A 144,179-nucleotide genomic window follows, 5' to 3' on the forward strand; every position below is an offset into this window, starting at 1 on the left:
TGGCGGAAGAGGCACAGAGTACCAAAAGCGGGCGGAATGGCAACTAAAACGGTAAAGGGGCGCCCTGCGACAGCGTGTCTTCAGGTGAAACGGATTGTGGGACAAGGTCCAGAATGAAAGATTCTTCAAAAGGGAAAAAATTCCGCCGGACCCCGGGAGCCGGCCACCTATGCCGGGGGCGATCTCAGGCCTCACCAGGGCAACACGACTTGGGGAGGGGGCAGGAGCCAAGCGCCCCCTCTCAGTCCGCGCCATCTCACCGCCCCTCGGGAGCCTCCGTCAAGCGGTTTAGGGAGGCACCGTATCACATTGTTTTCCAATGCAGTCAGGTCCACAAATGGACCCCACTACTTTGAATAGTGAAGCTGCAGCAGGTGCAAATAAGGTTTAAACAGTGTTACAAGAACTGCTTAGAACTCTGAAGTATGGCACTCAATAACCAGGACTTATGCCATTTATGTAAGGCAGTGACATGGAAGCAACTCTGGGACAAAAAGCATGAACGAACATTCACGTATGAAAATCTTATTTGGAGAAGGGGTAGAATCCAAACGCCCCCTGCCAGTTCGCGCCACTACACTGTATGTGGAAAATCTGAAGACATCATTCTACAAACTCTCAACGCTTGTTATCAGTGCATGACTTTCATGCTCGATCGATTGAGCTAGCCGGATCGGGCAATAAAAAGTATAAAATAGTTATGTAAATAGTTATTTAATAAAATGTTTTATTCTGTTTCTTTGGTGGTGTGTTGTGTATATTTATAATATTTGCATAGGGTTTGCCGTTATTTTTGGCGGTGTGGGTGGCGGAGTCGAGCTGTTTTGCAGCCCTCATGGTGTGGAGCTCAATTCATTTCACTATTTTCGTATTTCTCATGAAGGGTTATTCCTAATGTTTGTATTTTACCGAGGTTAAAAAGAGATCGAATTAGTGGTCTACTGATTTTGCTCGATTACTTTTATTTTTTTACACGATTTTTCACTATCTGCAAAGACTAAACAGAGTATTGCGACTTTGTGCTTGTTTGTAAATAGAGAATGATCCAAAGAGAACCAATTGTAAAACAGTAAATGCTTGGATAACAATCAATCAAATGGAGAGACAAGCAGGCACGACGGATTACAACGGGGGCAAAGGCCTGCGTTAACTACCGTTCACTATCTGCAAAGAGAGAGTACTACTAAGAGAAAAGAGGGGAGTGGGGGGGGGCAGCGTTCAAAGCACATCAGCGTGCATAAACACGAAAACGTTTTTACCTATCACGTACTTGACATTTGACAGCTTTTGATGTTTGCTATTAAAAAACCATTGAAATTCACAGAAAAAACCATAGGTTATACTCCATATATAGTTAGGAATTTGCATTTACAAAACCTTGAATATTCAATGAAAAAACCATTGGTTTTAGGCCATATATAGTTAGGGATTTGCATTTAGAAAACCTTATTTTACTCGCATAAAACCATTGAAATTCCATATATAGTTATAAGCGCTAACTATATATCGCGCACCCGCAATCCACTGCTGATGATGTCACATATTACATCATTCATGACATGGTTAGTGGCATCACTGATGACATCACTGATGACATCTCAAATGACATCACTGATGACATCACTGATTACAACATCCAGTGACTGTATGTTTCTGTAAAGTTAAAATATGTTTTACATATTGATGAATGTGTGGATATATAAGTGTCTGGATGAAGGATTTACTAGGTGCATGACTGACTGATTGAGTGAGTGATTAAATGTGTCTCACTGAGTGCATGGGTTAGTGACTAAACTGTTTTAATTTGTGCATCATTATATCTGTTGTTCTACAAACTGCTGCATATGTTGATCAGTAGCTATATGAGTAACTGTATGGGTTGATTGGTTGTCCAAGTATTTGTATGGGAAACTGAGTGTGTGTGTATGGGTGGCTGGAAGGTGTGTGACTCTGTACATAGATGTGTGAGTAGTTGATTCACTATATGTATAGATTCAAAACTGCATGTGGAAACAGCTGTATGGGCGGTTGACTGTGCATGAGTGTATTAGTGAGTGAATGGATATCTCAGTGCTACATGTCAAATTAAGTACATATGTAAAACACAGTACATGTGAGAGTTGACATCTATAAATAACTGTGCAGAACAGCTAATGAATGTGTGAGTGGCTGTATGGATCATTGTGAACATGTATCAGAGATTGTATAAGAGAGTAAAGTAAATATGTGTTAGTATATGTTTGAATAAGTAAGGTGTGTATAACTGTATAGTTGAGAAAATGGAGGTGTGATTGATTTTTGGCATAACTGACTAGGTGTGTGAGTAACTCCATGGATGAGTGACTGTCTGTTTACACTGATTGTATCTAAGGTTATATTAGAGTCTGAAGAGGTTCATGGTATTATCACATGAATGATATCATCAGTGATGTGATCAGTCATGTCAAATGAGATGTTATCAGTGATGTCATCAGTGATGTCATTTGAGATGTCATCAGTGATGTCATCAGTGATGTCACTAACCATGTCATGAATGATGTAATATGTGACATCATCAGCAGTGGATTGCGGGTGCGCGATATATAGTTAGCGCTTATAACTATATATGGAATTTCAATGGTTTTATGCGAGTAAAATAAGGTTTTCTAAATGCAAATCCCTAACTATATATGGCCTAAAACCAATGGTTTTTTCATTGAATATATATATATATATATATATATATATATATATATATATATATATATATATATATATATATATATATATATATATATATTTGTAATAGTTGTGCCTGTCAGTGTGTTAATGTTTAAAAACATAAAACCTGATTCAACAAAGGTTTATTTGCACTTTAGTGTAAGTTTATGACTGTGTGCTATTCAAAAAGAGTCAACGCTCCGTCAATCATTTCCTTTGGTTTTTCTTTGTTCGCCATAAGTTGGCAGGGTATGCTCAGACGTGAGTCCCTTGCTCACTTTGCCGATGGATTCAAGCAAGCCGGGCTGAAGACGGCTGAAATGCCAGAAACCGGTCCTCGGTAGCTTGTTTCCGGTCCAGGGAAGGCATGGCTTGGCAGTTCGGGCTGGACTGTTCCCATGAGGCACAGGGTCAGACTGATTTGCATATGGCCATGTCTGAACTGGGGTGGCAGAGTGGGCTAAAGAACGGTGATGGATTAAACCCAGATCAGTTGACTAGGTTGAGTGCTTGTTGTGTCAACGCTCTGTCCATCATTTCCTTTGGTTTTTCTTTGTTCGCCATAACTTGGCAGGGTATGCTCAGACGTGCGTACTGGATTCAAGCAAGCCGGGCTGAAGACGGCCGAAATGCCAGAAACCGGTCCTTGGTAGCTTGTTTCTGGTCCAGGGAAGGCATGGCTTGGCAGTTCGGGCTGGACTGTTCCCATGAGGCACAGGGTCAGACTGATTTGCATATGGCCATGTCTGAACTGGGGTGGCAGAGTGGGCTAAAGAACGGTGATGGATTAAACCCAGATCAGTTGACTAGGTTGAGTGCTTGTTGTGTCAACGCTCTGTCCATCATTTCCTTTGGTTTTTCTTTGTTCGCCATAACTTGGCAGGGTATGCTCAGACGTGAGTACTGGATTCAAGCAAGCCGGGCTGAAGACGGCCGAAATGCCAGAAACCGGTCCTCGGTAGCTTGTTTCCGGTCCAGGGAAGGCATGGCTTGGCAGTTCGGGCTGGACTGTTCCCATGAGGCACAGGGTCAGACTGATTTGCATATGGCCATGTCTGAACTGGGGTGGCGGAGTGGGCTAAAGAACGGTGATGGATTAAACCAAGATCAGTTGACTGGCGGTGAGTGCTTGTATTGTCAACGCTCCGTCCATCATTTCCTTTGCTTTTTCTTTATTCAAAAAGAGTATCTTTATGACAGCGGAGCCTCTGCACATAATAGATAGCAAGTTTGATTTTTTTATGTGCAGAGACTTGGAAGTAGTAAATATGCTACTCGTAAAATATATTTATAAGTAGCAAACAATCGTAAACCTACACTAAAATGTAAGTTGCCCTTCATGTATCAGGCCCATAGACCTTCCATAAATTGGTGATGATGGTTGTACAGTTCAACAATTTCTTTTTTACGCATATGCTCTACTTTGCAAACCTCAGAGATGTAAACCTTAAGATACAAACATGTTTTAATCAGTATCCCCTTCAGAATGCAAAATTAAAATGGAATAATTGACTGTGCTGTTAGTCCATCAAAAGAAACATGTTAGTTCTCTGGCCTGGAATCTATGTATAGGTTGAAGTAGAGGTCTGTAATCCTGATGCAATATTTCATCACATGGAGCTGGTCTCGTCTATAAGAAGAGGGCATGACCCGTCCCATGTGCAGTCTTTCCTGCTGCCCCATTTCACAGACTCTTAGGTGTTGTTTCTGCTGCATGAAGGAAGATGTGTCCAAGAGCAGAGGTGCTGATGCTGTGAAGCCAGACTCGAGGTATGTGAGCAGTGCTCAGCCTGTGTGCTTTACTTGTGCTTGTTTACTTGTGCTTTTTATTAGTGACAAGAAGAGCTCTGCTTTGCAGCATCAACATGTTTGCTTGGGAAAGAGGAGGGAGAGCTAAGCACATTAGAAGGAAATGCAGAATGTTTTAAAATAGTTTAAATCAAGAGGATTCTCATGTTTTTATCTGCTGCTGTATTATTCGTGAAACTTACTATGGAACAGGGGCCATGGTCAGGCTGCCAGAGTGTACTTTTTAGTTCAGGTTTTGAAATGAAGTGCACGTTGACGTGTGACCCTCGGCACATGGTCATCTGAGGGATTAATGGAGCGGGTTGAAAAGTAATATAAGCTCCCCAAATCGATCAATAGTCATACATAGGCTTCAGCAGACCCATCAGAAATTGATGGTGGGGTGAGAAGAGATGGGCTTACTGAGAAATGTAATATTGATTAATTCAAATTCACTTACACAATGAATACGTGTTGTTTACTTTTTTCTGTGAATGTCTTTTGCTTTGTATGTTAATTGTTCACTTGTTTTAATATTGTCCCAGTCTTAGGATCGTTTGTGAGTTGTGTTATTTGCACTGTGTAATATCATGTGTTCTGTATGTATTGGTTTAGTTACAGTATTGTGGGTGCTTTCGAGTAAATACACATACATATTTTAATGTATGTATTTGCTTTTTTGTTTTTATCTATAAATGATATATATATAGACATATAAAGAATTATTGAATATGTTTTTGTATTTTTGATAAATAAACTTTAAGAATCACTGGTCTGGTCTAGGACAATATGTATTTCATGGACAAACTGCAAATTATTATAGGAAATTGTTTTGGAGAATTTTTTTGTTTCTTTTTAACCTTGTGAGAAGAGATGTGGCCTTGGGCAAGTGTGAGGACAGAGAGAGGCTCACAGCGGGGGGAGGTAAAGAGAGGCTGCACTCGCTCGATCCTCAGGACAGCCTGGATCACTCACACGGATCTTGCTGAGTGTTTCCCTGTGTTTTCCTTCACCATTGGAAGCTGCCCTTAGAACTGTGCAAAGGTTGAGCGACCATCAATACAGGGGGCGTTAGAGAATGTATGTGGGAACAAGCAAAAGTAAGAGAGTACAAAGCGCCTTCTAGCTCCTTGAGACTCTAAATCATCAGAGGCTCAGCTTGGGTGAAGTCAGAGACAGACAGCTGCACTCTGACCCAGAGTCCAGGGAAGGGGGTATGTCTAGCGCCTCGAGGCTCTAATTATCAAAGGCTCAGCTTGGGTGAAGTCAGAGACAGACAGCTGCCCTCTGACCCAGAGTCCAGGGAAGGGGGTATGTCTAGCGCCTCGAGGCTCTAATTATCAAAGGCTCAGCTTGGGTGAAGTCAGAGACAGACAGCTGCACTCTGACCCAGAGTCCAGGGAAGGGGGTATGTCTAGCGCCTCGAGGCTCTAATTATCAAAGCCATAGCTTGGGTGAAGTCAGAGACAGACAGCTGCCCTCTGACCCTTCAGAATGACTGTGTGAGAGCAGGAGCCGTCTCTCTGTGACGCTGTATCTTTTTTGATTGAAGGGAGTTTGTGTTTCAGTTTTCAGGGTGAAGCAGAAGAAGAAGGCATCGGGGCACCGTCAGAGGTCACAGATCCACGTCAGAGGTCACAGATCCACGTCAGAGGTCACAGATCCAGAGGTCACAGATCCACGTCAGAGGTCACAGATCCACGTCAGAGGTCACAGATCCACGTCAGAGGTCACAGATCCAGAGGTCACAGATCACAGATCCACGTCAGAGGTCACAGATCCACGTCACACTGCAGGTGCATCAGTCTGCTTCTGCTGGGACGTCATTCACACCCTTCCCTCCACCACTAGCAGCAATGCACGCCCCGGATGTGAGCCGCTTTACAAGTCTTCTGTGGCGGAGTTTCCTGCTGCTGTCGCTGGTGCCTCAGTGCTCACTGTGGGAGGCGGTGATGCAAAGATCCGGCTGCGCCCTGAACGGCACTCTTCAGGATATATACTACAAGGAGGGGGACTTCATGCTCGGTGGGATTGTACATGTGTTCATGCATGATTTCCTAATGGACAAGGAGGATTACACAAGGTTCACGGAACCATGGAAGTGTGGACAGTAAGTTATTAAATTTTAAACCATCACAAAACAAGCCCTAATCTGATTCCCTTCCACATTGTACATACATTCATCAGAAGGCACTCAACCTTCCCCTTAGACATCAGATTGAGCTCCGTTATGTGTCTGGGGCTATTAAAGACTGTCCTGTGGGGTTGACCCATGCCCAGATGATGCCCCTGTAGACTCTATATGGAAGACATTGAACCCTGGGCCCCCTGTATCACTAATGCTGTAAATGCACGGGTAGCCTGACTGCTGCAGCCTGAACCCTGCCATCACACCTGTCAATCAACCCTTCTGAGGGCAGGGAACCCTGCTTTTAAACCACTAAGGGGTCTCAGGGAACATGAACAATAGTCCAGAATGGTGGACTACAACTAACTCGCCCCTGGTCAGTAATCTCACCAATCTTCATGATTCACCAATCTTCACTCGTTTAAAAAAATGTCTCAAGCCCAGAACATAAAGTTAGACCCATCAGGTCTCCATTCAGTCAACACAACCTTGATCTGATAAAGAAGGAGTTAAAATATGTTTTAAAGCAGTTTTATTGTCTTTTCCAAATTACTGCACTATGCTGGTGTGATGTGTTCTCTGGCTTTCTTTAATGGTTAAATAATGCCGCCCACAGCACAGACTATTTCATTCATTTCAAATCACTGCTAGTCCATTGAATACTTGGGAGTGTAAGCGAGAGTGTTAGGGGCCAGTACATGGGCCCGCCTATTCCTACTGTGGGAGTCTTACTTCATCCAAGCTTAAAAAAGTATATCTAATGAGTTGTCACATATTTTTTTTGTTTCAATTTGTTTATTATTTTATGCATAGCAAAAAAAAACAAATGTAAATGTAAATGTAAATGTGGCGTATTTGTATAGCGCGAACAGTGACCCGGAGGCATCCCAGCGCTTGTACTCCTACCACAAGGGAACCCCTCCTGGCTTTTCCTTGTGGGGTGTCCACTCCTGGGCATCCCATGGTGAAACCAGGCATCCCTTGTGTATCAAATGCAAGCATCATACTACTTTGCACCTCAAGCATTTATCAAACTCCCCAACCTCCCATGCAAAACAGTCAAGGGCCAACCAGAGAGCAAACTGTTTCTTAATGCTCTTAGTAAACTATCCTATCACCCATGTGTGATCCGTAAGATGAGTCTGGACCTACTCGCTCTATCGTACTCTCCCTGCTGCGTCCGGCAAGTGAACACTCCAAAAGTGACACCTTGCTAAATCCCGGTGATCACCGAGCACCAACTACCCACATTTTCTCAAATTTCCGCTGGGAGCCCCACCCTTTGCAGACCACCCTTTTTATCAGCTTACAATGTGCCATGAATGCCTTCCAGTCTCAATACTGGGGAATCCTGCCACCCCAATTCTTGTTTTGTCACCATGCATCCCAAATGTATCAGAATCCTCTGGAATCATGACAGATCTGATGGACTCCACATACCCCACAACTCCAATTGAGGCTGCAGTTTGAGAGATATCCCCAGGGCCTCCCCTAGTGAACCCTCCACCCCCTCCCAGAAGACACTTATTCGAGGCAGCTCCATAGTGTCTACAATCATGTGCCCTCCGTTCCGCAGCCAACGAAGATTGTCACAGATTGTTGCTGCTCACATTAAAAAGTCAGAGATCTGTTTCTTCCAAATGAGATTTTGCACTTCATGGAGTCTGGAAATGTATCTGGAACTGCAGGTAACCTCACCAGGTTCCATGTAGGAAGAACTAGAGAGAAATGGAATCAGCAGCTAAATAGATGCACTGTATACCACACTCTTTAGTAAGTAAATACCCTCACCAGGCTCAATGTAGGAAGAACTAGAGAGATATGGAATCAGCAGCTAAACAGATGCATTGTTTACCACACTCTTTAGTAAGTAAATACCCTCACCAGGCTCAATGTAGGAAGAACAAGAGAGATATGGAATCAGCAGCTAAACAGATGCATTGTTTACCACACTCTTTAGTAAGTAAATACCCTCACCAGGCTCAATGTAGGAAGAACAAGAGAGATATGGAATCAGCAGCTAAACAGATGCATTGTTTACCACACTCTTTAGTAAGTAAATACCCTCACCAGGCTCAATGTAGGAAGAACTAGAGAGATATGGAATCAGCAGCTAAACAGATGCATTGTTTACCACACTCTTTAGTAAGTAAATACCCTCACCAGGCTCAATGTAGGAAGAACAAGAGAGATATGGAATCAGCAGCTAAACAGATGCATTGTTTACCACACTCTTTAGTAAGTAAATACCCTCACCAGGCTCAATGTAGGAAGAACTAGAGAGATATGGAATCAGCAGCTAAACAGACGCATTGTTTACCACACTCTTTAGTAAGTAAATAACCTCACCAGGTTCCATGTAGGAAGAACTAGAGAGATATGGAATCAGCAGCTAAACAGATGCATTGTTTACCACACTCTTTAGTAAGTAAATACCCTCACCAGGCTCAATGTAGGAAGAACAAGAGAGATATGGAATCCGCAGCTAAACAGATGCATTGTTTACCACATTCTTTAGCAAGGAAATAACCTCACATGTTTCATGTTGGAAGAACTATAGAGATATGAAATCCGCAGCTAAACAGATGCATTGTTTACCACACTCTTTAGTAAGTAAATACCCTCACCAGGTTCCATGTAGGAAGAACTAGAGAGATATGGAATCAGCGCTAAACAGATACATTGTTTACCACACTCTTTAGTAAGTAAATACCCTCACATGTTTCATGTTGGAAGAACTATAGAGATATGGAAGCAGCAGCTGAACAAATGCACTGTTTCTCAACAATGTCTATCAAGTAAAGGAGCTGAACATGAACAACCAAACTATTGCTCCACAGTCCATAATATCTGGCAAAGGTATAAAAGATAAGAGTGATGGAGTGTGGTGAGGCTGATGCTTTTGTTGCTTGAGAGACGCTGACAGGTAGTTATTTAGTGTCATGCCCGAATATGTGTGATATCTTTAGATGACTCATCATAAACATATTTCAAAGTAATGAAGCAATACGTTGGTTAATCATAATATAGGTAGTGTTCAGACCAGCTACGTATGAAGATATGAAGAAATATGATTGAGGTGTATCAAGCTTTCACTAATTAATTGATTTTGTTTGCTTAGTTGTTAAGAAAAAAGACAAATATTTCACAAAAAATATCATATAGTAAATATTATTTTAATACAAAATCCCAATACACATGTATGCATTGATTTTGGTGTTCAAATAGGGGCTCTGCAATATATAAATGTCCAGTATTTGTAAAGCGCAACAATTACCCGAAGGTGTCAAGGCGCTGGGGGCCGTCGGGAAGATAAGCGAGCTATTGCCCAGAGTCACATGATGCTGGGGTGATCTTCTGCTGGCACCTGGGATCGAACCGTGAGCCCCCGGGTTCCTGAGTCAGTCGCCCTGGCCACTGCGCCACACCTCTTCAGGTGAGAGATTCCCTGGCAGGTGTGATTGTCTTTTATAAACCACACCTATCAAAGCATATCTCTGTGGAAAGGGTACAAGTCATTGGCCAGTTCCCTTGTCTGTGAAAAGATTGCAGCTTTGTTTGAGGGCGGAAGTATGGAGACACAACTATTATTTGATGGGAGAAGCAACAAAGGAGTTACCTTAGTATAAAAGATCTTTCTATAAATATTCCTTTAAGGTTTCATGTTGACCTAATATCAATTGTATTTTATACTCTGCTACAGTGTCTAAACAAAGGTGGAGTCACGGGGTCAGCGCTGAGATGGATTCAATCATTCCTCACCGACCGGGGCTTTCAGGTCAGACAGGGTGAACATTACTCCCGCTTGTTCAATCTTGACCAAGGAGTGCCTCAGGGCTCTGCTCTGAGTCCCACCCTGTTTAACCTTTATGCTTCCCCTCTGGCTACCATGGTGGAAAGCCACGGAGTCCAACTAGTGTCATATGCCGATGACACACAACTGGTCATCTCACTGTCACGGGCACCGGATGTTGCGGCAGTCAGCTTCAGTGCTTGCATGCAGGAGCTTGCTTCCTGGATGTCTGACAACTGCCTGAAGCTGAATGGGTCCAAAACTGAAGTGCTCGTGGTAGGAGGTGGTCCGGACGTGTGGTCCTCGGCATGGTGGCCTGCGTGCCTGGGCTCCACTCCAGTACCTAGCGAACAGGCGAAAAATCTTGGGCTAATGTTTGACTCTGCCCTGACATTTGCTCCCCAGATCGATCGTGTAGTCGGGATGTGCTTCGGCATACTCAAGAGACTACGAAAGATCCTGGACCTACTTCCTGTCGGTGCCAGACAGACTCTTGTGCATGCCCTGGTTACATCAAGATTGGACTATTCCAACCTCCTCTATCTGGGAATAACAGCAAAAAGTCTCAATCGCCTCCAGGTACTTCAAAATGCCACAGCCCGGCTGGTGCTGAGGCTTCCAAGAAGAACTGCCTCTAGAGTTGCTTTGAAATCCCTCCATTGGCTTCCGGTAAAGGAGAGGATTACTTTTAAAGCACTATGCGTCTGCCATCGTATCATCAATGGCAAGGCACCCAACCCCCTTCAATGCCTTATTACTCCCTATAGTCCAGGACGTAAGCTTAGATCCTCTGGTACCGGGCTACTAGTAATTCCCAAAATTCATAAAGCCAGAATGGGAGGTAGATCCTTCAGGCTACTAGCGGCCAAGAGCTAGAACACGCTTCCGAAGGAGATACGCCTTGAACCTTCTGAAGCAAAGTTCCGCAGAGCTCTTAAAACTCATCTTTTTTGCTCAGCTCTGATGTAAGCTCCCTGTTTTCTGCCTCCTCACTCTCTCTCTCAGCGCGGGGACACGCCGGTGTGCGTAATGCCATGCGCTATATAAAATTCCAAAATAAAAATAAATAAAATAGTACTGTGGGGATCAAGAAAGATATATGAGGGACATTGGATGTCACTAATGAATCTCTCTCAACGTTCTCGCATCCTTTTGCAATCAATTCTGAATGCATTATTTATTTATTTTAAACACAAAGTTATTGATTTTGAATAACAAAAAACAAAACAGTTAGCTGCCAGACATAGTATATCAGAGACAGGCAAAGATCTATGCACTGTGGTAGAACACAGCAACACGTGGCCAGGACATAGCACATCAGCAACAGACAAAGATCTATACATAGTAGCACAGAGTACAGAAAGCAAAAGAGGTACACATCTTTCAAAGTCAAGCAGCTCAAATGCATAACATATTACTAACAAACAACAATAAACAACACCCCACCTTTAGGTACCCCTTACCAAACTGTTTCAATTCATGAATCAATCAATCAATCAATCATAGCATTTGTATAGCACGCTACTCACCCTGAGGGGTCTCAAGGCGCTGGGGAGGGGGGGTCTGCTACTGCTCGAAGAGCCAGGTCTTGAGTTGCTTCCTGATGGAAAGGTGGTCCCGGGTCAGCCGGAGGTGGATGGGGAGGGAGTTCCATGTCTTGGCTGCCAGGTAGGAGAAGGATATTCCTCCGGTGGTGGCTCCGCGGATGCGAGGAACAGCAGCGAGGGAGAGGCTGGTGGAACGTAGCTGGCGGGTGGGAGTATAGAAGGTCAGGCGGTTGTTGAGGTACTTGGGTCCCAGGTCGTGGAGGGCCTTGTGTGCATGGGTGAGGAGTCTGAATGTGATCCTCTTGCTGACGGGAAGCCAGTGCAGGTCTCTCAGGTGTCCGGAGATGTCGCTGTGTCGGGGGATGTCCAGGATGAGTCGGGCGGAGGCGTTCTGAATGCGTTGGAGTTGTTTCTGAAGTTTGGCTGTGGTTCCGGCGTAGAGGGTGTTTCCGTAGTCCAGTTGGCTGGTGACGAGTGCCTGGGTGACCGTCTTCCTGGTTTCGATGGGCATCCACCGGAAGATGTTTCGGAGCAAATGCAGGGTGTTGAAGCACGATGACGAGACAGCGTTAAATTGTCTGGTCATCGAGAGGGAGGAGTCCAGGATGAAGCCCAGGTTGCGTGCATGATCCATTGGCTTGGGAGCTGTGCCCATGGCATGGGGCCACCAGGAGTCGTCCCAGGCGGAGGGCGATGATTCCAGGATGAGGACTTCCGTCTTGTCTGAGTTCAGTTTCAGGAGGCTATTCTTCTTTCACTCGGCGAAGTCTTTCATCGCTTCGTGTAGGCTTGTTCTGGTGGTGTAGGGGTCGTTTGTGAGGGAGAGGATCAGCTGGGTGTCGTCGGCGTAGGAGATGATGTTGAGGTTGTGTTGGCGTGCGATGGCTGTGAGGGGGCTCATGTAGACATTGAAGAGGGTGGGGCTGAGGGATGATCCTTGTGGTACGCCGCAGATGACTTCAGAGGCCTTGGATCTGAACTGGGGAAGGCGGACTCTCTGCGTTCTTCCAGAGAGGTACGAGATGATCCATTCCAGTGCCTTTTCTTGGATTTCGATGTTGCTGAGGCGCTGTACTAGGGTGCGGTGGCAGACAGTGTCGAACGATGCGGAGAGGTCCAGAAGGATGAGGGCCGTAGTTTCCCCGTGGTCGAGCAGGGATTTGATGTCGTCTGTGGCTGCGATGAAGACAGTCTCGGTGCTGTGGTTGTCTCGGAAGCCGGACTGCGAGTGGTCGAGGGATCCGTTCGTCTCGAGGAAGGCAGCAAGCTATCTGTTGACGGTCTTCTAGATGACCTTCGCAGGAAAAGGGAGGAGCAAGATGGGATGGTAGTTCTTGAGGCCGGTGGGGTCCGCCGTTGGTTTCTTCAGGAGGGCGCTGAGTTTGGCGTGCTTCCAGCTTTCCGGGAAGGTGCAGTGTTGAAGGAGGTGTTGATAATGTCCCGGAGTTGGGGTGCTATGATGGAGTTGGCTTTGTTGAAGACGTGGTGGGGTCAGGGGTCGGTTGGTGATCCGGAGTGGATGGTGTTCATCCCGTGGGTGGTGTCTTCGGTGCTGACCTGTGTCCAGGCGCGCAGGGTGGTGGTGGGGAGCGTTGGTTCGGCGGTTAGGTGTGTGGTCTGTCCGCCGAAGCTGTTGTGTATGTCGGCGATCTTGCTGTGAAAGAAAGAGGCGAGTGAGTCGCAGAGGTCCTGCTAGGGGATGATGTTGTTGTTTCCGGCGCTGGGGTTGGAGAGCTCTGTGACCCTGCTCAAGAGTTCCTTGCTGTTGTGGGCATTGTTGACTAGTAGTTCCTTGAATTCTGTATTCTTGGTGGTGCGGATCAGCTGGTGGTGTTTGCGGGTGGCGTGCTTGAGGGCAGTCATGTTGTCTGTGGTCTGGTTGTTGCTCCAGGCTTTCTCGAGGGTACGGCAGTTCTTCTTGGAGTTCTTGAGTTCAAATGTGAACCAGGAGGTTTTCTTGCTGCCGGGTTTGCTGGGAGGGGTCTTCAGTGGTGCGAGGTTGTATGCGCAGATCGTGATCCAGTGTGTGAGGTTGCTGGCTGCTTCGTTGGGGTCTGTTGTGCTGGCGGAGGGTTCTGGCTGAGGGAGGTGGTGAGCTGGTTGGTGGTGATCTTGCTCCAGCTCCTGCGGGGCACCTGTTGCGGGTGGTGGTGGGTCGTGGTTCTTCTGAAGCTGAAGTGGACGCTGCTGTGGTCCGTCCAATCAAGTCCGGTGGAGTGGCTGAAGGAGATGTGCTTGCTGGAGGTGAAGACGGGGTCAAGCGTGTGGCCGGCTTAGTGGGTGGGGGTGTTCACCAGTTGCTTGAGTCCGAGGTTGGCAAGGTTATCCAGCAGGGTGGTGGTGTTGGTATCGTTGTTGTTCTCCAGGTGGAAGTTGAAGTCCCCTAGGAAGATGTAGAGAGCGGAGGGGAGGCCTGCGGGCTGATGAAGTTTGTGATGTCTTCGCTGAATCATGTGTGTGGTCCCGGGGGTCTGTAGATGAGGGTGCCTCTGAGGATCCTCTTGGGGTCGGTGTGTATCTGGAAGTGGAGGTGTTCGGCGGCGGTGAGGGTGTTGTCGGAGTTGGTCATGCTGTGGATGGTGTTCCTGTGTACGATGGGGATGCTTCCTCCGGTCTGGTTGATGCAGTCCCTCCTGGTGATCTTTTATCCCTCCGGGATGGCGATGGCGATGTCGGGGGCCGAGGAGGCGTTTATCCAGGTTACCGTGAGGAAGGCAACGTCTGGTGAAGTAGTGTCGAGGAGGTTCCAGAGTTCCACGGCGTGTCTGTGGACGGAGCAGGTGTTGAGCAGGTTGCACTTGAGGTGGTTGTTGTTGGTGCTCGGCTTGGCAGGCACGGTGCAGGTTCGGAGGCAGGGGAACTTGCAGGTTTTGCAGGTGAAGGGTCTGTGGGTGCATTTCGGGGTGGCTTGGTAGCAGGCGGGGTTCCGTCCGGTGTTGAGTGCGTGGAGGGTGGCGGCATTGTAGGTCCGACGGGTGGTCTTGCATCGGCGGGGCCAGGGGTCCTGGCGCTGGCCGCGGGCCAGGTGCGGACGGGCACCAACGGGCTTGCCTTTGGCGCGCCATCTGCGCGCAATCGGCGCGCCCTCTGCGCGTGACTGCTGTGCGTACGCGTGGGCATTATAAGTAAAGAGCCGGGAGGGAGGCGCAGCTGGGTGGCAGGAGTGGGGCAGCGAATGGGCTGGAGGGGGGCGGGGCCACAGGGAGGTAGCAGCGGGAAAGTAGGCGGCTCAGCGGCGGCTGGGGCGTCCGGCGACTGGAGCAGCAAAAGCCAGGCAGGAGCGGCAGAAATCGAGGCAGGAAGCAGCGGTGTGTGGGGGCGACCTCGCCTGGTTACAGGCTCAGCACTCTTACGATCTACCCATTTAACCAGCTCACTCACTATTTAAGCAATACAATGTCAATTCTTGTTTTAAAAGTATCAATACCAAATCAATAAATCTAGTAGAGTTTTCATGCTTATTAGGGCATGTGTAACCCGCAAGAAGACAGGCATATGGTGTACAAAGATCATCTATTGTTTGATATCATTAACACACCTTCTCCCAGTAACCCACAATAGAGGGGCAGGAAGTCCCAACTCAGACTGTCAAAGGCCTTCTCTATATCTATCGCCATAACAGCTGCTGTTTGAGTATCCAAGAAATCTTCATGGATACGTGAAAGGAGTCCACCGATATTTAGTACAGCATTGTGTCCAGAAATAAATTTGGTTTGATCTATGTGTACTAAAGTAGGTATGTAGGGTAGGAGAGAGGTCACTAGAATTCGACCTAAATTCTTATAATCCATATTAAGTATGATACATTTTAACAGTATGGAGGGCGACCTGGTTTCAATAATGAGATGACCAGAGCTTCATGTGTAGTTACAGGAAGATGGCAAGATTTTCGAGCTGCAGAGTAAAGTACTACTAAGTTCTATGCCAAAGTGTTCTTATATGTGGCAAAGAACTCCACAGTTAGGCTATCAGCTGCATATGCAGTCTACATCTTTCTGTGGGAGAATCTGTAAGTGTCCCAGTGTCAAAAAGTCAGAGGTCTGAGGTGGTATCTTTAGTAATGGGGAACGGTGTGATGCATAACATTCCCAGAATATAGTACAGATGGTAGTCTGACTACATAAAGATTTACCAGTGTCTGATTCTAGCTCTGAAATCATAGACCTCCTATTTTTTAGTTTAATGAGCCGCGCTAATAAGGTATCTGCATGTGCATGAGTCAGATACTTCCTTTTGTCAAAACAATGCAGTCTCTCAACTTGGGCTGCCAATAATTCCTTTGTCTCAAGTAATGGGTGCTTAAGGGTTGGATTTCCGAGTCACCATTGTTCAATTTCTTACAGGGCCCTTTCTTGTTTTTTTACATCACATACTGGTGTATGCTGCACCCCAACCACTTCTGCGATAAAACAGCCTCTGATCACAGTTTTAAATGCATCCCACTCAAAGGAGATGAAGCATATCCAGCGCTTTCTGCATAATACACACTTATGGCCTTTTCAATGTTTGTTTGGAAGACTGGGTCACCTAATGCCTCAACCCATAATAACCAGTCAGGGATGCAAGGGAACTCACATTCCCAATTTAAAGAGAGTAATATGGTATTTTGATCTGAAGCTGTTCGGCACACATATTCTAGCCTGTGAACCATTCCAGGAACATCTAGGTACATAAAAACGTCTCAAGTTGAAGATGGAGCTCATGCATGTCTTAGTAGATGAGTCTTGGGCCACAAGGTGAAGTCGCCTCATAGAATCCCCCACGGTTGTTACCAACTAGAGAGGATAGAAGCCAACTGGGCTATTGGGGAATCTCCAAGGGCTGAGTGACAATGATCAAGTGCAGGGTCTGCAAAACAGTTAGAATTCCCATCCAATAATATCGTCCGAGGCTGGTAAGGTGACAAAACCCTAGAAAGCTCCTCAAAGAACCCACCTGGTATATATTAGGAGCATGGATTCCAGCTGTTCTTAAGTTATGCCCAGCCAACCTCCTAGTAAAAAACATGTACGTACCTTCTGGGTCTATGATCTCAGTGGTTTTGTGGAAGCGCGCCCTCTGCAAAGGCTGAATAAGTTGTAGCATTCCCCTGACCCCGCCACCTCTTATGGAGAGCCAATCCCTCAGTCCTAGTAAGGTGGGTTTCCTGCAATAGGGCTATATGTTTTCCCCACCTCATAAGATAGGAGTACACTTCATACCTCTTAGGCTTGTAATTGAGACCCCGGATGTTCATTGAGTCAAAGTCATACTTCACAGTGGACGCCATGTGGAGGTACAAAAGGGAGGGATCATTCCAGCTCACATGACATGGGCACTTTTTTGTCAACACTATCCAAGAGCATCAGGCAAGAGTAACACTAGAAAAAACCCAATACAAAAATAATAAACCCAACTATCCATCCCCAGGACCAGATGCAAATGACTTCCCATCCAAACCAGTCCGAATCAGTCCAACCTACATACACGCATTACAAACACAACTACAACAAAGGGGCACATGTAGAGGCACTTCGGAGCTCTACATCACTCCATCTGCAGAAGACAAAGAGGTTATTGACCTTAAAATAGGACCCAGCATTCAGAATACTCTTCACATGCCAGAACCCTGCAGGACAGTTGTGCCAGTATTGCATTATTCATGTCAACGTACCATCCACTCACATGAATGGACAAACCAAATTGGTTCTCTCAGAATATTTAATCACTTGTGCCTGGGGTAATATTTAGCAAAGACTCAGTAGATCCCAGAGATGAGACTGATGTTTGATCAGAGTCCAAGTCATGTTATGCTTCTGCGCCCTCGTCACTTGTTGTTGCAGAGCCCCCTTACACAAGGCAGCCACCAGCTCCGCACCCTACCTGTGTTCACACGCACTTCTGACTGTGATGGATCAGTCCTTTGCCTTCTTTCAGTGGTGGTCACTGGCTTTGCCATCTATTCTTCAGTGCAAGGTCTTTTTTCCATTGCTGGAGGCAATCTATCCATTCCCATAGGGACTGCTGCAACAAGAAGTGTACCTCTTCTCCTAAGGTCATCCTCAGTCTGGCAAGGAACAACATAGCATATGTGATGCCTAGCAGACAAAGGCATTTCAAGCTATCGATAACAGAGATCCTTTGCTCCTGAATGTCTTGTGTGAAATCGGGGAAGAGCATGATCCTGTGATTCTCACGCATAATGTCTCTAAGGAGTCTGGCCTGACTCAGGATGTGATCTTAGTCACGATAGTGCAACAGTTTTGCCATGACTGGACGGGGTGCCACTCAAATGCATGATTGATTCTATATAAGCTGGCCTGTTACAATTGAACCTGCAATATGACTGATGTGTCCATCTCTACTATTCCAGACAAATAAGGCCAAATAAATTCAAGGATTAAAAAAATTATACCCAAATAATACATTTGAGCACTGTATTTAGAAGCCAGGCCAAGATTTAATTTCTACGCGGCCACTCAAATATCAAAACATCCTCATGTTGATAGCCGACACCTGGCTGTGATAGGTTCCCGACCAGTAGAATTCTCTAAGCTCAAAGGGAGACATGACACTGTTATGTTACCAGTTTGGATCCCATCAGAGGACTTAAAAAAAGACCAGGGCAACAAATGCACCATGGCAAGTGGGTGTGGACAATGCCTGCTACTGGTGGATATTGAGGGTGGGGGTAAAATGTATGTGGGGAAAAAAGTACAATGCATGACAATTAGCCAAAGGCACTGTTGGCAGTTACTGAACCAGCAGATTTTTAGAACAAGTCTGTGGCAGGTAATCAGCCTTCATTTTTTGTTGTGTCTCAGGAGCTGGACTACAAGAGCTGTTTACTGCAGAACGATTCAGAAAAGGGGGTGGTGATGAACAGAGTGTCTGAATTAAGCAGACCACTCCAAAATTCAGGGCTTGATCCATCACCGTTATTTAGCTCACTGCACCATCCCAGCTCAGAACCTGGCTATATGCAAATTAGTCTGTCCCTGGCCCAGTGCATCATGGGAACAGGGCAGGCCAAACTACCAAGCCAATTTTTCACCAGAAAGGAGAAGGCAGTAACTCATGTCCACTTGTCCATCTTGGCAATCTTTAGCAATATAGATAATAATATATTTTAATCTTTGCCTTGCCCTACATACCTATCTAGAAATACGCTGCTAAGGTGCTTGGGATGAAGGCTAGCTCACTATAACATTTGAGAGTGCTTTGATTGTTGGATTAATGCTGAATTGCAGTGTGTGACATCTGTCATAAACATTCTTGAGTCCTGCATGATTGATCAGAGAGGTGTTTCTCCTCCAAACCATAAACAGCCAGTGATGCAACCTCTTCCATATTGTACGGCTGGCAGTGACAATGGTGGCCAAACTCCCTCTGGCCTGGACATTACACCTGACCTGCCATGCTGGAAGAAAATGTTTGAAAATAAAGACCAAATTGGAATAAAAAAAGCTCAAGTGAAAGATGGAGATTAAAAAACTTCAAGAACAGCAGTTGGGGCAAGAAAAGAAAAAAGCCAGAAAACCTAAAAAACAATCCCATCTGATCAGGCACCCAAACACAATCTCATCCACATTTTGTGGCATGACTTTACTGCTCAGTGTGACATTTTACAGTTTTTGTATTTGGAAACATTTGCTCTACATCAAGGGCAACCAATATTGCATAGCATTTATAAAATTCTTGTAAACAACGACACTGTTACTGTTACTTTAATTTATAGGTGGTATTTTTGTCAAGGGGGTGGTCAGCTACTTGATGACCTGCTTAGCCACGTGCATTTCTTATTGCTATTGTGGTGGCCTCCAGAAGGGTTTTTCTAGAGCAGAGAGATAATGTAATGTATGTAAAAGTGCATCATGTGGGGGGCCACTGCAAGCGGAGAGAGGATGCAATGTATGTGAACTGCATAAAATGGGAAAGCACTGCGAGCAGAGAATTGATGCAATGTATGTGGGAGGGTGGCATGTGTGGATATACTGCTCCATCTGGGCGGGTGAGAGCCATGGTTCTGGTCCTCCACTAAGCCTTTCAGAAGCTGCATATAACCTGGTGTGAGTATCCTTCATACAACTCTTCTCATCCTGCAATGTTCAGTGTGCTTGGCACCCCCATGGCATTAACTAGAATATATGACAATACTTCACAAACTAAAACAACGCATACTTGTACAACGTTGTTTTTAGTTCACAAGTACCATTACAACGCATTTTTCTACAATGCATACCATTACTTTGCATTTGCTTTTAAACGCATACAAAATGACTTCACAACGGATCCCAATTCGCCGTATACTTTTACAACACATTTATTTTTAAATAACTGCCGCAACATTACGCTAATTTCTACATCCATATACACTACCCTACATAACACATACTCCACAACACTACCCCAAAACACCACTATACACTACACAACACACTACCCTAAACACTAACACACTACACCCTACATGACCCTCCCCTTCCCCATTCCAGTCCCTACACTCAAACACTGCCTTGCACGACCTCCTGACACTACCCTAAACCCTAAAACACTACCCCTAACACTACCCTACCCCCAGTCTATACCCTACACTGAAACACCTCTCTGCACGACCCCCTGCCACCACCCTAAATCCTAAAACACTTTCCCCTATACTACACAAACACCAAAACACTACCCTAAACCCTAAAACACTACTCCCAGCAAGACCCTAGCCCTACCCCTAGTCCATCCCCTACACTGAAACACTACCCTGCACAACCCCCAACACTGCCCTAAACCCTAAAACACTACCTTACACTACACAAACACTACAACAATACTCTAAACCCTAAAACACTAACCTCTGCACAAACCTCCCCCATCCCCCACTCCTGTCCCTACACACAAACACTACCCTGCATGACCCACAACCAGTGGTAGAAGTGGGCGGAAACGGAAGGGCACGGAGTGCCCCTACTTCTAAAAATTGTTTCTGTCCGTACCCCTACTTCTTACTTTCAAAAAAGCATTCCGGGACGGCAAGAATAGAACTACTTAAAAACGATACCTTTTTTATTCAGATTCCAGGGCCTGCTGGCACTTCTCTGTTGAACTCCAGAGGCTGCAGCAGCCCCTCCCTGGGCTCGCACAGACCAAGGGCAGGCCCATTTCATTCAGATTGAGGCAGATTATCCCCTTTCGAATGACAATGCGCCGCCCTCTGCCTTTAGCATATCAAGTGCCAGTGAGATCGGAGTTGGTGATTACAAAGAAGCTTTCCCCAGACAGACTACTGTGGGGAACTTGACACCTTGTGTGATTTGTTAATGTTGTACACTGGGTGAACTGGGCAGGAGCAGTGACTGGACAGAAGAGGCAACAGGAAAGGAGATGTACTAGGTCAGGAGAGGTGACCGGGCAGGAGAAGTAAAGGGCAGGATAAGTGATGGGGCAGGAGAGTTGATGTGTCAGGAGCAGTGACGGGACAGGAGAGGTGACAGGAAAGTAGAGGTGACGGGGCAGGAGAAGTGATGAGACAGGAGAAGTGAAGGTCCAGGAGCGGTGATATGGCATGGGCAGGAGAAGTAACCGGCAGGAGCAGTGAATGGATAGGAGCAGTGAACGGATAAGAGCAGTGAATGGGGCAGGAGAAGTGATGGGACAGGAGAAGGGATGGGGCTGGAGCGGTGATCGGGCAGGAGTCCTAACCGGACAGGAGCAGTGAACGGGCAGGAGCAGTGAACAGGCAGGAGCGGTGACGGGGCAGGAAAAGTGACGGGGTAGGAAATGTGACAAGGCAGGAAAAGTGACGGGCCAGGAGCAGTGACGGTGCAGGAGAGGCAACAGGAAAGGAGAGGTAACTGGGCAGGAGAGGTGACCGGGCAGTAGAAGTGACGGGCAGGAGAAGTGAAAGGTTAGGAGAAGTGACGAGGCAGGAGAGGTGACGGGGCAGGAGAGATGCTGGGGCAGGAGAGGTGATGGGGCAGGGGCAGTGAACAGGACAGGAGCAGTGAACGGGGAAGGAGCAGTGAACGGGGCAGGAGCAGTGAACGGGGCAGGAGCAGTGACGGGACAGGAGCAGTGACGGGGCAGGAGAAGTGGTGGGGCAGGAGAGGCAACAGGGTAGGAGAGGTGATCGGGAACAAGAAGTGATGGGCAGGTGACATGACAGGCAGGTGATGTGATGTGATGGGCAGGAGAGGTGATGGGGCAGGAGAAATGATGGGGCAGGAGAGGTGACAGGACAGGAGCAGTGAAAGGACAGGAGCGGTGAACGGGGCAGGAGCAGTGACAGGGCAGGAGCAGTGACGGGGCAGGAGAAGTGATGGGGCAGGAGAGTCTACAGGGCAGGAGAGGTGACGAATAAGGAGCGGCAACAGGGTAGGAGAGGTGACCTGGCACAAGAAGTGACGGGCAGGTGACATGACAGGCAGGTGATGTGATGGGTAGGAGAGGTGATGTGCAGAAGAGGTGACGGGGCAGGAGAGGTGATGGGGCAGGAGAAGTGATGAAGCAGTAGACTTAATGGGGCAGGAGCAGTGATTAGGCATGAGCAGGAGTGGTAACCAGGCAGGAGCAGTGAACGGGGCAGGAGCAGTGAATGGGGCAGGAGCCGTGAACAGGGCAGAAGTGACGGTGCAGGAAAAGTGACAGGACAGAAGAAGTGACGGGACAGGAAAGTGACAGGACAGGAGAAGTGACGGGACAAGAAAGTTATGGGACAGGAGAAGTGATGGGACTGGAAGAGTGTTGGAACAGGAGAAGTGACGGGACAGGAGAAGTGATGGGGAAGGAGAAGTTACGGGAAAGGAGAGGTGACGGGGAAGGAGAGGCAACAGGGCAGGAGAGGTGACCGGACAGGAGAAGTGACTGGGCAGGAGAAGTGACGGGCAGGAAAAGTGACCAGGCAGAAGAAGTGACGGGCAGGAGAAGTGATGGGCAGGTGACATGACATGCAGGTGACGTGACAGGGCAGGAGAGGTGAGGTGACCGGGCAAGAGAAGTGACCGGGCAGGAGAAGTGACCGACAAGTGACGTGACAGGCAGAAGAGGTGACAGGGCAGGAGAAGTGATGGGCAGGAGAATTGATGGGCAGGACTGGTGATGGGCCAGGAGAGGTGATGGGGCAGGAGAGATGACAGGGCAGGAGAGGTGACAGGGCAGAAGCAGTGATTAGGCATGAGCAGGAGCAGTGACCGGGCAGGAGCAGGGAGCGGACAGGATCGTTGAACGGACAGGAGTGGTGAACAGGGCAGGAGCAGTGAACAGGGCAGGAGCGGTGAACAGGGCCGGAGCAGTGCAGAGCAGGAGAAGTGACGGGCCAGGAGAAGTGACAGGCCTGGAGAAGGGAGGAGGCAGGGGAATTGATGAAGTAAGAGTATTAATCGAGCATGAGAGAGTACTGACCAGACAGGAGCAGTGAAAGGGCAGGAGCAGGTGTTTACCAGGGCGACTGGAAGGGTAGGGGCCCATTTTTTTTGAGGGGGCCGGTTTTGGACAAGTGCAGGAGTTTTAAAATCAATGCAAAGTTCATTGTTTATTCAGCAGGTTTCGGTCAGCAATACAAGTGCCAAGATAACTTTGGTGATCAATGTACCTGCTGGAGAGAGATTGGAGCATGTTTTGTCGAGTGGCTGTTTTACTCATCTAAGGTAGTGCAGAGGGGTAATATGTCTGCTGCAAAGAACTTGTACCATGCATATCATAGAGCAATATGTTATGTGCATAGTTCAGTGGGTACTGCTTTGTGTTCACTTCCCGAATGAAAAGACACTTGAATACATATGGCCTGGCAGTTTGGGCTGGACTGTTCCTATTGGGTGCAGGATCAAGACTGATTTGCATATGGCTGGGCCCAAACTGGAATGGCATGGAGAGCAAAGAAACAATGGATTTAGGCCCGGGTCTCTGTACTGGTGTGAATGTATGGTATTGTTCTGCATTCTGTCCACCAGTTGTTCTTTTTGCTATATTATGATTGAGCAGCTAGCTGGCTGGTATGAATATGAAGGAGCCTTTGTGGGTTTTCGTGTGTCTAGATTCTCCTGAAGAGTCCCTTTCTCTTCTGAACCCTGCTTACCACATGTGTACATGAGGAGACCTGAATTCATGACCTCAATGTTTGAGACAAAAATAATCTTGGATTTCTGAACAATGAGAGTAAAAGCACTAAGGCAGAGCTTTCAAAGTCTGTTTCGTGACAAGGTACTGTGTCACCTGCAAATGGTGGGTGTGTCACTGGATGATGAGGTACTGTGCAGTTCGGATGTCAGACGTACACGTAGAGAGGAGCGGGAGACTGTTAGGCGAGCGATTAGCGCACAGCACATGCGCAGTTTAGTCTGCAGAGCCATTCCTGGCAGGAGTGTTAGCCCGGGGACGAGGAGGAAACGGCGGGCCTCGCAGTGCTCGCTGCCAGGCAAGCGACTAAAAAACGATGCCCACAGGCACTAAGAGAGGGCCAACACGGAGCCAGGATTCAGGACAGTGTGCGCTTACAGTCCAGGGAAGGCGATGGTACAAACCCACAGAAGGTGGATCAATGATGACAGGGGTAAACAGGCATTAGTACATAACTTTTAGTTCACATATCATTACAACGCTAGTGTAACTATGCATGCGCTGTAACAATGCGCAGCCTTTACTACGCATGTTAATACTTCGCATGCCCTGCAACAACGCATAGCCTGTACTACGCATGTTAATACTTCGCATGCGCTGTAACAACGCGTAGCCTTTACTACGCATGTTAATGCTTCGCATGCGCTGTTATAACGCATGCGTTGTATAGCGTGTATGGTTGCAAGTGAGGACCTGGCGCCAAGATGGCAGAGCACATTAGGAGGCAGCGATGACAGAAGTCAAAGCGGTGCAATCACAGGTTGAGCGATGGCATGACGCCAGAGACGAAATATTAGATATACAGAAATAAGCTTCTGAAGTAGAACTTGCAAGTTTAATGTTGTTAAATGTTGTATACTTGTAAAGCGCACAGCTGCCCCAGCAAAGGGGCGTCCCGGCGCTGTATACCGCTGGGGAACCCGTCCTGGCTTTCCCTGTGGGAGAGTCCATACTCGGAATCCCCAAGGTGGAGCCAGGCATCCCCGGCTTTGATGGGGCCGTTGTGGAGATTAGGCAATTTAATGCCCAGAGTTGCCGAGTGGGACCGAGGCGAGAATTGTCAAGTCCGCTGACCCTGGTCCACGACCCTACCGCGCCGGGAATTGAACCCTGGTCCCAGGCCGACTTCTGCTCTCGGGTCTGCCGCCTCTAACCAGTGAGCCACACTACTCCAAGTTGGGCAACAGAGGGAGTGTTGGATGATGAGGGCTGTTGGCGTAGCAAAGATATGGAGAGATGGAAATTGCCTGCTGCTTATCTGCAAGCAATGGTTCGAATGACACATGGGCTGGTACATGTTGGAGCTCTTGCAATTACCAAATTGCTTACACGAGTTTTGGTCATCCTGAAATTGCCAGCACGGCTAAGAGAGTAGTGCAAACCTGATATGCTTACAGTACAATCATGCCAAAGGGACGTATACTCCTAAGGGAGGGTTCGCTCCACCTACTGCACCATTTGAAGTGCTACAGATGGAATACATCCAGCTTGAGCGCTGTAACAATATCAGGTATGTCTTAGTGGTGGTGTGTGCCTTCAGTAAATGGATAGAGGCCTACCCCATGAAGGACACTACAGCGCTGACAACGGCTAAGGTGTTACTCAAGGAGTACTTCCCGAGATATGGTGTTTGTAAATTTTTGTGGAGCGACAACGGTCCCCATTTTGTTGGGAAGATTGTGGAGTATGTCCTGAAAGGATTGGGAATAAAGCAAAAATTCCATGCTGTGTTTCATTCACAGTCAGCAGGTTTGGTGGAGAGATACAATGCTACTTTGAAGCTGAAGCTAGCAAAGATCTTGGCATCCACGTCTTTGAAATGGCTGATGCCTTGCCCTTAGCATTACTATCTATTAGATCAGTACCACACTCCCGATATGGCCTCACTTCCTATGAAGTGGTGTTTGGAAGGCCTATGAATATCTGGGGAGGTTCTAAGCCCCGCTCAGTACATGATATGCCTTGTGTAATGATGAACGATTATTTGGCACGAGTAGCAAATGATTTACTTTCTATTCATCAACAGGTTCGAGAAGCGCTTCCAGGAAATTCGTCAGGAGAGGCTCATGATCTCCGACCTGGGAAGTACGTGATGGTCCGAGCTTTTGAGAATTCTAGCAGCCTAAAGCCAAGATGCCGTGGCCCTGAGCAAGCGTTACTTGCAACCCAAACAGCAGTCCGGATCACAAACAAAAAGCGGTGGGTGCATTCTACTCATTGTCGTTGTGTCTCTCCGGATCTGCTGAACCCTGCTGTGCTGTCGGATTATCGGGATATTTTGGATGCAGAGAAGAGCCCAGCCACTACGCTTAACGAATCTGAAGAAGCCATCTCCGACCATACTGTTTCTGGTGCATTGAAGTATAATCTAATATCGAGAAAGCTGCTGTTTTGTGCGAGTCTGTTGAGTTACCGCCCTGAGGTTTGTGAAAAAAAAGCCGAGAATATCAAGGGGGGATCAGTTCTGTCCAGTGTAGATACACCCGTCTTGAATCTCGGAGACGAAACCAGCGGCTACCTCGGGGCTCAGCACTCATTTTATTTTTAGTTTTATTTTTATTATTTTGTTTTTGAGACTATGGCATTTAATACGATGAGAAACAAGAAAATTCTTGGTGCTGTGATTTTTATTGCTATAATAGTGGTGACAGCGATAATAGCTTGGGTTGTAGAACGAATGGCCCCGGCGAGAGAATATTTGCTGCCTACTACTCCAGTTCCATCTGAACATTTTCATTTTACTTTACCTTATCATAAAGAAAGACATAGACAAACTTATTTGAATAACAGTTTCATCCACATTCTACACCACACCCACAACATGACGAATACTACAAACTGTTGGGTATGTGGAATGTTGCCTGGACATCAAAAGAGAGGAGGAACGCCACTTATTCCTCTTCCATTTTCTCATAATGGTTCCTGCAATGCCTGGAACACTCTCCTTTTCACCTTGAAATGGCCGACAAAAGGTGGATTTCTTTTATTTATTTATTTTATAGCATTTATAAGGCGCAACAGCTACCCACAAAGGGTTTCCCGGCGCCGAAAATCAGCAAAAACACAAGGCACAGCTAAAGAGAGAACAGGTCTGGGAGCAAAGACTATTGATCAAACAGCCAGGTTTTCACGCTTTTTCTGAAACTCCTGTAGTTTTCTTCTTTGCGTATCTGAGTAGGCAGTGTGTTCCAAAGGGTTGGTCCCAGAAAAGAAAAAGATCTTCCACCCAATCTGGCCCGTTTGTACCTTGGCACCGCAAACTTCGCAGATGTCGTAGAGCGGAGATTGCGATTTGGTAGGTAAGGCTTGGCAAGGTCTTGAAGATATTTGGGTGCAGTCCCAGCTTTAATTTGGAACAAATAGCTCAGGGCTTTAAAACGGATCCGATTTTCGACCCTAAGCCAGTGTAGATCTCTGAGATGTTTAGTTATTCTGGCATATCTGGGGATTCTACAAAGCAGTCTGGCCGCAGCATTTTGTACCATCTGCAGGCGTCTTATGACTGCTTTGTTTGCACCCAGGTAAAGGATGTTGCCGTAGTCAAGCCGAGATGTCACTAGGGCATTGACTACGGTCTTCTGGGTGATTGATGGTAACATCCAGACGATTTTACGAAGCCATCTGAGAATAGTAAAACAGACACCAGCCACTTTATTAGCTTGCTGAACCATAGATAAGCTGTCATCAATGATGACTCCAAGATTCCTGACTTGGGTGGCAGGGGTCGGGAGCTTGCCCAGTGAGATCGGCCAATGGGAATCACTCCAGAGATTTTTGCTGTTTCCTAAAAGGAGGATCTCTGTTTTCTCCCCATTTTCCGACTTAATAAAGTTTGTCATAATGATAAAGATGGTTACCCACAAGCAGAAGGAACTAAACTTGAATGGGAAGAATATCGACCGGACAATGTGTCTTCACCTCGTATTTTTACGAATCAAAGGACTGTGAATATGTCTAGTTTATTTGTGATTACAGTTATTGAAGCAAAAGCTGATCTTTGCGTAAGAAATAAAGGTACTATTCCGGTAGGAAAGAGCGAATGCACTACTGCTTTGGCATTTGATACACCAAATAATATTGCTTTGGTAGCATCACGCAAGACTTATTTTATTCGTGGGAATAAGGGCTACCACCACCTTCCGATTGGGTGGTTAGGAACTTGCTACATATCTTTTGTATTACCTCCTGTATTTATTGCCCTGCCAATGTACCGTAACGATTTTGTGTTATATCATGATTTTATATTGAATAGAGAAAAAGGACATTAGATAGTGAGGATGTTGATCAGACTGATACTGCTCTTCAGCAATATGTTGATTTCAATTAAGGCCTGTTTTCGTTTGTAGGAGCAGCTCTAAACAGTAGAAAAATAAGACAGCTAACACGTGTTGTGGAAGCTGTTGCTAATCAAACTGCCTCCGCTTTAGGGAACTTAACTGAGGAGCTTCAAATTGCCAGAATTGTGATGCTCCAGAATCGAATGGTTCTAGACGTAGTATTGGCTGATCGTGGGGGTGCATGTCGCATTATCGGTAGTAGTTGTTGTGTTTACGTCCCTGACAACTCTCCTTCTGTATATGATGCTATTTCTAAATTACATAAAATTGCTGTTGAAATCCACCCCGAAAATGGTACATGGATATTCTCAAGTTGGTTCTGGACTTTGCTTAGTACCTGGGGTTGGAAAATATTAACTATTTTTTGTATTTGTATTGGAACACTCTTTTTCCTTTGCCTATGTATTCAATGTGGCCCTGCATTATGTTCTGCATGTATTACTGCTTGCATTCCATCCAAACAAATTACTGCCAATAATGAACAAATGATTAGCAACAAAATAGCAAACATAATGCTAATTAATGTTGATGACGAACACCCTGATTACTCCAGATATGAGGTAGCTTCAGCTAAATGCTAAAAGGTCTGTCTGTCGTAGTTTGACAACGATTGGGTTAGCATTTGCTTCAGCTACACAAACTTTCCACTATTAGCTTGACTATACTCTGGAGGCCATTTTGTATTCCTGGCTTCCATTTTGAGTGAATGTGCTGCCTCGTGGTCAGCATGCCCTTTTGTCCTTTCTCTCTCCTGATGACCATTAATTCTGCCCAGCAACTGGCTATTTCTAGTACTGGTCAAACCCGCACATGCGCATTCAGGCCTTCAAGGTTAATGATCGGTCACTGCTTAGGAATGTTCTCCAAACTGACCAGTGGTACTAAACTCCTCCCACAAGTTGGCTGTGTTCCAAAAATGTCCTTATATGTACCTAAAGTTGTATAAAGTGTATACCGCCTACTTTTCAAATTCCTGTAAACTGTATAAAAGAAGCTACTTACTCAGTGTCCGATGTGATACTTCTTGCATTGCCGTAGGGTGCTGTAGGATTGTATCACCACCCCATGGGGTCGTAATAAACTTGTCTGTTGCATTTTCAGTTTCTGTGCCAACTTCTATTCTATGGTGTCAAGAGTTTGTACAGAGTATGTAGGTCTGTTGAAACCCAATACCACATCACAACGGGTTCTGTTTTGGAGGTGGTCAATCAGGTAGAGCAGCAGCACAATGGGTAGGAGGGCCTCCATGACATCAGAGAACTTTTTGAGGTAAGTTTTGCCCTCACATCCCTCCCTTTCTACCACATCCTGTGTGGAGGTTGGCCCACCTCACTTCTGCCAGCTGAAATGCAACTTGTGATAAGCTGGGAGCTTTGAGTAGCGGTCCGCGCCTCACAGAGCCAGATTTTGCAGAACCGTAACTATTGCGCCTTGTGGGAGGTGGCACTGCTAATGGAGTAGCAGTGGTGCTCATATTGGCATAGTTTGCAACTCATGTTAGGGTGGGTGGGACAACTGTGCTCAAACCATTGCAACAACACAGCGGGCCCAGCTGTCCACAGACTGCCAAACACGTAACCGGGCCCTATATGTTGAATCCTATCTCTACTTGTGACTTGAACATTCCCTAGAACAACCTTCAACAACCTGAATCTGTCCATGTCTAGGAGCCACATAGCAAGCTCTTGGAGATTTTGGTTTTGTGTCATGTAAAGTGTGGTCAAGAGTAAGCCAGGGTAATGATGGGCCGTGTTCCCTTGATGACCTCCACTATGATGAAGATTACAACTGATGCTGTTAGCTAGAAATATCAAACATCAAACAAGCACCTCTCTCAAGGGCCCCAAAATCACCATATTATCATACAACCTACTGAAAAGTCCCTTCCTAATTCAAAGACACATTCAGGCAACCAGACAATGACTGAAATCCAAATGTGCATAGCCCCTCATGTGTATAACACATTCAGTATATTTAGTTACATTGAAATGCAAAGCCCTGTACTTTGTTCTAGTTGTTCTTGATGAGGTGGGGAATGTGGGCAGGTCTCCCTTTGCAGAATAGCAAGCTGTAGTTTTCCGTGATCAGTCAGTCAGTTTGTGCCTTCGGCCTATGTCCTCATGGAGGAGAATAATAGGTTAATGTCCCTCTTGCTATCTCTCTTTACATCGTGACAGCTAGAGTTTTATCAGCAACAAAAGATAATATGTGATGAACACATTCACAATATCACTTCCTGGACATACATAACATATAGAGTCTCAGCACTGGGGACCTATGCTATCAGGAAGAAGAGGTTTGTCAAGTCTCTTTATAGTATTATAACCCATTTGGAAAATACAATCCACCCAGTGATATTGATACATTCACATAGTATAACATCAATGCTCCTATCACCAGCAGCGTCACATTTGTGTATCTTTAGGCCACATTCCATTACCATCATGTATTTTTAAATGCACTTTTTTATGTGGATTCACGGTGGAGGTAGGTACTCATTTATCACAGCACATTGTAGGGGAACACATGTTTATGATAATTCGTCAGCCCACCCCTCTTACATCACATTTCAAATTGGCGTCAACTGGTAGCATTAATATCATTGTTCTAACTGCTAAAATGTGAACTTCATGAACCATGAGCCAAACTTGTTGTTTATATTTCAGTGTATCCTTCCGCCATCTTCGGCACCTGCTGGCTCTAATCTATGCCACAGAAGAGATCAACAGAAACCCTAATCTCCTAGGAAACTTCACACTGGGTTATCATATTTATGATTCTTGCAGTAGTGTGATGAACGCTCTTCAAGCCACGTTAAACATATTGTCAAAGAGGGACTATCCAGTCCCAAACTACAGCTGCCAGAGTAATGGCACACTGGTTGGACTTATTGGAGACCTGTCATCTACAACATCCTTCTCTATAGCCCAGCTCCTAGGAATCTACAGGTATCCTCAGGTAGGAAACTTGTGTTTCGTGAGCGAACATCCCAAAGATGTGTGTGTTTAGGAAACTCTTGAAAATGGAGGTCTGGTTCAATGTAAACATGTGAAATAAGGAAAATAAACAAAGGAAAGGTAAAACATGTTGATGTAATAAGTAGGCTGAAATTAGACTTAGGTTGCTTTTGTTGTTGTCTGGCAGTTTAGGTTGGACTGTTTCTACTGGAGTAGGAATGAGTTTGTTTTGAATGTGACGGGTCTCTGTCTAAAGTGGCATAGTCAGTGAAAAACAATCATTCCACCCTGCACCGTCCCCACTGACTCCATTGCTGTAACTTGGTGTCTCCTTCCCTTGCCTTTCTTGCTGTAACCTCACCCCACAGACTACTGCCTGCCACTGTTACCATCAGATTATCTCATTCTTAAAGAACTGCACCGACATTGGCAAAGTCCTCCTGGAATTTTAGTAGGTCTATTTTTAAGATGGGCAATATGATGCATGTAGAGACAACATGACAGGCATGTTAGAACAGTGTAGCATAAGTATAAAACATGCCTGTATCAGCATTCCAAAATGGACTCTAGCTTTCATTTAGATATGATATAACTTCCTTTTTATTTCAAAGACTTTATTAGTCTTATAACAAAAAAGAAATGAACAAAATGTTGCTTGATACAGTTGTACAAGACACATGTGGGGTCAGCAGGTAGAGTGTACTGTACATTAGTATTAATAAACATGGCACCTTAAGAGAAATGATGAAAAAACAAAGCAAACAAATATGGTCTTGATTCACATTAGGTCCTGAATAACAAGCCTTAGCAAAATATAATATAACATATTAATTAACACACGCAACTAAAAAGAAATCAAAAGAACGCTCTAATGGGAGGCATGACATTTCTGGGGAAATAATCAACCAGTATCTATCTGGGGAAGTTGCAAACAGGTGGTAAGAAGTTTGAGGAGTTGAACAATGACTAGTAGTGATGTTGTAGATTGTTGCAATATGGAGGTCACGCAGGTTTAGTGTGGGCAAAATAGTCAACCAGTGTTTCCCAAACAGGTCTAGACTGAGTTTTCAGAGAGAGTTAGGAGGGAAATGTTGTCGACCCCTCTCAAATAAAATATCCAATATAACCAGGAGTTGAAACTTGGAGCTGCAGTGTTTTTCCAAATAGCTAGAACAGATTTACAGGTCACGGTCAGTAAAATATCTACCAGGAGCCTATCACTGGGTGATTTGAGATGTGGGTTAGGAATCCTTGAATGAGTGCAGTGCAGTCAAACTTTAGCTGAATGCTCAGTAGGGACCAAATTAAATCAGATACTTGTTTCCAAAAATGGGAAATGGAGTTGCATTGGACTATGAGGTGTGGAAGATCTTCAGTGGATTTATTGCAGTTCCAGCATATTGAGTACCCTCTCAGGGCTGAGAGGAACTCACAAGGGGAGTGCAACTTCCCGTGTTGTAACACTGTTTCATATAAAGTACTCCCCTAGATATTTAACCGACAGAACCGGTTGATTATAAGGAATGGATTCTGAACTGACACTGGTGGAATATCCCTATGTGAAGCTGCGGGTAATTCTCCACCGGCAGATGGGGAAGGAGGCACGTCCTTTTGCTTTATATTCCCTCACACACCCTAATGGTGTCATGCTTCATCGTCGGGACACCCTGGTGCCTAGAAGTCAGGGTGGGCTCAACTATGTTTCAGGGACTCATAGAAATATATTTTGGCCAGGGTGGGATAAAGATTAAAAATCCATTGTCAGATCCCAGTTTCCCTTTATTTTTGGATATGCCAGGGATATTAAAAATAGTAGGAGTTGGGTTGTATGGGATATTATGGTCCTAAGACCCTATTGCTAAACCAGAACATGACTTGGACGCATGCAGAGCTACCAATGAGCCTAGAATCCCAGACATGAATCCTTAGGGCCTACATGAGAAATGAGATACAAACAGTAGGCTCAAGCTCAGTGACATTTTATAATTGAAGAAAATGATATTATAGATTACGAGGCAATAGATAACAAGTAATCTCTTAACAATAAAATGATATGTATTATAATATAATATAATATAATATAATATAATATAATATAATATAATATAATATAATATAATATAATGTAATATAATACAATATAATACAATACAATATAATATAATATAATATGATATGATGTAATATAATATAATATAATACAATACAATATAATATAATATAATATAATATGATATGATCTACTATATTATAATACAATACAATACAATTCAATATTATATAATAGAATGTAATATAATATAATAGAATTGAATGGAATATGTAATATAATATAATACCATAAAATACAATCCAATACAATACTGTACAATGCAATGCAATGTAATGTAATGTAATACAATGTCATTTAATGCAATACAATACAATGCAATGTAATATAATGTAATATAATATGATAGAAAACTGATGACTATTTGACAATTGTGAAATATTAAAAATAACAGAGGAAAAGGAATGCTGAAAGGATAAAAAATGGAATGAGAGAATTTCACATTTTTCAGTGTTCATAACCTGAAATCATAATAAAATAGTTTACTTCATTTAAAAAGTCAGCAAGGAAGAGGATCGTGAAGATATAAACAACAACATGTCCTCCACATACACAGCTAATTTAATCTGTCCATATTAAAAACTCCTGATATCCCAGTCGTGCCGAAGCCTAAGGAGGATAGGTTCTAAAACCAAAATAAAAAGCAGAGGTTAAAGCAGATAGCCTTGCCTGACCTTCTGTGTAATGAAAAGAGTTTTGATGAAAGACCCTTAACAAGCATATTAGGCATCAGAGATGAGTATGGAGACAAACCAAACTAAGAGCATTGAAAATGAAGGATCAACTCATATGGTCAAGCGCTTTCATAGCTTTTAGAGATTGCTGCTAAAGAATGTTTTAATTTATGTGGTTTGCTCATTATATTAAGAAAAAGTCTTGTGGTGTCAATCAGGTCCCAGTTTGTTCTCCCCAATCAGTCATTGGGAAGAGTGGATCAACCTGAAGAGCAAAGAGATATGTCTATAATGTTTGCTAAATTTGTGATCTTCACCCTCCTTAGTGATAAGGTAGATCAAAGCTTCTTGGAATTCTCTCTTTGTTGATTTATTATAAATAAAAAATTAAAATAACTTGAAAAATGTTTAGGTAATTTGATTTTTTTAAATGAAGATCAAAATCAATTGGTAACTTGAATGTTCCCTTTATTGATTACTTTCATTGACATGACTTCATGAACAGGATTCTCCACTTTCTAAAGGATAGAAGTCAACAGAAGAGTTGTGCTCTTTATGAATAGAAGATAGATCATGTGAAATAAATTGAGGAGAAGAGAGCGCATCTTGAGTATCCAAAATAGAATAATAGGATTTAAATTCCTCCAAGATTTCAGCATTTCCAGGTATATGGTTATTCACTTCCTTTAAAATGGAGTCCAGATTAATGTGCTATTTCTGAATCTCAAGATAATTGATTAATGCTTTACTGTCTTATTTTTTCGGCTGTAAAATTTGGCACCGGAATTAAGTAAATAGGCGGTTGCATCTTCCATAGAAATCTAATTAAAATGGCATTTAGAATTAAGGGGCCAATTACCATGTCGGTCGGTAAGCCTCTGACTGCTCGTCAGAGACTTACCTTCCAACATATTTTATATAAACTCTGAAAAAAATGGTCAGAGTTTAATGTGCTATCTGACTGGCTTCCGATCAATCAATCAATCAATCAATCAATCATGTCATTTATAAAGCCCACTACTCACCCATGACGGTCTCAAGGCGCTGGGGGGGGGGAATGCTGCTACTGCTCGAAAAGCCAGGTCTTGAGGAGTTTTCTGGTCAGCAGGTCTTTGGTCTGCCATAGGTGGATGGGGAGGGTGTTCCAGGTCTTTGCGGCGAGGTGGGAGAAGGATCTGCCACCTGAGGTCGCTCTTCAGAAGCGGGGGACTTTCGCAAGGGCAAGGGCGGCAGAGCGGCGTGTAAAAGCTGAGTCGTCTTTTGAGGTACGTTGGTCTGGGGTTGTGGAGTGCTTTGTGTGCGTGGGTGAGGAGCTTGAAGGTTATCCTCTTGTTGACCGGGAGCCAGTGCAGGTCTCTCAGGCGGGGTGTGATGTGGCTGCGGCGAGGAATGTCGAGGATCAGGCGTGCAGAGGCGTTCTGGATGCGTTGGAGCCATCTCGGGAGTTTTGCCGAAGAGGGCATTTCCATAGTCCAACCTGCTGTGACAAGGGCCTGGGTGACTGTTCCACTCGTTTCAGTGGGGATCCACTTGTAGATCCTACGGAGCATGCAGAGGGTGTTGAAGCAGGAGGTGGAGAGGGAGTTGACCTCTTTAGTCATGGAGACGGTGGAGTCGAGGATGACCCCTAGGTTGCGTGCATGGTCGGTGGGTGTTAGAATGGTTCCCAGTGCGGTTGGCCACCAGGAGTCATCCCAGGCCGAAGAGTTGGATCCGAGGATTAGGACCTCCGTCTTGTCCGAGTTCAGCTTCAGTCGGCTGTTCCTCATCCATTCAGCATTGGCCTTCATTCCTTCGTGAAGGTTGGTTTTGGCGGTGTGGGGGTCCTTGGTGAGGGAGAGTATCAGCTGGGTGTCATTGGTGTAGGAGAGGATGTTGAGGTCATGCCGACGGGCGACGTGGGCGAGCGATGCCATGTAGATGTTAAACAGGGTTGGGCTGAGGGATGAGCCCTGGGGTATGCCGCAGATCATCTCAGTGGCTTCGGAGCAGAAGGGGGGAAGGAGGACACTCTGTGTTCTGCCGGAGAGGAAGGAGGTGGTCCAGTCCAGGGCCTTCTCTTGGATCCGAGCATTGTGGAGGCGTGTTTATAGTGTGTGGTGACATAATATGTTGAAGGCGGCTGACAGGTCCAGGAGGTTGAGGGCCGCCGTTACTCAGTTGTCCAGCAGGGACTTGATGTCTTCGGTGGCGGCGATGAGGGCAGTCTCTGTGCTGTGGTTGCTGCAGAACCCAGACTGGGAAAGGTCCAGGATGTTGTTCTCCTTGAGGTAGCCGGTCAGTTGTTCATTGACGGTCTTCTCGATGATATTTACCGGGAACGGGAGCAGGGAGATGGGCTGGAACTTCTCCTCAGATCCTGGAGCATCTTATCTCTCCTTATATTCCCACTTGCTCTCTGAGGTCCTCAAGCCTTCATTTGGCTATAGTTCCACGCTTTACGAGGTCCAGATCCGGCGGCCGCTCCTTTCGTGTGCTTGCTGCCAGGCTGTGGAACTCTATCCCTGTTCATATCCATGCGATTGACAGTCTCTTGGCTTTTAGGAGAGCTGTAAAAACCTTCCTCTTCCCACTGGATCTCTAATGTTGTTGTGTTTGTTTTCTTTGGTATTGCTTTGTCCAGTTTTCTGTTCTATTAGCGCCAGGACGACCCTTTGCTGGGGCATCTGTGCGCTCTATAAATACAGATAACATAACATAACATAACATAACATAACATAACCTAACATAACATAACATAACAGGTCCTTGGGGTCCGCCTTGGGTTTCTTGAGTAAGGCGTTGATCGCAGCATGCCTACAGCTCTCTGGGAAGGTTGCTGTCTCGAAGGAGGTGTTGATGAGTTTCCAGAGATGGGATGCAATGGATGTGCTTGCTTTGTTGAAGATGTGGTGTGGGCATGGACCTGACGGAGATCCGGAGAGGATGGGGTTCAAGATCTTGATGGTATCATCGTCGTTGATGTTGGTCCAGTAGAGCAGGCGGTTGGTGCGGATAGTGGTCGTGGGGGCGGAAGTCTCAGTGGTTGTCGGGCGGTCATGGCGTTGAAACTGTCGTGGAGGTCTGTGATCTTGCGGTGGAAGAAGGTGGCCAGCGCGTCGCACAGGTTTTGCGAGGGTGGGACGTCATTGGTGTTGGAGCTGGGGTTGGAGAGTTCCTTCACAATGTTGAAGAGCTCTTTGCTGTTGTGCGTGTTGTTGTCAAGGCGGTCTTTGAAGGAGGCCCTTTTGGTGGATCTGATGAGGTGATGGTGTCTGCAGGTGGCATTCTTGTGGGCGGCATGGCTGTCCGATGTTCGCTGACGGGGCCAGATCTTCTCCAGCTTTCGGCATGTTTGCTTGGAGGCTCGTAGGTCTTCAGTGAACCAGCTGGCTTTCTTGTTTGTATGACTGTTGCAGGGTTTCTTGATCGGGGTGAGGTTGTTAGTGCAGTCATTCATCCACTGTCTGAGTTTGCGGGCAGTGGTGTTGGGGTGGGTATGGTTGGCGGGTGGGTTCTGGGCGAGGGTGGTGGTTAGCTGGTCTTCGGTGACTTTGCTCCAGCAGCGGTGCGGCATCTGTTGTGTGCGGTGGTACGTGGTGGGTTTCTTGAAGGTGAAGTGGAAGGAGTGGTGGTCGGTCCAGTGGAGTTCGGAGACATGGTTGAAGGAGATGTGGGGGCTTGCGGAGAAGATGGGGTCAATCGTGTGACCGGCAGAGTGGGTGGGTGTTGTGACAAGTTGTCTGAGTCCGAGGTTGGCTAAGTTGTCGATCAGGGTGGTGGAGTTGGTGTCGTCATTGTTCTCAAGGTGGAAGTTCAGGTCCTCAAGGAGGATGTAGTCCGTGGAGGCGAGGGCGTGTGATATGACGAAGTCGCAATGGAGTCGCTGAACTGTGGTTGGGGTCCGGGCGGTCTGTAGATGAGGGTTCCTCTGAGGGTGGTGTTGGGGTTGGTGTGGATCTGGAAGTGCAGGTGTTCGGCGGTGCTGAGGGTGTCGTCTATGTTGGTCGAGACTCTGAGAGTGTTCCTGTGGACGATGGTGATTCCTCCTCCTGCTCTGTTGGTGTGGTCCTTGCGGGTGATCTTGTAGCCTTCCGGGACGGCTGTGGCTATGTCGGGTGCCGAGGTGGGGTTCAGCCAGGTCTCTGGGGAGGATGAGTCGAGTAGGTCCCAGAGTTCAACTGCATGTTTTTGGGCAGAGCGGGTGTTGAGTAGGATGCATCTGAGGTGGTTGGGTTCTTTCCTGGTCGGCAGCATGGTGGGGCGGATGCTTCTGAAGCTCCATGGGTGCGATTCGGGGTGGCCAGGAAGCAGGTGTGTGATGGTCCGGTCTTGTGTGTGTGGAGTGTTATGGCATTGTAGCGGTGTCAGGCATTGTGGCGTTTGTGGTGTCCAGGGGTCCTGGCGCTAGACGCAGTCCAGGCACGGATGGGCACGGACGGGCTTGCCTTAGGTGTGCCAGCTGCGCGCCCGCTGAGCGCGGCCGCGTAGGGTTGTCCATATGAGGTAATGTGGGAGGGAGGAGCAGCTGGGAGGCGGAAGCGGGGCGTCAAATAGGATTGCAGGAAGGCGGGACGCAGGGATGCAGCGGCAGGATAAAAAGGCGGGTGCGCAGGAGAACAGGGCACAGGAAGGAAAAACAAGTTAAGGCAAGAAAGCAAGTTAGGCACATGGGAATAAAAACAAGTCTGGGCAAGAAAGCAAGTACAGGCATAGGGGAATAAAAACAAGTCTGGGCAAGAAAGCAAGTACAGGCACAAGGGAATAAAAACAATTCTGGGCAAGAAAGCAAGTACAGGCACAGGGGAATAAAAACAAGTCTGGGCAAGAAAGCAAGTGAGGCAAAGGGGAAAAATACAAGATTAGGCAAAAACAATGCAGGCAGAGCTGTGCAGCAGTAGGGGGAGCGACCTGCCTGCGAGCAGGGTCATAGGTTGCTCCTTTCACCGCTTTGCGGCTTCCATATTAGGGGATGTGGGAGGGAGGAGCAGCTGGGAGGCGGGAGCAGGGCGGCAAATGGGATTGCAGGAGGGCGGGCCGCAGGGACGCAGTGCCATGAAAAACCATCGGGGGCCACAGGAGAACTAGGCACAGGAAGGAAAAACAAGTTTAAGCAAGAAAACAAGTACAGGCACAGAGGAATAAAAAAACAAGTCTGGTCAAGAAAGCAATTACAGGCACAGGGGAATAAAAACAAGTCTGGGAAAGAAAGCAAGTACAGGCACAGGTGAATAAAAAAGTCTTGGCTCAAGAACCCCGGCAGTCAGTCTGAAACTGATCATAAACCCTAACGGACAGTGTTTTCACCAATGTGATTAGGATGTTGGTTTCTGTCAAGCAATGTTGGGCATTCCGACAGGGAAAGCCTGTTGGAAAGTAACTTTGGGGACCCCAAGCAGGGCCCTCTACTGTCTGTGGCCTACACGTGTTGTCAAGGTGGGCACCTGAGTGCAGGGATTTACAGTACCTCTCATTTCTCTATAGGAGCTTGTACTGCATCCGGTTTCTGACCGCAACAAAAGCTCCCATAGGGAAATGGGAGTTTGCAGCCATGCCATGTTTAGTTGCATGGTGATTGCAGTTTCAGGCCACGACCAGAGTTCGGTCAATTTTGAAATTGCAGAGATCCTAATATGCCCTTAAGTAACAAATTGCAGTGGAAATTGGAATTAGAAGTATACTATAAATGTTTCAAATGTTTGATTTTTTTTTAAAGTTCATTAAACTTCAGTATTAAGTTTAGTAAACTTGAGATACTCAGACAAAATATCGAAACCAAAATAGTGTCCAACCAAAATATAATCTGCAAGAATTTCATTATCAAGAATATTGATTTAAGATAGGAAATGTCAATTTTGAAAACATAGATGTTATTTATATCATGTACACAAATATAGGTGTTAATAACATCACTTTTTAATTAATGAAATATATTTTAGTATATTTTTTAATTTTATAGGCTGCACATTTTTGTAATTATTATTGTTTAATTTTTATATAGTTGTTTAATTTTTAGTAGTTATTTAATCTCATTTAATAAAATGTTGTGATTTTTACTACAGTCAAGGGTTGTGGATTTATAGGGGTACAGGAGTGTCAGCAAAAACTAAGTTATTACACCCTGCTGGAGATTAGTGGCTTAAATTGGCAGAGATTAGAGTCACTCATTGAAGCCCACACAACACAGGGTTTGGGGCACAACAAGACATGCCCCCGGTGCTGCTAAATGCCCATAGAGGCCAAAGAGATCCACCATATAAGCAATTTGAATTGGCTGAAACCCTGGTGGCCTAGTGCAGTGCCCAACTATCACTGCAACAAAGGGGATATTCCTGGACCCAACCAGCGGAACTCCTGGAGCTTACTCATAAAGTGTGCTTGTCTACCCGTTTTACCCCACAGAGGAGGCACTCTCCCACTGGGCTGAGATACTCAGGATCACTGAGGAGGAGACCTTGCAACTTACCTTAAGCTGCCTGGCACTGTGGCGTAGCAATAGCAGACTAATTGCACCCTCCATACTGAATCACCCCTGATCGCTAGACGAAGTGGACCATTATAATACCTGGAGGCTGTGTTCCTAATCTTTTTCTATGGGCAAAATGACTAGAAAGAATGGCCTGAATGTGAGAGCCCCGGCCCTGCCTAGGGTCACTGATACTAAATCAACAATGATAGGGGCAGATGCAAGGACCACCTGGGGGCCCTATTTTACAAGAGATACTGTAATCAAGCTGGCCCATTAACAACTTGCCAGCTTTATAGAGTCCAAGGGTCTCCTTCATGATTCCCAGCATGGATTTCACTCGGGCCATAGCACAGAGTTGGCTCTGATTGAAATGGCGGATTCTGTGCGGTGGACACTTGATCGGGGTTCGACAGCGGTGTTAGTGTTGCTGGATTTGTCAGCAGCATTTTACACCGTCTCTCACCAAATCCTGTTGAAACTATTGAAATCCATTGGAAACCAGGGTACGGTTCTCAATTGGATTGCCTCCTTCCTATCTGACCACAAACAACAGGTTCACACTCCCCCTTATACCTCCTCAATTAGGCCACTCAAATGGGGTGTCCCTCAGGGCTCCTCTTTGAGTCCGCTCCTGTTCAATGTATACCTGACCCCTCTTGCCGAAATGATTGCTCAGCCAGGCATTAAAATAACATCATATGCCGACGATATCCAGCTCCTTTTCTCATACAATGAGCCTTCATCCCTCACCTTCGACCCCCTAAAGTCCTGCCTTAAGAGTATTGCGAAATGGATGGATCTTAATTTTCTCAGACTCAACGCTGGAAAAACCGAGGTCCTGTTCTTTAACTAGCCATCTCCAATAAACTCCAATCTATGGTGGCCGCATGATCTGAGCCAGGCCCCTAAGGATTCGGTTAGAAACCTTCCTGCAAAGAAGCGCTGTTCCTGTGTTGTTGCTGTCTGGCCACTTCGCCACGCCTCGCGGCCCCCGCTTCGCGGGAGCCGCTCGTAGGCTTAGACTCTCTCTGGGGAACATCCTTTCTGCCTCCCTTCACGTGCTTTGAGCACCAACGCGCCCCTTGCAAGCTGTCATCTGGTCAACAGGGGTAGAGGCGGGACTGCGAGGACCAGCATTCCTAGCGGCGTGGATCAGCCGCAGCTGGTCCTCTTCCCGCCCCCTCCTCCTCCTCTTTAAAATCTGTGTGGAGTGAGTGAGCCTTGGGACCCTTCCTGCAAAGAAGCGCTGTTCCTGTGTTGTTGCTGTCTGGCCACTTCGCCACGCCTCGCGGCCCCCGCTTCGCGGGGGCCGCTCGTAGGCTTAGACTCTCTCTGGGGAACATCCTTTCTGCCTCCCTTCACGTGCTTTGAGCACCAACGCGCCCCTTGCAAGCTGTCATCTGGTCAACAGGGGTAGAGGCGGGACTGCGAGGACCAGCATTCCTAGCGGCGTGGATCGGCCGCAGCTGGTCCTCTTCCCGCCCCCTCCTCCTCCTCTTTAAAATCTGTGTGGAGTGAGTGAGCCTTGGGACCCTTCCTGCAAAGAAGCGCTGTTCCTGTGTTGTTGCTGTCTGGCCACTTCGCCACGCCTCGCGCCCCCCGCTTCGCGGGAGCCGCTCGTAGGCTTAGACTCTCTCTGGGGAACATCCTTTCTGCCTCCCTTCACGTGCTTTGAGCACCAATGCGCCCCTTGCAAGCTGTCATCTGGTCAACAGGGGTAGAGGCGGGACTGCGAGGACCAGCATTCCTAGCGGCGTGGATCGGCCGCAGCTGGTCCTCTTCCCGCCCCCTCCTCCTCCTCTTTAAAATCTGTGTGGAGTGAGTGAGCCTTGGGACCCTTCCTGCAAAGAAGCGCTGTTCCTGTGTTGTTGCTGTCTGGCCACTTCACCACGCCTCGCGGCCCCCGCTTCGCGGGAGCCGCTTGTAGGCTTAGACTCTCTCTGGGGAACATCCTTTCTGCCTCCCTTCACGTGCTTTGAGCACCAACGCGCCCCTTGCAAGCTGTCATCTGGTCAACAGGGGTAGAGGCGGGACTGCGAGGACCAGCATTCCTAGCGGCGTGGATCGGCCGCAGCTGGTCCTCTTCCCGCCCCCTCCTCCTCCTCTTTAAAATCTGTGTGGAGTGAGTGAGCCTTGGGACCCTTCCTGCAAAGAAGCGCTGTTCCTGTGTTGTTGCTGTCTGGCCACTTCGCCACGCCTCGTGGCCCCCGCTTCGCGGGAGCCGCTCGTAGGCTTAGACTCTCTCTGGGGAACATCCTTTCTGCCTCCCTTCACGTGCTTTGAGCACCAACGCGCCCCTTGCAAGCTGTCATCTGGTCAACAGGGGTAGAGGCGGGACTGCGAGGACCAGCATTCCTAGCGGCGTGGATCGGCCGCAGCTGGTCCTCTTCCCGCCCCCTCCTCCTCCTCTTTAAAATCTGTGTGGAGTGAGTGAGCCTTGGGACCCTTCCTGCAAAGAAGCGCTGTTCCTGTGTTGTTGCTCTCTGGCCACTTCGCCACGCCTCGCGGCCCCCGCTTCGCGGGAGCCGCTCGTAGGCTTAGACTCTCTCTGGGGAACATCCTTTCTGCCTCCCTTCACGTGCTTTGAGCACCAACGCGCCCCTTGCAAGCTGTCATCTGGTCAACAGGGGTAGAGGCGGGACTGCGAGGACCAGCATTCCTAGCGGCGTGGATCGGCCGCAGCTGGTCCTCTTCCCGCCCCTTCCTCTTGTTTTTCCTTCATAGCTTGTGTGGACAACGCGCACGCGGGACGCACGCGGGACGCGCGCGGGGCAACGGCCGGGGCGAAGACCGGGCAAAGAGCGGGCCGTTTGAGGCCGTTCGAGTACGGCAGAGTCCGGCCCAGGCCCACTCCCCCTGGACGTTCTGCAGACCACCCAAAATGCCATTAAGATCAGGGAAGGAACGTACTGTACAAATCAACACATCTAATCGTGTCGTCTCTGGCCCCTTGGACGCTTTTATCACCCGGGCCACTGGCATCTTAGAAAAGGAAATTGCCATGGTTGAGAAAAGGCTCTCAATAGACCTGATTAGTGGAAAACGATCCTCGCTGGGGGCTTTAGCTACATCTGTCTCCCCTGCACCATCTGTACCCCATGCTGCCTTCAATTGTGTCCATACCACCTCTACGGACGCAATAGTCCATATAGAAAATATTGGGGGTAGCCTGTCCACAAGAGACAAAATAATGGAAAAAAGGCTTAGTATTAACGACTCTAAAGATACGCAGGAGATTGGGATGGAGGATAATGACTCTGTGATTAATGAGGAGCAGGATTTTAGCCAATTATCCGGAACTCCTCTTCTTAATCAATCCAATATCTCTAATCCTGTTGTAAAGGCTAATTCACCTATATCCAACTCTGCCCCCAATACCAAAAAGAGAAAACGGGATTCCAGAATGTCAGGGGAAAGAAATATGACACCCAATAAAGCAAATACAGTCCAAGGGGAATGGCGCCAGGGGCCCGAGCCCCAATTAAACCTGCTAAAACCCTTGGTGCCTAACAATAATAATATGCTATGCCCCTCACTTTTGGCTTTAGGTTCATCCACTACATGTCCCATGTGCCTCAATAGTGATGAGGCTCTGCTGGCAAAAATGGAGGCCATGTTTAAAACACTACTTTTACCAGTCCTGGAGCGGACTAGGCTCATGACCTCAAAGATCGATAGTATGGAGGGTCTGATTCAATCAAACCACGCAATGTTGCAAGCCTTGTGTGGCTTAAATAATAAGGGCACTGTTAATGCACCAGCACCAAGTAAGGCACCTAATAAGGTTACTAGTAAGAATATGGAAAACGGCAAAAATTCCCTCAATAAAACGACAGGAATAAATAACACCATAGCTAAAGGGGGTCAAAAAACCAATACCTCTTCTACCATCTCTTCTAAACCAGGTGTTAGTTCTCAGACTCAGATACTAAAGCCCCAAACGAAAACAGAGGCTAAACAAAATATGGTTGGGCGCCAACACATGGGTCCTCAAATACAATCTAATATAAATCGTCCTTCACCAATTTCTTCAAGAACTCAAAATACTGCTTCTACCAGTCGCAGGGAGGGGGGGCGTAAAAGGCCAAACATCCCCAGTGTTGATCTTCCACCCGAAGCGGCCTTACACACCATCGTTTTGACAGGCGTAGCACCATTAAAACCAGGATCTAGGGAATCATATGGTGACCTTCGTAATAAAGTCACCTTTTGGCTGAACAAAAATCGCCCGCTACCCCCCTCCACTCCTACGGAGATATTGTATGTGAGGAGAGTAGATTGGGTGGGGCCTGGGGCTAAAGATCTAGAAGGAGACTGTATCCTTATATCGTTCAAAGACTCATGGGTAGTAGATGCTATTAAACGAGTACCCAGATTTGCAAGGCAGTGGGATGTACAAACACTAGATTTATCCTACTTCTACCCGCGCAGGCATATACCCTTCCAATCCTATCCTCTGTTCCGTAAAGGTCCTGCTGCAAGACATCCCATGGTACTGACCCCGATTGACTGCCAGCGCCCCTTTCTCTTTAATCATTTTGGCCCCCTTTCTGGCTTGGAAGCCATAGATTGACTTAACAATCCCTTTAGCGAGTCTCCGACTGGTAGTGTGATAGCCCAAGTCCCCAGTGATTATAACGTGGTATGCCCAATTCAACTGACCAATCTAGTTGACGGGGAGGGAGGCCGAACATATCTGCCAAACAGCCCTAGACCACACGTAGTTACCCAGGGGTCCCAGATCGAGGAGAAAATCACTGCCCCGGTAGACTGTGTTAAGCATCTAGTGGATAATGATGATATAGGGGCTGCTCATGGATCTGTACAGCCCTTACACTCTTTGTTGCCAGGCAATTTGAATGACCATCTAAAAATTTTGTCCTGGAACATAGCGGGTATTAAGGCACGCCTTGTGTCTGTGGATTGGTCAAGTTTTATGGACAACTACGATATTATCCTGTTGCAGGAAACATGGGCAACGGAGCCTGTCCATAAGCTGGGCTATACTAACTTTTTCAAACCCGCAACAAAAGGAGGTAAAGGGCGGGCCGCAGGTGGCTTGCTAATCTGGGTGAAACAATCCCTGGGCTTTTACCCAACAGAGTTCCCAGTGGAGAATCAGGATCTGTTATCCATTGTTTTAAACAAAGGGAACAAGCAAGTTATGAATATTATTAACATCTATGCTAGAGGCCTTCCTGGCGGTCGATGCCCACCTCTGTTGAACCTTGTTGATCACATGATAACGAAAATGGTCGGAGGTATCACTACCATCATTGCTGGGGACCTAAATTGTACTATAGAACCTGTGCTAGATATGGGAGACACATGGACTATGGCAGATGATTCTGCTTGGGGTATTCCAGACTTACAAGTGGAGAAGATGGCTAAAGCTACAGAGGCCACAGTGTCCTGGACGGCCTTTTGCTTACAAAATGGGTTCAGGGCATGTAATGGCCGCTCTGCCTCTGATGCGAAGGGAAAAAGCACTTTTGATAATGGCCATAGGCAAAGCCGCATTGATTATATTTTACTGGACATGGAGCATTGGGCTCTCTTAATTGATATGGTAGTTTTAGAGCGCCCGGAAAGCGATCATAACCCACTGTCCCTATCGATGAAGACACCGGATTTAAATAGAAGGGAGGAACCATCTGCAACCTATACAGGGGATGTCCTACTTACCAATGATAGGAGGAGATTGAAGTGGTCACAGGTTATAGAAGATGAATGCTTATTAAATAATATCAATGTTGTAGTAGGAAATGCACTTAATGACATGTTGCAAATAGATATGTCAGGGGTGGAGATTGGAGCTGCAAATACTGTGATGGGTGTTCATATTAAGTGCTTTGACAGCTTAAAATCAATGCTATCCAAACCATGTAGGAAAGTTGTTACTAAAACTAATCCCTTGCCCCAAAAATGGTATAACAAGGACTGTAGAGAGGCACATACAGCTCTCATCTCTGCCATCAAATCTCGGGACATGGTTAAAGTGAGAGCTGCTAGACTCCATTACAAAAAAACCCTTAGCAAAGCCAAAAGGGAGTGGGAGGATGAGTTCTGGTCAGATCTTTTAGAGGCATCATCCTCTAATAACCAGAAAAGGTTTTGGGAGTTGGTTAAATGGGGCAAAAACATCGACTCTTCTACACCCGGAAATAATGTGCCACTCGAGGATTGGGTATCATTTTACTCGGCCCAATTTAGAGCTGGGGACGATGATACTTCAAATCCCTCAGGCAATCCACTCACGCAGACCCCAGAAAGCGGGAAACTCACCTTTACGGTTGCTGAGGTTGAGCTGGCATTGGCACTTACTCTCCGAGGCAAAGCCCCCGGTATGGACCTAATCCCGGCGGATCTTTTTAAATCTAATCCCACTTTGTGGCTCCCGTATATCACTAGAATAGCTAATACTTTGGCACTTGGAGCTACAGTCCCGAAATCCTGGAAAGGGGCAGAAATAGTTCCAGTCTATAAAAAGGGTGATAAATCTATTCCAGCAAACTACCGCCCTATCAGTTTAATCGACTTGATTCAAAAGATAGTGGCGCGTATGGTTTTGGGAAGGGTCCAGGGTTGGATTGAAATGGAGAACATCCTGTCCCCCATGCAGGTGGGCTTCAGATCGGGAATGAGCACCATAGATCAGGTTTTTAGATTCTGCCTGATCTATTGGAAGGAGGTTTGGTTAGGTGGTGGTAACATCTATGCTGCATTCATTGATCTGAAGTCCGCCTTCGATCTGGTGCCCAGGGACAGGTTGTGGGGTGTGCTGGTAACTTTGGGATGCCCACCCGAATTATTGGACCTTATTATAAGACTCCACGAGGACAACTTTGCCAGGGTGAGGTGGGGGGGTCAGGGACAAGTCACAGAAACTTTCCCCGTAACCCGAGGCGTCCGCCAGGGGTGTGTCCTGGCCCCTACCCTGTTCCTCCTTTTTATCAACCAAGTTGTTAAATTTTTCTTGGATACTCCCACTGATGCCCCAATGTTGGCAGGGATGAGGTTCCCGCTACTCATCTTTGCAGATGACACTCTAATCCTCTCTAAAACACGCAGCGGACTACAGCGGGCTTTGGACCGCTTTGAGGAGTTTTGTGCCATCAACAACCTGGTAGTCAACGTGGGGAAAACAAAATTTATGGTCTTCACAAAAAACCACCCAGTCCGAAGTTCAGTGAAGATGAATGGAGTAAACCTTGAACAGGTTGATACCATGACCTATCTAGGGGTCACCCTTGATAGCCGTCTGAGATGGAAGGATCAGATCAATATGCAACAACTCAAACTTGCCAGGCTTACTGGCTGTCTCGTTAAAGAGCAGAAGGAATCAATCACTAGACCGGTCCTGTCGGCCCTTAAGATCTATGATGTTAAAATCTCTACAGCCATCTTATATGGTGCAGATCTATGGGGTCACATGGACTTGTCTAATCTGTATAAAACTCAATGTAGATTCCTCCGAAACCTAGTGGGCCTTCCACAGTCTACACCCTCGCTCCCTCTCTGCCTAGATCTTGGCACCCCCCCCATAAATGAAATGGCAAGATTTAGGTTAGTGGCATTGTGGAGACGAATATGGACATCCCCAGACTTATTCCTTTTTGCAAAGGAATTGTCAGAAGTTAGGTCCATCAGGGGTTCAGGGAAAATACCATGGCTCATTGCTGTAAAAACAATTCTGATAGACATGGGCTTGGAACATCTTTGGTCATCCCCACAATCTAATCCCTTCCCACCTAAAGATGAATTTAAATCTCTATATTGGGCTACTACCCGCCTAAAAAGAGTGATGCTGTCCAATAAAAATGACCTCACAGGCAGGTTTCTAACATTCAAAATTGACCTATTGAGAGAGCCATACTGGGATGTTATTTCCCGACCGCTAGATAAGAAACTGTACCATCAGTTTAGAGTGGGCGCTTTGCCATTAAACATCTTTCTGAACAAATGGTCCACAGGGATATCACCTTATTGTATGTGCTGCTTAGGTCATATTGAGTCAGAAGGTCACTTCCTTTTTGCCTGTCCTAGGTATGGAGCACCTCGGAAAAAATGGCTAAAACCTCTGTTCCAAAATTTACCATATAAAACAGCAATGGAAGCCATACAGGTGCTCAGGACTAACACCTCAGAGGTCTTTGTGGTAGCCTTGGCAAAGTACTTGGGCTGGGCTTGGCTCCTTAGGTTAAAAAAGCGCTCGTCTTAGCGCCAAGTGCAAAAGTCGTTCTGCTATTTGCCATAATCTGTTTAGTTTAAGTATACACCTGTTAAACCACCCTACGACTATGTCCTATTAACTGCATTCATTGTTCGCGATCTAGAACTGTAATCCTAACTTTTTAAATATTTTTTGTCTTTTCCTATTTTTTTAAATTCTACATATAATATTCAGGTTTTTTTATTCACTAATTGAAATTTAATCCTGTTTTATTCACTTGTTAAGAAATGCTCTTTTGTTTGTGCACTTATGTATTTTTGTGAGTGTCTAAATAATAAATATGTTCATTGACTTCCTTTGGATATTTTAAATGAACCAGTTATATTCTTTTGTATTTTAATATGTCTTTTATGATTGCTAATAATCGAAATAAAGAGTTTAAAACCTGAAACCTGGGTTAGAAACCTGGGGGTCAGATGGGACAATCGTTTGTCCTTTGCTAATCAGGTACAAACAGATTCCGCTGCCTGTTTCTCCAAAATTAAAATTTTAAAAAGGCTTATAAACTACCTACCCAGTAATATCCACAAAACAATATTCCATGCGCTCATAACTTCGCATCTTGACTATGCCAATGGACTCTACCTGGGTTTAACAGCAGGACTGTGCCAGAGACTCCAGACAGTGCAAAATGCTGCGGCCCGTTTGGTCGGAGGCATTACACTTAGACAATATATATCCCCATACCTGCACAAATTACACTGGCTCCCTATCATCAAAAGGATTGAGTTCTAAGCCATGACCCTAGCCTATCGTACTACCAAGGGCAAAGGACCAGCCCATCTTAGGTCAAGCCTTAGTCCTTACAGTAATTCTAGAGTTCTCCGCTCTAACACTAAACTGTTACTAATCACTCCTAGAATTTAAAAAGGCTTGTTCTGGAGACAAAACTTTTGAAGTGTGTGCCACCCAGCGCTGGAACAAACTTCCACCTCACCTCCGCATGATTCAGTCAGAACTTGAATTCCGCAGATCCCTTAAAACCTTTCTTTTCTCTTTGTAAGTTTCCGTTTTGGATCAACCGCTGTCTGGTCAATCAGCTCCGGGACACCCCGTTGGGGTAGCTGCGCGCTTTACAAAATACACAAAATAAATTAAATAAATCAATCACCGCTTGCAGAGAAGCATTAGAAACAAAGATTGATATACTGGGAGAGGAGTTGGGCTTCCTGACACATGATGACTGAAGCTTAGCAGAAGAGTGACTACAGCGGTAAGGACATTTCCACTGATCTTGGGGCAAAGCGAAGTGGGGGACCTAGACAGGATGCTCCAGATAGATTCCAACATCTCTATTTTAGATTTGCATGGGTTCACCCACAAGTCTTTGTATTAGATGTGTAAGTTTGGATGGGGAGGAGCTCACCTGCTTGTCTTGGGGACTGTGAGTTGGGTTGGTTGTTATTTAAATGTTGGGGTGGGTTACATGTGTCATGCACCATGAATGATTTCTTGTATGATCACTGGGCGGATGATTGGTAATACTGCTGTGAATAGGACTGGGAGGACAAGCATCTCACTATGCTCATCTGCGATTTCTGTGTCTTTGACATGTAAAATACTATCCTCGAATGTAAGGGGAATGTACCCGATGACTAAGACATACAAAGTCTATCCATATCTTACCAGACGGGGTCCAGATAGCACTGCTGCAGGAAACACATCTGTAGTGGCAAAGAACCGTGGATGGCGAGGTCAGACCTATTTACCTTCTACTCAGCATTTGAGAGAGGGGCAATGGTATAGGTGCGACCGGAAGTCCTTTGCCAACATACAGGTGACCTTATTGACATGGAGGTTGCTATGTGGTGATCAGTGGCCACCCACATGGAAGGGACATTGCCATGCCCCAAAAGTGGATCAAGGGGAGGTTTAGCTGAGCAATCAAGAAAATTAGCCTCATACCTAGTGGGCTCCGTTATTATGAGAGGGGATTATAATTGTGTCACAAAGCCCATTCTTGACTGATCCCATCCCCTGCTGGGAGACCCTCCAGTTACTAGAGTATTACAGTAGGCCATTTATTCTAAAACTGGCAGTGAGAATGGGGACGTGTTAACTCTTGGCAACTGTACCACCCCTTCATTACCTCCATGTGATCCTGGATGCATTTCTCTGCACCCTAGTTGTCCATGAATTATTATACACTGTTTAATATATTTCTAGGATCATATCTGATCATTACCCCATCTTACTACAACTGAGATGGGGAAGACTTTTACCCTGTATTCCCATGTGTAGACTAAGACTAGAAACACTGGCGGACCCCGTATTCTGGGAATTAGTGGGACATAGTATTACACAACACTTAGAGGACAACTCTGGAATGGCATCTTCCCCTTAGGCAGAGTGGGATAAATTTAAAGTGATGCGTGGGGGTGTATAGCTGAATCAGTGGAAGTGAGGTGGACTTTACTGACTGATGCACTAGCTTCAGAAGGAGCATTGATGGCCCTTGAACAACATAGACTCGGTACTATTAGAGGGTTAGGAGAGGGTCACAGAGCATGTTGAAGCACTTGGATAGTTTGATTACAAAGCTGATATGACCAGTACTCATGCAGAAATAGATTGAGCTGGCATGTTATTGTCCTGGCTTGTAGACCCCGCGAAGCAGGGAGTAGTAATTGTAAAGCTAGAAACAGAACAGGGAATCAGACTATTTAGGCAAACGGACATCAATCAAGAATTTTATATGTACTATTCTGACCTCTACATGAGTGCTGATACAGGGAACAATGAAGATATTAATATTTTTCTTGCATCCGTAAAGTTCCTGACCATATCACCTGAAGAGTTTAAAAAGTTAGGAGGTATTACTCTGCAGGAGAATCAGGCATCTATAAGGGCTATGGCCAGGGGAAAAACACCAGGGACGGATGGGCGCGCGGTGGAGCTGTATGCTGCATATGTGGAGGATTTGGCTCCCTATTTAGTAGACCTGATTGAGGAAGTTAGGGATATGGTAATACTATTAAATTCCACCTGTAATCTGACATGCCCGAAGTTCAGTTTAGTATCCAAGGGTGGCAGAGCCTATTCCAGCATGGCCCCCCGAGTATGGAATCTGCTTCCAGTCAGTTTGAGGAAAGAAACTAATCTCCTCATCTTTAGAAAGCACCTGAAGACGCTGCTCTTCCTGGAAGCTTGGGGTTCTTCGTAGTGACAGGTTATGTGTTCTTGCCAGTGTTATGTGCCCATTGTGAGCGCTTAGATACCTCGGGGTGATATAGCGCTTTATAAATGAATAATAACAATAACAATAACCTGTGAAACCCTGACAGAACCACTTTTGAAACCAGGGAAACCGGTGCATGACAAGAGGGCATATCGGCCATTTCAATGTTAAATGTTGATTATAAAATCCTACACGGATTCTTGCCACTAAACTCCCCCCCTACATGCCTACACTTATATACCCGACCAGGGGGGTCATCAATGGCTGCAAGACCTCTGACCTCCTGTGTCAGTGTCACTACTCTACCTTGCGCAGCTCAACCATTAAGGCTCTGACCTTGAGCCCCTTCAAAGTAGGTGTTCGAGGCCCTCCTTCACCCGCTGGCTGCTACCTGTGCCTCACCCCTGGTGGTCTAGTGGAAGAGCACCCCTACTCCTCTGCTAGTCTATTCTCGCATGTTGTTCTTGCTTCTTCTCTGTCTGTCAGTGGGCCTGATGTGTCTGCAATGCTCCCTACTAATTATTCCATCTTCCGGAAGGTTAGGAAATTAAGAATGGGACTGGCATTGTTATCATTCACAAAAGTTCTATTGATTGCAATTTTGTTGACTTACCTGCTAATGACTGTGAAGCTTTGTTATTCAAACTTACACTCACACCTTAGTTCAAATTGTCTCGTACTTTAGTCTACCATCCTCCTGGCCCAACCGGACCTTGGGCAGGACCCTTTTAGGATCTGATAACATCTTATGTTTTGAATTCTGCTAATTTCACTATTCTGGGGGACCTTAATCTTCACCTAGATGAATATACGTGCACCAATAGTGCAGCGTTCATCTCCGAATTTGAAGAACTGAATATCCATCTTTGTAATTCAGGCCCTACCTATGCTTGATCACATTTTTTCTACTTTGTTGGATTTGATCTGCCCTCCCGCTCTCCCTTTGTGCTGGTCTGACCACTTTCCAGTGTCATATCTGCTTACGATCGCAGCTTGCACCGTTGCAGTTATGGATGGACCTATATTTAAAGTTAGACAGTGGGCTTAACTCAATGTTGGTGCCGTAAACAATTTTTAAGATGATTCTAGACCATCTATACTAAAGCCTACTATCTCCAAATTGAGTTCTTTTTAAAAATGGATTTCTCATGAAATTTGACATCTGCCTCCCTCTTTCCTATAAATGTGCCCCCTGGTTTTCAGAGAAACTTAAGATTGAGAAATCAAAGTGTAAAAATTTGGAAAGGCAATGGAGGAAATACTATAAGCCAGATGATAAGATAGCCTGTAAAATTTGTTTGTTTCTTCTAAAATCTCTCAACCTCAGCATTGTCATAAAACCCTTTTTAAGGTGGTCAAAGAACGATCTGGCTCTAATACACCGACTACCCCTTGTGCTCTAACTGCTGTGCAGTGTGAGATTCTCGCTTGCTTCTTTGTGGAGAAAGTTGAGAACATGTATTCTACTTTAACTAATGACAAACAGCTTGTCTCCCTACTGACTTCAGATACTAATTCTACTACTGTTACTACAGTAGTATCTCGGTTTCAGAATAATGTTAAATCTAACTTTAGGGTGGAAGCATGGCCTCTTTTAAAACACTGAGGGAGATTTACAAGCCCCCTGCACCACCAGTATGTCACATTTTGTGACGTGCAGTTGGCTCATTTTCCTGCTCCCTATTTACATGGACAGGAAAAGCCACCCTGCGTGAGTTTTCCTGTTCTTCAAAATAAGGCCTCTTTACATGTAGCAAATTTGCATGAAAGGGGAGTACCATGGATGTTGCAGTGGGTGTTCCCACGAAACACCCATGGAACAAGACACATTTCCAGATTTGCGAGTAATCGTAAATCTGGAAATGCGTGTGAATGCTACTCCTCACCAGGGGAAGTGTACAAAGGCGTAATGAGGAGAAATGTTTTCATTTCTCCTCATTTTGTTTTCCTGTTTCAAGGCGTTCTGCATTCTGCAGCACACATAGAAAGAGGAAATCACCTCCAATGATTGTTTTTGTTCAGGAAGGGTTCCCTTCCTGCACATAAACTATAATTGAAACAATGCTGTTTTTCAACTTCTAAGTGTGCTAATGCAGCACACTTAGAACTTAGAAAACTGCATTTCACTGTTACCGTGAGGACGTACCAACGGACTACAGAACTTGTGTAATTCAGTTGCTTTAGGACTGACCCTGTTGTGGCTTTTGTGGCAGTGAAATGACTGTTCCTGCGCACCAATTTATTATCACTCCCGCCAGCTATCACGTGCAGATGAGGTTTTTAAACCACGGGTTGGTTGCCCCTTAACCCCAACATCCCCGTCCTGAAGAAGTCTCGCAGGCCAAGGCTCAACCTCCATATGTGCCACAAGCCGAGTCGAAACGTTGACGAATATATACTCAAATACCTGGACCCGTCCAAACCCCCGCCCCCGCTTTTACATGTACGTGCCTTACTTAAAGAAAATCTGTGATTGTGAAGAATTGATGTAAATTGACCATGTGAAGTACCGTTGGGCCAGGATACTAAGATTGATACATTGAATCAATCCAACATTAACATTCCCTAATTTTCTTTTATCTACACTCTGGGATTCTCTTCCCTCCCACCCACCAACCTTTGAGCATCTTCTTTCCTTTGCACGTTCCCTTTGGAGCAACCTTTTCAAACGTTTTTGCAAAAATGTATGAATTGGAATAAATTAATTTTGTTTCATAACTAATTCAGTTGCTGCACATCCTGTGTTCTTCATGTGGAAGTAATGTTTCTCTCCAAGAGCGTGGAATTTATTTAAGCTCGGAAGACGCAGGAAACTGTAATTAATTTTACTTCAATGATTGATTGGTTTGAGGACCACTGTTTTTCCATATTGAACTGTACCTAGGTCCACAAACTCGTATTGGGTTAACCCCTGCCCTGTAATGGTCCCTTCCCTGCTCAGCCAGTGTGTGATGTCATAGAATGTTTATGAGTGGACTGAAGACGAGACATAGAGAGAGTAGGCTAAGCAGAGAGGATGCTGCTCCAGGTGGGGTATTCTACTAAGTAACCTGTAACTTTGTCAATAAACATATGACCAGTTAACCTACAAGATATGGATACCTGACTCCAAATTACTAAGGCGGAATCTTCAATTCCAATGCAATCCAGGATACAGTGAGTGCCCAAGCAGCTTTGCGTTGCCCTTTTCCATCATAACGATGCTTAAGAACTATGAGCAGCAATGCATTCCCATTAAAACTCCAGTGATTAAGACAATCAGCACCCTACACTAAACCGTTTGCTGTGCTGTCCTTAGAAGGTAAGATGTGTTGCTATTGAGGACAGTAAAAAAAAACGTACCTGTGTTACCTCGTTTATCACTCCACAAGTAGGGCAGACAGAAAAATATAAATCACTCCTGGGAAATGTCTGGCCTTCCTGAAGCATCAATCATATGCCATTCTTTTCCTAACCGTAACCAAAACTGGGTCTGGGCTAACAGGCAATAAGGACCAGCCTCAATAAATCTAACAACCAAAACAAGTACCAATATTGCCAATTACTTAGTATGGGGCCTGGAAGTGACCACACAACCTACTCAATTAAACAGTAAATCTTAGGACCAACTATTTCGTCCAGAATAAATCAATTATTTTTATTTTTATTTTTGAGTCAAAACATATTTCGTAGAAAATTCACATGTTTATGTACATTGCTAATTTCACTCCACATTTATTCACGACAACACTTCTAGCACTCAATATAATCATTCAATCATGCATACACATAACAAACATAGAATCAATTGACATCGATTTTCAACAAGAATCAATTGACATCGATTTTCAACATAAGCTATTTACAAAAGTAATTACAAAAAACAACACAGGAAATCAAATCAATTATTTTAAAGACTTTGATGTTTTTAAGAACGTCCTAGTGTTTTAAAAAACGGTCTACGCGTTTCGAAAACCCTTTCTTCAAGGGAATTCTCTTCAGGACCACGTAGCTGTAAATGAGAAGACAGGCAGAAGTCAGTCTAAAAAGACGACCAAAGCTGTGTCACTTCATAATAAAGGGGGAAGAACTAATCCTACCTCACTGGTGCTTGTTTTCTTAAGTCAGGGGATCTGAAACAGAAAAAATGATAACCCAACTCAATCCTGTATCTATTTGCTCTTCCTCAGGTTCAAGGAACTCGCTACAATGTACACCATACAGCAAGGTACTCACATGTTTTCCTTCGTAACTGACTTGTGTCTTTTTATGGAGTATGAACTCTATGTAATACAAGGAGCATGTGTCAGACTCGGGGATGATACCTGGTGTGTCAGGCACGAAAACAATAACGAATATAAACGGCTTACTTGAAAAATAGCGTGTAAGTCGCTCCGGTAGAGAAAGATGAAAGCAGGCGGAGCGGTTTCCCTGTGGGGATCGAATGGATCACAATTAGTATACCAGTGGTTCCGGGTATCGAAGAATCGAGAATCAGCCAGCTCACATTTACGCCAGAGAAATCTTACCTGTGCTTGTCTGTTTTGACTCCAAACAAATCCAATTTCATTTGCTGGCACCATGTTCCTCTATGTTTCAGTTCCAGAGGACTGCCAGCCAACCGGCTCTCCTTGCCGTATGTATGCGAACGCCGAGTGATTTCCGGTTTCTGGGAATTATGGGACTTGTAGTCTTTCAAAGATCGTCTCCGAGTCAGGCTCATGCAGAATGGTGCCAGTATGATAACACAAGTGCAAGTTTGGTCTTTATGATATGTAATACGTTAGCGGCACAGTAAATGCGATCAAAGTAGAGCATTCAGGTCTATCGAGTCAAGTGCACGCCTAACCCTCAGCTATCATTGCGGAACGTGTTCATAGAGCACAACATGTTTATTGTTGTAGCCGATAATGTTCCGACATTTCATTCAAGCCGTCGACGGCTGTATTAAATTTGATTATTAGCATTGCTTCGCTGCGATCTAGTTTATCTTCAATGTCCCCACCTCGGGGGTCTCTCTCGATCTTAGTAATCACTGTCCATCTTAGGTCATCCAGTGTATGCTTATTGATCTGCCAATGGTTTACCAAAGGTGCAGAAATCACATTATTTTTTATTCGTGATTTATGTTGTGTGATGCGACATCTTACTTCCTGGCTCGTTTTCCAAATGTAAAGTTTGTTGCATGGGCATCTCACCCCATAGATGACATATCTTGATTTACAGTTTGAGAATTTTTCATGTTTCCAAAAAACCTCCTTGTGTTGGAAAAGGGTGCCTTCTTCTGAACTGGGGCAGCAAATACATGGACAGTGATTACTAAGATTGAGAGAGACCCCTGAGGTGGGGACATTGAAGATAAACTAGCCCGCAGCGAAGCAATGCTAATAATCAAATTTAATACAGCCATCGACGGCTTGAATGAAATGTCGGAACATTATCGGCTACAACAATAAACATGTTGTGCTCTATGAACACGTTCCGCAGTGATAGCTGAGGGTTAGGCGTGCACTTGACTCAATAGACCTGAATGCTCTACTTTGATCGCATTTACTGTGCTGCTAATGTATTACAGATCATAAAGACCAAACTTGCACTTGTGTTATCATACAGGCACCATTCTGCATGAGCCTGACTCGGAGACGATCTTTGAAAGACTACAAGTCCCATAATTCCCAGAAACCGGAAATCACTTGGCGTTTGCATACATACGGCAAGGAGAGCCGGTTGGCTGGCAGTCCTCTGGAACTGAAACATAGAGGAACACTGTGCCAGCAAATGAAATTGGATTTGTTTGGAGTCAAAACAGACAAGCACGGGTAAGATTTCTCCAGCGTAATTGTGAGCTGGCTGATTCTCGATTCTTCGATACCCGGAACCACTCGTATACTAATTGTGACCCATTCAATACCCACAGGGAAACCACTCAGTCTGCTTCCATCTTTCTCTACCGGAGCGACTTACTCGCTATTTTTCAAGTAAGCCATTTATATTCGTTATTGTTTTTGTGCCTGACACACCAGGTATCGTCCCCGAGTCTGACACATGCTCCTTGTATTACACAGAGTTCATACTCCATAAAAAGACACAAGCCAGTTACGAAGGAAAATATGTGAGTACCTTGCTGTATGGTGTATGTTGTAGCGAGTTCCTTGACCCTGAGGAAGAGTAAATAGATACAGTATTGAGTTGGGTTGTCGTTTTGTCTGTTTCTGATCCCCTGACTTAAGAAAACAAGCACCAGTGAGGAAGGATTAGTTCTTCCCCCTTTATTATGAAGTGACACAGCTTTGGTCGTCTCTTTAGACTGACTTCTGTCTGTCTTCTCATTTACAGCTACGTGGTCCTGAAGAGAATTCCCTTGAAGAAAGGGTTTTCAAAACACGTAGATCACTTTTTACAACACTAGGACGTTCTTAAAAACATCAAAGTCTTTAAAATAATTGATTTGATTTACTGTGTTGTTTTTTGTAATTACTTTTGTAAATAGCTTATGTTGAAAATCGATGTCAATTGATTCTATGTTTGTTATGTGTATGCATGGTTGAATGTTTGTATTGAGTGCTAGAAGTGTCGTCGTGAATAAATGTGGAGTGAAATTAGCAATGTACATAAACATGGGAATTTTCTACGAAATATGTTTTGACTCAAACATTAAAATAAAAATAATTGATTTATTCTGGACGAAATAGTTGGTCCTAAGATTTACTGTTTAATTGAGTAGGTCGTGTGGTCACTTCCAGGCCCCCATAATAAGTAATTGGCAATATTGGTGCTTGTTTTGGTTGTTGGTTTATTTTCCTAAAACAGGATTGCCAATACAAATGCTTATACAAACTCTTTGCAAATTATCAGAGCTGAAACAGGTATTTTACCTAAAATACCTTGATAGAAAATGTGTTAATCAGAATCAGTTTTTTGTTGAATATTGAAAATTTTAAAAAATAATAATCATGTTTGGTCTTCCATTATCTTATCTTCATTCAAATCAGTAGTATTTTGGTATATGTTTCCTCACATAATTACCCAATTTTCTTTTAAAATGTTGCCAGTCTCTGATAACCTATATAAGAATTTTCGCTAGTTGTCTCAATCTTTTGTTCTCATTCACAGATTAGTTTTGGAGCTATGGACCCCATTTTTAGTAACAAATTGAGATTCCCATCCTTTTACCGGACTGTTCCCAATGAATTCTCTCCACTGGAAGGTATTTCTCAGTTGTTAAAACTTTTTTCCTGGAGCTGGGTTGGGATTGTTGTTCCAGAGAATGACATCGGAGTGAGAGCTGTGCAAGAACTTAGGAAGTTGATCACCGAGAGTGGAGGATGTGTGGAGTTCTCTTATTTGTTTCCTGTTGCAGGTTCATATATAAATTACAGAAGACATGGGAGGATTGCAAGGGCTATCAAGAGATGTACCGCTCAGGTCATCATTCTTTATGGCACCGGCACAGAAATGGTATACTTTTACTGGGCTGCTATTACTTACCATGTGCCTCCGAAGGTTTGGATTGTGACAGGAGAAGCCCATATTGAGGAATTATTTGATGTACCAGATGCCTGGAAAACATTTAATAAAATCATAGCATTTTCAATCAAGAAAGGGGAAATCATTGGATTTAAAGATTTTCTTCATGGTGTCAGGCCTGGCATATTTCCAGAGTATTCTGTTGTGGACGTCCTATGGGAAGGATTTTTTGAATGTTTGTCAGCTGGAAGAGGCAATATTCGCAGGCTTAATTACCCTTTGTGTTCAGGAAATGAAACTTTGCAAAGTGTTTATTTGCCCAGCTATGACGTAGTGAACTTTAGATATACATTCAGTGTCTACACAGCTGTCTATGCTCTAGCACACGCTTTACATGAGATGCTTGAATCACCCTCCAAGGAAGGAACAGTTGGTGCTGCTGGGAGCTTCCATCAGGACTTCAAGCCCTGGAAGGTAAGGGATCTTGCAAACACCTGCAATGCCATAGCTTTCTCTTGCCACAAAAACACTGAACCCCTGGCCATTACATTTTAACAGTAGCTTTATTTGTTTAATTTAGTATAGGTATTAAATATATCTGTTGAGAGTTTGCTGCATCGAGTAAAGCATTCTTCAGATGTTTGGTAGTAGGAACAGGAAAATAATGGCAAATCAAACCTCAACTGATATGGGCTGTACCTGACAGGATATGTCATATTATCCTCAGTAGAATCACTTTAGAAAACATACTACAAAGTTTATAATTCAACTACATGGAATTTCACTAGGGCTGGGTATAACTGACATAATTCTCCATAGCGTAATAACTTGCAATTGTCGTAATTATGCATAATTACATGAGAAGCGTAATCCAAAACTCAGAACTATTTTCTTGGAACAAAAAACACACTTGTGTCCAAACTGGGCCTGAGGATGCATTTTGCGCTATGAAAATAGCATTAAATGGAACAGACAACGAACAGCCGAAGCCAGCACATGCTTTGCTCTCTTTTAGATGAAATGAAATACCAGCATTTGTAAAGCGCACAGCTACCTCCGGAGAGGTGTCTCGCCGCTGGGGGACGTCGGGAAGATTAAGCAAGCTATTGCCAAGATCCACATGGTGGAAATGGTAAACCCGTGGTCCGGATTCAGCCGCTCTAGCTGCTGCGCGACACCGCTTCCTCATTGTCCCTGCGCTCCTCTAGTAGTATTATTGCCACAAATTACTCTTAATTTCTCGAGCTGGAGTAATCGTGTAATTTCAGTAATTTCCAAATTCAAGAGCAATGAGTAAATTACTCAATTAGTCCAGCATAATTCTAGTTATTCCCAGGCCCAATGTTCACCCTTGGCATAGAGTATATATGGGGACAGGTACAATGATAGGATGGCCATACCCTAAAATAATAACAATTTGAAACATGTATTATTATTAAGATTAAGATTATTATTATGATTATTATTATTAGTAGTAGTATTAGTAGTATTAGTTGTAGTAGTATTATTATTATTATTGTCGTTGTTGTTGTTGTTGTTGTTGTTGCTGTTGTTAATATTATTATCCTCATAAGTGCTGCGCCCAGTCCAATGGCCGACGGCACCACTACCTCGGGAGTGCTGCCGTCGGCCGTTGGACGTTCCAACTGCACCTGCGCAATGGAACGTTCAGCACTGGAGCTGGACGTTTCATAGCTGCTAAGGTGTTATTATTATTATTATCATTGTTGTTGTTGTTGTTGCTGTTGTTAATAATATTATTATTATTATTATTGTTATGGTTGTTGTTGTTGGTATTTATATATTTGCATTAAGGTGTATTATCACCATATTTATTTTGGTGCCATAATAATGTAACATATTGTTATACACATGTGTAGAATATATCATCATACAGCTCGATGAGTCTATGCTCTACAGTTAAGAGATGAGGGAAACTGAAAGCATCATAAATAACCACAAATGTAAAAGTCTTAGCAGCCTTTAGGGTATTTAACAGTAGAACTGGTATACATTTAATGTTAACCTATCCTTACAGTTACTAGCACCCAGAAGCAATTTTCACTGTAGGGACACTGACTGACCCATGGAAAAACACTTAGAAGCTATTTTAAATATCATTCCATGACTGTTTTTAAATATTGTTAAAACCCAGTCCAGTGGCAAAGTCTTATTTACATTAATTAATGAGAAAACTAACTTTTAGAAAGGTGCATTTCTCTTTTCTGAAACTCCTGAAGGCTAGTATACATAAGCCAAGTCAAGTCAAGTCAAGTCAAGTCAAAATATGCTTTATTCGAGATTTCACTCATAAAAGCAAGGGCAGTTTAAAAAGTACAATCAGATTATCAATCAATTACAATACAAAGATAAAGAATATTATTTACAATTTGTGACTCAATATACAAATCAAAATTTAGAGATATCATATATCAATAAATATACATTAAAAATATATTTAAAAGAGTTAAAAAACACGCAATACTAACAAAGTTCTAAAAAAAAAATAACATGGATAGATTATATGGGCAATTTGGCTAGGCAGAGAATAGTCAAATGACTAGCAGTCTCTATCTATTTAACCATACAGTATACCCAGGCAGAGAATAGTGAGGTGGCTAGCAGTCTCTGCCTGATCGACCAAGCCCATTTAAGATATTTGGCAGTTGCTATTAATATCCATACCTCGCTACTGGTGCATATAATACGATAGGCAACTGTGCTACTAGTAGTCCCTAAATTCTTGCACATTAGTTTTTGCCATACACGTCTTGGATCCAAGTAGGCTGTGCAAGAAAATAAGAAATGGCCCTTAGATTCATTTGTGGAACCACAAACTGGACAGCTAACATTCAAGTCACCTTCCCATTTAGCTGTCAAAGATCTGAGAGGTAACGAACCTGCTCTCAATTGGAATAGAAGTTTTCGGTCACCAGGCCTAGTTATGCTATCCCAGTAGGGTTCCAAAGAAGGGTACAGCTTAGCTTCTAAGAATCCTTCAGTCATAGACCCTAATCTAGTGCTTCTCCAGTCCCGAGAGGCTACCTTTTCCCAATAAATTTCTTTTAAAACACTTTTAGTAGGGAAAATTGTTCCAGCTGGGTCTGACCAAAGTGAACCCATACCAAGTTCATTCAAGATTAATTTCAAGGAATTAAGCCACCTATTTTTGTGGAATATATCCACTTTAATGATATCTAAAAAACCCTCAGCATAATGAGAAAGCTCAGGCGTAGTCCAGAGCCTTCTCCAGTACAGAATTGGTCGAAGTCTGACCAAGTCTGTAACCGCTTTTCTACCCAAGTTATATCTGAGGGGCAGCAAAGGAGTACTTTTCGGGACACCAGTTATAGACCGTAAAAACTTATTTTCCGAGATTTGTAGGTCAGCCACCTTTTCAAAACCCCATAGTTCTGCACCATATAGTGCAGAACCAAGAGCCTTTGCCTCGTATACCTGCAAAGCAGGCTTTATAGGTTTCGTCAGGGACTTTCTATGCTCGGAACTAATAGCACCTGATAGTTGCCTATGCCTCAGTGTAGCTATATCTATATGTTTGGTCCAGCCATTCTTTTTTGAGATATGAATACATAGATAAGTAAAAATGTTCACCACTTCTGAAGGCCGACCGTTCATAATGATTTTTGATTTAAAACTAGGATGGGGATTAAAAATCATAAGTTTCGTTTTGGTCACGTTGACCTCCAGGCCATGCTCACCACAAAATAGATCAAAGATAGCCAATGCTCGCTGGAGACCACTCGGGGTTTTTGATAAAATAAGCGTATCATCCGCGAACATTAAAATTGGAATTTTAGTGCCAGCTAGTATAGATATGCCTTCCAGCTGTCACTCAACTGGTGACTTCCCTGTATAAGGTGCAGAGCCAAAGGCCTGGGAGTGTGGGGAGGTGTTTTTGCTCCTTTAGCAGGATGCACATTTTGGCTGTGCACACAAACTTAATTTACTTCAAAGGGGCCTCCCTTGAAACAAGCAAACTTCAGAGAACACCTGGACAGGCCCATCATTTGTCCTCCTAGTTAGGCAGTCAACAAGCCCAGTGGGTTAAAGCTGCGCCCAGAACTGGTTTGGAGTAGGGTGCACTCATTTCCCAGGCCACACTGCTGAGTGGGCACACATGCACTGCACAAATTGAGAAGGGTTCCCACATTTAGGAATTTAGGATTTTAGATGTTAGGCTAACTGTGGGATAGGTTGTAGTATGGCAAACATAAACTGCTGCAAATGTTCTGTCACTGCTGGTGCCCGAACTGACTGCAGTATCAAAAGTTGCTTTGGGTGATTCAGATGCACAACAGCTTGAGTGTGAGTGGAACTTTGGTGGGAGTGTTGGTGGATTGCTGTGCTCTCTTTGCAAACTTACACAGCCCACTGGTACAAACTCCTTAGCTCACATTCTGTGTGGGATTTATTGGAGGCAACAGGAGGTCTTGTTGGCCACTATGGGCCATTGACCTCCAAGGGGACTTCATCCCCCATCGAGAAGTGCACCAGAAGGTGTGTTTGCAGAGTGGTGGAAAAAGGGGACAGGCCTTCAATGACCTCTCAGAAATCAGACACACTGGAGGTAACAGGAGTGGTAATAGCCCCCATGAACCCTCAGGACGGACAGGGACTTAATCCACCTCTCAGTAGTACACCAGGAGGTGCATTTTCAGAGTGGTGGAGAAAAGGGGGAGTCTCTGGCAACTTGCAAGGAACATCTCTTGTTTCCTTATTTGTTGCTTTAAAAAGGGAAGGAGGCCATGTGGCCCCCGCCTGGGCTGATAAAACCGACTTTACCCGACAGTACGCTACCGGATGAAAATCAGCTGACCCGGTTCTAACTGAGTTTCACTGATTTTCTTCGTTGTTGCAGCACTTGGCCACTTGATGTAGCCTAAGCATTATAAACTGTGGCGCCCAGCGCAGAGGTGTCAGCGGAAAACAGTGCTTCTGGGACGGTCCAGCACATGGGGAGCTGTGTTGTGATTGGCCCAAGGGCCAGAGCAACACCAGACCCCCGCCTGGCTCACGTGGGGGGAGAGGAGTTGTTGTGCTTTGCTGTCGTAGTGTGGATGGCCGCACCCAAGTACTTCACAGGTCTTTAAAAATACCATTTACTTAACAAGGCTTTGATGTTAACAAAGGAGTGGGTGACGGGGGTGGGCACCCGGTGATGTGTTAGAAGAGGCATTGGCATGCCCACTGCAGTGATCTCTACGCACCAACGTGAGTAACTGAGTTCGGAGTAGTGCTTTGAAGCCTTATAAACTCCTCTTTAACACTTAACTAAATACAAGTTCTGAACACATGTGGTCAGAGGTACGGCTTGGTATGCTTGGTATCAACTTTCTAATGTTGGTTTGTTTTGTTTTACCTGGATGTGTGTGAACGCGTCACCCTGGTGTGCACATAGATGTAGTGCATACTCCCCATTAGGTGTCCGACCCTCATGGTGCATGCGGCGCCCTGCTCTCGAACAGTGGGTTGGCAGGATGAGTAACCTCCCGCTGTTCCCTACAGGGCTTTGCCGACAGACTGCTGCCTGCTCGCTTTGAGAACTCCCTGCCTCGGGGTGCTACAGTTCTGCAGACGCTTCTGTGTCTAGGAACGGGGCCTGCTGCCGCTCCTTGCCTCTCCCCGTTGGGTGAAGACTCGGCTGATGGATAGTGACATGTGGGTTCTGTCTCCTCTCAGCAAGAGCCCTCCAAGGCCTCAAAGCACCGCACTCTTCCTGTACCCTCTACAGGCCCCATGCTTCCTCTCAGCAGGTACTTTTTATCACGCACATTACTGGGGAGCTGGGGTCTGCTCTCGCTCTTCACTATTTATTTATTTAGAAGTCTTTTATAGCACTGGCCAGACCCGAGTGTATTGGAGCGCTTTACAACAGAAATTAAGCTGTAATCACATAAGAAAGGCATAGTTCCACATAAATGTTCAGAGAACCCAGTGGGCTGCACGTCATTGAGGAGAGGAAGTCCTGAGATAGCCTCAATGAGCACACATTGACCAGGGCTTAGCCTCATTCCGGGAGGAGGTAATGAGGGGGGATCGGAGAGGAAGGACGAGGTAGGGTGAGGTTGAGCATTGTCACAGGGCTGTAGGGTGCCTGAGGAGTGGGGGTAGAGGTGGAGCATTATCACTGGCTATTGATTATAGGAAGAGGTAGATAGTATTGGAGCATTATCCACAGGCTGTGGAGAGCAAGTTTATGCGTTTCAGCGGCGGCTCTTGGTTCCGGAAGGCACGGTTGAGATAGAGGACTTTTAGGAGTCTTTTGATTGGTATAAAGGAAGTGATCGTCCTGATATCGGCTGGGATGGAATTCCAGATTTTTGGGGCATTTCCCGCAAAAGACTGTGCAGCAGTTTTTTGTTTGCGTGTTTCATGGGGATGAGTAGCATGGTGTTGGAACTCCTGAGTTTTCTTGTCTGGCCGGCTTTCTTGAGTTTGGAGGCCAGGTATTCTGGTTTTCCTGTGTACACTGCTTTGTGTGTCAGGCAGGCAGTCTGAAAGCTGTCCCTCATTTCCACTGGGAGCCATTTTAGGTTTCTGAGTGTAGGTGAGAGGTGGTCATATTTCTTAACTCGGGACAACATTCCGGCAGCTGCATTGAGAGTTTTTTTGAGGGGGGCTAGGTGGGATTGAGCTGTACCAGTGAGGATTGCGTTACCGTTGTTGAGTCTAGATAGCACCTGTGACTGGGGAGGCTTGTTTGAGGTCTTTGGGAGGGATGAAGGGCTTGATTTTGTTGAGGAGCTTCAGATTGAGGAAGGCACTCTTCGCAGAGATCTTAATGTGATTGTTTATGTTCAGTTTCGGGTCAAGGGTGATTCCTAGAGATTTTACCGATTTAGCCAGAGTGAGATTATCGTTGAGGGCATCTATTGCTTTTAGCCACTCTACACTCTATGATTTGAGGGTTGTCTTCTTTGTTGGAGATGAGAAGGAATTCCGTTTTGTCTGGATTGAGTTTAAGGTGGTTGGTTGATAGCCAATGTTGAATTTCTCTAAGGGTGTTGTTAAGTCTTAGAATGTCATTAATGGAGGCGGTTTCTAAGTAGATCTGGCTGTCATCTGCGTATAAATGGAAGGGAATGTTGGCTTTGTTGAGTAGGGTGGTGAGGGGTTCCATGAATATGTTGAATAGTTGAGGGGAGAGCACAGAACATTGGGGGACACCTCTGCTGACAGGGTGTAGGTCGGACGTAAAGGATTTGATTTTTCTCTTTGTGAACGGTTGTGTAAGAACATTTTAGGACCATCCCCTCTGCACCTACTCTGTCTTGGGGAGCCTTGGTGAGTAGATTGTGGTCAATTATGTCAAAGGCTGCTGATAGGTCCAGGAGGATGAGTAGGTAGCTTTGGTCAGTGTCTAGGGATTTGTGGATGTCATCCATGATGTTAAGGATCACTGTTTCGGTGCTGCAGCCTTTTCTGAAGCCCGACTGGTGGGGATCTAGCAGGTTGATTTTGTCCATGTGTTGGGTCAGTTGATGGAGAACCCAGTTTTCAAGGATTTTGGATAGAAAGGGGAGATTGGAGACAGGTCTAAAGTTGTTCAGACCGTTGGGGTTTAGGCCTGGCTTTTTCAATAGAGATGTGACTTTGCCGACTTTGAAGCAGTCTGGTATGACCCCGGTTTTCAAGGAGCAGTTTATGATTTTGCACCAGACTGGGGCGAGGGAGTGCTTCAGTTTTTTGGTCAATTGGTGGGGAACAGGATCGAGAACGTGGGATGAGGGCGTGGAGGTGGAGATCAGTTTGAGAATCTCATCTTCGAGTATGGGATCAAAGGAATTCCAGGTTTCCGTGGGGAGCTTATGTGTGTTGGATTCAATTGTAGCAGTTGAGTTTTTGCAGGAGGGATGGAGGTTGATGTCTAGTGATGACTCAATCTTGGTGACTTTTTCATTGAAGAAGATGACATATTTGTCACACAGGTCTTTGGAGGCCTGGATTGGGGTTGCTGTGGTCTTGGAAGTTTGTCGCCTGATGATGTTAAAGAGTTCCTTGGGTCTGTTTTTCGCATTGTCGAGAGCGGTACAGAAGAAGGTGTTTTTTTTAATGATGATGTGCTTTTTGTATTTCCTCTGGGCTGCTTTTAGTTGATCGTGAAGGCTCATAGAAGGGTTGTTCCTCCATAGACGCTCTGTGACTCTAAGTTGCCTCCTTTCAGCGTTAATGTCCATGTTGAACCAGGATCTGGAAGAAATGCTCTTGGTTTTTTTTTGTTTCAGAGGGCTAGTTGGTCTAGGGTGGAAGTCATAGTAGTGTTGCAGTGGTATGTGAGATCTGTTGCCGAAAGACCATCTGAGGAGATGGACAGGTGCGTGTTTATCTTTTCTTCTAGGTCGTCCATGTTGATCTGAGTTAGATTTCTTGTCTATGTGGTCGGGTCTTGGATGTGGGGTTGGTACATGATTGGTTGCGTGATGTGGAACAGGATTAGGTGGTGTTCTGACCAGTCCACCGGTAAGATATGATTTAGTGTGATTGAGTCGTGTTGGTCGATGATGGCATCCAGGATTGCTCCTTTGTTATGGGTTTCTCCTGAGCAATGCTGGGTGAGGTTGTTGCTGGCAATATGTCATTTAGGTTTTGAATTAGTCGGCTACTTGTTATGTTCAAGTGTAGGTTCAGGTCACCTAGAATTAGGTTGTCGGTGTTTCTGAGTGAGCAGTGAGCAACCAGGTCTGAGAGGTGCTCCGTGAAAGTGGTGGTGTTGCCTGGGAGATGGCAGTGGCAGTGTAGTGTCTTGTTGTCGCTTGAGGAAATGTTGGCGGTTAGAAATTCAAGGGTGTCATGGTTGAAGGTATCTATTTCTGAAACTGATATGTGGTGGGGGGTGTTTCTTTTTTAGGTTTCTTGCTTAGGGGGGCCAAGCAGATGTGGGTGAGGTAGTAAGGGGGTCTATGGAGTTTCCATGTGGCTTGGTCTCTTCTGAGTCCAGAGATCATCTGGATTGTGGAATGAGGGATGCCCGTAGAGAAAGTGTCGTACGAGGAGGCTAGTTCTGCAGCTTCGTCCAAAGACATAGCCTCTGTGGTTCTATTGGGTCTCATATTGTGGCTTGAGAGGGGGGGACCAGGTCCAGCTTGGTCGTGTGGTCTTGCCGGGCCTTTGGTGTGGGGGGTTGTTTGCGAAGGGAGTACAGGTGTGGTTTGTAGGTGAATTACAAAGTGAAGCAAGGTTGGTTAGGATTTCATTAAAACCCTGTATTATAGTAGCTAGCCGGCTTTTGAGCAGGGAAAAACGTTTTCCGGTCTCTTCCAGGGTTGGGGGAGGGTGGGTTCTGAGTGGGGTCCTCACTGAGGGGGAAGACTTGGCACGGTTGTGTTATCGTCTAGTGGTTGTTGTGTTGTCTGTGAGGGCTTTCTGATGGGAGCTGGGGTGCGGAGGGTCATGTTGTGTCATCTGGGTACTTTTGCGGGTGGTTGTAGGATGGTGTGGGGGGCTTTCAGATGGGAGGTGGGGTGCGGAGGGTCCTGTTGCGTCATCTGGTTACTTTTGCAGCAGGGTATAGGATGGTGGTTGGAGGTCGTTGCCTGTGTATTGTGTTTGATCTGTGTTCTTTGAGGGAGGTTATGTGTGGGGGGCTGTTTGTGGGGATGATTCGACAAAGGAGGGGGAGCCATTTTCTTGGTGCCAGTGGTGTGGGTGGTGTCTCATAGAGGGGGGTGGGAATTTATGATATAGGGTGCAGGAATGGTATGTGTGCTCAGTTGGGGGTCCGGTTGTCCAGGAGGAAGGGGTGGGTTGAGAGGTGGATAAGTGAGTGAGAGGCGGGAGTCCAAAGTGGGGGAAGAATGAGTCAAATGCCTCAAGGTTGTCATTGTTAGCTTGTATCAGGACTGTGCGTTAGAGTAGATGGTCACAGAGGTGTTCCCTCTCCGCGTCATGCAGTTGGGGATAGAGAATGATAGTTTGCAACTGTGGGGAGTATTGGTAGTCTTGGTAATGTGGAGATGAGAGAGGACAACAGAATTTCACTAATTGGGATTTTCACTGTGAAAAATAAAATCCATTTTTACTTGGCCTTTGGAAGAGTAGTGATTGATGTCAACAAATAGTGATTCTGGATATTGTCTGATCAGTTTGTGTTTGAGGTTCTTTTTCACTTTGGGTGAGAGGTTGGGGGAAACTTATCGAGAAGGAGTTCGGGCCATGCGGTTTTAAATAATTCGGTGTGGTGGGGTTGGCGTGGGTTGGCGTGATAGAAAGCATTCCGTCTGACTAGGAGGAGGGGCTGATTCTTTAGGGGCTAGGAGTGTTGTAGTGGTGGATGTGACTGGTAGAGAGGTTAAGTCGCATTTTTGTTGGGGATGGTTGGATAGCTGTCCTCACATATTCGGTCCCAGAGGCAGGATGGTAGATCTTTAGGGGTGGTAGTCGGGTGGTCAGATAGAGTGAGTCTGGGGGTAGGAAGGTGTGGCATGGCAGTGGCGTGGCAGGCCGACGATACTATCTGTAAGCCTTTATGATGTCAGAATTTACTTTGCGGCCATCTTTGGGTCAGGCCCTTTGTGCATTAGGGTTGAGGAGGTTGCAGTCTCTGAGGTGCAAGGGCATTCTTAGCTTATCTTGTTGGGACCAATCAGTGTATGGTGTCTGGGGAGCATTAATGGTAGAGGGGACTCACCAGTGCAGCTTGATTATCGGCTAGGCATCCTGCTTCTGTGCGGCCATTTTGAAGTCAGCCTTACTTTCGAGATCTCCCTGGTTTTGCGGGACCAGTCCGCAGGTCTTGGCTGAAACTCCTGACACTAGCCAATTGGATGAGGAGGCCTTCTGGCTGGCAGGCCCCCTTTCTACTGAAGCGAGTATGTGCTTCCACAGAGCAGGTTTTTATGAGGGAGGAGGGCGACGCATTTGTTAGGTCTATTGTAGAGCCCAGTGGGAGCTCAAATGCATAATTTTCCATCTAAGCAGGCTATTATTCAGTTTAAGCCCCCATCAGAGCCCTGTAGGATTGGTTAGGGGGGTGGTTGGGTGAGGTGCACATTGCTTTTAGATAAGACTAGCAGGTTATTGTAAGAGCACACAACTATCACTTATTGGACTTAAATTACTCCTTCCTCCGCTCACCTTTGTGGTACTCCCTTGGGTTGCATTTTATCGAGCCTGGTCCCCATTTCAAATGTCTGTCCCATTGGGTCTATTCAACATGCTCACCAGGCAAGCAGCTCATCCTGTGGCCTGCGGATCAGACTCATCTCCAACTGGGCTAGAATGGTGTGAGGATTACAGATCTGTGCACCATACACACCCGGCCAGCATTTCACCCTTTGGTGTGAGGATTAAACAGATTTTGCATACTAGGCCAGCATTTCACCCTTTGGGGTGAGGATTAAACAGATTTGTGCTACATGCACACTAGGCCAGCATTTCACTCTTTGGTGTGATGATTAAACAGATTTTGCATACTAGGCCAGCACTCCACCCTTTGGTGCGAGGATTACAGATCTGTGCAACATGCACACCCGGCCAGCATTTCACCCTTTGGTGTGAGGATTAAACAGATTTTGCAACATGCACCCTGGGACCTAATGCCAACCTGTCGCTCGCAGATTACACCCCTCTCCACACTGTGCACACTTGGCCAACACTCACCCTTTGGTGTGAGGGTGAAACAGATTTTGCATACTAGGCCAGCATTTCATCCCTTGGTGTGAGGATTAAAAATATTTGTGCAACATGCACACTAGGTCAGCATTTCACCCTTTGGTGTGAGAGTTAAACAGATTTGTGCAACATGGCACCCTGGGACAGTATTTCAATCTGTGGCTTGCAGGTTCCACCGCTCTCCACACCGTGCACACTTGGCCAACATGTATCCTGTTTAGTCTGCAGTTTACAGATCTTTGCACCATGCACACACTACGCCAGTCTTTCAACCTTCGGCTTCAGGTTGAAAAATTCTGTGCTATTCGCACACTGGGGAAACTTTAATGGTTATGGCAAGTTTAAAGTGCAGGAATAATTTTATAAAACTGGTATTCCGAGGAAAAAGTCTTAGCAAAGCCCAAATTTTGATAGTGAATCATTTACAGGAAAAACACATGAGCTAAATTTGTCCGCTCCTCAACCCATATATTTTTGGAGGGCACACAGCTTTTCTCTCTGGTGTACCAGAGGGCCACGCTGATGCCTGCAGGGGGGTAGGCTGGGGCAGTGGGGCTAAGGTGGGTGTAAGGGAAGCAAAGCATGTACATCTAATTGCTGAATTGAATTGCACAATGTGGAACCATAAATCCTTGGGGCCATTCCTGCTTTCCCCTAGTTGAACACTGCCCGAGGACTGCATGTGGCACTCCTAACTGTTACATGCGGGACCCTGATCTCCAGCTACGCTTGGCTGCTTTTTATTAGATTCAGCTCTAACATTACAAAATATTAATTAGATAGGTAAGCATTTGTTTGGAGGTTAATTGACATTTAAGAAAGAAATTAGCTCCACTCAACTTTAGGAATATCCACATTTTTACAGCCATCTTGCAGCAACAGATTAAAAATGGTCTCTTCAAAATTAAAGTGTATTTCAGAACCATTTCACTTTAGTCCATCTGATTATATCAGTGCACTGAAGTCTTGTTAGGCCTCGCTTATGCAGAAAAAATAAAGTGCAATAACAAAGCCCCAAATACGTATTATTTGTTTTTGTAGAGGAAGTCTTTTTCTTAACTCAATTTTTTGACTAGCATATGCCCCTTCGGCCACACTGCAATTTCATCATAGCATTTAAAAGAATTCTCTACGTATATTTATTGACAAACGCTGAGTGACAACTCACACTTTCATTTAAAACAACCATTTTCAATGTAATAGGTCTCGCATTTATGCGAGTTTGAGCTGTTGACATTGCAAATAACAATGCCTTTTATTTTTGTTTTCGTTTTTAAAACATCAATAAAAGGCTTTGTCATTTACAACGCCAATAGCTTAAACTCTCATAAATGCGAGACCTATTGCATTGCAAATGCTTGTTAAATCTGAGCTGCAGAATCAAAGGACAATGGAAAGTATATCATGACTGTATTACGTTCTGAAATGTAGAGCAGTATACAATTTCTGAAGAAAATGGAAAAAGCAATATTAAGAGCGAAGCGGTCCATAAACACCAGTAAAACACTGTTTCAGTTGATTTTTATGGCACGAAAATGAGTAACCACTGAAAAGCACTGTTTTTTTAAGATATGGAAATCACTGGAAAACAATAAAAAAACACCACCAAAATGCAACAAAAATAGAAACTGAAAATAGGAAAGCCGATACTACAATTTCCATCATCGTTTGGAGAGACTTCAATGCGTAAAAGAGACTTGGGAATTTTCTCTGTGGACTGTGACATGAACATATCCTGGCACATGAGCAATGTGGAGAATTGGTTTAGCACTAAGCGTAAATGGCGGTGACTAGAATACCTGCTCATCTTGTTTATTGGTGATTCTATGTAAAGTCAATTGGTTGCTCAAAGCGGTCATTGTAGTTGCTAATTTTTCGTCTCTTCTTTTAGGATTGTCCAGCCCTTGACGCACTGCATCACCATAAGGGGTACTTCATCACTCCTCTCATATACCCATCAGAACCAGAAGACACTGAGCTGCGGGTTCTTTCACCTCTCTTCCCATATCGCCCTTTCCCTCTTGGGACACCTGCCAGGACTCCCTGACCCAGTGGTGGGAGTGCTGAGAGGTGTTTCAGGAGGTATGGGTACCTGACATTGCCCATGCAGAATACCTGACATTCAGGTGAGTGGGTGCAACACTTTTAGGAGTCATTTATTACATAATGGTATGTATAATACATGGAAGCCACTATTGATTCAAGGAATACAGTGCCAGAAATAATGAAGTTGGCATTAAGATGTTGAGAAAAAAAGTGACTTACCAATTTCCCACAAGATGTTTAGTTGAGTTATCTTATTAGTGCACCTCATGCTCATGTAAATGTTTAATTAGAGTAGCAGAGGTGATAATTGAAATGTTTTACATTGCATCCATGTTAGGTCAAATGAAAGCAATTGGAAAGTAACATCAACTTTGTTGATTGATAAATGTCTTACCCACCATTTCCCCAGACTGTTACATGAAGAATGTGTTGCGCTAAAGGGGATCACCTAATTGCCAATACACAGAATACTCTGTTTCCTCCATGTTTCTTGTTTTTTTGTAAATTAGTTCTATTGATTTTGACAAAGTAACATAATTAATATCTGCATAAGGAAGTTTTCCAACATTGACATTGTAAAATTACAATAATTTGACTGGCATAAGCGGGATGACAGGGAAAATTCACTAAACCAGTAAGTCCACCTTGTTAGCCCTGCTGCACCGTACTGTGGCATAGTATATTTATAAACAGTCGAATAGGTCAGGAGAACCAATAGGAAATCCACCATTGTTACACAGAGCAATTTCTCCATTAGATTGTATATGAATAACAAAATAAATAACCTAAACAAGAGAAACTCATATTCCATATAGGTACCCTATATAGACACAGGTAACAATGCAACCTTTCACCTATATCCTCCTTACATTACATAAATAACGGTTCCTATGGACTGATCTTTTACCTAGATCCAACACTGCATTCGGAACGCAGGTTTTTCCCTAGTTCGAATCTCATACATTATGCATGAGGCTTCTTGGAAGCACAGCAGGACTGACATATCCGGGAGAAAATCTCTGTATAAATTTCATGCCCAATGTCATCCTTTAAGCCGACCGAGTAACCCACCACGGTAGGACCCCTGGGGAGACCTATTGGTATATGTACATCATGTCTTGCTTAGAAAGATAGAGAGGACCGAGACATCCCGGCTGACACACTGACCAGAGGTGGTGAGATTCCTACATGCAGACGCTCCAGCTTGCAGTGTTCTAACATCGCTCAGTTAATGGGGTTGACTAGATCCTAGAGGGATTCGTGGCATAAAACCCACACAGATGTTAGGTACATTTAGTTACATTTAGTTACATCAAGTGAGGGAGGCATCGTAGGAGTACGCAACTTTTATCATGTGTTTTATATACTTGTATGTATTCATGATTGTTACAAAATGGTAGAGCTATACCATCCATTTACTTTCTTAGTGCTTCTAATCATATATCTCTGCTACTATCTAATGGTTGTTGCAGCTCATCTATTCTACACTAGGATGACAACTGTTCAAAACATTCTTTTTGAAAATGCCCAGCCTGTTTATTCTGTGTATCTCTGAGACAAACTAAGTGAGCATGAGTGACTGAGTGAAAGGTAGTATATTGTTATTACGATCCCTGTTGCCATGTTCTGTGGTTGCCAATAACTATTCTCTCAGATTGCAGTGGCACTGTGAGCTAGCTGATACAGATAGGCTAACGTATCCAATGAGGGTGCACAGAATCAGTATGCCACCAATCCCACAGTTCATGTTATCGAAATGCACAGATCTTCTATAGGGTATATAAGAACTACACAACAGAACTAAAGAAAAAAGACAACAAAAGGAAATATAGATCTCTATGTGTAGATACAGGCCGGACTGTGCCTGTCGGTGTGGTATATCATTGGGTAGCATACATGTAGCTGATTGGGTGTGGTGGTCCATGATAAGTGTAACATGAAGGGGGGAGTGGTGGCGGGAGAGATGGGCAAAGAGCAAGGAGAAGGGTGTGTGGGGCCAAGACACAAAACAGTTGAGGGTGTATGTATGTATGGGTTGAAGTGAGTCCCATGAAACCGAAGAGGCCAAGTTCCCATTCTGGTGAACGGGTCTAGAGGGAGGGTGTGTTGTGGAGAGTTTGGTCACAATCACTGTATAGGTAGGAGTTAGCTGTGGGGGCGCTGTTGCTCGCCCTGCGGTTGCCAAATAGTTTGTGTGTTCCAACCCTAGTGCCCTGCAGAGATCAAGCATTCATGAGTGTGTGTTAGGACTCAGCGCCGACTTCCATGTACTGGCTATTTTAAGTTTGTCAATGTCAGTTACTTGCAGGGTACTTTCACTAAAGATGGCTGTTACACTTACTAAGCTGACAGTGTAACCACTACTCAGCGCTGTGAAATTAGTAATTGCGCTAGGAAAAAGACTGATTCTGTGCTTTTGAAACTGTTGTGCTACCATGTTTACACTTTTAGATATCGCATTACTTTAACTGTAATTCTCTGCTCACCTGTATCAGCATACTAGCATTTCTTCTGGGTCATACGCCGGCATCTCGATCCACCACGGGGTTTCCCTTAATGATGTGGACGGTGCTGGCACCTCTGATCTTCCTTCCAGGCAGCTAGAGTTGGTAGGGGCAGAGCCGCTGGTTAGCCCTCTAGCTCTCCCGGCGCTATATAATTGGCATGCATTTCCTCATGCCCAGCGGAAGCATGCAGCGGGCGCACTGCCGGCATGCCGAAGGTGAGCCCTTCTCGCCCGTATGCTGCCGGCCGGGGCTAGGGGCCAGCAACTATGCCCATTTTATCTCCTTTACGGCAACCGAGTTGAGACACCTAAAAGATAATTGACCTAATAGTTCATTTACCAAGGCCCATTTGCACTCTACAGGGATCCTCAACTCCAGGAACTCCGTTCTTGGACACTCTGCCTTACCGTCTGAACAGAGCTCTCCCACCAGTTCTGATGACTCACCTGAATCTGCCGCATGAAAAATGACCCTGATAATTAGCTACTTAAATACCAGCTCATTGGTTAAAAACAACTTGAAATATTCCATCTACTTGACTCCGACAAACCAGACATACTTCTTTTCTCAGAAACATGGCTCAACACCGAGTCTGTACCCGACATCCTTGCAGCAGTGCCCACTGGCTACAACATTCTCCAGGCCAACAGGCCTTTGGGGAAGCCTGGAGGGGTGGTTGCAGCCATCATTCACCATACCCTCATTTGATAGTCTCATTTTAAAATTTGAATCACCCCAATCCCATTTTATCTGTTCTCTCTTTTATCGACCCCCCACCACATGCTCTGTCTCTCCCAACTAGTTATTAACAGTGCTAATAATTACTGTCATTGGAGACTTTAACTAATGGACATCTGATGCAAAGGAGAGCACCAACTCATTAGAATTTACGGATCTCCTATCCGGAATGAACTGCACTCAGCATGTACATGTCACCACCCATAGTAAGGGACATATCTTGGACCACGTTTGGACCTCCAACCTGGAAAAACCTCAACCTTTTGTCTCCCCATGCCCATGGTCAGACCATCATATTATCACTTTTTCCATGGACTGTATCCCCTCACAAAACCTCCACTTACGGGCAACCACATGGCTAGAAACTGGAATCGGACCAACATCGGTGATTTCTGTACCTTAGTGAAAGCCTCATCCCCTAGTGAACAGGTTCCCTATGTAATCAGGTAACAAGCATTAAGCATTGGCTTCAATCAGCCAGCAACATCATCACCCCTTTTAAGAGAGCCAAAGATAAACTCCCCCATGATATTCAGCACTGGTTCTCTGACGAGCTGAAAATAAAGAAACTACCACTCAGGCATGCCGAACGTAATTGAACACAAGATTATGCCCCAGGAAAAAAAGCCACCTAAATCACCTTTCTAAAAGACTATTAGAGTTCCATTCTCCAGACTAAGAAAATTTTTCTCCTTGAAAATGACGAACTCAGCTACTAGGACCAAAGATATCTTTTCCATAGTCGATGAACTATCACAAACGGACAGAGTGATAGCTAAACCTATCCCTTCCCAAACATTATGTGATGCCCTAAATTCGTATTTCATGGAGAAAATCGTCACCATCAAAAGCAGCATTCCCCCTCCTACACCTTCAACAATTTTTGCTACTTCATTTAAAAATGTCCAGGTGTTGGATCAAATACCCCAGATCTCTAGGGAGGAGTTTCTTGCCCTTCTAAAAAAAGTTGGATCAGGTTCCCCCACAGATTACTGCCCCCCACACATTTTATGAGAAGCCTTTTTACCCTGCCCCGATCCCCCACTTGGGCTCCTCAACAACACTCTTAGATAAGGTACTGTCCGTGACACCTTTAAACTCTCCAAAATTGTTCCCATCCTGAAGAAACCCAACCTTGACCCCTCGATGCTGCGCAACTTTCTCCCTAACTCGCTACTCCCTTACCTTAGTACAATTCTAGAAAAACATGTCACTAACTGCCTCAGCTCTTTTATCGAACACTCACAGTCCCTTGACCCCCAGCAAGCATGATTTAGACCATGAGTATCCTACTTCTAACATGTTCTCCTGCTCAAAATCTGGTGGATCTTATCAAGGTTCCCAACTGAGATGAATTGTTTGAGAACCCCACAGAGACTCCTTCTTGAGATGCTTCAAGCATTAGATGGATACTAACATTAATATCTAATAATGTAATAGTGCTTCCTGTCAGTTGATTTGTCATTCCACTGATTTGACTGGGATTTGTAACTATGAGTGATGTTTTTTCTACCTTCCACTCACAACTTTAATAGTAATGGGCTGAAATGATTACCTTGCTATTTGCTGCTCATATTTAGGCTTGGCACAGCTTACCAATTTCATGCCATCCTCCATTTGCCTATAAATCAAAGCTTCCTCAGTTACTGCTACCTTCACCCTATTTTACAGATATTACATTGGCCCTTTAATATTGGGTAACCGTCATCTGATGTTACAGCATCACTTGAAGATGCTATTGGTTTCTTCAATTTGTTACATGTCTTTCTTAATCTTTTTATTAACCCTTTTTGCAAATTAGAGTTAGCAGGTGAAATTTGGCAATGCAGAGCTCTGCAGGATGATGTCTGTTCGAGGGAAAATGGGTAATTCTGAACTCTGAGTACACATGTTTGCACGACGCACCTTAGTGTATGCACAACGCAAACCATAAAATGAGATTTCTCAAGCCACGCAAGGCCACTATGTGTGACCCTGGGTGGCTTGATAAATAAGGCGTAATGTAACACTGTGCAAATTGCTGCATTGCTTTACTCTACTTGGAAAGGCTTTCCATGGGTGATTCATGGGTTTACCCCCACAGCTCCCATGTATTTGGGATTATTCCCATATTTACCATAAATGGTGGACCTGGGAATGTTTCAAAAAGATATTCCTTTTCAGGAGAGGCACGAAGAGAAGAAATATCTTAATTTCTCCTCATTACTTCCTCTTTTTATGTATGCTGAATTTTGCAGCGCACATAGATGGGTTAATATGCCTCTGAGGATTGTTTTGGATGTGTAATTCGAGAACCTGTAGACAGGACCGAGCCAAAAGGGCCTCAGGGTCTAATTTAAATCTTGGCAGTCTTACCACCGTTCTTCTGAGGCGGCAATGCTGAGTACTGTGCCAAGCTACGGCATCCCACCCTCCTTATTTAGATGTTGCGGCTGAAGCCAGGTTTCACCTCAGCGGGGTCTTCTCCGCCGACTGAGATTACTCTTCACTATCATTTTCAAGTCAAATAACAGAGTAACATGTCCCCCACTTAATTACATTTTTACATTTTACTATACTAATTAACCACTACTCCTTCATGGGTTCTGGAGTAGTGTGCTACTCGCTGTAAAAGCACGTCAACACCTCATCAGAGGTAGCAAGTGCTATTTCAATACAGACCTTTATACCTCGTCTACCGCTTAACTATCCTTCTCAATCCTAATAACTGACTATCATATCCACCACTCAAATTACTTTCATATTTCACTATATCAATTCAAAACCAATACTGTAAGGGTCTCAGAGTAGCATACTACTTGCCAAAAAAGTGCTTCAACACCCCATCAGGGGCTATATAAATGCAAAATGTTTTTCCCTGTTATATCCCTCCACTATCGTACTCAATCCAAATAACTGTCTAATTCACCACTAATACTTTATGGGTTCAGAAGTAGTGTGCTACTAACCAAACAATGCTTTAACATCCCAACAAGTGTAGCAAGTGCCATATAAATGCAAACCTTCTCCCTCTTCTATTCCTCCACTATCCTTCTCAATCCAATTAATTAACATATCCACTACTAAAATAACTTTCCAATTTTAAATTTCACTATAGTAATTCACCACCAATCCTTTGTGGGTTCTGTAGTAGCATGCTACTTGCCAAAAAATCACTTTTACACCTAGTCAGGAGTAGTAAGCGCTATATAAATGCAATTTCAATACAATACTCCGCCGATGTCTGCCTGTTGGTATCTGTTGAGTTTATTTAGATGTTATTGATGGGCTGGAGGTGTTCTGGCCGCAGAGTACGGAAGAAGTGACATTTTGCTGCTGTAAAGGTAAGTACTATGTGTTAATAATGAAATACACAGATATATGTTGTGTATATGTCATAATGTATATGTAGCTCATGTATACAGTATATTCTGTTGCATGTTAACTGTAACAAAGTGAAAGTAACTATTACCATGGACTACATAGGAGAAGTAAGGGTGAAGCCTACCTTCGTTTCCTGTGGCAACAGGGTTGCTGAGATTCGTGGTTAGGGCTGGCAGCAGAGGAGGGACCTGGACAATGGCACCTGACACAGATTCCAAAGTGCGACCCCAAAAAAGGTAAGCTTTCACCTATTTTCCTGCCTTTCTTCTGACTTGCCCATGGCAGTGACCCCACAAGGAACACTTAAAGGAAAGGCAGATTGTAACCTGGACAGCGGGAAGCTTAGCAGGACTCCCTCTAAAACCCACCTCTGGCTCTCCTACTGATATCGTGGGAGCTGGAGTCTCGGCTGAGTTGGAGGGACCTTGGCAGTCTTTTAGTCAAATCCCTCCAACATCTGAATTGGGTGGGCTACCACCAAGACAGCAGGTGGGAAGACCGCTGAAAAAGCAATGTCGGTACCCATTTGTCCAAGATCTAAATTAGGCACTAAGTATGCCCTTTCACTGATTGAGTCAACTCTAGCTATGTTCTGAATCAAATTTAAACAAGGTATTTATTTACCGTATGCCACCAAAAACTGTGATTTTTGCAGGGCTACACTGAAAGAAGGTTGTTGCTGGCTATTACAATCACAGGTAGGAGCTTCTTAGGCAAAAGTGAAAACAGGATTTTTCAGCTTATACTTTAAAGACAACTTAAGTGTTGTTATAGGAGGTGGGAGATAGGAAAACAACAACATACATTTACAGGATCATCTTGGATTTGCTCATTTGATGGATTATCCTCTGATGTAAAACAAGCTTCAGAAGTTTTCTGTCAAGATGTAGTGACCTGGGCTCACTGCGATACTGAATACAAATCATTGGTTAACAATGGATGGAAAAAGTAAGGGTTGTCAAAATGGTTTTATCGTATTATGTTGGTTTTCCTGGATATTTGAAATAATAAACAATAAAGGGCTGGGAATTTTCACATTCAGAGCTGATACCAGAAGTCAAGCTGCAGGGCTTGAGACCGAAGAACCAGTTAAAGTTTAATAAATTGTTGTAGAACTAATGGTAGATTTTGAAAACTCTGTCTCCGGCTGTTGAGCACCAAAAAAGGGACCAAACCTCATATTATGATCAAGTCTGGTTATCAGGAGGATTCTAAATAATATAGTAAATTTGAAATTAACTTTGAGCATTGACTGAGATTATACAAAACTTGAAGAAGTTATAAATGTGGAATAAAATAGGTATTAAGTTTATTGGGATTCATTTTGAGCACAGTTAGCTTAAGCTCGGTGTGGAGCTTTGAGGGGGTGTGCAGATCAGACCTGGACTTAGCCAGGTCATCTCTGCTTTCCCCTTGCTCTACCCTCTAAAAATTGCTGCCCGACACTTGTAGATGGCACACGAAAGCCCAACGCGTTCTTCACCTTTGCATTTTTTCGATTTAGTATCATTTGAATAGGGATAGTAGTTTTATAGCTGGTATAAAAAAATAATGTTCTCAATGTTGGGCCAAGTGCAGTGGAGCTCACAGGAGACACACGGGCCGTATCTGGACCTAGCTAGACTGTATTTGCTTCCTCCAGCTCTGCCCTTGGCAGCAGTCCCTAAAAACTGCTTCCACGCCACTTATGCCTCACATGCTCCTCACCTCAAAGTTAGCCATTAGCAGTGTTCACAGATTTCTAAGATGTTTAGTACAAAACATCTTGTATTAATAAATTCTCTCTGATGCCAGTATCAAATGTATTAATAAATTCACCCAGCAGGCCCTTTTAGCGGGTCCCCATAAACCTCCCTGTCTAGTTTTAACCAGCCTTCCATTTTCAGAAAGGTTTCTGGACCCCTGGGTAGAGAGCTATAGCTCTCTGTATCCAGAAAGAAAGCCTTATCTGGGTGGAGGTGGTCACACCTCCCTCTGCTGAACCTACCTCGGCAGAAACAGGATCTTCAAAGGACATGCCACCTTTGAATCCTCCCTCCAGCCCTCTGCTGTTATAAGCCAATGGTAACCACCCCCCAGTGCATGCTCCACTCTTGGCAGGAGGATTGGCAGGAAAGTTAAATAGAGTAATAGGTTGGTCTACCTTCACCCTGTACTACTCATCATGTTAAACAGGCTCAGTAAACCCAACTTTTCACTATCCGCCATCTTGAGTATGGAGATAGTAGTCTATTAGTACTATAGTCAGGGTATACATACTTCTCCCATGGGAGAGACAATAAAGAGGGTGTATGCACACTACAGGTAGGCCGCCCATTGGCCTCCCCTAAATGTAGTATTTAGGTGGACTCAAAAAACCTGACTTCATATTTAATGGATGGAAGAAGACCGCTTCTGTTCATGAAGTGAGACATTAAGCAGCATAAACTGACACAAATGCCTGCTGGTGATAAGGACTCAACCATTGCAACCTGCTGTCTCTCCTGAAATCTGCAACACCTCCAAGAACCCCCAGAGCCCTCCAGCCTTCTGTAAATTGCTAAAGAGCTCCCTTTGGGCTAGAGGCTCTAGTCCCTGGTGTCTGCTGCTAAAGAAACGGCTATTGTTGAGGGCAGGCACACTCCATGACGATGCAACTCAACACTGAAAGAAAAGTTGCAGCCTCCCAGGCCTGTTGGTTTCCAAGTCTGGTGGAACAAACCGCTGCATGCCTCAATCAACTCGAGGAATTCTCTCAAGACAACAAACAACACTGGAAACAGCCCTGTTCCTGAGAACCCGTCCCCTCCAGCCTGTGGTGTAAACCATGTAAGGCAGCAACATTGGCATGACCACCTCCTCTCTAATGGTCTGCTCAGTGGCAGCAGTAATTTGTGCAAGGTACAAGTATTCAGAGACTTTAGGGTTTGAATCTGGTAATCAGAGTGGGACATTTCTTTTTAACTTTTGACCAGAGATTTAAACAAGAATTATGTAGCAAGGCTATTTGCTCTCTATGGTCTGATTCACAAAGGTAAACGTGTACTTTAATCTAATTTAAACAATTTTAATATTCATAAAGTATGTTCCTAATTTTATGGCTGCAGAGTCTCTACACTCAGAGCGACGTCTCTGCACTCGGGACAGAGACTTTGTACTCAGGATGGAGAGTCCGCACTCAGGGCTGGGAGCCGCTCTCAGGGTGGAGGACTCCACATGGCACAGAAAGTGAGAACTAAACATGACAGACCAACTACTAATCACATACACTTTATATTAATTAATTACACCTGGAAATAATTACAGTTAAACCACATGAAAAATGGCTACAACCAGGCCTCGGTTTCTTCAAACCTTATCTTACTACCTGGCTGTTCACTGTCCATTGTTCTTGTTCAATGCTGTCTGTGATGAGGAAAGAAATAATTTTTCAGAAGAGGAGAATGAGTAGTTTAATTTGTGGTGGATAACTACGAAAAATCCATGGGCTATGCCTGTATTTTCTTAGTTCCACAAAGAAGGCAGCCTTATGGCAGCAGGTGGCTGAAGGAGTGAAAGATTTTGGAAAAGATGTCAGGACTGTGTGATAACAAGAAAAGTGGCAGGATGAGATGGGTGAAGGAGAAGTTCACTAGTATAGAGGTGGCTAGAGCTCTTCCTGGTGGAAAAATTGGATTGTGTCTCCTCCTCACCTCACTCAAGAAGGACGTTCTCTCTACTTTGCCCCACCGCCCGCTACTTGTTTGTTACAGATGACTGTTATGTGTTGTCAGGCAAGACATTTGGTTTCAACATCCACACTACACTTAAAAAAGTGTTTTATTTGTAGCATGTGTGACTATGGAGCTAGTTCCTGTTGGTTATTTACCTTATTGTGAATTATACTCTAATGTTTATTTTTTCTCTCTATTACACTAAAAGTCCCAGACATTTTTGCAGTGTAAAAAGAGTTTATTAGTCATCATGTGTGAAATTTGTCAGTGTTCTATCTATCTGTCACTTGGTTTATTACGTATTACTTGATTTATTACACACATATTCATTACTTGGCTTTCAATAACAGAGTTCTTAGTGCATATGTTACTAGTATATATGTGTTTGGCATGTTAAATAGTCTATTTAGTTAAAAATGCACTCATATTATTATCTGTCCTGTGAAGTTGGACAGCCCCATCTCAGCAAGTAAAGGCTTCTGCTCCTCACAATCATATCACAACTTGTCAGGAACCACACAGCTGGAAGATGGTAAACACTGGTAAGTTTGTTTACCTACTACTTAGCGCATTACTATTCTTCGGATATAATGTTGACATATTAACAGTACGTGTTTTGTTACACATCACTGTTGTCAACAAGCTCACTACGCAAGATATTCTAAACATGTTCCCCAATGTGAGCTTATGACCTAAATTTTCAATTATAATGTATATTCTTTCTTCAAATGAAGTAATTTTGTGTTTACTAAAGAGGGATTGCTCAGATTTTTCAGAGTGTCTTCTATCAACACTTATACTTAGTTTAACACTTACACTTGCGATAAGAGACTTATTCATAGAGGTCTGCAAACGCCTCAACAGCATTGACTCCAAAATAATTACGCAGTGGAGCAACCTTCACTGAATTGGACATCACCTTGACAGCCACGATAAGTAAAGGACCAATAGAAAGGTGGCAGTGGTTTTTTGAAAGCACAGCCAGCACCCTCATTGTGTTTGCACAGTTAGTAGCAATAAATGTATTTACAGCGTGCTCAATGTAAATATCATGCCATCCACAATATTATTCAATGCGAGATAGTAAATACCACGCATATATCATGCACAAAAATCAAATAGCAGAGCATTGCACGTCGAAGAGTTCAGACTGACTAGCTTGACTAGCTTGCAGTCAGCAAAAGGTTTTATTTTCCAAGACTCAAGCAGTCCATATGTCACAGTCTTGATCACTAGTAGATCTTGTTAACAAGTTGTTGACACGTAGAATATACAGCCAAAACAGCCGACACGTGTTTCGGCGGTTGATGCAAATTTTTCAAGGTTGTTAACAGAGAAATCGTACACCAATCAACTATAAATATTATTGACAGGGAGAACAACTGCTGATCGTATTAGTATTGTGTCGCACATAAGTTACTTAAAAAAATCAGGCAGGTCATGAATGAAAGAAAGAAACAGGAAGAGAGTGTAAGATTTGCGTGATGACTTAGTAATGACTAAGTTGAAATGTAACACCACGTTGACGAGCACCATTATTGTGTCAAGTTGAAATTGGAATTAAAATTAAAAACCTCATTAGAAAAAACAAGTCTATGTTCCCAAGGATGTTACAGGTTGAGCTCCCTCCAGGAAGTAAGTACATGTGCAAAGAAACATGAGGTTTAATTTCATTAAGTGAGCAACTGCTGATGTGATTAGATAGAAAGGGGGGGAACAGTGAGGAAAACAAGCAAATATTCACCTCTAACTTAATAGTCAATTATCTGTAGTAATTTCAAATTGTCCGCATAGTTGGGGTCCAAAGAAGTAAAGCATAACTGGAAAGACAACTCCATCTTGTCTATAGTCATGGAAGTAGAAATTGAGCAGCAAGTCACCAGAAAAAGGGGGTAAGTATCATAAGCGCTAGATCAAATACCAGAGCATATCCAACTTATAACGCATCACATAAATGCCGTTAACAAACAGTAACAAATAGGCATCAGTCTTCCCACATAGATGATGACAGATATCTAGCACCCAGGAGTTAGCTGTAAATGTACTTAACACCAAATATCCTGTGCCGTACAATATATAAAAAGTGTTTAAAAGAGCCTAATTAACCATGTAATTCTAATGATAGACCATCTACTCCATCTTTTCCACAGTCATTGAAGTAGAAACAAGAGGTTGGTCACTGTCATATTTGTCCACGTATTAACGTTGTATGCTGATTTTACTGTTTTAAAAACCATGCCTTGTAATTCTGTACTACATTGCAAATCTCGTTGTGACTATGTTATCTGTCGTCTTTGGGTCTGTTGTGACAATTTAATCGAATGAGGTCAGCATTGTGTTACAAATGTAGGACATTGCTTGTACTAAGAATCCCTGTGTTCTTGTTCCATATCTCCCCAATGGGTTACAGTGTGTCCCTGTGATCGCTTTTAATTTTTTTATGTATACTCGGTCTTTGAATGTGGGGCAAACATATGCTGATGGAAGAAAAACTCTCACTCTCTTCTGTCCTTTCTCTTAACTCATTCTATGCAGGTGGCTATCCAGCTGTTTCCTATTTCTCTGGGGCATCTAGTGCTCCATCTCTGGGTACTGTACACATATACGGGGCCACTCTCGGATTTGATTGCAGTCTGCATATGTAGTGAGCTAGGCGTCGACTGTCAGGGTTCCGTGCACCTTTGTTTGACATTCCTGCTCATTTGGACTCTTCTTGGACCCGACGGGAGCGACGGGTAATATATAGATGATGACTTTGAAATATTTGGGCGATAGTCCTACTGTCCTGATCTTATGGGCAAGCCTGTTAGTTCACTTTTAGACTGATGTACAATGGCTTAGTGCCATTCGCAAGTTACATTCTTTTGAAAATATTAAACGACCAAAATCCAAAGAGTCGGTGACGCGATATGCGAGCATGCGTCGGGACGCTAACTATGTATGATTGACACACTGTGTCGTTGTAAGGAAAGTGCCAGCAGATGCTGCTGCCCGAGCTTTACTTACAGGCGGGGAGTGATACGCGTCGGGTGAGTGCATTTTTAATTCTAAATCTACAGACGAGGAAGACGAGATGTGCTTCAGTTGTGGGGTCTGAGAGTGTGTTATATTTTGTGTTGATTTATAGATTTTGGAGGGAGATTATCGGGTCCTGAACTCTTGTTTTTTTAATATTTTTCTAGGTAAGTTTTTGATACTAATTGAAATTGTTTTACTGAGCAGTGAGACTGTATAGATCGGACCATTGGAAATTTAACTAAATATGGCATGCCCGATATGCTAGGATCCATGATTATATGGTTTATCATTACAATTACATGGTTAAATTAGACTCATCAACTTCAAGTTGGTGGTAATTTGCTACATCCTTAAAAAATGCACTTTTTTGCATTTTTCTAAGTGCAATGTGAAGCACACACATGCCCTTAGGGCATGCATGAGTGCCACAATGCTAATGTCAGGGGTGCAACAGGGTGTCCTTTTGACACCCCTCCACCCTTGAAAATATTCTCAATTTGCTATTCTCAAATAGCGAATCGCAAATTGAGAATAACTTCCCATTCATTCCTATGGGCCTCCTGGCCCATAAAAATGAATGGGAACGTATTCCTCAACCACATCGCTGCTACAGCAATTCCCCTGCTGTGCTGAAGAACATTGACTCCCATTGTTCATGACGAGCTCAGCTCGTCATAAGCACAGCTCCACTGTGCCTCATGACGAGCTGAGCTCGTCATTAGCATCGATGTGGTTAATTGCGATTCGCAATTTGCAAATCGCAATTAAGGAATACTAAGAAATCACAAAAAAATTGCAATTTTGTACATACATCCCTTTGCGATTCTCAAATAGCGATTTCTAAAAAATCGCAATTTGGGAATCGCAAATCAGGTTGTTGATACATATGGCCCTTAGGGTTCAAGATTTGGCATTTTCTTTTCCACTGCCATCATGAATTTCACAAAACTGCAGTTCAACTGTGGGTCCTAAGATGCAAAGCAGGCAAGAACTGCTTTCTTTCGTGAACGTATCCCTCGTTGTTTAAAGTGATGTTTCAGCAGATGTTTTCGTTCATCCAACAATTTGTCACAGGAGCATAACAAGTGCAGCATATCCTCTGGCACTAAGCCACATAACCGGCAAAGGGAGCCTGCTTTGTCTTTTAGCCAGTGTGGGAAATGTCGGATGCAGGGTAGTGATCCAGCGCTCTGATTGGAAAACTGTCTCATAAACACTACCTATCATCTCAATACTTACCAATAATCATGAAACACATATAAAGGCCCATAATACCAATGAGACCATTTTTGAGCAACTGAATCATTTACATTATTATATACAACTGCAGTTTATCTTTCTTTATTTACCATGGTTTAAAAAATGTATTATTTATTAATCATACTACTAAGGCGATTGGATCAACTGATGGAAACTAGACCATGAATAAGCAAGACCAGCTTGTCTCTTCAAATCTAATTTTATTAACTTCATTTTTTCATGAAGAAAAAGCATTTACATTTTAGAATCTTTATTTTATAAGCAATTAAAAAAGCAGCATTTAAATAAGGAAATGAATTAAAACTGACATTTTCAAAGCAAGCTCAGAATAAACAAAGTATTAGCAGAATAACAGTTTCCATTCCCTAAATCTATTTCCCTGTCTATTTCTCACTTTACCTAAAAAGGAAAAATCATTTAAAGTCTGCTGTCCTTACATGCGCCAAAGGTCCATCAGCATGTCACGTCATTCAGGAATCGGAAAGTAAGAGTTTTTTCCCTGCTCATAGTGTCAGATTTTATACCTTTCTCTCTAGCTAAACGTTCTACATTTTACATTCTTTTAAGCGAATCCGAGCTTTTCATTGGCTGTCCTGTGTCAGTCCATGCTAAAATGCATTAGGTCATCTCCGACTCTTGACCAAGTCCAGGCTTCAAATAAGCCCTATTGTCTTTCATTTCCACATCTTTCAGCTTCCTCAAGAAAGTTACTTTTTCCTCGACTTTCGAACATTTACTTCCTAGCCTTGGCAGACACTTTAGGTTCCTGGCCTTGAGCCTTTTCTCCATGAGCCCGTTCAAACACGACCAAAGAACTGCTTTTTCAATTAACAATGACATTGCAGTAAAAATCTTCACAGCTACGCATGTGCAAAGACTTCACTCTGGACAAGCTTTTGCGTCTGCAGCTGTGTCAGCCATGTTTTCTGAACCACCTTTAGGCCTCACTTTGGAAACTATTATTAAACAAACACAAGACATCAATTAATTAAAGAATTGAGACCCATTCTGTTACCTGCCCCCTTTACTAAATAATCCTGTTAATTATGTTACCTAGTAAAAGCACAGTCAAGCAACATTATAAATACTGACAAAAACAATAGACAAGGTTAGTTTATTATTATTTTTTTTTGCGTTTGCAACATAAAGCACATTAGTTTATCCCGCGTGTATTGATGAATGTATTCTTAAACTAAGTTGATTAGTAATTTCACCACAAGCTTATTAATTTTATTACTGTTAAGGGAGATTAACTTCACAAGTTTGAACAAAATCTTGTTCTTCACCTTGCTTCATCAGTAGCAAGCCCAACCTGTATAATTTTAGCAGTTTTAGCGTAACCCAATGCAAAGTACCTCTGTGCTGCTTGTGTTGAATAAAAGTTCAGGTTTATCCAGCCCCGTGATCTTTTTGTGGGGGCTGCCTTTATTTTCAACTCACAAAATATGTTTGATTGTTTTCTTGACCAAGTGCTTGAGCGTTGAATGGTTTGTGGGGGTATCTCAGAGCTGCTTTAAGCCCGTATTTGCCAGGCTACTTTTAAGATACTTGGCAGCTGGTGAGGAATGGTGTTGCTCTAGCTCCGTCCATAGATACTCATTTAGAGTTCCTTGTTTTGATTTTCGTACTTTATCCCAGATAGTTATGATGCCCCCTGTCTTGCCAGGAGCTGTTTTTGGACACCGAACTCTATCCTAATTTGTGCTGGGGAGGTTCGTTTGGGCAGGCTAAAAATAATTCTGTGTGCATCTCTAATTGTATAATCGAGGGTCTTTGCGTCTCTGCCTCTCTGTACTTCACTCCCATAGGTAATTATTGGCAGGAGTTTAGCTCAAATTACTTGTACCAGAGGTAGAAGGGAGGGCCCAGAAAGTGTGCTGTTTAGTTTTTTTAAAGAGATTGACAGAGCAAGACCTTTACCTCTGATGCTCGTTTTCTGTACAGTAAAATGTCCGCTGTTGTCAATCTTTACTCCTTGATATTTGTACACTGACGCATCATCAATTTGTACATTGCTCCAGTACCAGGACGTCGATTTTTTCTTGTTTTTGCTAATAGTCATTGTCTGTGTTTTCTAAAAGTTTATGGTCAGTTCATTTGCTTCAGAATAGCCATGTTTAGTATTCACAAGATGTTGAAGCCCTACCTTTGTGTGGATTATTAGGACTATATCGTCTACATAGAGAAGACATGGCAGTTGGAGCCGTCCCAAATTGGGGGCATGAGAGTTGCAGCTGTTTAGGATTGGTATAAGATCTGCTAAAAACAGTTTAAATAGTTTGGGAGCCGAAACGCAGCTCTGTTTGAGACCTTTGTTGGTTGGTATCTTACACTCTCTTCCTGTTTCTTTCTTTCATTCACGTCCTGCATGATTTTTTGAAGTCACTTATTTGAGACACAATACCAATAGGGTCAGCAGTTCTACCTGTCAGTAATAATCATAGTCGATTGGTGTACGATTTCTTTGTTAACAGCCTTGAAAAAGTTGCATCAAGCACCGAAACACCTGTCAGCTGTTTTGGCTGTATTTTATACGTATCAACAAAATATCTACAGGTGATAAACATTGTGACATATGGACTGCTTGAGGTTTGGAAAATAAAACCTTTAACTGACTGCAAACTAGTCAGTCTGAACTCTTACACGTGCAGTGCTCTGCTATTTGATTTTAGCCACGATAAGTACTTTGCCCAACTTGAACGACGAATTTTCGATTCAGAGGATGAGGCAGGCTGGGTTAGACAAGCGCGGATGAGACACTGCGCTGCTCTGTCCATACAGCACAAGACCGAACAGTATCCCACCCTATTGACTTCGGGGAGACACAACAAAGAAAAAGCCAACAAAAAACCCCAGAGCCTCATATCAGGCTCTGAAAACGGTCCTGGATGTATGGTAACCTCCCATTCTCCCCTTTTGCGACCTGTAGTGCGAAAGGGGGCAGAAGGAGATACAGCAACTGGTAGGTGCCCCCATACAGTGGTATACAAAGACGATACAGCAAACCCTCTCGAAGAGCGTGGTGGAACCTGACAAGGGCAGCCTCCAGACACCACTGTGAGGAGCATCTCACCACCGACGCAGTGGAGAACCCGTGAGAGACCTAGCAGCACCAGAAACAGAACGCCCTTGTGACGCAGCCGCCCTGTCAGAAATAAAAGCTCCATACTGTAAAGGAACCTCCCGGTTCACAACTACTAGCCAGAAATACATTCAGAACATGGGACAGACACGACATTGTGGTGGTTATCTGTAATAACGAGACCTAAGTTGAACACCCTCAGCTAAAGGGAGCTGCGAGACGAAGCCCCCCAGCATGGGTCGCCAATGCGCGGTGGGGACAGCTCACGCCTCTGAACAACAGAAGATAACACCCCAGACACCTGTAGCAACTAGATCATGAGAGGAACCCACTGGGGAAGACTTCATGCCAGAAAACTAGACCAAGTCCTTTCTGCCATAGAGCACTCCAGAGTGACGATGAAAAACAAGTTCGACACCCTGGCCTCTGATCTTAACATTCTTTGAGACGACCAATGAAAAATTAACTGACAAAGTGAATCAGAATGAGAAGACAATGCAGACAATGGAACCGCAAGTGCAGCAACACCACCACGCTATGAAAGACCTGTAATCCTGGATCAGGGCTCTAGAACATAAAACGGACGATTTGGAGGGATGCTCCCAGAGGAGCAACATTCGAGTTATATCTGCCGGAGGGGGCGGAAGGGGCCGACCAGATCAAATCCATCACATATTGGATGGTAACATTCACACCTTCCAAGGATCTGACCCACTACTTCTCAAGTGAACTAGCTCACCGAGTCCCAGCACGAAGACCCAAGCTAGGCCTGCCACCTCAGCCACTACTGATGAAACTACTACATTATGAAAACAGGGACACTATTCTCCGAGCAGCTAGAGGACACGGTCAGTTGCAAGTAGAGGACAAGCAGGTGATGCTATTCCCAGACTATTGCCAAGCTGTGCAACAACAGAGGTCCACTTTCCAGGTGATAAAACGCACCCTGTGCCAAAAGAACATACAATACGCTCTTCTATTCTACTCCTGGATAGAATAACAGAAGAATGCTGCAAACACACAAAACGGACAAATGGCAAGGCGGTCGGGACAACAGTTCCGAAGTGTCACCCTGACGCAACTCAGTGCGCGGTCCAGCCCGACTGGGACCGGCTCCCCGGACCTAACACAAATCATTGCTGGATGCTTGAAAGGGGTTGCAAGCGGTGGCCCCCCTGGACCCCACGGGGGGATCGGATGTGGATGGGGACCCCCACCTGTTCAGTTCCAAAGAAGAGGGAAGCGACGCACCCGCTTCCCGAGAGGACTCCATGATACCTCCAATATTGACTCCCCGGACGGCTGACACATTGATATAATAGTCTGTTGAGAGTTCAGGACACACAGCGAGACCGATACGGCCCAAGGCGGGGCCGTGCACTGGCACAGGTCCTTCCACTCACTGAGATGTAGATCGGTGGCGGTCGGGACTCCCCGCAGTGATCACAATGAACAGAGTCACCCCAACTTCATGAAAATAACTAAGAGCAGATATGATGCAAGAGGGCACATCCCTGAAGTTTCTTATGACTGTGTGGCTGCGCCAGCAAAAGTCGGTGCGATGAACAGCCACTACCCCACAACAACAAACTAAAGTCTTCGAATGCAAACCAATTTGGACGTATTGCCTCGAGCAGTAGGTCCCCTACATTGGGAATGTTCCCCAGAGTTGCAGTTTGTCCCCCTTTATAACCTTAATTTCCCAGACATCCTCGGGCTGGCGGGGAGAGAAGAGAATGGACAATACAGACTTTTCAGAGAGGGTGAGTGGTGGGGGCTGATGGAGTGGGTCGGGTGCAGGGGATAGACACCTAGAGAAAATAACACGGACCGTACAGGTGACACATGACACATAAAAAACCAAACACAGATTTAAAATGTGTTACACTGAACGTCAATGGCATGCACACAGCTAATAAACGGTATTGGGTCTACGCCTATATTAAGAGGCAACAGGCCCAGGTGGCCCGCCTATAGGAGACACATCTGATAGCGCAGGAAGTAGACCGCCTTCATAAAAAATGGCGGGGCAGAGTCTGTGCCACAGCGTACTCTGCCTTCGCAAGAGGTACACTTATATGGATCTGGCCAGGGGTGCCATTTAAGGAACAAACTCGACTAATAGACAGAGAAGGGTGATATGTACTCATGACAGGCCTATTGGAGGGTCCATCAATCCTTGTAGGATGTGTGTACGCCCCAATGTGGAGCAGGACTAATACTGCCACAAGTGCCACAAGACATGAAATGGGCAAGCTAGACAAGAAAGTGGACTCTGGCATGGCACATAATAAATATATTGCACATTCCTAAATCCAATGCTTAAGGCTGAAACGCAAAGGAGATTTTTTTAGTCCTCAGCTTCACATACTCTTCATAAAAAGGTACCACTACCGAGGATTTCCATTCCGACCGATGGTACTGAGCACTTCCCTCCCGCTCACAGTATCTCCATCTCAAGGCCAAAGACTTATACACTGCCACTTGCACAGTTCTACAATCGAACCGCGTTCATCACAGGCAGCTCACTCAGTAAACACACTGTTACCACATACTTGTTGCTGCATCAGCCAGTTGATAAGAGTACTACATAATAATAATAATACAGATTCTTGTGTAGCACGAACAGCTACCTCACAAGGAGGTGTCCCGGCGCTGAAAAGAAACTACAACAACAAGGTAGGTAGCAAGGTGAATTGCTTAGGCTTTCTGCAAAAAGAGCCAGGTCTTTAGAAGCTTCTTAAAGCTAGCTTTAAGGAAGCCACACGGTCTTAGGAACTAGCAAATAAGGTAGTTGCCCTGAAATACATTTGCGATGAACTGTGTTCTAGCATGCAAAGGATACAGGTGTTCCTCCAAAATCCAGTACGCCTAGCTTGTGATGGGTATTATCCTGCAAAGAGGTCACTAAACAAAAAGAAAAACAGTGCATCTTATTCTTAATGGCATATCTGATTATAACAACAAGCAGGCCTTTGCAAAACGCACACAGCACATCAAGTGTCAATTCTGCTAAAATATCTATTTTTCCATTTCATGCACTTCCATCGCACTGGCCCTGCAATTCTTCAGTCCCTGGTCACTCCCTATGCTCCATCTCGTTCTCTTCGGTCCAGCTCCTCCCAGTTGGCTACTCCCATCAGAGTCAAGAAGGCTCGATGGGGTGGCCGCTCCTTCTCACACACTGCGGCAAAGCTATGGAACATTCTTCCTCTGCCTCTGCGGGAAACTTTAAACCATCTCTCCTTTAGGAAAACTTTAAAAACACACTTGTATACTACATTCTGTTGACCTGCCCTGAGCCCTTGCTAATTGAGTTTCTGTCATAAGCGCTACGAGGCCTCCGGGTAGATAGCGCTATACAAGTATTGCTTCATTCATTCATGCACTGGATGTTATGCTTTATGCTTGTGCGTGCGCTCATGAACAGGCTGATGCGGCCAAAAGTAGGCGATGACTGATTAGTGACTGAGCTGCCAGTGATGAACGCAGTTCAATAGTAAAGTAGAACTGTGCGATTGACATGTTTGCAGGAGGATTTTTTACATTGCATTGCATAACTCTTATAAGAGAAATCTGAAACATCAAGAACTTGGGAGAAAAAATAATCCAACATATTGGACCATGTTGGGCCTTCCAACACATGTTCCTAGGAGAAGTATTAGTCTTTTTGGAGAAGACTCGGGTGCCGACTCTGCCTATCAGACCACCCAAAATATGTATGTAAATATGTATTATTAATATTACAATCTCAACAGGGAGGGACCCATGTGTGCTCTGCTGGACTGACCTGTTGCTTTGCTGCCAAGGAGAGGGGAAGGACTTTGCTTTGTGTTGTGTCTGCTGTCTTGAAGGAATCTCCAAGGGCCTGAGAAGAGCTGGCTCCCTGTTCTGAAGTCCCAGGAACAAAAGGACTTCACCCCCAACTTCCCTGAACTCTGCTGAGAGAGTTCTGTCCTCCCTAGAGAGCTTGATCCAGTTGTGGGGCCTCTGGAAGTTGTACCTGTGCTGGGAAGCTTGAAACTAAGCTTGAGAGACTTTTTGCAATGGAAAAGTTATCGCATTGCTCGCTGCAGAGCGCATCCCCGACAGTGCGAGAAGTTTCCCGCCGCTACAAAGGTCGAGATCTTCGCAGAGACTGTTGCCTCTGTCAGAGCTGTCGCATCCTTTGTTTGCGGGATGCATCCGATTGGTGCGGGAAGCCTAACATCGCTGCGAGTGTCGTCGCAGAGCCTGTCGTCGCTGGGTGAGATCTCTACACTGCTTGCTCGCGGACCGCATCACGTCGCTGCGAGTGTCGTCGCAGAAGCCATTGCATCGAGGAACTGCGAGAGAGAAGGTCACAGCTGGTTCGCGCATCGTCGCCCCGGATATCGTCGCAACTCAAGAGATCGCCGCATTGTGCCTTTTGCGAGAACAAACTTCCTACGGAACTTATGCACCGGAATCCATACAAGTGGCCTTCCTCCCCATATAGACCGGATTCGTCGCAACACTCTCGCTGCTGCAGCGGGGCTGTCACATCGCCTCCCCAGGGTCTCAGGAGCAACGCATCGCTTGTTTTCCACTGCACCAGCTTCTGCTTTTGTAACTTTGTCGCAACTAAAGGTACTGTGTCTGAAACGTGACACAACTGTGAACTTTTCACGCAACTGTGGAACTTTTTAATAAAACTTAAGAACCTTTTGAAACCCTATTCTTGAACTGTGTATGTTGGATTTTTGTTGTTTTGGTCTTGTGTAGTTTAGATTAAATACCTTTATTTTTCTAAACTGTTGTGGAGTCAGTTTGTGGTGTTTTGACTGTGTTACTGTGAGTGTTGGTACAAATACTTTACGCATTGCCTTCTGATTAGCCTTGACTGCTTGTGCCAAGCTACCTAGAGGGTGAGCAGGGGTTATCTCAGAGGGTTTCCTCCTTACCCTGACTAGAATCAAGGGTCCCTATTTGGACAGTGGTACCTACCTCTGCCAACTAGAGACCCCCATTTCTAACATTGTTGGTCAGTGGTGGGATTTGAACTTATATTTGTAATAGACCCACAGTGATTGGTGTACATCACTAGTTGGTGCAGACCACCACGCCACCGCATACTGCTGGTTTTTGATTTTTAATTAGATTTTTGAGTAAATCTTCAAAGCATCATGTCTGCGAAAGGAAAGGCACTCTTTGAGGGGGCAGAAGTAGAATTGGAGTTTGCCATTGGAGATTTGTATTCATACAAATTTGAGCAACTTAGGAAATTCTGCCTTGAGTTTGAGTGCCCCATAAAGAGTGCCTACAGAAAGGAGGAGCTGCAGAAAATCTTGAAGGCCCATTGGGAGGCATAAAAGGGAAATGATGATGTGGATGCAGAGAATGGTTTTCAAGTCACAGATCTGCCAGTGGGCATAGTAGGTTCAGGAGCTGGCAGCAACCATTCTGGTAGGGGCCTCACCCCAGAAGAGTTACAAGAAAATCAGAGAGTAAGAGAATATGACTTGGGAGTCATGAAAATGAAAATGAAGCAATTGGAAATGGATAAAGAGAGAGAAAAGGTGGTGGAGGGGAGCAAAAGTGCCCGCTCCTTGGAGGAAAAGAAATTCCTTTTGGCTCATGAGTTGAGCATGAGAGAACTGGATCTTAAAGCCAAGGAGGTGGATGCCAGTTCAAATGGTGGCATCACACAGCCAGTGCATGGGGGTAAAGTATATATTCCCAAGGATCTGGTACAGAATTATAATAGGAGTGAGGATATTTATGCATGGTTTACGTCCTATGAGATTGCTTTGAGAATGAATGGTGTGACTGAAGAGCATTGGGGGTCGGGCCTGTGGAAACATTTTGAGGCTTCTGGGAGGAGTGCTCTAGAGCCCTTAGAGATGGCAGGTGCCATGACCTACCCCAATATGAAGGAGGTCTTATGTCTCAGGTATGGCCTTACTCCAGAGCAGTATAGACTGCAGTTTAGAAACTCTACGAAGAGAGAGTCTGAGGCTTGGATGGAGTGTGTGAATTTGTACTCGCGTGCACTGGAAGGGTGGATGAAGGGCAGTAAAGTAACTGATTTTAAGGGGTTGTTGCATTTAATCATTTGGGAGCACTTGAGTAGTCTTTGTGTTCCAGAGCTGCACCAGCATCTTTCAGACAGCAAGCTAACAGACCCCATTGAGCCTTGCTAAGGAGGCGGACCGCTGGACCAGTACCAGGTTCCACAGAAGAATTGAGGGTACCACAGCCAAAAGGTGGGCAGAGTCACCAGTAGAAGAGTGGGGGGGACAAGGGTAACCAAAAGGAGTTCTCACAAGGGCCCAAAAATAGTTCCCAGGGAAAGGAATCCCGACCCCCCAGACCTAGACAGCCATGGCCCCCGAAGGACAAGCGGGACAATAGAGATAACAGAAACAACTGGGGTCCACCTACCTGCTATCACTGCAACGAGGTGGGCCACATTGCCCCCAGCTGTCCCAAAAAGAACACAGCACCCACTGGTGCTCAAGCCCCAGGGTTAGCGAGTATAGCTTTGGGCGGGGATTTGATTTCCAGTGGGGAAGAGGGCTTAGCAGTTATGTCCCTTGTCTCTCTAGGAGACCAAGAGATGGTCCAGGAAACCTTACTGCCCCTGAACACTAAGAAATATGGGCAGAAGGTGACCATCGATGGGAGAGAGATAGAGGCTCTGAGAGACACTAGCGCCAGCGTGACATCTGTGAGGTGTCAGTGGGTGTCTGAAGAGCAAATCATCCCTGATGTACTCCGCCCTGTAGTGGCAGCTGACAGCTCAGTGCGCCTCTGCAAGTTGGCGTGTGTTCCCTTTGAATGGGGGGAGTCTCTGGTCTTTTGGAAGTTGTTGTCAGTGATGCCTTGCCTGTAGACTGTCTGCTAGGTAACGACCTGGAGAGTTCTCCATGGAAGGATGTAGAACACAGAACTCACTTGGAGATGTTGGGGTTGCCTGCGTGGATCTGTGTGGCCATGCGTGCTATGGCAGCCAGTAAGGGTGACTGGAGCCTGAAACAGTGGCCCAGAGACCTGCCAGGAGAGGAAGAGGCAGGGGGCACGAGAAACTCACCCCAGCAGTTCCCACAGTCCAGGAAGGAGCAGAACGTGAGGGGGATGCCCTGGAACCTACAAAGGAACAGGTGGCCGAACTGGGGGACGTCCCGAGCTGACCCATTGGCAGCAGGAAGGTGGTCCCTAAAGGGAGGAATTCTGCCAGGCGCAGAAGGAATGCCCTTCCCTCATTGGTCTGTGGCAACAGGCTGCAGATCAGGCAGCAGGTGGAGCAGCCAGAGATCACTTTATCTACTGGGAAGATGACTTATTGTATAGTGAGCCTAAGTTTGCTGAGCCCGGTGCAGCCCGTGTGCTAGTGGTACCCGAGCGCTTCAGAAACTTCCTAATGGGTCTGGCTCATGACGTGCCTCTCGACATCTTTTGCAAAACAAGACCCTAAACAGGCTTGTCACCCACTTCCACTGGCCCCAGATGAAGAAGCACGTTGGTTCCTTTTGTAGGTCTTGCCAAACCTGTCAAGCCAGTGGCAATACTGGAATGAAGTTGAAGGCACCCCTCCAACCCTTTCCAGTGGTGAGCACCCCTTTCGAGCGGGTTGTCATAGACATTGTAGGACCCCTGGACCCCAAGACAGCCTTAGGCAACAGGTTCATCCTGGTCTTGGTGGACCATGCCACCCGGTACCCAGAAGCTGTCGCTTTCAGGACAATCACAGCCCCTGTGGTGGGCCGTACATTGATGAGGATCTTTTCCCGTGTGGGGTTCCCCAGAGAGGTGGTTTCCGGAGTACCAACTTCATCTATAGGTACATGAAGTCTCTGTGGGAGGAGTGTGGGGTAACTTATAAGTTCACCACTCCTTACCACCCTCAAGGAAATGGGTTGGTTGAAAGGTTCAACCGGACCCTAAAAGGTATGATTATGGGCCTAGCGGAGCCCATGAGACAGAAGTGGGACGTCTTGTTACCTTGCCTATTGTTTGCCTACAAGGAGGTGCCTCAGAAGTCCTTAGGGTTCAGTCCCTTTGAGCTCCTGTATGGCCACCCTGTTAGAGGACCTCTCACACTGGTGAAGGAGGGGTGGGAGAAATCCTGTGGGAAAACCCCCCAGGATGTGTTCAGCTATGTGCTGGCCATTCGCAACCAGAAACAATGCTTCAGGAAGCTCGCTCAGGAGAACCTGGAAGCTAGCCAGGAAGAAATGAAAAGATGGTACGACCAGAATACCACTCTGGTCAAATTTCAACCTGGGCAGAAAGTGTGGGTCATGGCGCCGGTGGAGCCTTGTGCACTCTAAGACAAGTGGACTGGGCCATATGAGGTGGTGGAAAGGAAAAGTGAGGTGAACTACCTGGCTAACCTGAAGACCCCCAGGCAACCCCTGAGAGTCTTGCATGTGAACCGCCTCAAACCACACTTTGAGAGGTCTGAAGTGACAATGCTCCCGGCTACAGATGCAGGAGGGGAGGAGGATAGTGATCCCCTCCCTGACCTCCTGGCAGCTAATGAGCAAGACGGGTCAGTGGATGGTATGGTTCTCTCACCCACCCTGACCCCAGAACAGCAAAGAGACTGTCGCCAAGTGTTGGGTCAGTTCTCCTCTCTGTTCTCCCTGACCCCAGGTGTCACCAATTGGTGCGTGATGTGGACACTGGAGATAGTCTGCCTGTGAAACAGAAATTTTACAGGGTAGCTGACAAGGTCAGGGCCAGCATCAAGGAAGAAGTTTCCAAGATGTTGGCGCTATGGGTGATTGAGGCCTCAAGCAGCCCCTGGGCTAGCCCAGTGGTCTTGGTAACCAAAGGTGCTACGCCCGGTGCCACTCCAGAACTCCGGTTTTGTGTGGACTACTGTGGGCTCAATGCGGTCACGAAGACTGACGCACACCCTATCCCCAGAGCTGATGAGCTCGTGGATGGGTTGGGAGCTGCCCAGTACCTCAGTACCTTTGATTTGACCTCTGGGTACTGGCAGATTGCCTTAACTGATGGGGCCAAACAGAGGTCTGCATCCTCAACGCCAGAGGGGCACTTCCAGTTCTGAGTCATTCCCTTTGGGTTGAAGAATGCCCATGCCACCTTCCAGAGACTGGTTAACCAGGTACTGACCGGGCTCGAGGAATTCAGCGCCGCATACCTGGATGAAATTGCAGTGTTCAGCTCCACGTGGGAGGAACACTTGCAACACCTCTGTGAAGTGTTGAAGGCTCTGCAAAGGGCAGGCCTCACTCTCAAGGCCAGCAAGTGCCAGATAGAGCGGGGATCTGTGGTGTATTTGGGACACCAGGTGAGGAGCGGTCCGGTGGCGCCCCTACAGGCAAAGATTGATACCATTCTGGCTTGGGAGCCCCCAAAACCCAGACAGAGGTGAGAGCCTTTTTAGGACTCACCGGGTATTACGGACAATTTGTCAAGGGATATGGCACCATTGTCGCCCCCTTGATAGAACTCAGTTCTAGGAAGTTGCCCAAGAGAGTGGACTGGACTGAAGCCTGCCAGACTGCTTTTGAAACCCTGAAAACTGCCATTTGCACAGCACCAGTGCCCAAGGCACCTGATTTTTCCAGTGAGTTCATAGTGCAGACAGACGCTTCTGAGCATGGTGTGGGAGCAGTACTCTCAAAAGTCACTGAGGAGAATGGAGACCAGCCGTAGCTTTCATTAGTAGGAGGCTACTCCCCAGGGAACGGAGGTGGAGTGTGATTGAAAGGGAAGCTTTTGCTGTGGTCTGGGCTCTGAAGAAGTTGAGGCCCTACCTGTTTGGGACTCACTTCCATGTTCAGACCGACCACAGGCCCCTCAGGTGGTTAATGCAAATGAGGGGTGAGAACCCAAAACGATTGAGGTGGTCCATCCCCCTACAGCAGAGGTCTTCAAACTTTTTGATGCCGAGACCCCCTTGTAAAACCTTTTTAGGCGTAAGGACCCCCTTACGACAAAAGATTCTAGAAACTGGTACTCCTCATCATCAACAACTATCGACAACCATAAATGCGCCTGTTAGACCTCATCACATCCATCCATCCATCATTCATCCACCCACACTTTCACACATCCATCCACCCTTTCATCCTTCCATCCATACGTCCATCCTTTACCTATCCACCCATCTATTCATCCACCCACCTTTTCACACATCCATCCATCCATCATTCATCCATGCAACCTTTTACCCATCCATCCATACATCCATCCTTCATCCATCCACCCTTTCATCCTTCCATCCATACATCCACCATTTCACCTATCCATCCTTCATCCATCCACCCTTTCATTATTCCATCCATACATTCATCCACCCTTTCATCCATACATCCATCCTTCATCCACCCACCCTTTCATCCATCCATCCACCCATCATTCATCCCCCCACCTTTTCACACATCCATCCATGCATCCATCATTCATCCATGCAACCTTTTATCCACCCATACATCCATCCTTCATCCATCTACCTTTTTGTCCTTCCATCCATACATACATCCTTCATCCATCCACCCTTTCATCCATCCATCCTTCATCCATCCACCTACCCTTTCATCCATCCATCCATCCATCCACCCATCATTCATCCCCCACCTTTTCACACATCCATCCATACATACATCCTTCCTCCATCCACCCTTTCATCCATCCATCCACCCACCTTTTCACATCCATCCATCCTTCATCCATCCATCCACCCTTTCATCTTTACATCCATCCACTCATCATTCATCCACCCACCTTTTCACACATCCATCCATTCATCCTTCATCCATCCATCTACCCTCTCATCTTTACATCCATCCACTCATCATTCATCCACCCACCTTTTCACACATCCATCTATTCATCCTTACATCCACCCATCCATCCTTCATCCTTCCTTCCATCCATCCATCCATCCACCCACCCTTCATCCTTCCATCCACCCTTCATCCATCTACCTTTTTGTCCTTCCATCCATACATACATCCTTCATCCATCCACCCTTTCACCCATCCATCCTTCATCCATCCACCTACCCTTTCATCCATCCATCCATCCATCCACCCCCATCGACCCATCATTCATCCCCCACCTTTTCACACATCCATCCATACATACATCCTTCATCCATCCACCCTTTCATCCATCCATCCACCCACCTTTTCACACATCCATCCATCCTTCATCCATCCATCCACCCACCCACCCTTTCATCTTTACATCCATCCACTCATCATTCATCCACCCACCCTTTCATCCATCCATCCACCCACCTTTTCACACATCCATCCATCCTTCATCCATCCATCCACCCTTTCATCTTTACATCCATCCACTCATCATTCACCCACCCACCCTTTCATCCATCCATCCACCCACCTTTTCACACATCCATCCATCCTTCATCCATCCATCCACCCTTTCATCTTTACATCCATCCACTCATCATTCACCCACCCACCCTTTCATCCATCCATCCACCCACCTTTTCACACATCCATCCATCCTTCATCCATCCATCCACCCTTTCATCTTTACATCCATCCACTCATCATTCACCCACCCACCCTTTCATCCATCCATCCACCCACCTTTTCACACATCCATCCATCCTTCATCCATCCATCCATCCACCCTTTCATCTTTACATCCATCCACTCATCATTCATCCACCCACCTTTTCACACATCCATCCATTCATCCTTCATCCATCCATCTACCCTTTCATCTTTACATCCATCCACTCATCATTCATCCACCCACCTTTTCACACATCCATCTATTCATCCTTACATCCACCCATCCATCCTTCCTTCCATCCATCCACCCACCCTTCATCCTTCCATCCACACATACATTCATCCTTCATCCACCCACCTTTTCTGTGCCTCTCTCATGGGGGTGGGGTCAGTATCTCTCTGTGTCTTCTTCCTTCTTCCTCTCTCATGGGAGGGCATCTCTGTGCTTCCCTGCTTGGGGGGGGGGGGAGGGGGCAGACAGGCTGTATAAACACCTCACGGTGAAGAACAGTTTCAGGCACATTTCTCCTGCACAGGCGCCAGGTATGTGGGACTTGAACCAATGACTGTAATGTCCTTCTGCTGTTTGCTATGTGTGTTTGTAAAGCGCTCTGATACCTACGGGTTAAGCTAGCGCTATATAAAACGTTAAAAATAAAAATAAACCCCACAGCTAAGTCCATTGATTGAACTCAAAGGGCTACAGCCTCCTCCCCCAGACACCCCCCCCCCCCCAGCACGTGTAAGTGAGCCCGGCTGAAACAGCTTCGGGACACACAGAAAGGCACACCCGAGTACTTCACAGGTCTTCAGAAGACCTTTACTTGTTAATGAGGCGTGAATTAGGCCTCCACCGTGATCACCCGGCCTCAATCAGCCTGACGCCAGGAACTGCTGCACGCTCCAACAGAATCTGTGACCCCCTTCCCAGGACTCCCCGACCCCCCTGGGGGTCGCGCCCCACAGATTGAAGACCTCTGCCCTACAGGGAATGGACTTTATGGTGGAACACCACCCTGGTACAGAGCACGCCAACGCTGATGGTCTTTCCAGGTTTTTCCGCCTTAGTGAAGAGAACCCCCAAGAGGGTGGGTAGTTCCCCCCACTTTCAGCTGGAGGGGACACATGTTAGATCTGGCATCTTTGGCGTGGTTTCCCCCTATCTTTTTACCTCTACCTCCTGTATTTTTGATGCTGTGCTGGATTTTGTTTTGCTGGTTTAGATGCTTTGGACACTCTGCCACTGCTGATCAGTGCCAGAGTGTAAGTGCTCCCTATGTAAATTGTTATCATGATTGGATATACATGATTGGCATATTTGTATCACCACGAAGTCCCTAGTAAAGTGCACTGGGTGTGCCAGGGCTGGTGATGACAAATGCTACTAGTGGGCCTGCAGCACTGATTGTGCCACCCACATGAGTAGCTCTAAAATGGTGTATCTGGCCTGCCACTGCATTGCCTGTGTGCAGTCTAGGAACTGATGTGTCCTCCTGGTCAGTGTCCCCACTGATCAGGCCTAACCCATCCCTTTTTGTGCACGTTAGTCACCCCTATGGAAGGCCCAAGGTACCCCCTGGGCAGGGTACAGTGTATGTGAAAGGTAGAGCATGTACTGGTGCAGGTGACATGCTCTGGTAGTGAAAGGCAGCCATTTTCGTTTTTCACTATTGTAAGGCTATCTTGCTCCATAGGTTAACATGGGGGATGCTGGCTACAGTGGCTACCATAATTTCTTCCCATAGGAACAAGATAGGACATACGAGCCTAGTATCCCTGAACTCATAATTTATTAACACATCTTTTAGAAAAGGTGATTTTTGAATCCTGTGTTTGAGAACAGCACTTTTAGAAAGTTGCTGTTCTCTTGTCTGACCCTTCTGTGTGCCTTGGCCTCTTTGTGTGTTGACTGTCTGGTTTGTGAGTGACAGGAGCTGGGGATTCCCCAGGTGTTTGGCTGAGTCAGCCCTAGGCTAAATGACTGCATTTGCAACTTGAGTGTTGGGAGGAGTTAGCACCTGTGCCTGAATAGGGCTGTGCCTGCCTGTCACAATGCTGGCTCCACCTCCTGCTGGGCGGATGACGACCCTGCCCCTCACTCTGAAAGGAAAGGAGAAGCCAGGAAAACAAAGTACTCAAGAAACACCTAGAACTGGTTCAGACCGGGCTCAGGGCCCACATGCACAAAGAGAACAAAGACTTTAAGGGGTAGAAGTACAGGACCCCTGACAACAGAAAATTAGGTCATCCTGGAATCAAGAAGGAACCTCGGCCAAGGAGAAAGCTGAATATGAAGAAGGAAGACTGTCCTGCTGTTGCACTGCTCTACTGACCTTTTGCTTTGCTGCCAAGGAGAGGGGAAGCACTTTGCTTCACCCCCAACTTCCCTGGACTCTGCTGAGAGAGTTCTGTCCTTCCTAGAGTGCTTGATCCAGTTGTGGGGCCTCTGAAAGTTGTACCTGTGCTGGGAAGCTTGAAACTAAGCTTGAGAGACTTTTTCAAATTGAAAAGTTATCGAATCGTTCGCTGCAGAGCGCATCCCTGACATGCGAGAAGTTTCCCGCCGCTACGAAGGTCGAGATAGTGCCTGTTGTCGCTGTCAGAGCCTCCACGTCCTTCGTTTGCGGGACGCACCCGATCGGTGCGGGAAGCCTAACATCGCTGCGAGTGTAGTCGCAGAGCCTGTAGTCGCTGGGTGAGATCTCCGCACTGCTTGCTTGAGGACCGCTTTACGTCGCTGCGAGTGGCGTCGCAGAAGCCATCGCATCGAGGAGCTGCGAGAGAGAAGGTCACCGCTGGTTCGTGCATCTTCGCCCCGGAGATCGTCGCGACTCCAGAGATCGCCGAATCGTCACTTTGCGAGAACAAACTGCCTACGGAACCTACGCACCGGAATCCATACAAGTGGCCCTCCTCCCCATATAGACCGAATTTGTCGCAACACGCCCGCTGCTGCAGCGGGGCTGTCGCATCGCCTCCCCAGGGTCTCAGGAGCAATGCATCGCTTGTTTTCCACCGCACCAGCTTCTGCTTTTGGAACTTTGTCGCAACTAAAGGTACTGTGTCTGAAACGTGACGCAACTGTGAACTTTTCACGCAACTGTGGAACTTTTTATTACAACCTTAAGAACTCTTTTGAAACCATATTCTTAAACTGTGTATGTTGGATTTTTGTCATTTTGGTCTTGTGTAGTTTAGATTAAATACCTTTATTTTTCTAAACTGTTGTGGAGTCAGTTTGTGGTGTTTTCACTGTGTTACTGTGAGTGTTGGTACAAATACTTTACGCATTGCCTTCTGATTAGCCTTGACTGCTCGTGCCAAGCTACCTAGAGGGTGAGCAGGGGTTATCTCGGAGGGTTTCCTCCTTACCCTGACTAGAATCAAGGGTCCCTATTTGGACAGTGGTACCTACCTCTGCCAACTAGAGACCCCCAGTTCTAACACCGAGGATTTCCATTCACTCTTACTTTTTCACAGCAGGTAGGATCGGATCTACACGACGATGTACTGTAACTGTACACAACACAATGTGAAGTGGTGAGGCGGGAGTCGGTCTGCTGCCTGCGCACGAGCTCCTAGAGAGAACGTCACGTTACCTACTCCACAGCCAGCAGCGTGCACATCTCGAAATGGCCAATCACTGCATGGCTTCACATGAAGTCACACAGTGATTGGCCTTATAAAGTGCGGCTGAGGCAGTGTGCCTCCACCCACGCGCGGCATCCAATAATGGATTGCCTGCCCTTCTGCGCGGAGGACCAGCCAATCCTGGCACTAAATGTAGTGCAGGATTGACTAGGGGGGCACACTGACTACTCGCCCTTTGCAACCCCCGGGGCTGCGGCCCGGCTGCTGTAAGAAGCAGCACCCCCATGGTCCCTTTATAAGGGGGACTTCAGTGAAAGGTAGTGTACACGCATGCTCAGGCTAGTTAGAGCCCAAAAATTCACATGTGCAGTACTGCTGCAGCTGAGTGTGGACTGTTACTCAAGCTGCAGCAGCCCAGCCCAGCCCCAACCCCTGAACACTGAGGAAAAGTGGATAATGACTCACTCTCCCCACCAGGGATCTATCCATCAGTTTGCATAATAAAGCAGCAAAGGAATTGACAGCCAATCTGTAAAATTAAAAGACATCTTTATTATAATTAATTATGAGGCTTCGTCGTCCAACCGTAGTTTTACAATTGAAAGAGGGAGCCTGCCCGAGCTTTCTCAGGCAGGCTTTTTATACAAAAAGTTTGGCCCTAGGCTCACATTCTTGCTGTGAAACACATCATTGTAGGTCGCTCCTATGGTACAATAACAAAGCAGGCTATAATTATGAATTCCATTCTACTTGCCCAAACTGACCAACCCATCTTCCATCATAAACATATGTCAAACTTCACATATTTTCCTGTGCAGGCCGGAGAAACTCACAATAGAACTGGTTTCCTCCCCATCATATAAACGGTCACCTCCCCATTGTAAAAGCCTAGAAGCAGAGAAACAGAGCCAGGTGTGGAAGATAGAAATGTAGGATAAGGGATGCTTGTGGGTCATAAACAGGCATGGCTACTGTATTCGGCCTTCTAATCTTGCTCAGGCCAATGTACACAACAAGTTGCTCAGATCTTTAATATAGATTGACTAGAGGGCATGGACTGGTTTGGTGAGGCCAACATCACGTAGGCAGATTCAGCCTGTTCAGGTCAAATGGGAGTCAGGAAGAACTCAAGCTAAGGGGTACGTGTCCTTTAATACTTGCTCTACCAGAGTCATTGGCTCATGTATATGCCTATGTAAAGGGCAACACCTAAGATGGCTGCTGTTCACAACATGGGACCTGTGGCCTCAGAATGAATTTGCCAATAACTCCTGCATGCATCATTGTATCGTGATGAAAATACACACACATATAAAACTTGCCATTTTCGTTTCTCAGATATCAAAATCATAGCAGAATAATGATATTTTAAACACAGGTTCAGATTTCAAAGAACCTCAGACGCCACTTTTGCCCTTACATAGGCAATTACTCAGTCTATATTAGCAGCTGTGTCCAAAATCCGTTATAAGCCTCTTGGAAGGCTTCTATTGTCCATCAAATCCGCTTCCATCATCTTCTTCCGCGTTGGGCCTCTCGATCCAGGCCTTTTCATGCTCAGTAGGAGTGCCCTCCTGGAACACCCACAGTTCATTCAAAGTCTCAATGTCTCAAAACAAATGCACCAGTGTCTCTTCTCTGTGACACCTCAGGAAATGTGCTCTTCATAGATCAAGGGCACAAAACATCTCGTGCAGAAACAAGCACCACTTAGCAAAATCAGCAGCACTTTCAGACTCCAACACTCATCATTTAGTGTCAGAAAACGCTTAAGCTGCTCTCTCATGGGCACCAGAAGGTAGTGCCTTTTTCCAAACGTGGATCCTTGGGTGCACTGCCATTCCGCTGGTGCAAAGGGAAAAGAGGTGTGTGTGGGGAAAGGCCAAAAACTCAGGCCAAGGGGGTCAGGGGACCGCGCGCTGCCAGAGGTTTCAAGCACATGACAGTTTGAACAAGTTGAACAAAGTAGATGACAGTTCTGCCATCAGAAGCAGGGATCCTTCACATCTTTGCACTGAACTTCTGAGGCAAAACAGAAAATCAGCTCCTTTTTTCTTTTCTTTTTACAACGCCTTCTGATGAAACAAATGGCTTGCTTAGGAGGTACCACTGGAGGCACGCTATGTAATACAAAGGCTACTGATCAACTGTGCAGACAAGAGGACAAGAACTAGAGAGTCCTGGTATCTGCATGATTAGAACACATCTTATTAAAAAAATTGGAACAGCAGAAACAGAAGAGAACTGAAAAATTAAAAATAGACATTAAAAATATGTCGTACTAAAAAGAATGTAAACTTGAGGTATCTCCTATTGAGATGGAAAATCTCCTATTGAGATGGAAAACTTGTATTGGGTCAATTAACCAGGCTATCACTATCCTGACAGTCAGTCTGAAAAGACATTTGAAGTAGGCCTAAAGAAAATTCTTGAGAACCAGTCTGGTCACACAAAAGGGAATGGTATGTAGCATAAGGGGGGGTTCCTAATACATCACTGCAGTCTAGAAGTGTGAACATGAACAATACACCCATAATAATAAATGGGTTGACTGGTGAAAGGAAGATGGAGAAGGGAAAATGGAAGTAGGACACAACTAAAATCTTCAATAACTAAACATGATGCAACATTGGTCAGGGAAGGAGCAAAAATAAAAATCTATAGGAAGGACAAGAGTTTGCTTGGGTGGCCTAAGGCATGTGACACAGCACCAAGAGCACGGGGATACATGAAAGACCAATGTTACTGAAATTTAACTCTACCGCTGACAATCTATACCCTACACGGTAATTCTAACTAATGTTCAGTTGTCTCTTCAGGGAAAAAAATGAATCCATAGGCTTATTCAGGAATCAAAAAATGCGATAAAAAAAATGCGATATCAAAATTAGGCCACCTTTAGTCACGGATCTATAATTCCATCCTTAGGCCCAATCAAGGATACATAAATGCAGAGCTGCCTGTCCTTAAGGAAAAAGGCAGTTAAGTGACTAACAACGGATGGCATACTTTGATCCAGTATATCATTTTAGTTTTCTAAAAATCATTACAGCCAAATTTAGGCATGCACTGGAAAAACTGCTGCCTTACTCGCTCACAGTATGAGATCCATATCTGTGAAATTTATCTTAATACAAATTCATCCAATTTATCGTGAAATAACACATATCGTCATATGTGTTCCTTCACAACACAGGGGAACTTGTAATTCAAAGTAGCACCATAGAACAGAACATACACACAAAACATTAAAAAAATAAATACACATATCAAGCCATCTCAAGCCATAAGATATACTTGCTGTATATCAAGCACAAGGAAAAACAGCCCAGACAAACAAACAGCATATATGAATAAAACTGTCATGCATAATACCATGGCACATGTACTGTATACTATAAACCTGCAGCCCAATCTCAATTGTTAAGTCTAAAATCCTATACCCTTCTTTTTGACAGCAGGGCATCAGGTAATTGATACCCTGCAGTCAACTATAATGTCGCTGTGTCAAATAACGCGTTTCAGTGGACCAAATGTACAAATGAAACATAAACACACACATTTTTTCTTAAAGAAATTACGCAAAAAAAAACATTTCTCTTCAACCAGCCAACTCACGTGTCTTGTGAATTAATCCATTAATTATCTGTAGGAAGAAGCAGAAAAGATACACAACACACACATTTCTCATAATACAACATCAATTATAACCCTTTTTATCAGACTATAAAACATGACACAACGTGACATATAAAAACTTTTCATTACTTACCTGTAACTTTTTTTTATGTACCTTGCAAAAACGCCCGTTCTCACTCAGGCCTAAGGCCTTTAAGTTGCAGAATTTTGGGGAAGGGCTTCTACTTATTGCCTATCTAAAACTTAATGTAACACTTCGTTTTTCTTTTTGTCAAATAAACTTAACTAAAATAAATTAGTTCCTAGCATGGAGACACACATATACCAGTTCTACAGATCATTTAGCAGAATGTTTGATATTTTTTTTTCAGAGAAATCACTTTTGCATTTGCCCTTTTTAAATCATGTTCCCTCATTTTACACAGTGCTTAATTTGTAAGACATGAAGTGCAGGTGCTACAATTTTGCATGAGGAATACCTTTCCTATTTGTTTATTATCTCAGATGTGCGCTTTTTAACGCAGATGTAATGTGAATGCGGTAAATGAGAACAAGCCAGCCTGCAATGAATGAAGTTTACAGATTTAAATCATATACAATCAACTACATCTCATATAAAGCACTTGTGTGCAGCATTATGAAAGCAACTGGGAGCTATGCAAACCACGTGTGGGTTCTACAATCCTTCAGGGTACTGACAAATGAGGCTGCAGTTTTACAAATTAAATAGTGTTCCTTTCATTATTATTAGCGGGATGCAATGCTCTGTCAGCCCTGCCGTATTTCTAATTTGAGATAAATGTGTTGATGACATAAATTACCGAACAACAAGCGTTTTGTGGGAACATGCTGGAGCTATTATTTTTTCTTTGGCTAAAATGCAATCATCATTTGCTGTACATGGCCTTGCATCCTCTGCTCATTTTAGTTCCCAAAAACGAAAATCCCATCCCAGCTAATGTCATATTTTTAACGCTCTAAGAAGATACTTTTAAATTGTGAACATGAGCAGGAATTAAATTTATCGGAGCAAGTCATGCTATTCAAGTGACCTCAGGTCAGGACCGTGGCAGGGGCAGGGATTTAAATACAAAGAGGCAGCTGAATTTAGCATCAGGTGCATGTTTAACCATGTCATGCTGCATTCCACAGGCGAGGCCCTAATTAAAAGGTCACAAATGTCAACAAGACAGCCTTACAAGATAACATCTCGGCCGCTACTGCTGGAACACGTTATACAGGTTCTGCCAGTCCCCTGCTCGTGGTAACTGAAGCTGACAAGGCAGTAGGTTTAACCACTTCCACATAACCTGCAATATTTCACTATATTTAAAACAATTTCTAAGACACATTGACTCGCTGAATCATAAGAAGGCACAACCTGCAAACATATATATTAAGATCTAAATGTATGTATTTTACTGAAGAGACACTTTAAAAAGGGGCCCTGAAACCATTCAAAACAGTCTATTTATCTGAAAATCGACTTTTGTATTCTGGATACTAAGAAATAAATAACCTACAATTTTATTGCATAGTGGGTATTACTAGACTGTCTATTACCTAATTTATGAGTCATACATTTGAAAATAATTATTTATACCTTATAGAAATGAGCTTGTTTGCGCCTAGGGTAAGGGAAATTGCGCACAGAAGTGTTTGGTCATTTTCGTGGTACAACATAACTTAAATCAAACATTTTAATGCTAGGGGGTCATAGTATGAGTGTTAAGCTTCACAAATATTAAAAAACGATTTTTGTAGCACTTGTTTTTAATAATTATTTTTCATAATTAATAATTATTTTCTCCTAATGAAACCTAATTATTGCTATTTGTGACTGTTCTACATGTAAAACGCTCACTACATCCCTAGCCTATTATTTAGATACATATTAACACACAAGCCTAGGTGCAGCTGCCTAACTGGGACTGCGTGAGATTACTGCTCCACATTTATTTAAAAAGGACTGTTTGCAGAATTCCACCACCCGTGTTTAACTAGAGAGGTGCTGACTGAATGAACATTCTTATTAGATAATACTGCAGCTGAAAAGACTTGGCTGTGAACATCTAACACCGTGCGTCTAAAGAACAGGCAATTTTGTTTTTTCATTTTTTTTTTCTTTGGAGCCTTATTTACATCTATTGAACGTGACCAATACACATACATACATTGAGCTCATTCCAGACACAAAACAGAAGGGGGGTCAAACACTCAGGACACACAAAACAGCGCGCTCTAACCATTTCTTGTAAATCGCGCCGTCGCAATTTACAACAAAACCCACAAACAACATAGACATTTAAACACACATTTTAACCCATAGGTCAACACTTAGGACAGGAACAAGGAACAGCCTACAGACTGTGTTAAAAAATAACCTGCCAATACTAGTTGTAAACCATATTTACAACAAAAACGTTATAGTTCCTATTTTTTTTAGTTTTTTTTTTAATTCTTCAACAGATTTCCAGAAGGCTGCAAAAGAGACAGCCTCACAGACCTTTAAAGAGAGCTCATAAATTGGAGTTCCAACCGGAGGTATCAGACGCGAATCCTCCAACCGGGAATCCTTCGTTGCAACCTAGTCAATACTAATACAAAACAAAATACCGCGACCAGGCATCTGCGCTCACTAGTTGGGTTTCAAACTTCATGGGGCTATCTCCAACGATATACACGCAAATGTACGTGACCCATGGTTTTTGAATACTGCAGTGTTCAAATAAAACTAAGGAACCAATACTGAGGAAGATTATCCAACGATAATCTGAACCACAGCAACCAAAGGCCTACCAAATGAACCAAATGTACCGGTACCCAAACCAAAGATTATCTTAACAAAAGCAACCAGTGATAATCTACAAAAGCAACCAAGACTAAGGACCGCGTCACATTTCTGCGACAAATAAATAACTAAGGACTGCGTCACATTTCTGCGACCAATAAATAACTAAGGACTCAGAACCAAAAAGGAATGGGAGCGACCCATTTTTATTCTTCAACTAAAACAGATGGAGAAAATATCTCTTCAACTGCCTATACAAATTGCAATTTGCATATACACAAATATTTATCCAAATTATAACTGTCAATTCCCCACTGCACTAACAGTCTGTTAAAAAATACTTACAGCAAAAAAAGAATGGGTTCCTTAGTCAGGAGTGACATCTTTAGGAGAGTTTTAAGTCATAAAAATCAAAAAACATACTGGGCCACAGAGACAGATAATCCCCCAGAAAACCCTGTTCCCTGAGTACCTCTTTTTGGTAGAATTCTGTCTTGTCTTCCCCAGCAGTTTTTCCATCCTTTGACAAAACACTCCTGCAGATAACCACTCCATGATAAGGCCCCACGTTGGGCGCCAACTGAGGAAAAGTAGAAAATGACTCACTCTCCCCACCAGGGATCTATCCAGCAGTTTGCATAATAAAGCAGCAAAGGAATTGACAGCCAATCTGTAAAATTAAAAGACATCTTTATTATAATTAATTATGAGGCTTCGTCGTCCAACCGTAGTTTTACAATTGAAAGAGGGAGCCTGCCCGAGCTTTCTCAGGCAGGCTTTTTATACAAAAAGTTTGGCCCTAGGCTCACATTCTTGCTGTGAAACACATCATTGTAGGTCGCTCCTATGGTACCATAACAAAGCAGGCTATAATTATGAATTCCATTCTACTTGCCCAAACTGACCAACCCATCTTCCATCATGAACATATGTCAAACTTCACATATTTTCCTGTGCAGGCCGGAGAAACTCACAATAGAACTGGTTTCCTCCCCATCATATAAACGGTCACCTCCCCATTGTAAAAGCCTAGAAGCAGAGAAACAGAGCCAGGTGTGGAAGATAGAAATGTAGGATAAGGGATGCTTGTGGGTCATAAACAGGCATGGCTACTGTATTCGGCCTTCTAATCTTGCTCAGGCCAATGTACACAACAAGTTGCTCAGATCTTTAATATAGATTGACTAGAGGGCATGGACTGGTTTGGTGAGGCCAACATCACGTAGGCAGATTCAGCCTGTTCAGGTCAAATGGGAGTCAGGAAGAACTCAAGCTAAGGGATACGTGTCCTTTAATACTTGCTCTACCAGAATCATTGGCTCATGTATATGCCTATGTAAAGGGCAACACCTAAGATGGCTGCTGTTCACAACATGGGACCTGTGGCCTCAGAATGAATTTGCCAATAACTCCTGCATGCATCATTGTATCGTGATGAAAATACACACACATATAAAACTTGCCATTTTCGTTTCTCAGATATCAAAATCATAGCAGAATAATGATATTTTAAACACAGTTTCAGATTTCAAAGAACCTCAACACTCCGGATTGAGTCAGGTGTGTCCCTAATTCCCGTCCGGTCGCGCTGTGGCGCTTATAACATTCTTTAGGATTCCAAATGCCAAAAATATTTTTTGTGTGCTTGACGACGGTGCTTTTCATGTGGATTAGTTGGGCTACACCCCTATGCCCCAATGGACGCACCACACCTGTTCACAATCTGGCTGTTTGTCTTAGCATAACACGTTTCATAACTTAACCGTTTATATCCCACCGCCATACACATTTGTAAGGACCATAAGACTATGTAACTGCATATTTCAGAGCATCTTCTTACATGGTCAGTTTAATTTTTTAGTTTGTGCAATAGATCTTTGCATTTCCTCTGCGTACATTGGATGCCCCTCCTATTTTGACTTGTTTGAGTATGCAACTTCTTGATGTCTTGTACCACTATGACTGAACAGACATCAAAGGTATCTCCTTGCATTACAGGACAAAATGTGGAGCGTAAATTAAAATCTTTGGAAGTTAAATGTAGACATCTAATTGCATGTATATCTAGAGACATATTTATTAACGAGTTGCATCGCACTTGTGTGTCGCAATGGGGAACAAGAACGATGCAACTATTAAGTAAGATTTATCAAGCACTGCATGGCTTGATACATCTAGAGTAATGTGACGCAGTTCAAATCACTGTGTTGTGTTACTCTGCCCTAAGACGGTGTTCCTTAGGTGGAGCTTGAGCCTCCCAAGCATCTACCCATGGATTTTGGTGCATTCCTAGATTTACCATTACCATTACCGCAGACCAGGGAATGCATCAAAATGCTGCGCCTTCCCAGGTGAGGCGTAACAAGGAGGAATATCTTTACTTCTCTTTGTTACTTTTTCTTTCTATGTGTGCTGCATTCTGAGGAAACTGCCTTGAAGGATCGGTTTTGTGCAAGAAGGTGTAACCTTCCTGCACAAAAACAATTTTGCAAACAAAGCAGGCACCCTTGCACCACTTTGTTAAACAACATATTTGATGACATCATATAATAATTGTGATACTTTATATGGTTTGTGGGCCTATTGGCAAACACGGTAGGTGCACTCAAGGTTTGCCTTATTTAGCAAGGAGTACCCATTCAACCCCAAACTTTGTAAACTCTGCTCCATCTAATAGCTAAACTGCACAGGCTCACTTGACTTCAAGCAGAGCAATACCCTACCAAATTATTGTTATGCCGGAACTGTAGTTGGCTTGAACAAAGTGCAAATATTCATAATGGGTTCTGTCCCTCTTAACGTCTTTTAATTCATACAAAAACAGTAAATAGGAGCTTTAAAAGATGTGAAATATTATTGTGTCCAAATTTATCTCATTCATTAATGCTATCAAACTCCCACTCACATCAATTTCATTTTATCCTATTTTTAGGTAAATAAATTCCTACAGAAGATACATTTCAAGACACCCGCAGGAGCTGAGTTTGGTTTGGATGACAATGGGGAGGTGCCAGCTCTCTATGATGTTTTGACTTTTGATATCACTCCTAATGGAACCGTCTCAAGCGCCCAAGTTGGAACTTTTCACTCCTCAGCTCCACCAGGACGTCAGCTTTCCGTCAACGAGAGCACCCTCATCTGGTATTTAACCGGGACTCCAATTGCACATGTGATTGCAAGTCTGCCTCAGGTATCCCTTCTGAGCTACGTCCTGTGTACACTTGACTACAGTGAGTTTGCTTGAATTGCTCTATCTTCGGTTCTTGTAATTAATTACAAAGGAAGAATAACTTATGAAGAGTTTCTTTTTGTTATTCAATTATTTAAAGTATAAATCTTTGCATAATCTCTGAAGTCTGTGATTTCATTTGCATCCACAGACTCTTAGGGCATAGGAATATATGGAAATAATGAATGACCATGTTTGTGTGTGTGCCTTGGTCAATGATGTACATCACCATTATATTACTATGGATGTTAAATTGCTGAAGTATTCATTTAAAATTAACATAAAATATGTTTTTCCTATTTATTTTCTCCTCAGGCAAAATATTTCCCCTTTTCCCTATTGTAGGAAATTGGGTTTCTTTTGCAGCACCCCCTACACATACTTTTTGCCGGACTACTTATGCACTTGTCCTTGGTGGGACCTGGGTCCCTGCCAATCAGGTTCCCAGGCCTGTGCTCTTTCCCCAAATCTAACCCAATTGGCATCTCTAGACACAGGTCGACCCCTGGTAAATGGTACCTCAGGTACCCAGGGCACTGTGACCAGGGAATACCTCTAAGGGCTGCAGCACTTGTTGTGCCACCCTTAGAGGTCCTGCACCTTTACACAGAAACACACGCACTGCCTTTGCTGGCTGTGTGTTTTGCTGCAGAACCAAAGTGAAGAATCAACTTGGCTCACATCTGTGTGCCATGCCTACAACTCACTGCCCTGGCATAGGTCAGTCACCTCTCTAGCTGGGTGTACTATACCAGTGGTGAGGGTAAAAGTGCATGTGCAGTGCTGCCATTAAGAGTATATGGTGCTGGGAGTCTGACATTATGAATTCCACAGCACCATAATGTCTACATTGAAAACTTCTCAGCATATTAAACCCACACTGATGGAAAGGGGCGACCACTCGGTCCCCCCGAACGTATGGCGGAGTGCCTCGATCCCCCCGGGAAGCCATTTTTTGGCGGGAGGCGCGTCTCGGCTGGTATGCCCGAAGCGGCGTAGCCGGGGCGCGCCTTTTCCCGCCCTAGAGTGGGCTGGCCTAGACACCGACGCAGCCAGCCACGCCCTCGGGACAGGCAGGGGCGGGTTTACGCCCGCCCTGAAGACGGATAAAAAGGGACGCAAGACCAGAAGACGTCCTCTTGTTCTTGTGCTCTGAAGCTGCACCTCCTCGCTACACGTGAGCTCGGGACAGAACGAAGAGCCAATTTTGAGCGTTTTTGATCTTTTTTCTTTGTCTTCTAGATACTTCGTCGGAGAGATGCCCAAGAAAGGCGCAAAGAGAATGACGACCGATCAGATGGTGCGGGCCCTTTTTAAAGAGATGTCCGACATAAAGAAACGGCTGGCGGAGCGAGACGGGGAGGAGGGTTCGGGCCCTGCGCCGGCTGGAGGGAGACCTAAGAGGCCGAGAAGGGTTCCAGCCGGTGGAGACGTCCCGGTTCCCTCTGCCCCGCTCGAGGCGCCGACCCCAGTACCGATGGAGGGGAATCCAATCCCCGTTGTCGTCACCCCGACATCCAATGAGGATATGCCCCCCGAGCTGGCAGCACAGCTAGCAGCATGGTTGGGGGATAGTAGTGAGGGCGCCACGGCTGCCGAGGCACAGGCGCTGATAAAAGGGCTGCGTGAGAAGAGAGATGCAGCTAAGGTGACCGCGCCGGTGGCGGGGATAGACAAGCCGCAAGCGGCAGAAGCAGCGTCCAGTTCAGGTAAGCGGCCATTGCCGATCGCAAGGGATGAGTCAGCACCCTCTCGTAGAGAGAGATTGGGACAACATGTGCCTTTAGCAATAAAGGAAAAGATTTGGGCGGGGGAGTATGTGAATATTTTTTCCTTGCTTGTTGATCATTATGAGGTGGAGCATGTTAAGAGTCAGAAGGACCTAATGCATCCGAGTGTTTGGCGCGCAAAAATGGCCGCCTTTAAGGTAAATGAGAATATTGGCAACTGGGGCAATGCGTGGGGTATTTTTACGTCGATTTTGGGGGAACGTAGGCCCGAGTTGCTTCCTGAGTTTCCCATTTATCAGTCACGAATTATGGGTTACTCGACAGCGTATCATGGTAACCATTGGTTCTGTTATGACAACTTGTTTAGGAAAGAAAAGGAACATAACAAAGGTTTAACTTGGGATTGTTACGATTCTGTGACATGGGACAAAATGAAAGAGTCAGGAATGTTGAAAATGCCGTTAGTAGGGAGCAATGTTGTTGAATACTCACGCCAAAATGTGGGGACGCCCTTTCGGTCAGGTACGAGCACCGACGATTACCCGAGACCTGCCGGCAACACGGGAAAAAGGGGTTTCTGCTTCAATTTCAACAAGGGAAAATGTACCAGGCCTCCGGGATCGTGTAAATTCAAACACGAATGCAGCAATTGCGGGTCGTCCCATCCTGAGTCCTTGTGTAGAGCCAAAACGAGTGAGAATGGGGGGAAGGGAGGCGCCAAACAAGCCTAATATAGGCTGAGGGGCACCTTTACCGACCCCGATTGATACTTTGGCGATGACTCCTTGGCTCAGCGAGTACCCAGATCGTACTTCTGCTGGGGTGCTGCGGAACGGTTTTTCATATGGTTTCCGCATCCCGGTGGGGGACTTTCAGGGTACCGGGACGTGCAGAAATCAACTTTCCGTCTTGCAGCATACATCTGTAGTACAGGATAAGATCCAGAAAGAGGTTAGCAAGGGAAGGGTCGCCGGGCCGTTTATTGTACCCCCGGTACCGTATTTTGTTTGTTCTCCGTTAGGGGTGGTCCCCAAGAAGGACCCAGGTGAGTTTCGATTAATCCATAATCTGTCAGCCCCACGGGGTATTTCGGTGAACGATGCAATTGATCCAGAGGTATGTTCGGTGCGATACGCATCATTTGATGAGGCAGTAGCCATTTGGAATCGCCTGGGGCCCGGGACGTTGATGGCAAAATCAGATATCGAGTCAGCTTTCCGGTTGCTCCCGGTACACCCAGATGACCAGCGTCTTCTGGGATTCATGTTTCAGGGATCATATTACATGGATAGATGTATGCCAATGGGATGCTCTATATCGTGTGCATATTTTGAAAAGTTCAGCACTTTTTTGCAATGGGTGTTCATGAAGAAAACGGGTTTCCGAAATGTGATGCATTACCTTGATGACTTTCTGTTTCTTGGACCCGCCGGAAATCCCGAATGTGCCCAGGCCTTGGCTGAATTCTGTGTGTTGATGGGTCAATTTGGCGTGCCATTGGCACCAGGTAAAACTGTGGGTCCCACGACTTGCCTCGAGTTTTTGGGGATCGAGTTGGACTCTAGTGAGGGCTGTTTCCGTCTACCAGCTAGCAAGGTGTCGAAATTCAGGGCAGCCCTGCAAGTATGTTTAAATGCATCTAAGGTTACACTGCATCAGTTGCAACAATTGGTGGGGAAGTTGAACTTTGCCTTGAGGGTGATCCCAATGGCCCGCCCTTTTTCCCGTTCAATTGCCCAAGCGATGGTTGGCCTAAAGGAGGGTCATCATCGCACGAGGTTATCGGCTGAGGTCCGCCAGGACATGCGTATTTGGTTAGCATTTTTGGCGGACTTCAATGGTCGAGTCGTCTGGAACAAGCCAGCCGTGTCCTCTGAAGAGCTTGGTCTATGGACAGATTCAGCAGGAAGCATAGGCTTTGGCGCCATCTTCGGCACAAAATGGTCGGCACAAAGGTGGCCCCCATGGTGGCATGAGGAGGGGCTGACGAGTAATATTGCTTTCCTTGAACTGTTTCCCATTCTGGTGGCCCTGAGAACCTGGCCCGAAGGGTTCAAAGATCATTCTGTCGTGTTTTGGTCTGACAATATGACCGTTGTAGAATGCATCAATAGTCAGGCAGCCCGTTGTAAACTAATTTTGAGGCTGCTCAAAGAAATTGTCTTACTGTGTATGCAACTGAACGTGATATTCAGGGCAAAACATGTCCCAGGGGTGATGAATCAGGCTGCTGATGCACTATCTCGTTATCACATGCAGGCTTTCTCGGGTTTCCTTCCCTCAGCGGACCCAGAGCCGGCACCCTTCCCCGAAGCTCTCTGGTCTCTCGGTGCCCCGAACTTCGTCACCTCGTGGGAGAGAGTCTAGCACCCAGGACGAGGAAGGCATATGAAGGGGCGTTTCGGGCCTATTTAGCCTTTTTGGGGACTGAGAGAGGGGGACTTTGGGGTCAGGAGGAGTGGGTAGTACATTTTCTGATGTCCTTACGTAGGGCTGGGAAGTCGGTGGCTACGGCCCAAAGGCATCGTGCCGCCATTTCCTTTGTTGCCAGGGCCCATAACATCCAGGACCCAACAGCGTCTTTTGTAGTACAGAAGGCGCTGCGTGGGTGGCAACGCCTGGAGGGTCGCAGAGTAGATGAGAGACGACCGATAGGTCTGGATAGGTTGTCCCAGTTGCTGGCCACACTCCCTACCACATGCTCGTTTCCTTTCGAGACGTGTTTGTTCCGGGCTGCATTTACGCTGGCATTTCACGGGGCAATGAGGATAAGTGAGCTGGTTGCAAGGAACAAACAGGATGTGGTGGGGGGTTTGTGCCGGGAACACGTTCAGATAAGGGGTGAAACGATGATTGTCTCCTTTGCCAGGTCCAAGACCGACCAAGATGGGATGGGAGACTGCACGATCATTCGCAGGATCCCCGGGTCCTCCATGTGTCCGGTACGGTGTTTAGAGGATTATCTAGCACGAAGGGTGGCATCATGGGGGGGGACATTGTTGAGACACGCAGACGCCACCCCACTGATGAAATTTCAGTTTCAGAGGGTGCTTGCAATGTCCATTACCGCAGCGGGCTTGGACCCGGGCGAATTCGGGACCCATTCCTTTCGAATTGGGGCTGCCACCGAAGCTACAGCCAGGGGTCTTAATGTTGAACAAGTGAAACGAGTGGGGCGGTGGTCCTCCAATTGTTATAAGAGATATGTGCGATTGCACATGTTGTGAAGCTGTAATAATGTACTCACGCTTCTTGTCTTTTGTTTGGTTTTCAGTTGCGCAAGCCTACGAGGCGAGGCGGACTATGAAGTCGACCCAACACCAGGCCAGCGGTCAGACGTCACCGGCTGTGAGACAGGAGGTGTGGGTCGTGGGCCACTCATACGTGAGGCGTGCCGCAGACGTATTCGAAGCAGGTGACATGATTCACGTACCTGGGGAATACGGGTACAGAGTGTCCTTCTACGGAAGAGGCGGTCTCTGTATTGACCAGTTTCAAACATTCTTTGAGGGTTTGTTAGGGCGGGCGAGGTCACCGCCGTCTGTAGTCATAGTACATTTAGGGGGCAATGATTTGGTCACCACCGGTAGACGACTTCTCCTAGAGGCAATGCTTTCCACGGTAAGTTGGTTAGCAAGGAGAGTTCCGGGGTGCATAATCGCGTGGTCCCATATGATCCCACGTAAAGTGTGGCGGGGGGCTGTCTCGATTCCTGCTTTGAATCATTCTGTTAGAAAACTTAATAACAAAGTGAGTAGGTTGTTCCGTTCCAAGACACTGCATTCTATCTCGCATAGTTGTATTAACGATGACAGTATGTATTTGGGGGATGGTGTGCATTTGTCACGGGTGGGGAATGAGTTACTCATAGGAGACTTCTTGGCTTGGTTAAAAACGTTAAAACATGACCTTTAGGTAGGAGTTTTGTGGGGGGTCCGGATAGCCGGTCAACTATCCGGACCTGTGGCGGTAAGGTCATGATCGGTGAGCACTAATTGGTAGATCCCTATGAGTGGGCGTCACCCAACACGGATGGGAGCGCTCGGGAGAGGTGGCCATTGGCCCCTCAATGGGGAGGCGGTCCCGTCTAAGGATGGGTCGCCGGAAGTAAAGGAAAGGCGGTCAAGGCCCCTTCCTTTGTAGGAGGGGTTACAGCCCCCTCCTGGTGAATTTCCCGGGGCCAGTGACATCTGCGACGGCAGATGCTGTAAGTTGTGTGGGGTGGGGGGAGGTCCACGATACCTTCTAGATACCTCACACGAGTTTTCGAACGACCTTTAAATGGCGTCGAGTTCTTAAGTGCCCCCGTCAAGTCAAGGGAAATTGTTAGTAGTTGCACTTGAGGTAAGCCTCTGTGCTGTCGCCCCTCCCAAGTGGGAGGGGTAAGTCTGGTTAGGGATCTTGACACCGGTTATGACCTTGCCGTTGGCCCTTAAACGTTAGGATGTACAATTTCAGTCATTTTAGAGAATGTTTTGTAGGATGCTAGTTCGGCTAGGAGAACCTCTGTATTAGAGAATATGTTAAGGTTAGCCAAACATCGCAATGTGGTAATTGAAAACTATTGAAAACTTCTCAGCATATTAAACCCACACTGATGCCAGTGTGGAATTGAATGACACATGCCCCCTGAAAACTAACCTACCACTAGTGTCCAGGCTGAGTGGCTGCTTTCACCTGTCACCACCAGACATGTTTCTGGACCCCTGCTGCTTTCTGGGGCCTGGAACAATGCACATCCTGGAATGAGGTGCCAAGCCTCTTCCCTCAGGATGGGCAGGGATCACGTCGGGGAAGCTTCAAAGGCTTGCAGCCTTTTTTGAGCTTCCTCAGGCCACTGCTGCATTCAGCAACTGGTCACCACTGGTTCTGACCCCCACTTTAGGTGGAATACTGGGGGGAAAAACATGTTAGGAAGAGGGTGTGCCTACCTCTGCCAACTCCACACCTCAGGTGAGGGAGGTGAGTTGAAGCAACACTCTCAATCCAACCAGGGACAGGCTCATGCCTCCCTCCCACTAGAGGGTGGCATAATAGGGGGTGTACCCACCCCAGGAAAGGGACCCATTGGTCCCTGCCGTTTATCTACATGTAACACCTCTAAATCCAGTATTTAGAGGCAAAGCTGAACCTTGCTTCCTCAGACAAAAACCTTCAACAAGAAAAGAAGAAGGACGGAACAGCTGTGCCAAAGCTCACAAGAGGTAGATACCCACTGACTTGACCCCAGCCTGTTTCCACCTTGAACCTGCTCTTGCAAAATCCTGCTGTGTCCTGAAGCCAACAACCTCGAAGGACCTGCCTGCCTTCAAGCACAAAACTTTGTCTACTGTGAACACCCGATTTGTTCACTTGCAACGTCAGGCTCCAGCCGGACACTCTAAATCCACCCCACTCTGCACCCGCCATTCATGGACTGAGCTTGAGTGGGCAACCAACATGAGTAGGTCACCCCAGCGATCTTGACCTGATATCTGGTGACCCCTGACCTGCCTCAAGCCTCCAGCCGAAGCCTGAATTCTAAATCCAGAAGGCACGCCTACCCGCGACTGGTAAGAAGATCTGACTCCCAAAGGCACCCTGCATTCAACATCCCACACCCTTGTGTGCCCAAACCAATGGTGCCTAACCAACAACTAACTTCCCAACTTACCTCTCAAATTGGTGGTCGCACCCAGAAGACCTTCATATCCCTGCCTGCAGTGCTTTTGCAAACCGGAGGTTCTCCATTGGATTCAACAGGGCGTCCAATGTTGACACAGCACCCTGCACCTGACGGATGTACCATGTTACAACGCATACCGTTACAAATACCTACCATTACAACGCGACCATTACAACGCATACCATTACAACGCATAGCGCTTTGGGGTGCTGGATAGTGGTAAGTATAATTTACTATTCTAACTCCAGTCCCCGTGGACCCTAGGGAAGGTGTTGGATAGTAAATTATACTTATTCCCTATCCTATAGCGCCCCCCAGCGCAATGCGTTATAATGGTATGCGTTGTAAAAGTCGCGTTGTAATGGTAGTGCGGAGTAACGAATGCGTTGTAACAGGTGCATACCGCACCGGACACACTAGTGCTGATGGGGGTGCACCTTTGGTGCTACTTCGTTTCCCCATTTGCCCTGAGCTAAAGTCCAGGAGCTCTGCTCCCACAGCCGAGTGGCCTGCTAGCAGGCAGCCACCAACCGGAGGCCCCCTATTCCCTGTTGGATAACTTTGGGCTTCAGCACTCTGCAACAGGCCACCCTAGTGCCACTGAGGATGGAACAAGAGTGCATCATCGACCCTGGGGGACCCCTGAGTCTATCACCATAACCTCAACTCCCACTACCAAATATTTACCTCAAAACTGATAACACTATTTTCCTCCGTAGGATAACATTGAATGTTTTTGTGCGAAAAGTTTATAGGGGTGGAGTTTGAAAAACTAAAGAAAGTCTTTAAAATCACATAATCTAACAAAAACAATTTTACTTACATGTTTTCAGGAAATTTCCCAGACCAGTATCTAGGAGTATTACTCTTTGCAAGTCTAGTAATGTCGAAAGTTACTTACCTGCTATTTTAATGAAAAGCCTATTCAAGTCCATGTACTGCATGTACTAAGTATTGCATTTCTCTGCATCCATACTGTTAGATATAGGGGTCTCTAGTTGGCAATGGTATTCTCCTTTGTCCAAATAGGGACCCTTATTTCCAAGTCAGGATAAGGGGATTACACTCCTTAGTAACCCCTGCTAACCCCTTTTGGTATCTTGGCACAAGCTTATCTCAGAAGCAGTGTGTTAAGCATTTGTGAATATACACAGTAATACAGTTAAAATACCACAGATGGAGACAACACAGGTTTTATAAAAATAAGTATTCTTTATATAAACTTAACACAAGACCACAAATGACAAACTTCTACAATACTATACTTAAAGATGACTTAAAGCAGATAAACGTTGCTTAGTTCAAGTTGATGATAAATGCAACAAAGTACCTGGATGTGTAACGCAAAGTGAACAAAAGGCTCGCAAAAGGGGAGATGCATCGGTTCCGTGATCCAGGGGAAAGGATGCATCATGCCTCAATGCTTGTGCAGAGATGGGGATGCGTTGTTATCCATTCAGGGTGCGGAGTGATACGTAGATTCTCGGCCATCGGGCCCGTTGCGGTGCGAAAGATGGTGCCTTGATGCGATGATCCGGTTGCGATTCGAGAAGATGGTGCCTTTGATGCAGCGATGTGATTATGATGCGTAGACACCCTGGTAGCCTTGCAACGACTCTGTACTTTGGAGCTACGACAGGCCCTGCAACATGCTTCTCCTGTGATGCGATGGCGACTCTCTCGATGGCGTCACGCTTCTCCAGTGATTCGACAGCAGGCAGCTTCGATGAACACGCGCTTCCAGGGAGATGCAGCGAAGGCACGCTTCTCCGGCGATACGATGATTTCAGCTGCGCCGACTACACGATTCGTCTCGGTGTGTCGCGCTTCCAGCTCCCAGCGACACACAAATGAATGGAGTCACGAATTCCCAGCAAGGATATTCAGAGGGGAGATGGAGATTAAGTCTTTTTCCCTGAGAGTTCAGCAGGAGGCAAGCACAGTTCAAGCCCTTGGAGAATATTCTGTAAATTATGAAAGTCCTTAACATTTTCTTCTCCTTTCCTTGGCAATGAAGCAACCACTTCAGGCCAGCCCAGCAAACAGCATACTGGCAGAGGGGCAGTAAAACCCCTGCAGCTTCCTTGGTTCTTCTCCTTGGCAAAAGCTTTCTTGTTCCAGAAGTGTTCTAAAATTCTTGGGACTATGTCCCAATATTTATGCCCCAAAATCCTTTGTTCTCTGAAGGCAGAGCGGCCTCTGCCTAGTCCAAACCAGTTCCTGAGCAGTAAGTTTACATGAATCCTTCCTTCCTTTCACTGTGCAGGGCAGAGACATCTGACGCCCTGCAGGAGGTGGAACCAGCACAGGGGAGGGAAGGCACAGCTCTGGAGCACTCTGTTGACATGATTCCTTGTCTCCTTTCACAGTGCAGGGCAGAGACATCAGACAAGCCACAGGAGGTGGAGACAGCATTGTAAAGGGAAGGCCCAGCCCTATTCAGGTCCCAGGTGCAACTCCTCCCTCCCATCTAGATGTAGATCTCTCCATTCACCACCAGGCTGCCCCAGCTTGTCTCCTGGAATCCCCCAGCCCTGTCACACACAAGCCCAGACAAGGAATACACAACCTAGCAGAGGCAGGCCTGGACAGTTAGGCAAGAAAATACCTACTTTCTAAAAGTAGCATTTTCAAACACAGAATATTAAAACCAAATTTACTAAAAGATGTATTTTTTCTTTCGGAGTCAAGGCATATTACATTTGAATTTCTACCATGTTCTCTGACTCAGTAAGGATTATAAGAATATAATAATCTAACTGCTCATTCTAGCCTAAGGAGAACAGGAAGCCTTGCATAGTGAAAAATGACAATGGCTGTAATTCAATATTAGGACATGCTACACACATCAGAGTATGTCCTACCTTATACTTACGATGCACCCTGCCCTTGGGCCTACCACAGCGGTGTCTAATATGAAGCAAACGGAAGGTCTAGGGACTGGCAAGTGGGTGTACTTGCCAATTCAACATGGCAGCACTAGACTGCACACCGGCCTTGCAATGGCAGGGCTGAGGCACACTTTACAAGCTGCTTCTGTGGGTGGCACAACCAGTGCTGCAAGCCCACCGGCAGCATTTGATTTACAAGCCCTGGGCACACATGGTGCACTGTACTAGGGGCTGACAGGTAAATCAAATAACCCAATCATGGAATAACCAATTAGTACATCAATTTATCATAGGGCGCACTTGCACTGTGGCACTGAATAGTAGTGGCACAGTGCCAAAAGCATATAACCAGCAAAAACATATCAAAACAGAGGAGGCAATCCGTCAAAATGGGAAGGAGGCCGATGCCAATGATGCCATGCCTTTAGTACTGTAAAGTTCTTATTTCTTACCTGTGCCAGGCTTGCTTGGTACTAGAAAATAAAATAACTAAAAGAATATTTTTATACAAAAACAATTGGTCCGAAGTTCAGTCTTTTAGTGTGTGAGTTCATTTGCTGATGGAGTGTATACAAAAAATGCTTAACACTGTCCTCTGATACTGCTTTACTGCTCGGCCACACTACCACAAATAGGGAGTAAGGTTCTATCTAACTTTACCTCTGCCTATCTTTTGGGATTTCACTGGCCTCTGTGCATACTATACCTCACGTTGGCATATTATATATAGAGCCAGCTTCCTAGATTAGTGGATCAGCGGTGGGATACACAACTATGCATTTGTTGGACTACTTGATTACCACCTGATCACACAACAGAACTCTTAAATTGTTTTTAGAATTCTGATTTTTTTCAAAATTACTAAAAGTCTTGTTAGGGCCTTGGTTAAGTCCCTTTAGAATTTTAGAAAATAAAAAGTCACTGTAGCTAGGGTAAAGGTTAGATTTTGAAGTTGAAGAGTTGAAGTTGAAAGGATTTGTTAAGCATGCGTTGACCAGGCGGTTTCTTGGCGCTGAGGCAAGTGTAAAAAGAGAACTGATCACTCAGAGAAGGCTTGTGAAAACAGCCAGGGCTTCAGCTGTTTGCGGAACTCCACAGTATGGGCTGTTGTTCTGATAGTAAGAGGTAAAGAACTCAAAAAGGAAGGGGCCAGATAAGAGAAGCTCAGGTCACCATGTTTCTTCCTTTTGAAGCGAGGGATATGCATGAGTTTTTTGGATGGGGGTTCGAAGGTCACGAGTAGGGACATATAACTTGAGTTTAGCAGATACAAATACACGGGCAGAACCGGCTAAGGCCTTAAAGATCAGGCAGCCCAGTTTAAACAGAGAACGTTCAGTGAGGGATAGCCAGTGAAGGGATTTTAGAAGAGGGGTAGTGTGATGATATTTGGGAAGTTTGTAAACTAACCTTGCCGCTTGGTTTTGGATAAGTTTGAGTCGGCGAAGCTCGTAGGCGGGTATACCGACATACAGAGCATTCGCGTAATCCAAACGCGAAATAACCATGGCCAGAAAGATTAGTTTAAGCGCCTCGATTAAAAAAAACTGGAACTTTTGCATGTGATGCGCAAGTTAAGAAAACATGAGGACACCACAACGCTAACTTGGTGATGCATAGAAAGGTCGCTGCTGACCATGATGCCTAGGCTTTTCACAGTTTTGGAGGTAGAAGGGAAGATCCAAGGTAAGGGGGCCAGAAGATGGAAGACCCGGGACTGGGTGCACCACCGGTGAGTACCAGCTCAATCTTTTCTGGGTTGAGCTTAAGATGGTTCAAGCTCATCCAGTCACTAATAAAAGCCATGATAGATTGAAAATTGTGGATAGAAGAAGGAGAGGAAGAAATATTTATCATAAGCTGGAGATCATCGGCATAGTTAAATACTGTGACGTCCAGTTTGTGAAGGGCCAAGATAGGAGGGCGGAAATAAAGATTGAAAAGGAGGGGTGAAAGAGAAGAACCCTGGGGCACACCACAAGTGACAGAACAGGTAGCGGCTGAAAAGCCAGCTAACTCAACAGCCTGCTGACGGTTCTGCAAGAATGAGGAGAGCCAAGCTAGAGAGGATCCCTGAAGGCCTGCAGTCTTGACAAGGTCGACGAAAATAGCTTGGTTGACTGTGTCAAATGCTGCCTAGAGATCCAGGAGAACCAAGGCCTGAGAAGAGATAGCATTGGAGCCGCATCCAGGTTCGTCAAGAACAGTGAGGATAACAGACTCTGTTGAGTGCGCAGGACAGAAGCACGCTTGATGGCGGTCCAGAAAATTCGAAGTCTCAACAAAATAACTTAAACAGGATGTAACATGGCTCTCTAAAAGCTTCCCCAGGAAGAGAAGCAGAGAGATAGTGCATAAATTACTGGCAAGGAAGGGTTGGCCCCTGTCTTCTTCAGGATGGGTATAACTTTAGCAATGTCTCAAAACAAGAACCCAGCTGTTGGTGAAAATACCCATAATGACATAGAGGACAGGGTTGAGGAGATTGACCTCACCCTTTAGCTTCACTTGTCTTTCAAGGAGGTAAGGTTCCTCCGCAAACTTAAAAAAATAGCCATGAGTCCCCATCCCACTAAAAAAAAGATCCAGGAGCTGTTGGCTGGGTATTGCAAGGACCACCCATCAAAAATGTTGAAGACCAATCCGATGAGGAAGTAGAGGAAGGTGATGACATGTTAGATCAACCCCAACCACTTTCTAGGGAGTAAAGGGTTCAAGTACCCCTGACTCCAAGAATCAACCTCTCAGTACCTAGATACCACGCAGCCGGGTCAGGCACTTCTGTGGACATTGAGGACAGCCCTAATGAGAAGGACATCCTGCTTGCCAGGCTGACCAAATGATTAGACCTAGAGACCAAACTCCTGGCTCTAGAAAAAGAAAGAGCAGCGATGGGTCTTGGACCCATCAATGGGGTCAGCAATTTACTAAATAAGGATGAAGAGCAATCTTATGATCCTAAATTCCCCAAAGGGATCATCCCTAAATATAAAGAGAGGGATGATATCACAAACTGGTTCAAAGCCTTTGAGAGGGCTTGTGAAGCCAGGAGAGTGAATAAAATTCACTTGGGGCACTCCTTTGGGAACTGTTCTCTGGTAAGTGCAGAGACTGACTTCTGACCCTTAGTGGGGCAGATTCTCGGTCCTATGACCTTATGAAGACAACTCTGATTGAGGGATTTGGACTCATAACTGAGAAGTGTAGAATTAGATTCAGGGGGGCTCAGAAAACCCAGAGTCAGCCTGTGGTATTGGGTTCCCAAGGCCTACATGCTCCACAGAATACCCATTACACCGAAATAACTGTTGGCACGGAAACTGAAAAGTACAAAAGACAAGTTTATTAAGACCCCAGGGGGTGGTGGTACATTCCTACAGCACCCTTCGGCAATGCAAGAAGTATCACACCGAACTTCGGTGCGAGTCCCTCTTTTATATAGTTTTCAAACAATAAAAAGGTAGGCGGTACATGGTTACAGAGTTTTAGGTACATATATGGTCATTTTTGGAACACAGCCAACTCATGGGAGGGGTTACAACACCACTGGTCAGTTTGGCATAACATTCCTAAGGGGTGACTGGTCAGTCAGAACTGCGCATGTACAGGCTTGACCGTTACTAAAAATAGCCTGTTGCTGGGCAAACTTGAGTGGTCAGTGGCACGGACAAAGGACTAAAGGGCATGCTGACCACGAGGCAGCTCATTCTCCAAAATGGCCGCCGTAACATACAAAATGGCGTTTCCGAATAAGGCCAAGTTAAGGGAAATAAACGTGTAGCAAAGCTAAGCACTAACCCGGCCATTGTCAAATTACGACAGACAACCCTTTTAGCGTTTAGCTGAAGCTACCTCATAGTGAACATAATCAGGATACTCATTTTCTATATCAATCGACATAATTTGAGCCACTTCTTTATGAAGCATCAATTCATTTCGAGCAAGAGCTCGTTTAGATGGAATACAGGCTGATAAACACATGGAACATAATGCAGGGCCACATTGTATACATAAACACAAAAAGAATAATATCCCAACTATAATACATAAGATTGTCAATAGCTTCCAGCCCCATGTACTAAGCATTGACCAGAACCACCCCAAAAAGGTCCATGTACCATTGTCCGGATGTATCTCAGCAGCAATTTTATGTAATTTAGATATGGCATCATATACAGATGGTGAGTTGTCTGGAATGTAAACGCAGCAGCTACTTCCGATAATTCTACATGCCCCCCCTCGATCGGCTAGAACTACATCTAGAACCATCCTGTTCTGGAGCATAACAATTCTAGATATTTGAAGCTCTTCAGTTATATTTCCTAATGCAAAAGCAGTATCATTAGCTACAGCCTCAACAACACGGGTCATTTGTCGTATCTTTCGACTGTTCAGAGCAGCTCCCACAAATGAAAACAAACCCAAATTAAAATCCACATATTGTTGCAGAGCAGTATCGGTCTGATCGATATCTTCAAAAACTACAGCACGTTTAACTCTATTTAGCACAAAGTCGTGGTATAAAATATAGTCATTATGGTACATTGGTGGACCAATGAATACGGGGGGCAATACAAAAGAGATATAGCACGTGCCTAACCATCCTAACGGGAGACGATGATAACCTTTATTGCCACAGAAAAAGTATGTATTTCGGGATGCCGCAAATGATATGCCATTCGGACTGTCAAATGTAAGTGTGGTGTTACATTCACTTTTTCCAACCGGGATTGTACCTTTATTTCGTATACAGAGATCAGCCTTAGTATCTATAACATTAATAACATGAGAGATGGACATATTAATGTTCCTTTGATTACTGTAAATTCGGGGTGCAGACACGTTGTCAGGGCGGTACTCTTCCCATTCGAATCGAGTACCCTCAGATTGTGGATAGCCGTCCCGATCATGATAACATATCTTGTTTAAACGGAAAAGCACCCCCCCTTTTGTTGGCCAGCGTAAAGTGAATAGAAGAGTATACCAAGCATTGCAGGAACCATTGTGGGAAAACGGGAGTGGGATAAGTGGTGTGCCTCCTTTCTTCTGGTGCCCAGGCAACATCCCACATACCCAACAGTTAGAAGTGTTCGTCATATTGTGAGTATGATGCAAGGTATGAATGAAGCTATTGTTCAAATAAGTCTGTCGGTGCCGTTCTTCGTGATAGGGTAAGGTGAAGTGAAAATGTTCAGATGGAGCCGGGGTAGTCGGCAGCAAATGTTCTCGTACAGGCACCACAAGTTCTACTACCCAGGCTATCACCGCTATTACCACAATTGTCAACACAAACAATATAGCATCAAGAATTATTTTGTCTCGTGATGCAGAAGACGCCATAGTTCAAAAGAGTTCACAATGTCTCAAATATGCAACAAAAAAATTAAAATGTGAGTGCTGAGCTCCGAGGTAGCCGTTGTTTTCTTCTCCGGGGTCAAGACGGGTGTCGCTACTCTTGGCAGAACTGACCCCCCCCTTGAGATTCCTGGCTTCCGTTTCACAAACCCCAGAGCGGTAACTCAACCAGTCTTGCACCAAAAAAATAATCTTCTTCCTATCGTGGCCGCAAATAGTAACGCTGTTGTCCAGAAACAGTGTGGTCCGGGAAGGCTCCCTCAGATTCAGCCGACGTCACAGCTGGGCTTTTCTCCTCATCCAAGATGTCTCTGTAGTCAGACAGCACAGTGGGATTCACCAGGTCCGGAGAGACACGACGGCAATGAGTTGAATGCACCCACCGCTTCCTGTTGGTCACTCGCACAGCCGTTCGAGATGCAAGCAGGACTTGCTCGGGGCCACGCCACCTCGGTTCCAAGCTGTTCGCTCTCTCAAATGATTTTACCATAACAAAATCGCCAGGACGAAGATTGTGAGCCTCTCCAATAGAATTGTCAGGGAGCGCTTATCGAACCTGTTGGTGAATAGAAAGTAAATCATTTGTTAATCGTGCCAAATAATCGTTCATCATTATACAAGGCACATCATGCAACAATCGCGGCTTAGGAACTCCCCATATATTCATTGGCCTTCCAAACACCACTTCATAAGGTGTGAGGCCAGTTCGAGAGTGAGGCACTGATCTAATAGAGAGTAATGCTAACGGCAAGGCATCCGGCCACTTCAACGACGTGGACGCCACAATCTTAGCCAACTTTAGTTTCAAAGTGGCATTGTACCGTTCGACAAGACCTGCTGACTGAGGATGGAACACAGCATGGAACTTTTGCTGAATCCCCAATCCCTTCAGCACATATTCCACAATGTTCCCAACAAAATGAGGACCATTATCGCTCCACAAAAATTTGCAAACTCCATACTGAGGGAAGTACTCTTTGAGCAAAACCTTAGCTGTTGTCAAAGCTGTATTATCCTTCATGGGGAAGGCCTCAACCCATTTGCTAAAGGCACACACCACCACTAAGACATACTTATGGTTATTGCAACGCTCAAGCTGGCTATAATCCATTTGTAGTACCTCGAATGGTGCAGAAGGTGGAACGAACCCTCCTTTGGGAGTATGCGTCGCTTTTGCAGGATTGTGCTGTAAACATATCAAACAGGTCTGCACTACTCTCTTAGCAGTGTTGGCAATCTCTGGGTGCTCCCAAACTCGTGTTAACAATCGAGTGATCGCAAGAGCTCCAACATGTGCCAACCCATGTGTCATCTGGACCATCGCTTGCAAGTAAGCTGCAGGCAATTTCCATCGTTCCATATCCTTGCTCCTCCAACAACCCTCATCATCCAGCACCCCCTCTGCTGCCCATGTTACGAGTTCTGCTTCAGTCACTGATTTCTGAATGTCTAATATCTCTGCTCTAGCATCGTGCCATCGCTCAGCCTGCGACTTCACTACATACATGGGGGAGTCGTTTCGTGACATAGCCGTTTGTCTTGCTATACTGTCTGCAAAAGCATTACCTTGTCCCACTTTGTCAGTGACCTTTTTATGTGCACTGCATTTGATTATCGCCACTTTCTTTGGACAAAGTGACGCGTTTAGGAGATCAAGCACTAGTTCTCCGTGCATAATCTGTACTCCATGCGAAGTTAAGAACCCACGCTCTCTCCAGAGTAGGCCGAAGTCATGCGCTACTCCGAAGGCGTACCGGCTGTCTGTGTAGATGTTCACGCATAAGCCAGCACTCAATTCACAGGCTCTTGTCAAAGCTATCAGCTCCGCTGCTTGGGCTGATTTCTGTGGTATTCGTGCTGTTTCTACCACTGTCTTAAGTGTCGTGATCACATATGCTGCAGAAGTTGTGCCATCTGGCAGCCTCAAACACGATCCATCAACCCACAGTTCCCCATCCACATCTGGAAGTGGCATATCCTGTAAGTCGACACGACCCTTTGTTTGTTCCTCGGTCAGGAAAACACAATCATGGTGCTTTTCCTCCTGGCCCTCTTCAACCGGATATGGCAATAAAGTAGCAGGGTTCAGGGTAGCACATCTTTTCAGTGTGATATGTGGCGCCAGAAGTGCCGATCCCGGTATCGGAGGTGAAAAACTTGGGGGTATGGCTGGATGCGGGCCTCTCCTTTGTAGGGCACACTAAAAAAACTGCGGCCTGCTGTTTTGGACTCCTAAGGGGCTTGAGACCTGTTCTCAAGTTCTTTGACGCCCCAACCAGGCAGCTGGTGATCCAGGCTACTATCATCTCTCGCCTGGACTATGCCAGCTCTCTCCTGGCTGGGGCTAACCAGGCCGAGCTAACCCGCTTGCAACGGGTTCAGAATGCTGCGGCGAGGGTGATTGTTGGCCTGCCCAAATTCAGCTCGGTGGCAGGTGTCCTTCGCTCCCTACATTGGCATCCGGTTAGGAAGCGCATCCTCTTTAAGGTTCTGTGTCTTGCCTTTAAGATCTTGAGAGGTATTGGCCCGGAAATCCTGTCGAGCTGTCTTTCCATCTATGTTCCCACCCATAGCCTCCGTTCCCAGGGTTTGGCCCTTGCGGTGGTCCCCAGATTCAGGCTCAGTCGCATGGGAGGCCGCTCGTTTAGGGTAATGGCCGCGTCAGCATGGAACTCCCTGCCTCTTGAAATCCGTCTGATGGAGGACCTCTTGACCTTCCGGAGGGCTATAAAAACCTTCTTCTTTTAGCTGTTTTGTTTTCATTCTCCTGTTGTGTTATGTTCTACCTTGTCTCTGCGCCGGGACGCTCCTTGGCTGGAGTATCTGTGCGCACAATAAATCACCGTAACATAACATAACATAACATAACAGAAGTGTGAGCTCATATCCTGTCAAACGTGCACTCGTAAGATACTGGGTCTTCGTTTGATTTAACAGGGCATCTACTGCATGGGGAACTAGCACCAACAATTTGTGCGACAAAACTATTCCCTCACTCTGCCGTATAGCCACTGCTGTTGCTGCAACTGCTCGAAAACACCCAGGTAACCCTCGTGCTACAGGATCAAGAATGGCTGAGAAATACGCACATGGCCTCTGCTTATCCCCGTGTGTCTGCACTAACACTGATAACGCGCACCCATCTTTCTCGTGCACGTACAACGTGAAAATCTTTGTGTAATCTGGTGTACCTAACACGGGTGCAGAACAAAGAGCTTGTCTCAGTTGATCAAAAGCATTCTGACATTCATCTGTCCATTCAAGGGGCATTGGTGTAGTTTTGGACAATAACGCTAACAAAGGTTTGATAATGTGTGAAAACCCCATGATCCACTGTCTGCAAAAGGACGTTAATCCTATAAAGGCGCGTATATCTCTCTGAGTGCGGGGGACTGGTGTATCTAAAATCGCTTGAATTTGATCAGATGTTAATGCACGCCCCTCCTTAGACAAAAGATGACCGAGGTAGGTCACCTTGGGTCTACAGTATTGTAGCTTTTTCTTAGAGACTTTATGATTATTCTGAGCCAAAAAGGAAATCAAAGCAAGTGTACTCTCCTCACATTGTGCATAGGTGTCTGCAGCCAACAGGAGATCATCAACATACTGTATAAGGGCTACTCCGGATTGCAGTTCAAAAGAGTCAAGCTGTCTTTTCAAAGCCTGACTATAAATGCTAGGACTCTCTGTGTAACCTTGAGGAACATGACAAAATCTATACGATTTATTATTTAACGTAAAGCCAAATAGATATCTACTGTCAGGATGAATGGGAATGGAAAAGGACGCGTTCTTAAGATCAATAACAGAAAAGGTTGTTGCAGTTGGGGGTACCAATGTAAGCAATGTCGTGATATCAGACACCACCGGGTATTGGGGAATGACAATTTTGTTAATTTCTCTCAAATCAATAATAAATCGATAGACCTTGTCGTCAGTGTCTTTCTTAAGAATCGGCAGAATAGGGCTATTACAGACATTGTAAGGAACTTCCTCCACTACTCCTGCAATAATTAAATCCTGAACGATGTGCGTCAGGGCAATTTCACCTTCCCTAGAGATCTTGTACTGCGGTACTCGTGGCAAAGGTACTCCCTCCTTGACAGTAATTCGAATAGGCGGAATGAGCATCTGTCCCACATCCGTATCCGAGGTCGCCCATAACGACTTGCGGGAGAGAGGCTAATGCTTCAATTTCCTTCATAGTGCAAAATCTGTCTGAATCTGGGTAATTGTCATTCAAAATAACCCGCACTCCTTCAGGAGCACAGCGTATCATTGCTCGAAAATATTTGAGCAAATCAATACCCATAATGTTATCTGGTGTGTGAGGCGACAACAAAAATGGGCAAAAGCTAAAAAATTTGTCAATACAAAGTGCAAGGGGTTGTGATAATGGGCTAGGAGAGGGTGTGCCATCAAACCCTATACATGTTATCGTTTCGCCAGACAGGGGAGCCCTTGGAACCAAGTTTTTAGACAAAGTACTACTAGTAGCTCCTGTGTCAACTAAAAACTGATCAGTAGAACCCAAAATGCCCGCTGATACATATGGACCTCTTTGATCTACTGGCACTTCAACCGATTCCACACCCCATCCTACGCAATCCTATGCATGCACATAATCCTGATGCTCCACATTCTCACCCTCCGATATCTGGTACTGGTTCCGTCTATCAAAGGTATTTCGTTCATCCTGACCACGAACCCTCGCTTCAAACCTACCACGATCACTTCCGCCGCCTCTCGCTCCCGAATAACTATTCCTCGACCTTCCACCTCCTCGACCACGCTGGCTATGTTGCTCACGAAGCACCGGACAATCTTCAGCCCAATGCCCAAACTCTTTACAATATGCACATTGGTCCTCAGCAATATCGGTACGACCGTACGATGCATTACCCCCTCCTCGCCTGCCTCTATCATTCCCTCTAGATTGCGCACCGCGAACCTGTGCCAACATCACCTTCGTTTTCAATTCCTTCGCTTTCTTATCAACACTTTCTTTAGCCTCTAATTCCTGCCGCTCGTAATACTGAGCCATAGTTAACAAAGACACAGGGGTCGCCGTGGTCCAGGAACTTTCACTTGTTTTCAACCATTTTGCAATCTCCGGTAGGAGATTAGCCACATACTTATCAACAAACAGATGCCTTCCCGTATCATCTATTAATGATTGACCACTGTAATCATGAAACGCTTCATCAAAACGTGTAAAGAAATCAGATACCGATTCGTCTGGCTTCTGTTTGCACGAAGCTAACATAGTCCAATCAATCTTTTTAGGGGGAACAAGCGTTTTCAATTTATTCAAAATAGCCGTTGGAAGTTCTAAAATTAAGTCACATGGTTTGCATGCAGGTTCCCTGTCTAAGTCAGCCTGGCCTATCTCCTTCCAAGTTGCCCCAATCATCGTTTGATCATTAGTCTTACGAATCGCTCTCCACATATCCGGGGGAAGGATTAATCCAAAGAAAAGGTCTATATCAACAAGAGTCATAACACAAGAAGAAATGGCCCCCTCCACCCCTTCATAGAATGCTGCCGGATTCTTACGGAGATCAGGTAAAGCGTTTTTCAATGCCATAACATCTGCTCTGTTCCAAGGCATATACACCCAATTATATATAAAATACCCCTTTCCAGTTGCCGACATTGTTTCTTCATCTGTACCGTCCCTTTTGGGGGTACATACAAAGGTGCAGCTTCACGCATAGGCATAACATGCACTTTAGAATTCTTATCTGAACCCAGGAGAGAACACTGTTTGGACTGTTCTGTCGACCCCGGCACGGACTGTTTTTCTGCTTTTCGTGCTTCCCGCAATCTGGACGCCTCATCTCGTAGCTGGACCAATTGTAGAAAAAAGGTAACTGCATCTGAAATATCAAATAGACCTTTACGCATATGCTCATGATGAACTGATATGTCCTTAGATTCTAATTCCTCTGCATTTTTACGAAATCGGGCAACAACTTCATCTGCAAAAGTACTTAAAAAACACATCTGTTCTCGTTCTGACCACTTATTCCGTTCAGCATTAAGTTCTGACATAGTTATGTTATTCAGATTCAGTTTCCTAGCAAAACTACGCAATTCCGCGGCTCTATCAGCAGTTAACCTGGTACTCGACTTATCCCGACCTTCATCACCGGAATCCTCAGACGGGGCCGTAGGCTGAACATACGGAGGCGGAGATCGATCTAATAATGAAAAATCATCAACTTCATTATTAAGGACAGGATAAAGCGGACGTCGAATAGGAAATTGACCGGTCGTTTGCAAATTACCTTCCCGTGCCTCCCTCTCTTTCTTCTCCTGCGCCTCCTTTTCCTCCAGCTGTAAAGCTTTGTCTCGAGCAGCCTTGCGCTGCTCCTTGTCCGCCAAGGCAATCTCACGCTTCATACGTTCACGCACTGCTTTCTCCCACATTCGCACACAATCAAACATATCCTGTCTAGACCTGCGCTGAAACAAACATTGCTCCACAAACTGAACCTTTCGTAAATCAAACGACCCATGTAGTGGCCATTGCAATTCGGGATCGGTTCTAGTATATTTATGCCATAATTTACTGTACAGTATAGGGGGAAGGCCGAATTTAACATACATATCACGATTAGGTGTTCCCTCTGGGGGAGCCGGCCGAGATTCATTTAACCTATATGTGGTACCATTTCCAAGACAGCACATCCCTCGGAGTGTGCTTAAAACAGGCATGTTCAAAAAGTAACACGAAAACGTGATACCATAAAAATGGCACTTACAATAATTCACACAAATGTGCCGCTCAAAGTACAAACGAAGTTAGAGAAACATCTCTACATGCCTGCCTATGTGAAGTGCACTGCACATATGTATTCAAAATTCACAAAGTCAAAATGTTAGCTAACTCAAATCATAATCACAGTCATAGAACTTCAGTAAGCGTCCGCAGACTACCTTAACGATCACAAATCTTACCCAAATCTCAAATATCCAGATCCCAACTGCCAAGGTCTTTGATCGAATCAGCCAAACAGGCACTGTACAGCAACACAGATGAGCACAATCTCAGTCGGGGACCGGCGCCACCTGGAAGGTCAGATCAGAAGGAAGGGAAGAAAACACCGTGGGTGCCAAGACTCGGGTCACTCAGTGGCAGCGTACGCGTCCATGGCGAGTTTCCAAACCTTCGTCACGACCTCTCCTTCGGGCATCCGAGTCGCCGATGAGTCCCTTCGTGGTCGCCAATTTGTGGTATTGGGTTCCCAAGGCCTACATGCTCCGCAGAATACCCATTACACCGAAAGAACTGTTGGCACGGAAACTGAAAAGTACAAAAGACAAGTTTATTAAGACCCCATGGGGTGGTGGTACATTCCTACAGCACCCTTCGGCAATGCAAGAAGTATCACACCGAGCGTTGCTACGAGTCCCTCTTTTATATAGTTTTCAAACAATAAAAAGGTAGGCGGTACATGGTTACAGAGTTTTAGGTACATATATGGTGATTTTTGGAACACAGCCAACTCATGGGAGGGGTTACAACACCACTTGTCAGTTTGGCATAACATTCCTAAGGGGAGACTGGTCAGTCAGAACTGCGCATGTACAGGCTTGACCGTTACTAAAAATAGCCTGTTGCTGGGCAAACTTGAGTGGTCAGTGGCACGGACAAAGGACTAAAGAGCATGCTGACCACGAGGCAGCTCATTCTCCAAAATGGCCGCCGTAACATACAAAATGGCGTTTCCGAATAAGGCCAAGTTAAGGGAAATAAACGTGTAGCAAAGCTAAGCGCTAACCCGGCCATTGTCAAATTACGACAATGGACAAGTGGAAATTGTAGACTACTCAGTTAAGACCGAAGATGGCTGGTAGACTGGAAACAAAGTTCAAAATTATGATAGTCTTTAGCAGCTCATCACCACCCCACCCACAGAGCAGGACACACCCTCTACCACATTGTTGCAGGAGGGAAAATCATCCACTTCAGCCACACCACACAGCCCCTATGAACTGATCTCCACTGAACTCCACCCTCCTCCTAGACCCCCATGCGTCACTACTGACGTCAATGCCACAGCCAAAGAACTGCACCGCTGGATCTCCCGCAGCACAGAAAAGCTCACACCACTCCACCACCCCACCAAGCAATGCCCCCTGAAGGCCGCATGGCTTACCACCGAACTCCAAGAAGCCAGGGGCCCCTGCAGATGCCTTAAGAAAACCATGTGAAACCAGAAAACCATGGAAGACCTAAACCACAGGATCAGCCTGAAAGACTACCGCCAGCGCATAAGAGACACCAAGCATGCCTTCTTCAAGAACAAAATAGACTCCATCACTACAAATGCCAAAGAATTTTTCAACATCATCCAGCAATTCACCGAACCCCCAGAAAAGCTGCAGACGTCACGCCTTCACAGGAATTCTGCGACAAGCTCAGCTCATATTTCTATATGAAAATCAAGACCCTCTACAACAATTTCAGCGAACATATGCCTGACACCACCCCCCACTGCCGACAACAAGCCTACTATCACAACCTGGAAACCCGCTACCATTGAACTCACAAAGGCGACCATGATGGCCACTCACTCAGGAGCCCCCATGGACCCCTGCTCATCACACTTCTACCACAGAGCCCCCATCGCACCCCAATTAGGATGGACCATTAACACCTACTTCCAATCTGGCATCTTCCCAGATGACTGGAAACGGGTTGAGATCAAACCCTTCTCAAGAAGCCCACGGCCGACCAGTCTGATCTGGAAAACCACCGGCCCTTCTCCCTCCTCCCCATTGCTGCCAAAGTCACTGAGAGACTAGTAAACGCTCAACTGACCACCTTCATCAAAGAGAACTCCATCTTAGACCCCTCCCAGTCCAAATTCTAAAGCAACCACCCACAGCACCGAGACTGCTCCCTCGCTGTCACTGATTACATCTGCATGCTACTCGACCAGGGCCACACTGCAGCCCTCATCCTACTATACCTCTCAGCAGCCCTCAACACTATCTCATATCGCACTCTTGCAGACAGACTACACAACGCTAGGGTACGAGAAACCGCCCTGAGCTGGATATAATCTTTTCCCTCCGGCAGAACCCAGAGGATCAGACTCCCTCCCTTCCTCTCCGAACCCACAAAGATCAACTGCGGAGTGCCCCAAGGATCATCGCTCAGCCCCACGCTTTTCAACGTCCACATGGCCTCCCTTGCCGCCATCGTCAGACAACATGGGCTTAGCATATTGTCATAAGCGGACGACACCCAGCTCATCCTCTCCCTCACAAAGGACCCCTAAAACACCAGACTCGGCTTCCAATATGGAATGAAGGACATCGCAGACTGGATGCAGAATAGCTGGCTGAAGATCAACTCGGAAAAGACTGAGGTCCTCATCCTGGGACTCTCCACCTCTGTCTGGGACAACACCTGGTGGCCCACCGTCCTTAGGTGCCCACCCACTCCCACAGACCACGCACGGAACCTCTTCATCATCCGAGACTCTTCCCTCAACATGACCTGCCAAATCAACTCTGTCGCCTCTACCAGCTTCAACTGCCTTAGCATCCTCTGCAAGACCTTCAAGTGGAAACCCCCCGATTGCAGAAAGACCAGCACACACACAATCATAACCAGCTGACTGGACTACGGCAACTCCCTCTATGCTAGAATCAACAGAACTCTGCTACACAAGCTCCAAACCATCCAGAATACCGCTGCCAGACTCGTCCTTGGGACCCCGCAACACAAACACATGACCCAGCACCTATGAGACATCTACTGACTCCCCGTCAAGAAGAGAGTAACCTTCAAACTCCTCACCCATGCCCACAATGCCCTCCAAAACATCGCTCCCAAATACCTCAATGGGAGAACCTCCTTCCATGTACTCAAAAGGAACCTCCACTCCGCCGACCTTGCCCTAGCAGAGTCCCCCATGCATCCGCAGAAACAGAGCTGGTGGAAAAGCCTTCTCCTATGTCACTGCCAAAGCCTGGAACAAGCTCCTGGTTAACATTGGATGCTTCCCGACCCTGCACACCTTCAGGAAGAACCTCAAGACATGCCTCTTTCAATGAACTAGAGCTGCCCCCACCCTCCCCCAGCACCTTGAGACACTTGCCTCTTAATTTCTCTGCACCTCTGCTGAAACGAAGCATGCAAAATTGACTGAGTAAAATATTTATCTATTGTTTCCACAACGTTTATTCTTGGGGAAACCAAGTTGTCATGTTTATGCGGTTGTCAGAAACTAATCCCTTCTTGTGTATTCCAGAAAGTTTCTAGTGACTTCTGAGCTGGCTGACACTCCCTATTAAGTTTAGAATATTCGATAGAGACCTAGTCGACGTAAATCCTACGTCAAATCTATAGTATATTATTCCCATGCGCAGAGCCTATTGGGAATATAGGAACTACACTACAGGGTGAGTAGCGTGCTTTAAAAAATCATGATTGATTGATTATAATTTGTTTATGAAAGATAGCATATTAAGATATTGCAATGATGACATCAGTGTCTGGTAGACCTAGGTACAATTTCTTCCCAAGAATTGGAAAAGAAGGTGGACCATTGGGTCAAGACAAGGGTAATTAGGATGTCCACTGGCGGTGATTAAGAGAAAGGTGTTACAAAACCTCCCCAAAGGAAAGACAGTGAGCCTCTAAAAGATAAAACTAAGGAGTCCCAGGTAGCCCACCAAAAACCTGACCAGGAGGGAGAGCCAAAAGACACCTCACAAACTAAAACGGGGTACCAAGGTAAGAATTGAGATCCACGCAGGGTATGGAGTCACAACTGCCAAAAAGGCAGGACATCACACCAAGGACCCTAGCTGTCCTAAATAAATTACAGCCCCTACGGTAACTCCAGGGGTTGCCAGTGTAGCTTTAGAGGGTGATACCTCAGATAAGGAAGACCTCATAGCCTTCAAATTAGAATATGGGCCCAAAAGGTGAGTTGGAGATTCCAGTGGGGAGAAGGAACTTCATTCACCCACTGGTGAATGGAACTTCAGCCCTTACCCTGAGAGATACCTGTGCCAGTCACACTGTGGTGCATGACTTGTTGATTCTCTCAAACCAGTATGTCCCAGGGGAATCAAAAAGAGTAAGAACGGCTCCACGGGGTTTGACTGTTAGGCCTATGACTGTAGGCGCTTCTAGAAATAGCTTGGTCCCATAGATGGAAAAAGGTAGTAGTCAGTAAAGACCTCCCCCTTGATTGTCTCCTTGGGAATGACCACTTAGAGGTTGATCTGAGCCAAAGACAGGTACTGCTCCTATGCCAGACCTCACCCAAGAAATTTGACTGGGGTGTTCAACCTGCTGTTCGTGCAGCTAAGCCCCAAAAGATACAGGAAAAACCGTGTAGGAAAGGTGGGAAACTGTTAGCCAGAGTTACACAGTTCCAGTGGGCCAGGGAGATTCTTTCCCAGTAAGGGAGAACTCTAAAACGGGCACTGGTCAAGTCCCACCTAGCCAGCAAAAAGCCCTGACTAATCAGGCAACTGTCCAGATTGAGTTGGTGGCTCATCAGCTGGCAGAACTGAGGGTGAAAGAAGGGTGTTCACTACCAAGTGTAGTGACCCCCTACCCTAAAACACCTGACAGGCTTCCAGAAACCAAAGAAACATGTAAGGTAGACACTTCACATACCAGTGTAGGGCTAATGGTGTGGTTCTGGACACTGGCAGCTGTCGGTAGCCTCTGCCGGGTGTTAGACTTCATGGCAACACTGTCCCTGGCATTACGGCCTACCCCCTGCCAAATAGCAAGTTAGGCCCCCTGACCTTATTGGTCATGGTAGGGTTGCTCAAGCTGTGGATAACATCTGTGGGTAAGCTAGGCTTTACCCTAGCTAAGTTAGAATTTGCAGAGGTGGGCACCTCTGAACCCAAACTAAGATAGAATAACATTCTACGAAAAGAGCATTAGGAATTAGGTCCTTAAACTGTTGAGGTAGGCCAGCCCCCCAGAGGGACTGCATGGACAGAAAGATGTAAGGCAGAGTAGGCCCTGCAACTTTCAAACCACTTCAACTACTCTTCCTCACCCGAAAGACTCGGAAGACTCTCCCAGCTTTGGCTGAGTCTCCTGGCCTTTGGGCTGGGGGGGGGGGGCATTGTAGGAAAGTAACCCCCCCTACTTTTTGCCAGACTACTGATGCACTTAGACTTGATGTGCTCTGGGTCCCTGCCAATCAGGTTCCCAGGGCCTGCGTTCTTTCCCCAAAACTAATCCAATAAGCATTTCTAGCCACAGGTCATCCCCTGATAAATGCTACCACAGGTACCGAGGGTACTGTGACCAGGGAAGACCACTAAGAGCTTCAGCACTTATTGTGCCACACGTAGAGGCCCTGTCCCTTTACACACATACGCTGCCTTTGCAGGCTGAGTGTTTTGATGAAGACTACTAATAACAATACGATAGATGAGGGCTGGAGGGATGTTTAAAGACCTTGCCTAAGTATTATCCCCCTAAGGAACTAATACATACAACAAAAAAACTTAGTGGTCTAGATTAGAAATCCTTTGGTGATTTCTTAGAATAATTCTGATGTCACATCGGGTACATCAGAAAAAGCAAATTATGTTATACCAAGAGACCATATCACCAAAGTGTGCAACACCTGTGATTGTCAGTCAACCACAATGAGGATTCCCATCAATGTCTTGTGTTGATCAATATTATCATCTGGTAGTCCTACCAAGGTATTGTGTCTCTTGATCAATGAGACAGCCGGCATACCTCGTTGGTTGGCTCGGGGTAATAACCCACAATCACTCAGTTTTACCACATGATGTTGATATAATGGGAAAAAGTGCAGTGCAAAATAATATAAGTGGTGATTAAAAAAGGGATAGGGAACTTAACAACAATTACTTTATTGGACGTAAGCCCCTTCCTATTAAAACAAAGAACAGTACAATACGGTGAGCGCAGTATAAACAAATAACTGCGAGATGGCCAACATGTTTCAGCCTGTAAAGGAAAATGACCAAGGCTTTCTTCAGGGCCTCTGTTCTACAATAAAGCTACTGCCTG

The 144,179-nt window shown here is 45.4% G+C and overlaps 1 protein-coding gene across 1 annotated transcript; it reads left to right on the forward strand.

Moving 5' to 3' along the window:
• Positions 1-6,344: 6,344 nt before the first annotated feature.
• Positions 6,345-115,508, forward strand: LOC147725847 (extracellular calcium-sensing receptor-like). Its single transcript, XM_086963373.1, has 4 exons — positions 6,345-6,598; positions 31,044-31,335; positions 59,070-59,897; positions 115,197-115,508. Exons 1-4 carry the CDS (start codon positions 6,345-6,347, stop codon positions 115,506-115,508), a joined length of 1,686 nt encoding a protein of 561 aa, XP_086819499.1.
• Positions 115,509-144,179: the final 28,671 nt, after the last annotated feature.

The sequence above is a fragment of the Lissotriton vulgaris genome, chromosome 3_1, assembly GCF_964263255.1.
Source record: "Lissotriton vulgaris chromosome 3_1, aLisVul1.2, whole genome shotgun sequence".
NCBI classification, from domain to species: domain Eukaryota; kingdom Metazoa; phylum Chordata; class Amphibia; order Caudata; family Salamandridae; genus Lissotriton; species Lissotriton vulgaris.

What these genes read in the sequence shown, in the direction of transcription:
- LOC147725847 (XM_086963373.1), top strand. Translation starts at nt 6,345, where the DNA reads ATGCACGCCCCGGATGTGAGCCGCTTTACAAGTCTTCTGTGGCGGAGT. An exon ending in GAACCATGGAAGTGTGGACA is followed by an intron (nt 6,599 to 31,043) that starts GTAAGTTATTAA and finishes TTTATATTTCAG; the next exon opens with TGTATCCTTCCGCCATCTTC. An exon ending in GAATCTACAGGTATCCTCAG is followed by an intron (nt 31,336 to 59,069) that starts GTAGGAAACTTG and finishes TCTCATTCACAG; the next exon opens with ATTAGTTTTGGAGCTATGGA.